The following is a 121,896-nucleotide window of genomic DNA, read 5'->3' on the forward strand; positions in this document are numbered from 1 at the left end:
GTATTAGTTGGAATTGGAATTGTCAGAGAAATACTTACTGTCAGGGTCTGCGTAAGATGCGGAAGCATAAAATGAAAATAAATTGATGGCAGCCTCCTTGCCGCAATAATTTTGTTAGATATATCGATACTTAGACATTGCATTCAAGTGTATGAGCAAACACAAGGGTCTCTACACCCTCGGACCTTGCTCCAAAAACAGATTGACTTTTTTTAAACGGCATCCATAATTATTAAACGGTATCCATAACGAACTGCAAGAATAGAAAACAGAAACCAGGTATTAGAATCCGCTAATAAGAATAATTTGATAATGTTAACCTGTGCAATGATTCGCAATATCAATTACCAAAGCATGACAACATCTGTCCTCATCCTTTAAACTTGCACAAATCATAGAAAAATGAAGCCAAAAGTTGAGCAAGTCGGTTTGAATTTATTTCTGAATTTGGAAAAACTGAGAATTTTATTTCAGATGTGAGCAGTGCGGACCTCTACAACTGAATAACGAATTTACAATTTGTGCTAGACTGCCCATTTTCACATTGAAGCAAAGCCTACCTCGCTCATCAACACTGCAGTAATTATTGGGAACATTTTCTACTTACCCTTAAACTTGATGAGTCAGCGAAAATAGAATCAGGATTTTGTCACATTAACATTTTTAACGTCTATGATGATACCCAACAATTAAAAATTCTTAGATAAAACACAAATACTTTTAGAATCACATTTTTATGGACAAAAGTTCGGCAGTTGAATTAAGTCCCGATTTTTATTTTCTTTCTGAATTTTGAATTTTGAATTTGGAGTACTGAAATTTAATTTTAGATGCGAGCACTGCGAGGCTTTGCAACTGAATGACGATTTACAATTTGTGCTACACTGTCTAGACTCAAAGTGAAGCATCGCCTACTATTTTAGGTTTTCTCAACACTAACTGTCGGCCATATTGCTATCTGAACAACACTGCACTAAAGGTTATTGGGAACAATTTCTCTTTACCCTTAATAAAACAGACAGAAAAAATACAGCACGGAAGAGTACTCTGCTTGAGTAGGATGTCGCCTAAGCCATGCAAAGAGCTGATAGTCCAACTTATATGTTGAACAAATCCTCTTCATCAAACTTTTAGAGCGTGATAACAATGTGTGTGTAAAGCGAGGCACAAGTCGTTAGTAGTTGAAAAACAGTTTTTGTTCTTATACCCTGAGCCCATTGAAAATGGGAAATGATTTTGTGAAAAACTATGTAACAGGCAGAAGGAGGCGTGGCAGACCCCATAAAGTGTATATATTCTTGATCAGGGAAACGAGCTGAACCGATATAGCCCTTTCCGTCTGTCTGTATGAACGCCGAGATTTCAGAAGATATAAGAGCTAGAGAGGTGAAATTTTGTGTGCATATACGTTTGCTTTATTTTTCGGTAGCTCAGCCGATAGCTTTTTTTTTATCGAGAATAATCGAAAATTTGATTTTGTTTTTTGAGCTTCATTGGAATACTATTAGACGTGGAGACTTCAGATTTAGTATGTAGCCCCGATCAGGAATATAAATAATTTCTGGGATCTTCCCCGCCTCCCTTTTTGCTTTCACATACATTTATCTTTGATTGACTTTCCATTTTCGAAATGAGTTAAAATATATTTAACGAGAATTTAAAAAAATTTACACATTCTTTGAGCCAACTTTACCCAAAAGAACGGCAGCTGAATTCAGCTAGTTATACTCATTCACGAAAGTGAAATGAGTATATTGGTCAGTTCTTCTGTCCTTCTGTCCGTATGAACGCAATTTATCTTATTTCTGGAATTAGAATTCGGAAAACTAAGGTTTGCTTACATAAATGAGAGCATTGTGAAGCTCTACAGATGAATAACGAATTGAACATGTCATGGCTATTGGTTATTTTGCATTTAATAAACATGGATATATGATAACATGCATAATTGTAAACACAAGTACATACATACATAAATGTAAATTTATAAATAACAAATAAAAGTGTATACCAGCGTTTCAGAATAGGCTGCAGCATTAGTCTGTAGTTTAGAATTCAGGTTCACATTGTCATATTCATCATTGTGTGTCTGCAGGAGGCAAGAGCGAAATATATGTTAATGTGATTATGCCAATGTTTACATATTAAGGAGTCTTACATAGTTGAAATTCGGTTTGAAATGTTATGTGCACTACCACAATGCGGGGGCAAACACAAGGATAGCATATCCTCGGACCTTGCACCCCAACAAAACTTTTTTTTTTCATTATTTTGTGTCATGTTTTATATACAGCAGACCCTGAAACAAACAAAGTATTAGTTGGAATTGGAATTGTCAGAGAAATACTTACTGTCAGGGTCGGCATAAGATGAAGCACAAAATGAAAATAAATTGATGGCAGCCTCCTTGCTGCAATAATCTTAATAGATAGACCAACGTGTAGACATTGCATTCAAGTGTATGAGCAAACACAAGGGTCTTTACACCCTCGGACCTTGCTCCAAAAACAAATTGACTTCTTTTTTTTAAACGGCATCCATAATTATTAAACGGTATCCATAACGAACTGCAAGAATAGAAAACACAAATCAGGTATTAGAATCCGCTAATAAGAATAATTTGCTAATGTTAACCTGTGAAATGAATCCCAATATCAATTACCAAAGCATGACAACATCTGTCCTTATCCTTTAAACTTGCAAAATATATAGAAAAATGAAGCCAAAAGTTGGGCAGTTGAATTTAGCTCAGATTTGGAATTTATTTTTGAATTTGGAAAACTGAGAATTTTATTTTAGATGCGAGCACTGCGAGGCTCTACAACTGAATAACGAATTTACAATTTGTGCTAGACTGCCCAGCCACAAAATGAAGCGTCGCCTACCTCGATGACTCGTAAAATTAGTGAGGATTTATCAACACTACTCAGCAGTCATATCTGTCACACCCTGTTGAGCAACACTGCTTCAATAATTATTCCCATGCTTGGAAAAAGTAAGAAAACAAGTCACTGAACGTTTTATACATTATGTACAGACTTTTAGTGACTGGCCTTGGATTAGAAATCCGCAAAAAAGAAAAAAGAAATTTATATTTCGATGAAATCTGTCTTACCAATTGCTGCTTTTTAATATTTTTATTTGTTGTTATTTTAGAAAAATGTAGCCAGGAGTTGGGCATCTTCGGTTTAGATTTTATTGCTGAATTTGGGATTTGGAAAAACTGAGAATTTTATTTAAGATGTGAGCACTACAAAGCTCTACAACTGAATAACGAATTTACAATTTGTGCTAGACTGCCCATTCTCACATTGAAGCAAAGCCTACCTCGCTCACTATTTCAGCTTTGCTCAACACTACTCGGTGGCCACATCGCTATCTGAGCAACACTGCAATAATTAATGGTAACATTTACTTACTTGCGAGCACTGCGAAGCTCTCCAACTGAATGACGATTTACAATTTGTGCTACACTGTCTAGACTCAAAGTGAAGCATCGCCTACTATTTTAGGTTTTCTCAGCACTACTTGGCGGCCATATTGCTACTTAAACAGCACTGGAAAAAATTTCTCCCCAGCCTTAAGAAATTAAACGAACAGCAAAAATAAACCAAGGTAGAGTACTCTAGTCGAGACGGGGTAAATGGGATGCTGATGGGTTGTGATATATTACTAAATCGGTAACGACCGACTGCAACGTTCTTGTTTTTAAATTAAAAAAAAAAAAAATGAAAATGAAATTATGCTTTCAGTTTACGCAGAGCCCATAGATGAGAGAGCACAACTAGATCTATAGTGGTCAGTGAGCATTGTTGACTCATGATGGAGCTATCAATCGTAGTTATTCTATGTCATGTGAGTTCTCTTTTCGAGACTTCCCTGAGCTCCATAGATTTATACTTACTAGTAACCTGCTACTGAGCACACCCTCATCCCCAAGGCCCCTCTTCATTTCCATGGTACTGCGATATCAGAAAGCAAATTATATAGCGCAATAATGAATTCGTATAGTGAGCTCTGCCGGGAAAGAGACGAATAATGCGATTACTCAACAGAATGCTAAATAGACGGGCAGAGCTGTTCGTCACTCGATTGTGAGCTATCGACCACAATAGGAATATTGATCCCATATGAATAATAATAGATTTTATTTAAAATAATATAGTATATAGTTGAGTAAGTTAGTTGCAGAAGCAGGTGAGCAGGTGAGCAGGAGAGCAGGAGGGCATGTGGGCCGCTGCCCAGCCTACATGTCCTCGTGCACATGTTTCCGGAGCGGCTGCTCCGCCCAATCCTCGGCAATGAGGTCCGCTGCGCGCTCTGCAATCATGAGCGTGGCCGCATTCGTGTTGGCGCTGACCACGCTGGGCATGATGCTCGCATCGGCCACGCGCAGATTGGAGATGCCGCGCAGCTGGAGGCGTGGGTTGACACAGGCGGCGGGGTCGGAGGCGGGTCCCATCTTGACGGTGCTCGTCTGATGGTAACAGGTGACGGTGAAGTACTTGGCATAGCACTTCCAGTAGGCATCGCTGCCGTACGCGCTGGACGCCTCGTCGCACTCCTCAATGGGTATGTGCACCAGCTGGGCGTGGTGCTGCCTGTACGACTGGGTCTTGACCAGTGACTCCTGGTACCGTATGCCGCGCAGCAGTGTGTCCACATCCTCGGGCTCTCCCAAGTAGTTGCTGAACAGCTGCGGCGGCTTCTTGTAGTCGGTGCTCTGCAGTCGCAATTTGCCCACGGCCTTGGGATGTGAGAGCAGCACAAAGACACTCAGTATGTGGGAGTCCATGAGCTGGCCCTGCAAATGCTGTATGTAGCGCGCCTGGAGGGAGAGTCCATTCAGGAAGACCTCCAGGGCGTCGTGACGGCCACGCTGAAAGAACAGATGATGGAACTCCAAGTCCGGGTAGCGAGCATCGCTGCTGCTGTTCGAGTTGATGAAGCCCACCAGCGAGGCGGTGCCGTGGGCGGCCAGTGGCCCGGAGTGCTGCGTCAGATACTCGTAGATGCTGTCCAGTATATCCTGCTGGGTGGCTGCCTCGGCCACGCCAGCGTCCAGCTGAATGAAGAGCGGCACGACCACATGATCCTGCAGATTGCCTCCCAGGCCAGGCAGATCCCGTACCACTGGCACTTGCAGTTGCTCCAGATGCTCACGTGGCCCGATGCCCGAGCGCATCAGCAGCGCCGGCGAGTCAATGGCGCCCGCTGACAGTATTGCCTCCTTGGCCACGCCCAGGCGATAGGTGTGCTCGTCGTGCACAAAGCTGATGGCCTCTAGGCGCTCGCCGGCCCCATCGAAGTGCAGCCGGGTCACCTGCGCCCGCTTCACCACATGCAGATTCGGGCGCTTCGCGATCTTCGCCAAATGCCCCTTGGCGGGACTCATGCGATGCCCCTGCCGCACAGTGCCCAGCACGGAACTGTAGCCCACAAAGCTGCCATCGGCAAACTTGGGCACGCTGGGCACGCCCAGCTCTTTGCCGCCGGCGCGTATCATGTCCTGAATGTCCTCGTTCTGCAGCTCAAAGGGATTCAGCGTCACATAGCCCTGGGGATGGGTCGCATTGCCCACCGGACGCACCGAGCGCTCAAAGTACGGCAGCACCTCGTCATAGCTCCAGCCCTCGTTGCCCAGCGCCGCCCATTGGTCAAAGTCGCGTCGATTGCCCCGCACGTAAAGCATTGCATTGGCCGCACCCGTTCCGCCCAGCATCCGGCCGCGTGGCCAATAGCACTGTCCATTCTGCTGCGCCTGGCATGCGGTGCCGGTGTTCTCCGTCTTGTAGTTCCACATGTACTCCGAGAACTCCAGGCCAAAGAACAGTCCAGGCAGCTGTTTAGACAGACAACAAGGGAGGGAGAGGTGAGTGGTGGAGGCAGAGAGCGTGTTGCTTAACATATATCAGATATCACTTAGATTCGCTATGCGAGTGTAGAGGATGATCATAATCGTCTGTTATTTGCAGTTCTTATAGCGGAAAATCGAGAAGAGACCAAGTCTGTTTCCAATAATCGATAGCTCAGCTCTTATACTAGAACTCCTTCATTTCTGCAGAGAATTTTCGTTTGCTTGATATTGTGAATGCTAATTTTCTTAAAAAATACTCAAATGAAATTATTATTAGAACATAAGTTCTTAACCAAAGCTTTTTCAATCTTCTATTTATACTAATTGTTGGCATTCTATAAAAAAAACGGATTTTTTTTTATTGATTCAAATGCAAAGATCATTGCTCATAAATCGTAGAGATGCATACAATTTACATTCGTAGTAAGTAGTAGTAATAGTAAGTCGTAGATCTACTGTGCAAGTCTTCTTTAGTGCCCCTCGCTTTATTTCACTTTTAATCAGCCCATCAGCTACAATTGCATATCAAAATATTTACTCTAGCCCTCTTTAGGTCTATAGACTTGTTTTTAGTTCTTTTCTTTTATATTTCTTATCTGTTTAGTTTTCAACTTATCTTAAGTGTCCTTGTTTTCAGTCATTGGAAAACTACCAATTAAATGATTTGAATATATTTCTAGATAAGTGGAATAGCCTATCATAATTGTATGTGCTAGTTAGCTAGATTTTCAAATGCGCCTATCGTTGAGCAGATAGCCAAATATTTCAATGTTAGGGCTGTCAAGGTTAAGATTACTCACATATAAGACCTATTTATTTTGGATGTTAAGATTGCTTCTTTTTTTTAATTTATGTAATGAAGGAATTAGGAGAGGAACTGCGTTATGATCTAGTATATTATCTTAATATAATATAATAAATATTATAATATATGCATAAAAGTGATATTATTTCTATATTATACTTTTATTTTATATTTTATTAGTTTTATATTATATTATATTATTTTATATTGTATTATATTATATTATATTATATTATATCATATTATATTATATTATATTATATTATATTATATTATATTATATTATATTTATTTGTCAAAAATTATTTTTTCGTTGTTTTTGTATTTTTCTACAACTTCATAGCTTGAGAGTTATATTTACTCGATATATATATCTAAAATACTCCTAAATTTGGTCTGTTTCTACATATTTTATGATAATTTCCTAGATACTACAATCTAGAAATAAAACAAAATGTATAAGAGCTCAAGTATCGTATCGTATCGAAAGTATCGAAATGAAAAACACTCTAGAATGAATACAAAAATGTAAATACGATAGATACATTCGGTGTATGCATATGAAAATATACGCCAACTCATCGAAATGTAAACTTGCATCTTTGGGTAAATATTGATGGCACGCAAATATTGACACATTGCAATGCCCTTAGAGCTTGTTCTCTACACTAGAAATATTTCCATCTTAATAGATAAGCGATTTTAAATAGACTTTAGCTGCTAGCTTCAAGAGCAAATAGTTGGCACTCACCTCGGACTCGACGGGCGGATCACCGCCCGCCTCTAGGACGAGCACACGCCAATTGGGATTCTCGCTGAGCCGGCTGGCGATCACGGAGCCCGCAGAGCCGGCGCCAATGACAACAAAGTCGTAGGGCTCCGGGAAGCCTCGATTTTCGGCCAGCACCTGGCCATAGTCCGGCGGCCAAAGGGTGGTGGGTGCGAGATTGCACTGGGCTGTGAGCAGTGTCTGGATCAGCATTTGGACCATTCCCGTCCAGAGGCCAATGCCGGGCGGTGTGCACTGCGCATCGCCAGGACTAAAGCTGATGCTCTGGTTCACAGTTGTTGCCAGCATTTTGCTTTGAGCTGAATTGAGGCGACAGCGACATTTGTAAATAGCTTTTATAGATGCGATAAGCTACAAGTTGACTGACTGACTGGCTTCGTTACGTCTGGGCAGTGATTACAATGAGCTCTGTAAACAAAAGCCAGCCGAACAGCCGAGCAACTGAGCAACTGAGTCGCGTTAACAGACTGCGTCATGCCTGACAACTTGACAGTGGCGCGAATCAGTATTCGCCCAGCTACGCTTACAGCAAACTAGCTCAATCATCTGATTGACTGACTGCTGATCAATGTCAACTGCGTACCGCTGGCTAAGTAAATGTAATCTGCTGCTAGTTGAGGTAGTAGAGGCGTATGATTAGATAGGTTATCTGTCTCCAAGCATGGAAAAGTCGCGAAGCATGATTCTCTTACAATCGATTATGGTTTTCTTTTTAATCTTATTGAACATTTACATTTATCGAAAGGTTGGATAAACGAACATTTAACATATGTTTGCTTTAATTTGTCATATGTACCTATTCTTCTTTGCATAGCTTTATGTATAGCTTAGTTATAAATTTGAGTTCGAAAAGAACATGAATACTCACACAAATGATTTTTTTTTTTTATCTTGTCTACATATATGCCATTGGAATACTTATTAGTTTTTTCACTCCCCACTCTGCACTCGTATTTATCATATTCTGAATTATATTATATATATAATATGTATCATGTATGTATATCTCTTAATTTGATAATAGTTCAGACTCATATGCAACGTATAGAATATTTCTTAGTTCATACTGACGTCGTTTATGTGACATACACATATGTATATTGAATTCATCAGGCCAGCTATTAGTCGTATTAATGACATTCGTCACCCTTCTTAACAAGCCCTTTGAGCTTTTAAATACGATCATGTAAACTTGTGCAATACGTTTATTGACTCGTTCAGTGATTCATTGCGAGAGTACTCCTATCAGAGATGTATTTCTCAGTTTATTTTGGTATTACAAATATATTTATATCGGAATATTTTTTTTGCTCAATTATCGAATATTTTTTTGCGACATTTTTGATGTATTTTGCATCGCTTGCTCTTGTAATAAATAAACCCAGCGCAAATGTACAAAAATTTAATATGATGAAAACGTATTATTCTGACTTTAATAATGGAACAGCTAAATGTAATTTGTGCCTCAAAGTAATAAAAACAAGTGCTAACACATCAAATATGGCATCGCATATGAAAAACAAGCACCTTAAAGCCGAATACTGTAGCAAAAAATATTATAAAAAATACTTACTCTTAATATTCATGTTTTTGGGAAGGAATAGGAATTTATTGTGGGAAAAAAGTTTAAAAAAAAAAGTGAATAAATATTGATATATCGACATTTTAAAGGTAACATATCAAATATTTTGTTGATATTTTTCCAAAACTTAAAATATTGATACGATATTTAAAAAAAAATAAATAAATAAAAGAAAATAAAATAAATCGACAACCTAAGCTTTAATCTAATTAAGGCTTTCATTTCTGAATAAATGAGACATGAGTGTCTGTGATGTGTTGTATTATAGAAAGCCTAACTGAAGTCTATTGGACTTGAAGAACTACCATTCATTGGATTCTCAGTCTCTTACAAGTTCTCGCTTGCGTCCCTTGGAAATAATTTCTTGAAAGTCGAAAATTCGATATTGAATCAATTTAAATGCACACTTTCAATGTCTGTCATATTTATGAGCAAGTCAGCCGGAGCTAAATGGAAACAGGCTTATGGCTTATAATGAGCTTCAACTTTGAATGAACCCGTATACGTAATTGTATTAATCGAGCACGTGCGTAGGTCTATATGTGTGTGTGTGTGTGTGTGTGAAGTGCTTCTTATGATCTATAATTAAATCGTTAATCATTGTATTGTAGAAACAAAGATTACATTTAAATAAAAGCGAGCAGGCATAGGCTAAGATTTTCAGTTACATTCATGAGAAGTAGAATCCTAGGTGGAGATAGTGATAAGTATATATAGATTATATTATCTATATACATATATGTATATATAGATTATCATCATGATGCTTGAATAACGAACTAATCGAAAGCAGAAACTAACTCTAGCACTAATTATTGACTTTAAGCGGGTATTATGCAGCCTGTATTGACTTGCTTATAGAGCGCACGCGAGTCAAACATCTGTCACGTGTGCTGTTTAATCTGTTGGATTTATATACCTCGAATCAGGTGTCACTTGAGTGTGGAATGCTTGTACTACATTATAAGGTATTATCGTCTAGCGGTAAATTGAACTAAACACGCCTAATCGCTCGGCACCAATTAGATGCCCGATGATTGCGCTGCGCTCGCCAGCAGCTGTCACCCAGACCCCCGTCAGAGCCGGCCAATGTTGATCAAGGACAGGCGCTCTCTAAACGGCCAGCATCCACGGCAATGACAAATGGCAAGTTTTTCATTAACTCGCTGGCCGATTAAAGTTTTTCTCTGATAATTGCTATAAACGGCGCCGGCCACAACCGCATTTTTGTGCAGCGCGTCAGAGTTGCAAGCTGGGCAAATGCCAGGGTATCACGTGCGTGCAGATGCCCTCTGTCGATGGGGTAGGATAACCAGGTAGTAGGAGGCATCGGAAAGTTTCGTCCACAGTCTATTCGAGTAGGTTTTATTATCAGATGATCTGCTGTTTGTGCTGTATACCCTATATTATTATTGATGTGGAAAGGCTAATGCTAGGGTATCACGTGCGTGTGGATGCCCTCTGCCGATGGGGTAGGATAGCCAGTTAGTAAGAGGAATCGGGCTCAAATATGGGCTAATCTATACGATTAGGTTTTATTATCAGATGATCTGCTGTGTACGCTGTATACCCTGTATTATTTTCGGTATGGAGAGGCTATCTGACTCCATCTAGACCCTTGTATGCAATCAGCGACTATAAAATATCTTTATATACCAAAGGGTCTAGTCTTCATTAAACTCTTATGTAGGGTATCTTCTAGTAAATTCAATTCTAGTTAATCTCAAGTATTGTCTGCTTAGATAATCTCTTTTTATGTCCTGCATGACTGGTGTATTGGCCTTCTTCCCATTTTTTGAGCTTATCTTCGCCCGTCTAACGTGTTACAAAATATTTTTGTTTTGTTTTTCTTTTGGTATACCTCGTAAGCACCCTAATGTTTATAGGCCCATAAAAGCTAATGAGCCCAATAACGTCTAGCATAAGAGATAAAGCCAACTAGAAGAGCCAGCAGGGCTCTGCTGAATTCAAAACAAGTTTTCTGCTCCCTATGCACACTTTTATTGCACCCTTCTACAGCCTATACCTAATTACAGGGTATAAAAAAAAAATAGAAATTTATAAATATATATATATATGTACATACACATGTATGTATGGATATGTGAGCAACGGGAGAAGGATATTAAATTAAATGTAAACACAAATCGAGTATTTGATGGTGAGCTGGCGCCCTCTGTCGGCGGCTCAGAGTCCACTGTTCATGGCGATGCGGATGAACTGAACGGGCGCGGGCGGCTCCACATTGGCGGCCGCAGCAATCCAATTGCTCACGGGCAGCAGATTGAGGCCAGCGCTGAGATCTGCAAGGGAATCCAAAGATATAGCTGGATATAGCTGGCTAGCTGCCTCTGCTCCTTGGGCTGTGGGCGGTGGGCGGTAGGCGTAACTCACCCGAAGGATCGCTGAGCGCGGGCGCTGTTGCTGTTGTCGCCTGCTCCGCAGCTGTGGCATCCAGCAGCAACTGTTGCTGCGGCAGAGCCGCAATGGCGGGCAGCACCAGCAGCAGGCCGCACAGCAGCAGCTGCAACTGGTGGTGCTGATGGTGTTGGTGGTGCTGGTGGTGCTGGTGGTGCTGGTGGTGCTGCTGCTGGTTCTGGAGCTGCTTGTTTCGCGTCATTTTGTTAGCAGCGGATGTCGTGAACTGACCCGTAAGAAAATCTCGGAAACCTTTTTGAAAACTTCAGCGCAGCGAGCGCTATGTGTGTGTGTGTGTGTGTGTGTGTGTGTGTCAAACTGGTATAACTTGTCGCGTTTGCCATTTGGTTCAGCGCCCGCTCATAAAATACGACAAATGCGCCAAAACAGCAACAGCTACAACACCAGCAACCGCAACAACAACAACAACAACAACAGCAGCAGCAACAATTGCTGGCGCCTGCTGTCAATGCCGTCAGAATTACCTGGGAAATGCCAACAGCAGTTGCTGTAAGTGCAACAACAACTAGACAACCAGCAGAGCTTCAAAAAATTGCAACGCCAACACACGACAGCAACAGCAACATTGGCAATAATAACGGCAACAGAAATTGCAGATGCAACAATCTAGGCAGAAAACATGCAGCGAGCATACATATTGCAGAAGCAGAAGCAACAGCAATAACAGCGGCAACAGCAGCAACAACAATTGGCAACAGCAACAATCATAGCATCAATCTTGGCAACAATCGTGGCAACAATAGCAACAACAGCAACAACAATGGGCCACAGCAAAATTCTAGTAATAGTAACAATCGTAGCAACACCAGCAACAACAACAATTGTAGCAACATCAGCAATACCAATTGGCAACAGCAACAATCGTACCAACAATCGAAGCAAAACTAAGAATCGTAGCAACAAACAAGCAACAACAATTGGCAAGAGTAACAATTGTAGCAACAACAGCAACATAATAGTAGCATCCACAACAATATTCGTGGCAACAATCTAGCAATATCATGAACAACAACTAGCCACAGTAGCAATCGTAGCAACAGAAACAACAACATTTAGCAGCAGCAACAATCGCAGCAACACCAATTGGCAACAGCAACAATAGCAGCAAGACTCTAGCAGCAAAAATTAGCAACATTAACTGTCGTAGCAACAATCTAGCAACAGCATTAACAACATCTAGCAACAGCAACAACAAAGCATCAAAGCAACATTCTAGTAACAGCAATAAACGTAACAATAATCGTGGCAGCAACAATTGACAACAGCAACAATAGTAGCAACAATAGTAGCAACATTCTAGCAACAAACATTAGCAACATTAACTATCGCAGCAACAATATAAAAACAACATTAACAACAGCTAGCAACAACAACAGCAACAATCGTAGCAGTAACCGTTGCAATAATCACAGCAACAATCGCACCAAGTACAGCAACAAAGTTGACAACAACAACAACAAAGCATCACAGCAACATTGTAGCAACAGCAATAAACGTAGCAACAATCGTGGCAACAACAATTGACAGCAGCAACAATCGCAGCAAGAGTCTAGCAATAAACTTTAGCAACATTAACCATAGCAGCAACAATCTAGCAACAACATTAACAACATCTAGCAACAGCAACAGCAACAACAAAGCATCACAGCAACATTCTAGCAACAGCAATCAACTTAAACGTAGCAACAATCGTGGCAACAACAATCGTTGCAGCTACAACAACCACAACCGCAATCAGAGCAACAATTGCGACTGCCACAGCAACTGTTGCTGTTGCTGTTGCTGGCTCACATTTCAATCTCAATTATGCACAAATAGTTTTGATCGATATTTCAGTGTGAACGCCCCCGCGCCTCGCCCTATGCGCGGCCAATTACAGTTAACCCACAAATAGCCAAAACTATGCTAAAAATCTGGTTTCCCATTCACGAAGTTTTTGAGCTACATTTTTTCCCATTTACATACATATATATGCACATATACTTGTATACTCTACAATGGGATTAGCGAAGAAGAAGCAGAATCTCTTGTAGTTGTTTCTGTTAATATTTTTGGCAACATTTGCAGCTGGCCAATTGCGATTGTCCAATGCGAATGGCGCAAGGCTGCAGCTCTCGGCCTCGGCTGACCCCTAGCCATTGACCCCTGGCCGAGTCGGTGCTTGAATACAGTTATTGTGGACAGTTAAGCTTTTAACCTTCGCTAGCAAGCCAAACAAAATTCATTTCGATTCGTCGCTATTTCTATGTGAAGGCTTTCATGATTTTTGTCACGTCAGAGGGTTAGCTTAGGGGATCCAGAAATTTCTATACGTATTTCTGATCGATTGCGAGACATATCTGGTATCAACGAAGATGTAGAAGGATCCCTCACATACCAAAGATCCCATGCCATGCATACATTGTGTGGGTCTCTTCAAGATCTTATTTCAATTGCCCAGAGAATCCGCCTTGAGGCTCATTCTAGTTCTCTATTCATCTTTATTAAACTCGTATAAGATAAGGCTTAGCTTAGTCTATGCAGAGGAGAGTCGAATAGCCGTCGCTATAGCCAACCGCCGTGGGGATAGCGGTGCCAGTCCTCCTTGATCATGTCGGCGCCCCGCTCCGCGATCATCAGCGTGGGCGCGTTCGTGTTGCCCGTGGGTATCGTGGGCATGATGCTCGCGTCGATGACCCGGAGGCCGCGCAGGCCACGGACGCGCAGACGCGGATCGACCACGCCCATGGGATCAGCGGCGGGCGCCATTTTGCAGGTGCCGACCGGATGGTAGATGGTCTGCGAGTAGTAGCGGGCCAGGCACTCCCAGAACGCATCGCTGAGGTACTCCACCTCGGGGCAGTTGCGCCACTCGTAGATGTTCAGGGTGGCGTTCAGCCGGCGCATCGCCGGCGTCTGGGTGAGCCGATGCGCCACCTTGAGCCCCTCGACCATGATGGCCATGTCCAGCGGATCGTCGTAGTAGTTGGCATGAATGAGCGGATGGACACGGGCGTCGGGCGAGCGCAGCTGGAGATAGCCGCGCGAGCGTGGACGCATCACCAGCGGGGCAATCACAAAGGAGTCCTGATAGATGATCGGCTCAAAGCTGTTCGCATAGTTGTCCAGGGTGATCGCTGCGCCTCGCCGGCCAATCATGCCGCCGTCGGCGCCGTAGCCGTAGCTGCCCATGAAGAGCTGGACGTCGGGCCAGTCCGCGTCCTGCTCCGCCTGGAAGCGGGTGCTGACAAAGCCCATCACCTCGCTGACGGGCATCGCATAGAAGAAGCCCTTGTGGCCGTGAATAAAGTCCCGCACGGAGTCCTTGTTGAGCAGCTCGGGCACTATGAAGGACATGTGGCTGTCCGGCTGAAGGCTCTCAAAGGTGTAAATGGCGCCCGAGGTGGAGATGTGATCCTGCAGATTGGCGCCGACTCCCGGCAGATGCTGCACCAGCGGTATGCCCAGGGGCTGCAGCTGCTCGGCGGGCCCCACGCCGCTGACCATCAGCAGCTGGGGACTGGCCAAGGAGCCGGCCGACAGGATGACCTCCTTGCCGGCCAGCACCTGATGCCGCACCAGCCGATGCTCGAAGCTAACGCCCAGCACGCGCTTGCTGCCCGGCTCAATGTGCAGCCGCTCCACGAAGGCTTTCAGGACAATGTCCAGGTTGGGGCGCTGCCAGCTGCGACGCATGTAGCCCTTGTTGGCGCTGCAGCGCAGTCCGTCCCGGAGGGTGCCGTGGGGCGGGGCGAAGCCCATTTGGGTGTGGCCATTGAAGTCGCCGTCGGGATGGGTGAGGCCGAGCTCGGCGGCGGCCTCCATGAACACGTCCAGCAGCGGCGAGGGCGATCTGTAGCGCTCCACGGTGATGGGTCCGCCGTGGCCATGATACGCACTCTGCTCGTAGCCGGGCACACGCATGTCCTCCGCTTTGCGGAAGTAGTGCAGGACATTGTTGTACTCCCAGCCCGGATTGCCCAGCTGGCCGGCCCAGTGGTCGTAGTCGCGTCGATTGCCCCTCACGTACATCATGGCATTGATGGAGCTGCTGCCGCCGAGCACCTTGCCGCGCGGCCAGAAGCACTGCTGGTCCTCCATGGCCAGGCAGTAGCGATCCGATTGCTCCGTCAGATACTTCCAGTCCCAGGGACTGCGCTGAAAGACCGGATACATTTGCGGCAGATCCATCAGCAGCGGCTCATCGCCGCCGGCCTCCAGCAGCAGCACGCTCCACGCCGGATTCTCCGAGAGACGCGCCGCCAGCACACAGCCAGCCGATCCGCCGCCCACAATCACGAAATCGTAGCTGGGCCGCAGCTGCTCAATGCGTATGGAACGGACGCGCTGCTGATCGTCCACAATGTCCGGCCGGTAGTCCTTGATGCCCTTGTTCAGCATTAGGATCACCAGGGCCGAGGGGCCCAGCGTCAGCAGGAACCGCCACATGGTGACAAACGTATTCACAGCCGTCATCTTTCGCTGCCACCTCGAACATTCGCTGCCCTCAGGCCAACTGAATGGCCCTCGAGCGGTCAAGTCCGAGGTCTTGGCAAGTGCACAGACTGCTGACCCAGCGCAAACCGTTCACCCATACCGAGTGCAATGACCAAATTTCGAATCGTTTCTCTCTCGCCCTTTTGTAATATTTCAACTCTGCTAGAGTCTTCTGCTTTCTCATATACTCTGCAGTTCTTTAGAATGGAATTTCGTAACACTCTAGTTCTGTTCTGTGATTGCTTCCCAATGGCTTTACCACTGCGATTCCTTTGTAGTCCATTCCTTCAATTCGTAATATTCCAACTCTGTACAGTCATATCCTATATGATATACCCATATTATTTATTTCAAGCTAAGGTTTCTTTCTCCGACTCTTTTCTGTGATAGTTTCGCATTCGTTTTTCCGTGCAGTCACTTCCTATGTGATATACCCATATTCTATATTTAAAGTTAAGGTCTTCAACTTTCATATATGTATACTCTATAGTTATATGGAGTTACAGTTCTCTCCTTCCATTCGCAATGCTCCAACTCTGTTCTGTTTTGCTTCCCATTCGCTTTACTACTTGAATTGCTTTGCAGTCATTTCCTATATTGCATACCCTGTAAAAGCAACTTTTCCCATATGTAGCTCTTCCAGTTACTTCGCAATATGTCAACTCGAATTACTTCATTGTTTCTCCATTATATTTCGCTATTCTCCAGCATAACTGGTTCGTTCATTTATATACCCTGTAAATTTTAACGCTGTGCTGTCTTATCTGAAATGTTTTCTATGTAAGATTGCACATTTCAAACACTGATTAGATTAGCACTAGCTGCTAGTGGACTGGAAATAACCCTACTGATATACAAATATTTTCATGAATAGAGTATATAATGAAATACTCGCATTATGAGTAAGATATGCGGCATTCGATTTTGAATGCCAAGAACAAACAAGTCGACCAAAACAAAAGCCTGAACTGAAAACAGCGCACAACGGCAAAAACGCAGCACGTGGAATAATGTGACAGCGTTGACCGACTATCGGTTACCCTCTGTTCAAGATATCGTTAAACTTTGCTGCATCATTGCGAAGAGCTTCTACATATTTAAATATTAATATTATTGTATATATTAGTGTCAATCCATAATCCATAGGGTATACACATACTTAACACGCTTGTATAAATTTCTTATCTATAAAGTGAATAAATTTATAGTATATATTTATATATGTATATGTTATTATGATTATATTAATATTATTATATATGTATATATTATTATATTATTTTTTCAAAAATTTAACTGCCTTAAGTGCAGGAGAGTCTTCTTCTATTTAAAGTTTAACTCTCATTGCAGGGTATACGGCAATGTTGCTTGCGTTAGGGTATTTTTAGCCTAGGTATAAATAGAGCTCAACTAGCTTCAATTGGCTGATATATGTCGCTGCTTATATGCCTTAAAACTCGTAAAAACTCTAGGTTAATTTCAGGTAGGTAACACCGTACATAATTCTTATACATACATATGTATACTCTATAAGCCATGAGTATACACATACATATGTATACTCTCACTCACTCACAACGTGTCTGCATATCAACGACGCACAGCTTGATCAGCTGTTTACAGAAAGTGCTTACAGCTTTTCGCTACGCTGTTGATTTACAGCGAAAGCTCACTTTTTTGTTATTAAATGTCTGAGCGAGCGACTGAGATAGCAAGACGCGGGGCAAAGGGGAAGAGTGTAGGGTGTATATGTGCGCTATGGGAAGCTTCCATTCGAGCAACTGTTAGCAGCGCCGCTGTTAACGTACAGTAAAAGCTCACACAATCTGTCTCCCTTTCTCTCACTCAGTCACTGGCTTTACTCTCCCACTCTCACTCTCTCTCTCTCTCTCTCTGTTTGTCGCATTGTCTTTCTGTGAAGTTCATTGGGCCATCGGCGGGGCGAACGAGCGACGCTGCATTCGTGCGGGCGGGATCAAAAGCTTCGACTCGAGCAGCATTAAGTACTTGAAATTTTAAACGCAGCGTAAACAAGTAAAAACTGTAAATAAAGTTAAACCTATTTGAATTGTCTAAAACGGATAAAGATGAAATGAAGCATTGGAGCTTTATGCATTTAACGACCAGCTCCAGATATCGCTCGGCCCCAAGTAGTTCGAAATGAGATGTTCACCAGGGACCAAGTGGACTGGATTCCTCTATCTCCTCTGTCAGCTGCTGCGCTCTCTTCCGCTGCAGGCAGCTGGCAGCCAGGCACCCAGCAATGGCATCGGCATAGGCTTGATGGACTCCTTGACGGCAGCACTGAACGCATCCAGCTGGGCGCTGACCAGCGATTGGCCACCCAATGCAGTTGGAAACCTGGCAAGTTCGGCTAGCTACGATTACATCGTGGTGGGTGCGGGCAGCGCGGGCTCCATTGTGGCCAGTCGGCTGGCGGAGCAGCCGAATGTGACGGTCCTGCTGCTGGAAGCGGGTGAGGATCCGCCGCTCGAATCGGAGATCTATGCGCTAAGCGGCTCAATGCATCACGACTCGCGCTACATGTGGCTGGACGAGGCGGAGCCGAATCCCCTGTGCTGCCAGGCCATGGAGCCGCCGCACGGCTGCTGCTGGTGGCACGGCCGCATGCTGGGCGGCACGGGCGCCATCAACGGGAATATCTATGTGCCGGGCAGTCCGGCCGACTTTCACAACTGGCGCTGGCGCCTCGGCCTCCAGGGCTGGGACTGGCCCAAGGTGCAGAGCGCCTATCGGCAGCTGGAGGCGCGACTGAAGCTCAGCTACTTCCCCCTCGAGCCGCACAACCAGCGGCTGGCCGAGCTCATCTATGCAGCCATCGAGGAGCTGGGCGTGCCCCGGCTGCAGCAGCCCCTGCGCTCGGGCAGCAGCTTCGGCTACACGCATCGGGTGCCCGTGACGACGCACGAGGGCCGGCGGGTGAGCAGCGCTCGCAGCTACCTGGCCGGAGTCAACCGACCCAATCTCAGCGTGCTGCGCGGCGCCCAGGCCCAGCGGCTGCTGCTCAGCTCCAGCGGACGACGCCTGCGCGGCGTCAGCTACCATCACGCGGCCAGCAATCGAACGCTCACCGCCTGGTCCAGCCGGGAGCTGATCCTAAGCGCCGGCGCTCTCAACTCTCCCAAGCTGCTGCTGCTGTCCGGCATTGGGCCCAGGCGGCAGCTGAGCAGGCTGGGCATACGGCCGCGGGTGCAGGTGGAGGGCGTGGGCAGGAACCTGCACGATCATGGCATGCTGCCGCTGCTGCTGCGCTTCGCAGCCTCGGGCTGCGCTCTGAACAGCAGCCAGGCTGCGAGTGGGCGTGACGCCTTCGAGCCCGCCTCGGTGGCCGAGTACCTGCTGCAGGGACATCGCGGCCCGCTGGCCGCCGGCTTCTCGATGATGGGCTTCATCAACTCGAGTGCGCCGACCAGTCGCTCCGGCCAGCCGGATGTGCATGTGGTCGCCCACTCGCTGCTGGCTCGCGGCGGCGCCGGTAGCTTTGGCTACCTGGGCTTCCGCCCGGAGCTGATTGCCGCTCAGCGTGCGGCACTGCAGCAGACGGACCTGATGCAGATCATGGGCTCGCTGCTCCTGCCCAAGTCGCGCGGCAGCGTCTCGCTGCGCAGCAGAGATCCGCAGCAGCCGGCGCTGGTGAGGAACAGCTATGCCTCGCATCCGGACGATCGTGCCACGCTGTTGCGCTACGTGCGCTACGTGCAACGGCTGCTGCGCACCAGCGCCTTCCGGCGCTGCGGCCTGAGCTTGTGGCTGCCGCCGCTGCCCGAGTGCGATGTCCTCGAGCCGGACTCGGATGCCTACTGGCGGTGCCACATACGCTACATGTTTGTGGGCGCGTGGCATGCAGTCGGCAGCTGCCGCATGGCCACGCCCAACGAGCCCCTGGGCGTCGTCGACGAGCGACTGCGCGTCCGCGGCATCCAGGGTCTACGGGTAGCCGATGCCAGCATCATGCCAGAGATTACGGCGGGCAACACAAATGCGCCGGCCATGATGATTGGCGAGCAGGCGGCGCGTATGATCCTTGAGGATCAGCTGCAGGAGCAACACCAGCTGCCCAATGAGCTGCCCGATCTGACAGCAGCTGAAGATCCGCAAACACCCGGCGAAACCAACGAGATTATTCCTTAAATAAAACCAAAGAGCTATAAGCATAAGCATACGTAGAGCTATAGCCCTTATTCAACTGATAATAAATATGTAACCGTATATGCCCATATGTGTGAAAGAGAAATGAATAGTAAGTCATATATCGTAGGACATATACTGTATAGGAAATATATATACTCCTGCTAGCAAAAATCTATTCAATAAAATATGAAAATCTTTAGCTTCGTGTTGATAGTCCCTATATCATCCTACCCATTGAGTACTCTACACACTTTACTCCACATCAGTTCTACCGAATTTCTGGTAATAGAGCTCAACTCATTAAAGCTATTAATATTATTAAACAGCAATCAATTATTATCTTCATTTTATTCCTGGCAATACTGATCTAGCTTGGGATCCCACACGCCAATCGAAATTTACAGAAAATGTACATTTTACTGGACATTGTTTCACTGTTTCAATAAGTTACAATAAATACATAAAATTTACTTAAAATTAAAAAAAAAAAATTAAAACGCAAAAAAAAAGAAAAGAGACAAATACACTCACAGATTCGCACACAGATGCATACTCCAATCCACACACGCACACACACACACACTCATATACAGAGTCATAGAAGAAAGTTATTCGCTTATCAGACTATTGTATTCTTAATCCAGAACTCCTTGATCATATCGCTGCCCTTCTCGGCGATCATGATCACGGGCGCATTCGTGTTGGCCGAGACGAGCTTGGGCATGATGCTGGCATCGATGACGCGCAGTCCGCGAATGCCGTAGACCCTTAGCTTGGCATCGACCACAGCGTCCTTGTCCCAGTAGGGACCCATTTTGCAGGTGCCCACCGGATGGTAAATGGTCGATGTGTACCGCCGCACCATGCACTCCCAGTAGCTGTCCGTGAATGGGACGAGATGCTCGCAGCCCGGCCAGTGTATGCTGGAGAGGCGGGAGCCGAAGCGCTGCATCGCCTTGGTGCGCGAAAGAGCGACGGCGACCTTGACACCCTCGATGAGGGTCTTCAGATCGAAGTCGTCCTTCAAGTAGTTGGGAAATATATAGGGGTAGTCGAAGGGATTACTGCTGCGCAGCTTAATACTACCCGTGCTGCGTGGACGCAACAGCATGGGAATTATGCTCCAGGCATCCCGATTGTTGATCGGCTCGAACACCGCACGGTAAAACGAGTCCGAGAGGCCGTGCGCCTTCCTCAGCTGGGAGCCGCCATCGGAGTTCGTTGAGCCCGAAACGAAATGAAACTCTATGTCCGGCCAGTCCAGCGAGCTGTTTGCATACTTCGTATTCACATAGGCCAAGCCCTCGACGCCGCCGAGAATGGTGAGCGGACCCTGGCCGAAGACCGCGTACTGCAGCACAGTGGACATGGTGTGGAAGCGGTTCTCCACTATCGACACCGGTTGATTCACCAGAAACGTGAGTCCACCCAGTCCGATGTGATCCTGGAGGTTCTCGCCGACGCTGAGCTCCTTGATGACCGGTATGCGATGCTTGGCCAGCTGCTTGCGTGGACCGATGCCGCTTAGCATCAGAAGCTGCGGACTGTTCACTGAACCGCCCGAAAGCACCACCTCCTTGGTGGCACGAACATGGTAGAGCTTCTGCTCTTTAACGAATTCCACTCCAAAGGCCAACTTGCTAACCGGATCGATCATGATGCGCGTCACATGCGAGTTCATTGAGATGTGCAGATTGGGACGCAGTCGGGCCGGACGGAGGAACGCCTTGGAGGTGGAGCAGCGCGAGCCACGCCTTGTGGTGCCCTGGGCAATCATGAAACCCGTCATCTTCTCGCCGTTCAAGTCGCGATTGTCGTAGCCCATTTCCACGCCCGCTTCCACAAAGCTGGCCGCCAGGGGGGTGTGGTAGGGCGCTTCGCCCACAGTCAGATAGCCCCCAGTGGCATGGTAGGGCGTGCTAGCCAGATACGGATTGGTGTTATCCTCCGACTTCTTGAAGTAGTAAAGCGCATCGCGGTACGACCAGGATGGGTTACCCAGTGCCTCCCAGTTATCGTAGTCGTGCTTCGAGCCACGCAAATAAAGCATGTAATTGAGGACGGAGCTACCGCCCAGCACCTTGCCCCTCGGCCAGTTGCAGCGTCCGCCTTGCATAGCTGAAAGGAGTCGATATAGATGGTTAGATGTTTGTAGATTAAGATTTACGTGAAGCCCTAATAGCTTTCTCATTCCCTCTAACTTTGACTTTTGTTTAACAAGAGACAGAAGTCCTTAAGAGGATAGGAAAGGAGAAATCTTCTTGAGCACTGAGCAGGGCTTACCCAAACACGAAGTTCCCGACGGTTCCGTCTTGTACTGCCAGTCGATTTTCGATAGCTGCAAATATCCGGCCATCAGTGGCACATCCGTTAGCTCCGTCTCATCGCCGCCCGCCTCCAGGAGCAGAACATTCCAGTTTTCCACCTCGGTCAAGCGATTGGCCACCACAGCGCCGGCCGAGCCGGCGCCTATCACTATAAAGTCATAGTGATCGAGAATATCATCGCTGCTGACGTCGCTGGGCTTCGACTCGGGATCCATGATCTCCTCGTACTGGAAGTAGGCAACCGCTGCCATCAGCATGGGTATGAACCAGCTGTTGCTGGTTGCCGCCGTCACCGCGCCCCCGATGGCCGAGGCAGCGCCCACAATGGCCGAGCTCATGGCTGAAGGCTCCTTCTATTGGATGTCTGTCAGTCCGTCAGGCGATAGCGATCTTTCAACGTGCCGCGACGTGTCTGCAATGGAAACGAAAAGAAATGAAATAAATCCGTAAATATGTGATGAAAAGTCACGTTTGTAATATATGTAATCGGGTTAGGTGAATCGATTGCTTGGGTTTGCGGCTTTTCACGCGCCTCAACATTTCGATCACGATCTGCCGCATTTCGGCAATTTCGTAACGCGCTCGGGCACTTCCATTTGTTATGCATACCCTGTACCCGATTGCCCAACATGCCCGATTCGCTTATCAGATCTAAGCGAATGCACTGGAACGAGCTTTCAGCTGTACCTCAATCAGAATGAAGTAGTTCTTCAGCTGACTCGTTTACCGTTACGGCAAGCCATAGCACGTGCGGGAATGCTCCGAAAGCTTTCAAAAGACAACGCGCTAATTCATTCGATAGTTATTTGGAATGTCTAGCAATGTGACCTTGTCAACGTATCAAGTCTAATCCATTTAATGTTCGTATTAGCAGAGAAATCGGAGGGATATATGCATACGATCTATCGGTAGAGTCTTTAAGCCGACAACATGCTGCATTGTTGCATGTATTGCACTGGGAGTGGGGATAAAAGGCCTCCCGCATAGAAGTGAAATCTCTCGCAACTATTATAAAATCTTCAAAGAAACAAAAACAAAAACAAAAATTTTTAATTTGAAAGGGAAGAGAAAAAACGCTGATTTTCTCCCATTATGTTCACATCAGATATTGTTATAAGTACCCAACACATACACACACATACACTCAATTGCATGCGAGTGCATTCAACCAGTTTGTTTTGTAGGCGGGGCCAGCCGCCCAAGCCACAATGCTGCCGCCAAAAACGTTTCCTGACTTTGCATAATCTTTGGCTAGCTTCAAGCTAAACTAACGGCTAACAACGCCAACACTTGCTGCTGCTGTTGTTGCTATTGTTGCTGTAGTGACAATTACAAACTTGTTGCTGCGCTTTGTTGCTGTTGTTGTTGTTGCAAACAGGTTGCCACTGCGCCGCCGAGTTGAATGTGCGCAGCGCTGCTCAAGTTCAAGGTACCAGCGGAAAAACAGCAATAGCAACAGCAGCAGCAGCAGCAGCAACAGTAGCAGCAGCAGCATCAACAACAGCAGCAACAACAGCTGCGCAGCAGCAGCGCAACTTTTGCAGCCATGCGAATAGCCGCTAAATAGTTGAGCAAATAGCGCTAAAGAGAAATGCATAACAACGTACGCAGGCAACGCGAGCGGCGAGCACAACAGTTACAGCTAAAGTTACAGTTATCACAGCGAACACTTAACGCAGCCGCGATGAATCACTTTCGTTGAGAAAGCTTCTGCTGGCGTAGGCGTCGCTGCCATCGCCACTACGCATGCGTCGACGCGTCGGCTTAGAATTTTTCGATTGTTCGTGTTCCTTTTTGTGTCGCGGCCGCTGCCGCTGCTGCTGCCGCTGCTTTTGTTGACGTTGATTTCTTTTTGCCCATTGGCACACTTTAGCAATGTGTTTTTGTTTATTTAGATGAGCACACGCACACACACACGCATACATATGTATATATGTGACCCTTTCTTACTCACTTGCGCTATGGGAAGGAGTTGATATTTCGCCGAGTGTTATTGTTGTTGTTTCAATTGGTTTTGCCTTTTGCCTCGCACACACTTGAAGCACTCACTAGCTCGTTCGATCTGAAGCTTCTCTTTTCTTATTTTCTTGTACGCTTACGTGCGCTTTCTTCAACACTTTCTTTCTGTGCGGTTACTACGGCCGCACGCTGCGACGTTCGCTGGCCAACTGAAGCATTCAGCCATTAAAACGGAGCCCAAACACCAACAAAGCTAGAAATGGCCACTCCAACTCGCTCGTTCGCTCGCTCTCTCTCACTCTTGCTCTCTCTTGCTCTCTCTATCTTGCACACACACACTCTCTCAAATCGTGTTCGCCTTTGCAGCTGCGCAGCCTTCACCATGCCCTTTGGCGTGCTGCACAATGCAGGGGCTGAGTGCAGCAGGTGAATTGATCCGTTAGCTGGCACCTCAATTGGACAAGTGCTTCCTGTTTGGCTGCACTTGACGGCACTCTTGGCTGCAGCCATGCTCATCCATCAACTCTGTGACACGATGTGACGTGTTTGCCGGCACGTAGACATAACACACACACATTCACTTACATACACTCACTCACTCACACTCACTTTAACGACTGCGAAATGCTTTCACTCTTACTATATAAGCCATTGGCCATTATGATGCTACGCCCCTAGCCAAAAAAGAAACAAAAAAGTGCGTGTGGCACAGCCAACAGCATTTGTGGGTCAGCCCGACAGCCCGACAGCTTAACGGGCACAGACTTGGCCTGCCCCAGTGACGTCAGCAGGGCAAGCTCCAACTGACAAGCTTAGGAATAAGGGCTAACTTTAACAGGGCTTGCTGAAAGTGCACATCGACTGGCTAATATACCCTGTAGATTTAAGCTTTGTCAACTACTAACAAAGCTTAAAATTTTACTACTATTTTCAACAGTATTTTTGTAGTATTTTTTTTTAAAATGATAAAAGCGTTTATAGCTTAGCCCAAAAAATTAAAAATGTAAATGCGATTCTTAGATTATATGAATAATTATACAAATATATGTATAAATAATCTCATTCCATTTTTAATGTATTTTTTGTAGCAACATTTCGAAAAAGTTTAAGCTGTTTACACTATATATCAAGGGTATATATATTTTTATATATTTATATTATTATATATTTAAATGTTACAAAGATTTTGGCATTCTTTGCGTATCCATAAAATAGCCTTAAATCCGCTAAGCTGCCAGCTCTATTGAATATTTACTTATTCCTGCTCACCCTTTCTCTCTCTCTCATTTAGGTGGCTGCTGCGGCTCGACGAAGAAGCGAACAATTGTCGGCGGCTGGGCCTGGGCCTGGTGGCTGGTGACGGACGTGCAGCGGCTCTCGCTGAACGTGATGACGCTGAATCCGATGTGCGAGAACGTGGAGACCGCTCAGGGCGTACCGCTGACGGTGACTGGCGTGGCGCAGTGCAAGATCATGAAGGTATGTGGGCGAGCGGGTGAGCCGCACTTTCCGCTCTCTCTTTCTCTCTCTCTCTCTCTGTCTCTCTCTCTCTTTCGTCTTTTCCTTTTAGCCACTTTCATCGGCTACGTTAGCAGCTCTCCCAGTGGGGAGCAAGTAATTGCAGTTTGTTTTTTTTTCAGTTTTGTTATGCAAGTTATTTAGCTTCTCTCAATTCTACAGATATACCTGCATATATACATATTTATAGATACATATAACCTTATATAATCTTTTGTATTTGGCATGCATTTTTCGTAGCTACGTAGAAACGCGTCTGAAATTTGGCTTACTTTACCCCATAGCATCATATCTACCCAAAGAAACAGTATATAATTATATATATTCATAAGATTATCGTATATTTCAATCCGATTTAGCATTTTGTTTTTGTTTATGTATGTTTGAACTCTTTCGATTCCCACTCCACTCCCTATCCTTGCCACAAAAACAATTCCCAATCAATTCAATTACAATATTTAGCCTTGCAAGCGCCTTAGAACTGATCCATCAAAAGTAAGTGTAGAACGTATTGTAAACTTGTGAAAATCGCTTTAGTTTCGTATAAACCTATATACATATATTGAGTATAGCAATTGCATCATGGCACCGTACTGCTCATTCACAGCGACCCCGAGTTCACAGTAACAGTGACTCAAAGCACTTTTCGCACAGTCGCTTACAAACAGTTAACAAACTGAAAGCACTGAAAATAACAGTAACTGTAATTAAAAAATCACTAAGAATCATCATTTGAATCATAAATGAATTGTACTCAATTACAGTTAAACAGATTTGAATACTAAATGATTTAGGCAAATACGAATCGAATCATTTATGAAATTATAATATTCGAATCATAATTCACAGTGTTTTTCTCACATATATAGATATATATATGTATGTAGCCATACTTTGTATTATAGAATCCATTCAACTGTAGTTGCACCAATCACAACAGTTCATGATCATTCGCAGGCACTATGATTCAACCAAATATTCACAGTGCTCGGCACAGATATATCAACTCATTCACAATAGTCGGAATTGAATATCCATTGTAAATATTTGTAAATAAAATATATTTGTAATACATAATGGCGTTAGTAATTGAATGGATCACAATTCACAGGACTTTTCAGTGAATCAAACATTCACAGTAGCTTATTCATATTATTATTCACATTCGATTCGTAAAGACTCACTCACTCGCTAGTTATCGAAATTTCGTTATTCCTTATATTGTTTTCTCACTCGGCATGATTTCATTCGCATAGTTTCTTTGGCTCCCCAATGATTTGAATTTATGTTCTTACCTAATTATTTTCATTTCATTATTACAGTCATCTTCGTATAAAAATAATGATTATGCTAACAACGAGGTATGTTTATTCTGCTAACATCATTTCCTCTTTAACAATTATCATTTCGGTTTTGGTTTCGTTGATCTTGAGTTAATGCGATGCAACTCACACACACACACACACACACACTCACACACGCACGATTCAGATCTTGAGTCGAGTTCCCTGTTTATTGATGCCATATCATTTGCTGCATGCCTTTGTCGTTTAGATCTTATGATTTGTATCACATGCACATACATACATACCTACATAGATAGTAAGCGTAGCACTCATTCATTTAATAGTATTCGAGAAAAAAAAGAGCTGTATGCTCTTTAGCTTTGTTCAATTGAGCCTACAGTCTACATAAACAGTCGAAATTTGTTGACATCTGTGTTTTTTACCTCTTCTCTACTTTCTTTTACCAACCACTTACCCTGCGCTCGAATCGTTCGAATCAACTGAACTCAACTCGACTCCAATCAACTCAACTCATCAAACGAATCCGACAAAAAAATATATATACAAAAACAACTGTAAATGATAACAAATCCAAAATTAACAAATCGCTTGAAAAAACAACAACAACAACAACAACTAATATATAATAATTATTATTAATAAACCAAAAACCAAAAAATACATCATCTGAATTACGCCTACTGCTAAACGTCTGCTAATGTTAATGTTACCGTTACCGTTACTGTTACTGTTACTGCTAATGTTACTGTTCATGTTACGGTTACTGTTACGTTTCATGTGTGTGCGTGTGTGTGTGCGAATCTGTGTGCGTGTGCGTGTTTGGGTATAAATGAATCGTAATTACTTTAAACAAAACTAATCAAAAACTAATCAACAAAAAATTATCGCCAACATTAATTAACATTAAATCACCACTCAATTTTTTGGCTGTGGCTTTGGATTGTCCGTCCCACTCTGTTCCCACATCTATCTGTCTATCTCTCTCTCTCTCTCTCTATTCATCTCTGTGTGTGCCGTGTCAAACAACAAATATGAATCAATTAATAACACGATCATCAATTCATTTAATCAACTATTCGCATACCCAAACACTCACACTCTCTATACACACACACACACCCACACACATACACACACACACACACACAGATGATGAATGTTTATTATTTTCATCATCAGGCCGACGAGCTGCTAGGCACGGCCAGCGAACAATTCCTGGGCAAGAGCGTCAAGGAGATCAAGCAGACCATTCTGCAAACCCTGGAAGGACATCTGCGCGCCATATTGGGTAAGAAAAGTCCATAAAGTTATATAGTAATACATTATATAGTTGTATATGCATATGGGTATATTCGATTTACTTTACTTTTGCCTTATGAGTCTCCCGATCCTACTTATTAGTGTTGCCAGACTGTCAGAATATTTGCAATTTTGTTAATCGAAAACAAAGTGAATGTCCACTACTAGCTTCATAAAGCTCGACCACTCGGGTGCTACTGAACGTGGAAGGGAATGAATGTATAATTAGAATTTCAAGTCACCAGCTAAAGTAACGGAGTAAGGCTTTACGTTCATTCCAGACAATAAAATATTTTCACTCTGAGAACGAGTAAAAATAGAATTGCAAATTCCCCTTATCTTGCATGTAATGCCTCTGAGTCTGAGTCACTCTAACTGGATCACTCATTGTGGAAGTGACAAACCAGGTTAAAGAATTAAAAGTGTGAATCTCGATTCAGTTGCTTCACATCATAAGTCAGACAATAAAGATGAAACAGTTGTAAGAGGAGCGGAGAGCTATTTATACCCGGAGCCCATTGAAAATGGAATGTAACAATATATATAATATATTTATTTAGTATGTAGAGCGTTGGAGATTTGACATAAAAAAGAAACTAAAAAAAAAAAATATTTATGATGAGGACTGAAATTTGTTCCGGCGGCAGACACTCAGCTATTGAATGATCTTTACGGGTAGTGCCAGCAGCACCGACTTGAAGAGCCGTGGCTGGGGCAAGGGAGAGGGTGTCGGGAATGTGAAACGATTCATATACAGTGAATAGGAGGACTTCTGTAACAGGAGGTTCGTTTCGAGCAATCGTCGACTGATCTCCTTCAGATTACGAGCCGACTCAGCTGGTCGGTACTCCTCTTTAGTGGATTCCGGAATGCCTTGCCGGGCGACGAATCGAAGCCAAGATTTTGATAGACTAATTTGAGGTTCTTCTTAGGTTTGGCCGGCTGTGGTTGGATAATGTCGACTTACTGCCTGTCAACTGCGAGATGGATTGGGGCTCTGTGACGATTTCCGTTATAGTCTTCGAAGACTGGCTTGTCTGGCTTGTCTGGCTTGCCTGGCTTGGAATGCCTAGATTTTATCAGTGAGGAAAAACAAGAGCTCAACTCGATCGACTTACGCGCGATTGGATTGTCTTGTTCCTTCCGGAAGCATTTCATATGCTCGTCCAGCTCATAGGGCAGATCCTGGCAAAAGCTTGCGCCATCTTCCAGGTAATCCTTGTAGCTCACCATCATTGGACACAGATCGTTCAGGCATCGCATCATACGCTTCACCAAACGCTCATGATCGGCGTGCGATTTGTCCATCCGTGGCACCACTTGATCCTCCAATAAGCGCTCCAGCCCGCTCAATGACGTGCGGACGGTGCGATAGAAGCGCTGAATTGCGTTGGTCACTTGCTCTTCAACCTGACGGTCCACCTGGTCCTTGATGTAATTATTGGCTGCCACGGTCTTGAAGAGCTTCATAATTGATGGAGACGCGTGACAATCGCCGCTCCCAATGCTGCTATTCGAGATCATCCGAGTGGGGAATTCTTGCGAACTGCTTCTCTCCATGGTTGAAAGTCGAATGATTTTAGTAAAATGAAATAAAACAAAAGTATTTATTTTTGTTTTTCAAAACAAAACGTAAGATTTTGAAAAATGCTCGCGTTGTTAGTATGTTCAGTTTGAAACTGAGGAGAAAATGGTCCAGCTCTCAGTCACAACATAGCCAAAGCCTACTCAGTAAAAACCAAATCAAACTCAAATGCAGAGCCGACTCCGACAAGGCAATGCGACATGACATAACATTTGAATGTCTAGCAGTGCCCGCCAATGTTAATAACAGTGAATCAACATAAGGGCTGCCACTCGCTGCTCCACAAATAGCAGGATCAAGCAAGTAAAAACTTTGCAGTCGGGCGTTACCGATGGCGGAATACTCATTCACAGCCCATAGCAAATTCAGGATTTCTCGATTTGCCACGCCCCTACTGAGCGTAGACACTTCATTTTTGGCTAGATCATAGAACAGGTTAACGGTAACCTAACTGCAAAGTTTAGATGCTTACGCTCCAAAAATGAAAAGATTACAGGGTATTTTTTGATATGGCACGCCCCTAAAGAGGAGTAACAATTTTTTTTAGGGGAATCGATAGAGGAGGTTACTTGTAACTTAACTATCCAAATTTGAAGCTTCTAGCTCTTCAAATTTAGAAGATATAAACTTTTGCGGTTTTTTTACATATATCCACCAAAGTTCGTTCGTCTTGGGAGGTCAGCCCGAAAATATATATCAAAATTTAGGTCCCTAGCATCAATAGTGTCCAAAATATAGCAGAATTTGAAAAATCACAATATCTTCAGATCCGATATGCCACGCCCATAAATGGCGTAGGCATATAATTTTTTCATCAATCTTTAAAGAATCATAACATTAGCTCAAATTTCAACGCTCTAGCTTAGAAGCTCTAGGAGATACAGTTTTATAACTTTTCTTGTATGTGGACTATCTATATGAAACTTCAGAACAGGACAAAGCATAAGTCTCTAGACTTTTTATGTTCATTCACGAAAGTGAAATGAGTATATCGGTTTTGTGCAATGTCCGTGTTGCTGTAGATCTGCATCGAACACCCAAGATCCCGTGCTATTGCGCATATATCTACGCCCGTTGGGGGCGTGGCAACCAATTTGAATACTATTATCCTGTTCTGAAGTTTCATATAGATAGTCCACATATAAGAAAAGTTATTCCTAAATTCAGTCCAAGAGCAGTCGCTGTATGCGTAGGTGTGTGGGCATGTGTAGAAGGGAAGAATTATTGGAATATCAGCGCTTGGTAGGATATAGGGGATTTACAAGTTGAGTAATCTCGAATAGAGCACTCTTTTAGGTATTAAACTACATACAAATAGAGTTAGAACTAGAGCTCTATAGCTACCTGGAGCTATTCAAGTGCTCGACTAGAACCCTTGACTCGTTAACTCTGTCGCTACGTCATATTCTAATCGAGTTTTTGACGCGGCCTTGCTGTCTAATTGACTGCTTTAATCAAACTGGACTTGAGAAGCTTTACGAGTGCGTTGAACTGCGCTCAGTGCGTGTGCTTGGAATGAGACCGCGGTATTATGGTCGAAAGAGTTTGAAGCGTGTAGTGTGAGGGCCTTTGGCGCTAGAATCACTATAATTGCCATACTTAAGGCATAAACCGTATATCTCACTCTCAAGGCGATTTCCAATTGTGCAACGCGCTCAAATTGAATATTTCGTTCGTCGTTTGTCGTCGGCGTTGTCTTGGAACGGACAGGCTCACTCACTCTCTCTCGTGCTGGTTGTGTCAGTTGTAAGCGCGCCGAGCGACGCTCCGGTCGCAACGTTTCCGAGCGGTTCTCAATTATACTGCCCACAGCAAGCCCGCCCCCAAACGCGTACCGAGCTCTATTTTCTATTTTTCTTTCACTTAATTAAATCGCGTGTGAATCGCTCAGCTGTTTGCTGTGTGTGCTTGTTTACGCCGGACAGATGGGCAAAGCCCTCTTCGATCTTGACCTTGAATTGGCTTGGGGGTTAGAAGAACTACAATTGTAATTAACCTTGCCTGTGGCTCAAGGGGAGCAGTCGAATATCTAGAAGCTGCTTCAGATATTCAGGAATCTCTTAAGGGTCTTAGCTCGGAAGAAAAACTTTGGAAACGTAGAGCTGGCTTTTCCTAGGACAATTACCTCCAGTTCTGCTGGGAAAAAGAAAACTTTTCTGATATATTCTCAGAACTTAAGGATGAAAAAATAAAATTGAATATATTTTGAAAAAAACAGAGTTGCCAGACTGCTGCAAAACAAAAGTTAAATAAAGAGGGAAATACTTTACATTTCCGTTAATTATTTCTAAAATTAAAATAAAGTAAACTCGTTAAATACTTCTCCAACTGATTACAAAAAACTTCGTATATTAGTGGTTCGCGCTAAATTTGAGGTGAACATAAATCAAAAAGTGCTAAAAACATTTCAAAGCTCTGCGAATTCCAATTGCTGTAAGCTTGCAGGGCTTTAAGCTCTGCGCACGAGCTTTTACCGTTCGCAGCACCGTGACGTGCGCTGATAAGCGGCAAGAGCTAGTCGATAAGACTGCGCCAATGACGTCAAGGGTAATACGAATGTCTTGATTAAAAGGAATGAACTAGTACTACCGCCTAGGCTAGGTATATACCACTAAGAACGGTGCTCGCGGCTGTCAGTGCTAACTTAGTTGGGCTTTGGCGAGCCACCAGACAACAGCGAGTCATGTCGATGGTGTGGATCGGGACCTTTAAGGTGGTCATGATAGTGGGCACTACCTGGTTGGTGGTGAAACGGTAAGAAAGCATTAGCTACGCTCAGCTTCGACTATGGAATATCTCGTGCTCTCATCTGCTCACTCTCTCATGCTCTCTCCCTCTCTCTCTCTCTCTCTCTGTCGACCAACAGGAACGCTTACAGTCGAAGAAGTCTACAAAGATCGCGACCAGTTCGCTGCGCTTGTGCGCGAGGTAGCCGCACCGGATGTCGGCCGCATGGGCATCGAGATTCTGTCCTTTACCATCAAGGATGTCTACGATGATGTGCAGTACTTGGCCTCGCTGGGCAAGGCGCAGACGGCGGTGGTGAAGCGTGACGCCGATGCGGGCGTGGCGGAGGCCAATCGTGACGCTGGCATCAGGGAGGCCGAGTGCGAGAAGAGCGCCATGGATGTGAAGTACTCGACGGACACGAAAATCGAGGACAATACGCGCATGTACAAGCTGCAGAAGGCTAACTTCGATCAGGAGATCAACACGGCCAAGGCCGAGTCGCAGCTGGCCTACGAGCTGCAGGCGGCCAAGATACGCCAGCGCATCCGAAACGAGGAGATCCAGATCGACGTGGTCGAGCGCCGCAAGCAGATCGAGATCGAGTCCCAGGAAGTGCAGCGCAAGGACCGCGAGCTCATCGGCACCGTCAAGCTGCCCGCCGAGGCCGAGGCCTATCGCGTGCAGACAATCGCCCAGGGCAAACAGTAAGTGAAGCAAAACGATGATCTATCCCACACATCAGCCATCCCTAAGACTCGATAAGAAACTTTCAAGTTCCTGCTGAAGTTGGCTGGGAACAATTATATTATAACTAATATCGAGTTCGATATTCGAGCTGAGGAATTAGTTAGTTAGCTGATTGCTTAAGACTCAGTTCAAGCTAAAAATAGATTCCTGATTGCATACTGATTTCATTTTGCCTTGTACAACGAAACGTATACGTAATATAATTTATTTTTATATAAAGCTGAGATCACTGGCCCTCACTTAGTATTCCAACTTTATCCATATGTTTATGCATATTTTTAGCTAACAAATTAAATTCTCTATTACATTTTCGTCTCGCTTGTACGAGTAATATTTATAGGCGCAAATCCTTGGGGTTAGCCTTGCCCCTGACCAACTCTATGGATAAAAATAATTCTATATTTTGTAAACGCGTTTCATAAATACAAATTATGCCCCGTACAACGTTTCGTATGAGTGATATTGAGAATAAGTTCATCTGGCTAACTCCGATTCTATTCTCCTACCGCCCCAAAAAAACAGATGTCAGACCATTGAGAGCGCCAGAGCCGAGGCGGAGCGCATACGGAAGATCGGCGCGGCGGAAGCTCACGCCATCGAGCTGGTGGGCAAGGCGGAGGCGGAGCGCATGCGAATAAAGGCGAATGTCTATAAGCAGTACGGCGATGCTGCCATCATGAACATAGTGCTCGAGTCGCTGCCCAAGGTAAGAGAGAGTCAGACAGAGTCAGAGAGAAAGAGAGACAGATTGATACATTTGCATTTGATTACAGATCGCCGCAGAGGTGGCGGCTCCATTGGCCAAGACGGATGAGATCGTCCTGATCGGAGGCAACGACAATCTGACCAACGATGTGACACGCCTGGTGGCCCAGCTGCCGCCCTCGATCAATGCGCTCACCGGGGTGGATCTCTCCAAGGTGCTGTCCAAGATACCCGGAGCCAAGGCGTGAAACCCGATCGAATGGGATGTGCAGCAAATGGCAATGACAACGTAACCCCAAAAGGAATTGCAACTGGAAATGACAAAACGAGAAGGACAAAGAGAAGAAGAAAACGAGAGAGTAAGAGAGAGAGAGAGAGAGGGAGAGAGGCAACCAAAAACGAGAACGATAGAGAGAGAAGAAGAACGCATTTGTTAGAGCGAGCTGGCGAGCGCATTGGAAGCATCAATGGAATCGAACGATAATCTTACATATACATACATATACATATACATATATATTGATTGCGATATATGTATATATATATAACAAAATGTACTCCGATATTATGTGTGTCAGTGTGTGTGTGTGTGCAACAAAAGGAAAAGCAAAGCAAAGCAAAGATACCCCCCACCCACCAAGAAGACCTCTGGGAGTAGTTTGACAAAGCAAATGACAAATCCGATCAAACTAAAGCTACTGCTAAATATATATATTTAAAAGAAAAAAAGAATTAAGCATTTCGCACGCATTCGCAAACGCATTTTGTGGCCTTTTCTCGATAAATAAGCAGAAATTACCGATAAATAAAAAAAAAAACAATTATACCAAAAAAAAAAACCAAATGAAATGAGAAAAAGAAAAACAATTTGTAAACACAAATTTCTTGTGTAGTATGCTAGTTACATACATATATAGATACAACCACACTCACATATATATACATATATATATATATTTACACATATTGACGTACACTCACAGACCCTAATTGTATATTAATTTTGTTTTGTATTTGTATTTGTCACCATCTTTAGTTCGTAAGCTCAACTGCAGACGCACAAATGCATTCGCATTAAGTTAAGTGTTGATCAGTGCCATCAAACGCATTGCTTGGACGCTATCCAACACTGCACTCAAACAGTTTAACAACACTACAACTACAAGTACTGCCTGATAGAATGACAATGACAACGTCCCACTGTGCCAACCCAGGAACCAACAGGCACTCACACACACAAACACACACACACACACACATTCAATGACGCCTCTGTCGCAGCCGCTCTTCCACATTCGCACACGAAATTTCCCTTTTATTCAAACTTAAATTTAGTTAAAACAATTTTTTATGCATGTCCACAGTCTATTTGTCCCTCTTAACGAATCTTTATACGTATAGTGAGAATGAGCTATAAAACGATATTTGTATGAAATAAATAAAGTTTTTTTTTCCATATATTCATTATTATTATTTGTTTGCTTTAACCTATTTTTGGTTTTCTAGTATAATTCAACGAGGCTGCTAAACGTTGTGCTGCACTGTGAAATCGGCGAAGCAATTCTAGAGTTTTCCACGAAAAACACAAGCAATAATTGATGCGATTGTCACTGGGCCAGCTGAGATCGATTTTGAAATCAAAAGTGATTCCAACAAGTTTCCATTCGAGCTGAACAACTCTATAAGGCTAAATATTGTCAAGGTATTAAGAATGAATCTCGAATTTCAGATGTCTACGAGTTTTCTAGGTATATGTAAAATGATCTTCAATCAGTTTCATCGATCGTCAGTCAAAAATTATTTCTAAGCAGTGACAACTTCTGATTCCTTCTCACTTATTTAGCTACTCCATAAAATTCTAGGCTTCTACTTCAATCAAATTTCTATTTAGGACTACTTTAGATTGCTCTGTAGTCGAGACAATTCAGCACAGTGAATGCAGCCCTGTTAAGAGAAAAGAAAAACGAAATTCCAATTACGAAAATTGTTAAGAAAAATGAAAAAAAAGAAGCTAACAACAACAACAAGAACAACTAGATTAACCGAAGAAGAATCTGCAGCATAAACGCATTTACACACAATCCCGAACAACAAAAGTATAAATATATATATAAATATATGAATGAATATATATATATTTTTTTTCTATTGTATATTAAGTGCAAATAACTTCAATTGATACATGTTTCACAGTGCAAGAGAATAATGTAACTAAATAAATCGAATCTAAAATTTTGTGTATTTTGTCGTAAATAAATAAATTGAAAAGAAAAACCGAAAACTCTATGTACATATATGCTCATATGGTAAGTCCTTTAGTATGGAAACACTCGGCTATTTGGTTGGTCACTCATATCTTTATTACAAAACGTTCATATACAAGTAAAATACATATGTATATATATGTATGTAGGTGGACATACGTATACCTGTAAATATATCAATATCTAAATACTAGCTTACATACTATTCATACAGATAACAAAAAAAAAAAAAAAAAACAGAAAATTTAATGGCTTAGGGCTAAGTCCGTTGGGATTCGGACTGATATTGGTGTATACTATGATAACACTATGCAGGTCCAGCGTTATGAATATACATGTATATATGCTGTTGCAGTTTAGGTACACACAAGCCTAGGCTACGAGACTTATAAGCTATGGACCAAACCAGTGACTAATTACTCGCTAAACGATACACGTTAACAGCTATCCTTTCGATCCCACTCGTTACTCGCTACTCGCATCCCATGTCACTCGCTATGCGTTAGTTGCTATCCGTTCTTGGCACTTGCAATGCTCTAGCAATTATTCACGCTACTTCCTACTCTCTATTCTCTACTCGCTACTCGTTACTCGCTACTTGCTACTCGCTACTTGCTACTCGCTACTCGTTTTTTTCCACTCGCCTCACGCTTATAGCTTTTCACTTCACGATTCTGCTTACTCGCTACTTCCTACGTGCTATTCGCTACTCGCTACTCTCCACTCGCTACTCTCCACTCGCCTCACGCTTATAGCTTTTCACTTCACGATTCTGCTTACTCGCTACTTCCTACCTCCTACGTGCTACTCGTTACTCCCTACTCGTTACTTTCCACTCGCCACTCGCTACTCGCCACTCGCCTCACGCTTATAGCTTTTCACTTCACGACTCTCATTACTCGCTACTTCCTACTCCCTACGTGCTACTCGTTACTCGCTATGCTTTACTCGCTATTTTCACTTTACGATTCTGATTACTCGCTACTTCCTACTCCCTACGTGCTACTCGTTACTTTCTACTCGCCACTCGCTACTGGTTACTCGCCACTCGCCTCACGCTTATAGCTTTTCACTTCACGACTCTCATTACTCGCTACTTCCTACTCCCTACGTGCTACTCGTTACTCGCTATGCTTTACTCGCTATTTTCGCAGCCCCCTGGGGGCCACTCGTCTAAATGCAATGCTCGCAATGCCCGCCTCTTCACTGGCGATTGCCAACATTGAAGGGTCACATATTATCGGATCCACAGAGATACCAAATGGTAATTGAAATTCTCTCAAAAAAAAAAAAACAAAAATGATTAAAGAAAAATAAAATAATAATAGTAAAACATATAAAATAGGTGCTTAACAGCTATGTATTAACTGCAGATTGCGAGATTGGCTGGCTCAGTCCGAATACTTTTGTTTGATATCCTTGCGCAGTATTTTGCCGGTCGGATTCTTGGGCACCTCATCGACAAAGATGATGCCGCCCTCGAGCTTCTTGTAGTGTGCGACACGTTCCGCCACATAGGCGGCTATCTCCTCGGCCGTTGCCGTCTCGTTCTGGCGCAGCACAACAATGGCTCGCGGCGCCTCGCCGTTCAGCTCGTGCGGTATGCCAAAGACGGCTGCCTCTAAGATCTTCGGATGGTCGCGGAGCACCGCTTCCAGCTCAGCTGGCGGCACCTGGAAGCCCTTAACCTTGATCAGCTCCTTCATGCGATCCGTTATATAGAAGAAGCCATCCTCATCGTAGAAGGCCACATCGCCCGTGCGCAGCCATTTGCCCGGAAAGAAGGTCAGCTCGTTGGCCTCCGGATTGTTCAAATAGCCGGACATCACCTGCGGCCCGCGCACGCACAGCTCCCCGGTCACGCCTGCTCCCACGCCCTTCGCGTCGGTCCCATCCAGGGGCACGATCTTGGCCTCCGTGCTGCCAGGCAGCACACCTGTCGAGGCGTACCGCGTATTGCCCTCGGGCGTCATCAGGATCACGGGCGATGCCTCCGTCATGCCGTAGCCCTGCATGAAGCGCGTATTCGGGAACCTAAGCGAGCAGAGTGGAGAGCAGGATTAGTCAAGTAGAATATAGATAGAGGTAGATAGAGTCCAGAAGAGCGTGAGAAAGCAAACGGCGAGCCTAATCGAAGATAAACCCATGCTTAGTAGAAGATTTTCCAAGAGCTATATGAAATAGTTCTGATAAGACTCAAAAAACTGTTCAAGAGATCGGAAAGCTAGCAGTCAGCTGAATATACACTGATGTAGGAAGATCCCTAATGAGAAATCGTTTCTCTAGTTAATAATCGAAAGGAGAGATTTTCCGATAATTGGAGTTAAGTTAACCCGATCAACCTCACAATATTTACAGAGAGTTCGTCAAGCAAAAGTAAGTCATCATTAGATATCAAAAGTACTTATCGAAAGATCAATAAGAACTTAACAAGCTTACGAGCTAATGCGGCAAACGTGAAGTTGAAATGGAAAGATTATACAGAGGCTTACGAAAACTTATCAGGTAATTAACTGAATCTTATCAGGAAAGTGATGAACAATGTGTAAATGGCTCTGCAACAGCTTACGAGGGGACTAATGAGCGCTATCAGCAGCTTATCAAAAGATAACTAGTGTGATTTTTAGAGCATCTTGTCAGGCAAACAAAGGGGCTTCAGTTCTATGTAAATAGGTTTATCACAGGTTGGAGATTAGCAAAAGATAGCCCATATGCGGAATAAATAAGATATACCTGCGTCGCACTTCAGAGATCTAGCAAAGGCTGCTCGACATATAGGCCAAGGTAGGGTAGACTAACAAGATGTGAGCTAGAGCATATTCGAAGGATAATAATGGGGTTATAGGAACGTAAGGGTAGTTTTAGATAACCCATTAGTGGAATAATAAGATATAAGTTGGGGTAGATTTAGAAGATGTGAGCTAGAGCTAGGATAACTATGGGATCTTATATCGGATCATAACGGCAGGTTGATAAAGCCTTATCTAGATTTCGACTGGGCACGCTACTCACTTATGCAGGAAGCGCTCGACGTCGTTTTGGCCAATGGGCGCCGCGCCGGACATGACAACGCGCAGCGCTGAAGCCACGTCCTTCGTTAGCTTTGGATGGTTGATCATGAACAAGGCTGAGGCAAAAAGGAAACAAAATTTCAATCAGTATGCGACTCGAGTTGTCTTTCCTCGTACGACAACTCACCAATGGGCGGCACAAGATTGAGGATGCTGCCCTTGTATGTGTCGAGCGCCTTGATGAAGTCGTCCGGCTTGAAGGCTGGCAACGTGGCCAGCCGGGCGCCCTGGCCCAGCTTCGACAGCATGACCACGGTCAGGCCGTAGATATGGAAGAAGGGCAGCACCGCGGGCAACGTGTCCTGGAACTGGAGTGAGTCGATGGGCAGCGCATCCTGCAGTTGCTCGCAGTTGCTGCTGATGTTGTTGTGGGACAGCACCACGCCCTTGGGCAGGCCCGTCGTGCCCGAGGAGAAGGGCAGAAAGACCATGTCGTCAGGTGTCGCATCCTTCGGCGGGCACAGCTCGTCGTAGCGCACATTCTCCGTGCTTATCAGCTCAAAGAAATCAATCGCTCCCGCCGGCAGCAGCTCCGTCTCGCTGCTGCGCACCACTGCGATGGGCATCTGCTTGCCAGCCAGCCGGCAGGCCTCCCGCAGCGTGGCATAGCCAGGCACGCTGCCCACCAGGAACTTTGCATTGCTGAACGTCAGCTGGCGTGAAATTTCATCTGCAAGGCAAACCGTAAGATTAGCCCCTGCTGAAGTCAATTACCCAACTCGTATCCCTTATCCCTTATTGATTAGTTTCGGTATGCTCTATGTGGCATTCGTAAACTTTCGCTTTTGCAATATTAGCTGGTTATACTTTTCCCATATTTCCTTATACACATTTTTCTCATATTTCCTTTCATTTGATTCCATAAGGACCCTCTCTGATTGAAGACTTCTATTGTATCATTCTTCGTCAACGTTCGCTCAACGAGACATGTCCCATGTCTAACTATTTCCATCTTAGTTTCATTTAACTATTATTACTTTTCTCATATTTCCTTTCGATCCTGTCATTATTCGCATTCTTAAGTATTTCTCCTAGACATTTGCCTACAGCCCCTACCTGAAGTCTTCTTTTTGGCTTTCTTGTTCATGTGACATTCGTAAACGTTCAGTCGAACAGCACATTCTCATGCTTAGCTGTTGCCATCTTTCCTCATTTATTATTCCTTAAACTACTTTTATTCACGTTCTTCGGGATTTTTTTCTAGACATTTGTCTAGCCCCTCTAACTGAAGTCTTCTTACTTTATAATTCTTAAACGTTCAGTCAAACAGCTATGTCCCATATTTAGCTGTTGTCATCTTTTTTCATTTTTCAGTTAAGGATTTTTTCTAGACATTATCATATTTTTCCATATATCATTTTTTCCAAGATTTATTTAGACAGTTGTATACCCCTCTAGGGGTAGTATTCTCCTTTATTTGCCGATTTGCCCCTTTACGATCTGAACTTTTGTTCTATTCTATTTTTATACCTGCCTCTTAAATAATTCTTTCATATCGCACTCAATGCGAATTATTATTATTTCAACTTGTGCCAAGCTCTCTCTCTGTACCTATCAGTCAACCCACTGAGCTTGGCATTCCCCCTTTGGTCTCTCCCGACCCCTGCACCCGACTTGCGAATGTTTTTACTTGTTTATATTGTGCCGCATCCGTTCGTGTTAGGGCAGAGCTTAGTTAGAGCAACGAATTGATAGACAGATGTGCGTCAGTCAGTCTTCGAGACGAGTTCATAACCTCGCAAATATAATTTGGGGGCCTATCTGGTACACTGATCTTTGGACTCGGACTACGCCCGCTCGCTCGTTAACTCAACAATTCCAGCTCTGATAAGGGATAATTAAACCAGATTTAAATGTATGTGAGCTTATCGCGAGTATGTCGCTCCGACGAGCACGATGCGACGCCCACGTGCTGGCTACCGGCCCTCTCACCCGGATCATACCTGGCGTATAAATTGGATTGATTGTAGTCACAGCGAGACCAGCTTCGATAGCGCCCAGCGCTGCGATCGGATACTCTGGCATATTTGGCAGACAAATGGCAAGAATGTCGGGATTGAACAGCTTGAACTTCGTCTGCAGGCGCACGGCAAAGGCGGCGCAGGCATCGCGAAGCTGGGCGTACGTATATTGCCGATCTGTAATCACGCAGACCTGAAAGAGTAAAGGCGGAAGTGATTAGCAAATAGGAATTGATTTCTCATAGGATCACTGGAGTATAGACTCAGCGAAAGGGCCAAAAATATATATATTAGACACGATTACGAGATCTCATGGAAAGAGTTTTGGCATTTTCAAGGATAAACAAAACTAAATGAAGCCATTTTATTGCTTCTCCACAAATTTTAAAAATTATTTAGTATAAAATATATTATAATAACAGTTATATACATTCCGAAATTTAACCGGTATATGCATGAATCTGTGGAAAGATCGAAAAACCCATTTTTGTAAAAAATTGCTAAAAATCTTATCTCTATAATATGCACATCATAATATGGAACAACAAATAATAATATAGATTAGTCAGCATGAAGTCACAGATTCTATCTATAAAATTTGCAAACATTTTGCTATTTCTTTTGTTTTTATTTTACCTAAAAAATCTTATCATGAAAATCATACTTTTTCTCTTTATTTCTCTTTCGATGATATTATAAATAGAATATTCTGAAAAAGCTGACAAAAGTTCAACAATCTCTAGTATGTAAACACTTGGGTGCAAAGTTTCGGGCAGAGCTCTAATGCTTAGCATGGAAAATAGGTCATGGTTATACGAATTGAGTTCGATTAACATAGGCTCGGCTGGGCCGCAGTAGAATTACACTTACAAGTAAATAGAGTAAAAGTGAGGGCACTAAATGACAATTATTGGACTATAAAGCGTGAATAAAATATAGATAAAGCGGTGCAAAGTGCTTATCAGAGAAGAAAATATATAAATTATATGGCATAGAGCTATCTCGGCCGACTAAGACACACGTATTTGATTTGTCCATGATTTAACTTGAACTTGAGTACCAAATTCCCTACAAATCCATATACATATCTAGATATCAAAACATGTATATATGTATGTATGTATGCATATATGACAGATGGTAAAGTTGTTTACGCTGATCTTAATAGCGTTCACATTGCCCTTCGTTGCCGAAGTTTTAGATCCAGTTGAGCGCTTGACCTTGTCAAGGCCATGCTTAAATGAAACCCGGTCTTTCGGCAAAGGCTCTCTTTAGGGCTGGGCAGTGGGGCGGGGCTAAGGGGGACCGGCTAGTAGTCGATGCTAAGATTATTTGCGCAGCGCGAATTATACATAAATAAAAATAGACGATAACAAGTGGACACAAGAGAAACGGCGAAAAACAAGCACATTAAAATGTCGAATTTAAAAAAATCAGCTAAATTAAGCAAAATAACAAAAACAGAAAAAGAAACAACAAAACGAAAAAAACCAAAACATAAAGACAATTTAAATAAAATTTCAAACAAAAAATAAAAACCAGAAAAATAATTTCGAGCAGTTGACGCGCTGCTGCTGCTGCTGCGTTGCGCTTGAGCTGCGCCGCGGCCACTGATCAAAGTTCAGTGGGGCAAAGTACAAAGTCTGCATAAGACACAAAGAGAGAACCAAAGAGATGATTACTGTGCTCTTGCTCTCTCTCTCTCTCTCTCTCTGTGATGGCATATATCCAAGTGTGTGTGTGTGTGTGTGTGGGTGTGTGTAACTGCGTGTGTGTTTGTATCACTTGTTGTTTCGCGCGTCGCGACGTTTGTTGACTTTTTCGCGGGCCAAACGCAATAACAACAACAAAGACGACGACGAAGACGACGACAACGAGAGCACAGTCAATCCCGTTCACCCACTGTCACTGTCACGCTCACACAAGAGGGCCAGGCCCACCGCAGGAATCACCAGCAAAGGCAAAGGCAAACACAAAAGCAAAAGCAAAAACAAAAGCAAAGGCAACGGCAACGGCAAACAGAGCAACAGATGATTTGCGGCTAATTGTTTTGAGCGAATGCAAATGCAAAGCAATCGTAATTAGCGATTGTTAGCTTAGACGCGCGTGTGTGTGTGTGTGTGTGCGTGTCTCTATTTGATTGTTTCTACACACCTATTATTGGACAATTAAAAACATATTAAAATCATGTTAGCTGACGCGCACAACGAATAGTTCAATGCTCTTGCGCGATAAGCTCAAGGGCTGTGTCAAGAGTGAGAGAAAGGGAGAGAGAGCGAAAGGGAGAGAGCAAATTAATTAGGCTTATAGCTAGCAGAAAAGTAGAACAAATTTGCTTTAGTGACTTGCACTCTGTAGTCACATTTTACTTCATTTAAAAATAATTTTAATTGATTAAATTTAAAGCCATAAAAATGACAGAAAAATTAAAATTTGCTTCATTAAAATTGTGCAAAAATATCAATAAAAATTATAAAAAAATTAAAAAAAAAAAAATAAATAAATAAATCTCTCACATCTTCAGATGGAACTACATATGTAGGTGCTAAAGCTAGCAGCGGTTTAGAAAATAATCGAGATCTAAATAAACATTTTAAACATATATTTCAATATATTTTGAAAATAATATAAGCTGAAATTAATAAAGTCTATCAATTTATCAAAATCAAAATCATCTAAATCTCTAGTCCCTAGTTAGAGAGCAAGAAATGTGTAGCAATATTTTTGGGTCAGCTGAGATGTTTTACAAAAACACAAAATAATGAATGCACCTCTTTGACTCCAAAATACTAAATGGTCGAAATATAGTGATAAAGAGTCATCTAAATTGAATCTATATAGACGTCTGAACTTTATTTAACCCGCTTATCTCGCGCTGCTAATTAAAAAAAACTTACAAAACGCATTTCTATTCGATTCTCGAATCGTAGGCGCCTGAGAAAGTTTTACGAGCATTATAAGGAATGACCAACTGTTATATATACGTATATAAGACTATATATAATATATATATATATATATATGTGTATACTCATCTGCAGTACAAACAAGTGTAAAAATATTTTGATCGAGATGGAAACAAAGTTTCAAGTCGGTTAGAAACAGCGTAAACTATTCTCTCTCTCTCACTCTATCTCTCTCTCTATATTATATCTACACCTATATGGGCTATATTATGCATTTAATGGCGAAACGAGACTGCCCGCTTTACCATATATAACACACTTGAGGCAATTTGCGTTAATTTTGTTGTTGCCTTTGCATAGCGAATCGAAATTCAATTGCAACAATTCGCACTTTGCACCCACTGTGCAGCTAACTAGATTTAATATAATATATATCATATATATATATAGATCGGTATTTGTACGACAGAAAGAGAGTGTGTTTGTGTGTGTGCATTGCATTTAATTCAGGCACACGAGGCTTCAAATGTGCACAAGCCGCCGTTTGTGCCTTGCGTGCACATTTGAGCAGGCAAAAACTGATATTGCCCACTGTACTAGGCTAATCAATTTCAATGAACAACTTTTGCACTTTGATTTCACGGCGGAGGGGCCGTGCTAGCGGTCAGGGCGGCTGCAGTGACGGTTGTTGTTGCTGCTCTTTGTCGCCTTCGCGTGGGCGGGGCGCGTGGGCGGTGTGGGGTGTGCGGTGCTTATGCAAGCCCGACAGTTGCCTCGATCATGCAGCTATTTATAGTCGCTCGTTCGCTCTACCTCTACCTCCGCCCCCTTCTCTCACTTCATCTGTCTCTCTATCTCTCCCTCTCTCTCTCTCGCGCTGTCTGTCACTTTTCTACTCGTCTCTTGCATTTTGATTTCTCCATTCCCCTATCAATCTCCTGCAAGTTGCATTTCTGTCTCATATACCCTGTTCGCCAAGTAATGTGGAGTATATTGAATTTGCATACGCTTTGAGGGTATGCCACGCCCACATATTGAATAATTCTCTAGCTGAAGTGTTAGCTTTTCTTGTTAAGAATCTATAGATTATATCAAAGCATTTTTAAATAGAGCATGATGTAGTCGTGTATACCCTATAGCAGATACTTAGTCGAGCATTGAAACTGTAATAGAACATATAGAAAATATTTTAGTCATATGCTAACTAAAATTTGTCTACCGCCATACTCTAATTTATCACAGTTTCATATTCTTAGTATATTCTATATATATTTAGTATATACTATATACTAAAATTGGTTTGATCAATTGATATTATTTATGCAAGCATATTTCAGGTATTTTTTGAAAACAGGGTATCTGCTAGTCGAGCACTGCCGTCTGAAATACTTGTCATACGTCATATCTGCACTTTATCCCTTTCGTACCCCTCGCTGTCATTGTCGCTCTTATCGGGCATGTAAAGCAATTTGATGCCTTTTCACAGTCGACTTGAACTGGTCAAGGCCCCAAGCGAAGCGCTACAAAGGGGCCTTTCTCTCTCTCTACCTCTCTCTCTCTCTCTCTCTATGTCTCTGTATCTCTCTCTCTCTATATATATAAATACGAGAATTTTATATATAAGATAATTACACAAATACTAGTTTATTATAATACACACATGTATTATGGGTATTTCTATTATTATTCTTGTATGACATTCCCTTATCTCAAGTTTTCAGTGTGAAGGCGTAGTTCGCACTATATATGTATGTATTTTATTTCACTTTCGCACTTATCTAAATAGGCATTTTTGCTTAATGTACACAAGAGACGAAACACGTATTATCTGGCCAAAACAAGAGCAACACAGAAATGACCCATATAAATACATTCGTTAAACAAGATGTCGCTCGCAGCCGATAGAGCTAAACTAATCGAAATTCCAGAGAAACTTATTACTGCACTCGTGATTCAAGTCGCGCAGTCCAATTGAAATTTACATGCGACTCATAGACTCGACAGAGACTCAGCCCATAGTGCCAGGGAAGAATATATAAACAGACACACACACACACACATACATACATGTATGCATAAGCATAGACATATGTACAGGTATACAGCCAGGTATTGGCATAGGTTCAGGTTCAATGAAATGGCAAAAACGAAATTCGGTCATTGTGAAGCGATAAGACATTGGGTAAGGGTATAGTAAATGGGTGTACGAACTAGTTGTTAGTTGTCCCGATAATCACTAATTAGACAATTGTCTAGGCTCTATAAATCACTACGATGTACCACCAATTGATAAGATGATATATCAGTGGAGATCTCAAGTGGGTGTTCTATCTAGAACTTATACATAGAGTGTGTGTATTATAGATCAACTTCAGATGGAGCACCTGGTAGTTGTGGGATACTCGAGTATCAATAATAACACTCCATACAGCCATGACGTAAATTACTTTGATATTTAATTCCAGACTAAACAGGAGGAATGCATATAAATTGTTCCAGTTTCAGAATATTATAGAGGATTTTACAAATCTACAGAAACTTTCAAATTATGATTTCTTATCAAAGGAAGAACATGTCGAATCACAGAAATAAGGTTTTTCCTTTCTTCTTAATTTTCTTCTTAAATTTGATTTCCTAAATATTGGACTGTAATGGTTCTTCTATTTTATTTTCATTATATTTTTCATAAATTTTAATTTTTTACTCTCCTTTATGAATATATACATATATAGTATTGGAATCTTTAAAAAGCACTTTTTCAAAACACTCGAAAAAAATATTATCTCTCATGTCTCATCATCAAATACTCTCAGTTTAAAGTTTATTTAATGATTTGAATTTGAATTTATTAACACTAAAATTGCATTTATTTGAATATATATATATATATAAATATGTATATATTAACTAGTTTTCACTCACAAATTGTTCGCATAGTAAATTTCTGAATTCATTCACATTTCTTCTATTTTCAACCACTATAAACACTAGTTTTGTTCGTTAGGCAACACTGCCTAACTGCACTTACCGCTGCCGTGGAGTTCTCCCACTTTTTAAAGTCGCGCCAGACGTACTCGTGCAACGGCATATTTTGGATCTTGATGGGATCGTAGGGCGAGGTCTTGTAGTAGCCATCCTCGGCGCTGTAGTGCAGCGACTTGTCCCGCTCGCTGATGCTCTGGGCGCGCTCAACGCTCGCCGTGTTGCGCTGCCTGCGATTCGTTGTGATTGTGCGGGCGCAGGCGTTGGCGGCGCTGCGCAGACGCAGCATCTGGGCAGCGACTGGATACATTTTCATTGATTTAACTTCGGCTCTCTGTCTGTCTGTCTGTCTCTTCTCACGCTCTTAGCAACGTTGGCTTGAATTGGAAGTGGCTCAAGCTGCGTCTGAGAATTTGTAATTTGTTTTGACTGCTGTTTTGGCGTTGCGCTGCTGCTGCTATTGCTGCCTGTCTGTCTGTCCACAAACACGTCTGCTGCTTTGGAGTGCTGAGGCACGACTGCCTGTTGGCGTCGCAGCGGCAGCGTTGCCGGCTCGCCGGCAAGCCAAAACACGCTCGCACACACACACACACAGAGGCAGGCACAAGCGCAGGCAAACAGATCGCGTTGGCGTGGTAAAGGGGCGTCCGTTGTTGTTGCTGTTGTTGCTGTGCTGCTGCTTCTCTTTATTTAACGCTGCGCGCTTCAGTGCTGCCGTTTTGGCTCATTTTCGGCCAGATCCAGCTTACTTTCAAGTGCGATTGCGGAAAATCTGGCTTTCTTACGAGTCGAATCATCTAATACATATTTTGTTTAATATCTGATTTTACCGATTAATAGACAAACTAATAAGCTGGCATCTATTAAAGGCTCACATCACTAGTTCTGCAATACTTTTATATCTATTATATAGTGGATAAATAGATTGCCTGTGGCGAAGTGGAAGGTTAAAAAAGAAATATTTTTAAATTGTACACCCGAATTTAGCCAAAATAACATATGATGATGATTACAGACTGTAGACTATCTAGTGGCAGATTTATCATCCATGTAAACATATAAATGAATATATAATGTTGAAATGTTTGATAAAAATATTTATACTTGTATCTAATACAATATATAAAAATAATTCTAAAATATTAGCTTATTTTTCCGCTAATTGTTTCTGGGTTTATTTAGTTTTGCTTAGTTGTTGTCCTCATTCAGCTGTTTTTTTTTTTTCTCGATGAAAAACGGCAACACTGGCGCGCTCATTTGCGCCTACGCGCTCAGTTTCAAATGCATATTCTTGTTGTTGTTTCCTTCACTTGATCACACTCTCACTCTCTTTGCATCACTCTCTCTCTCACTCTCTCTCCCTCTGTTTTGACTCTTTGACGCTGCTTACACTCTTCTTCGTTCGGCTGCCTGCATAGCTGTAACTGTAAATTAGTAGCCAGTGCAATTCCCTGCTTATACTTGACACTCTGTATGTATGTAGGTATGTGTGTGTGTGTGTATAAATGTAGTAAATATTATTGGCATCGCTGAGGTAGCGCATGTTTCTTTGCAATGTATTCGCATGCATGTGTGCGTGTGTGTGTGCGCGCATGCATTTCTCTCTTCATGCAGTTACTTAACACAAAAACAATTATACATACATATATGTACATATGAATGTGTGCTTGACTGTGTGATTCTGCTTGCATTTTTTATGAAAATAAATGACATTTTTTAATGTGTGTGTGTGTGTGGGTGTAATTGTATAGCACAATAAACGTTTGCCGATTATTATTTTCAATTCAAGCTAGTTTCAGATGTTTATATCGAGTACGAGCAGGGACGGACGATAGAATACCCTGTAATAATGTGGATAAGCGACATTAGTCTGTTAAATCTGATGTTAATAAACAAAAATTCGTGAACAAATCACACGAGCTCTATCTATACAGCTAATATTTGATTATTTGGACTCATATAACGCTATGTTTTTTTATGGCTGATTGAGTTTTATATGACCCTCTGCGGTATATAGAAAATCTGGAATGCTTCACCCCCTACTTCCAGTCTCAGTCCACTCCTTATCCGTGCCACACATCAACAACTTTATTACAAATGATTTTATGACACATACATGTATATGCATACATACATATGTATGTATGTTTGTATGAATGTATGAATGTGCAGTGTACGTATGAAGAAACGCACTGATAAGTGTTATCAGCCTCTATTGTCTTCCAGACTTTGTTTCGGCCTTGTGGGCATGACTTGCATTGTCGCTTATCGGGACGCTAACGGGTATTGTTATTATGGTAATTAAGCTTAGATGCCCGATTGCGGGTGATTAGCGTAGAAAGTATAAATCAGGTAGATTCTGGTCTAACCGGTAATAGAAACTTGGATTACGCCCGGGTCCAAAGTCCTCTGGAAGCGTGAGAGGAAACGAGAAAACCCGAAACACGCCGCTCAAAATTGGATGTGTAGAAAACCGGACCTAGGCATAGGCCTCCCGCCTGGGCATTTCTTTTATGCGGAGGGCATTCACCTTACTTCTCAGCTAAAACGCCGCCTGGCGGTCAGTTGCACAACCAAACTGGACTACGAATCGCGGCTTTACCAATAACAGCACTCAAATACTGCATAAACGCCCTGGTATTTATAGCTCAAGGCCACTTCCTTCTCTTTCGCTCACACTCAGCTTAATTTACAATTGTCACACTTGTTATTGTTATTGTGTTCGCTCTTGTTCTTAGATTCTCTTCTTCATTTTTCGCTTTTCGTTTCGAATGCACTCTTGCTGGCCGAGTGCCGCATGCTTCGTCATAGAATTGGCCGCATTTTCAGCCAGACAAAGAAAGTTTGCGAATCTAACTCGTGGTTCTTTGGGAATAACTGTGAACTTAATTCGTCAGTGCTTATCGATCAAATTGCCCGATAATGGAAATTGCTATAAATGCAGTCTGAGTCAAGGCAAATGGATAGACAGTCCAAAGTGCGTGTTAAGTGACTAATATATAAATTGACTACGTATGTGTATGTGTGTAAGTACATATGTATGTATGTATATACTCTTCTTGCAGCTATGATAGGGCAGCACACGCTCGCATTTTTGCAAATTGTCGCAATTTTGGCTGGCATTTTTTATTGAATTATGCAAAAATTGGGGTAACTTTAATCAAGAGAGAGAAAAATAAACATAGTGTATAACGGAATTCAGTGTGAAGCTGTAGTTACATATTTGGCAGAGCAAACAGAAATACAATGAGCTCAATGCTAATTACAACTAATCACAATAGCTGTTTTTTTTTTGTGCTCTCTTAAGTGCGCTCTCTGCCACACTCCCGCTTCTCTCTTTGCTGACAGCTCGCTCTTTGCTCCCTCTCTCTATTCCGCTCTCTGGCAAATGCATACGCAAGTCGTGTTGTTGCATTGGCCCCCAGACACTTGTTTACTTTCTTGTTGCGCTAAACTTGTGTTTTGTGAACTTTGGACTCGGCGCACGGCGCTCAGCGTCAACGCCGTCTAAATTGTTGGCGTCTTTCAGAGTGCTTTCAGAGTGACGGGTCGCTGATACAAATATAAATAAATAAAATAATCGTAATGCGATGCAAACCAGTTTACCGTTTGCTCTTGCTCTCGTTGTTGTTGTTGTTGTTTTTCTTCTTGATTTCGCTGCTCTTGCGAATGCTGAGTGTTGTGTTTGCTGCATATGGTTTCTTTTGCATGTATGTATGTATGTATGAATGTATGCTGGGTGTGTAAGTATGCGCATATGTCTACAGGAATGTGTCTGTCCGTCTGCATGCGTGTATGTAAATACAGTATTCACCGTGTTTTGCTTTAGGCTCGATCAATTACTGTTTGTTTTAAGATCGCTGCAGAGTGTTTGTTGAGTGATCAATTGAATTAGCAAATTTCACACTTGTTATCCATATTTACATATATATTGTATAAATATATGTACATATGTATGTATGTATATAACTTTGCATAGCTGCCACAGGTGCCACACGTAGTAATCGTTAATCGATAAGTCTTTAATCGGTTTATTGGCCAAGCTGCACGCCTGCTGCCGCCTACGCGTCTCTTGAAACTGGCCCACAGATTCGGGCCCTGGTTTGGGGCTATTTTGCCACCCCCAATGCAAAGGTAAAACCCACCCTAGGACAAGGCAAAAAACAAATTTGCAAGTGGCGCAGGCGCAAGTCTTGGCTGACAAACACCAGATGGCGCTAGCTCAAAGCTAGCCCAGAAAAAGCGCAAGCTGAGCTTTCGTTAAGTGGTTGCGAACCAGACCGAACAGCTGGCAAAAGCTACCGAAAAGCACAGCTCAAGCTTGAGCTTGAGTTGCAGCTTTGCCTACAGCTGTTCCATCCACTTTCAAAGAGAGTGGGCGCGCGACTCAAAGAGCGGTGGAGAGCGCGAGAGCGAGTTGAGGGCTCGACGCCGCTCGAGTTCGTAACGGGTTCGTAGTCTACTTTTAGGTGCGTAGCCGCGCGCAACGTATTTGAGCCAATTCTCAAGCGAATTCCTACACTGAAAGCGTTGCCCAACAAAAAAAAATATAATAAAATAAAAAGAAATAAGAAAAATTCAATTCTTGTGCACTAGGTTAAAATTTTTTGTATTTTTTTTAAACGTTTTTTTTTTTTTTTGAAAACACATAAAGAAAAACCAAATAAAACAGAATAACCAAAAAAGTGGCGCGGACTTGAAGCCTGTAAACCTGGCCAAATCCACGTTTAAGTCGGCAATTGTTGCACATAGCCGAACCCTTTTCCCGTTACACTCCCACAATATTTGCATACGTTTTTTTTTGCGGTGTAAAAATATAATAAATTGAATATATGCATGTATATAAATGTATGTATATGTATGTACATATATGTATGTACATACATATATATGTATGCATACGTATACATACATACATATATATATTTTTTTCTATCTTTTTACATTTATTATATTTATGTTTATAGTGGAAAGTAAAAACAAAGTGAAAAGCGAAATACGCGTTACAAGTAATCAAAATTAATATAAAAAGCAAAGAAAAAATAAACACAAAAATTTAGAGGAAAAACCAAAACAAGTGGAAGACAGCGAGAGCACAACAAGAAAGCAAGAACCAGGCAAGAGCAAAGCAAAGCAAAGCAAAAAGGAATACATTATTATTATCCACATAAAAGCAATCAAAAAGCAACAGCAACAAAAGGTAATCACTAAAGAGCCATTGCCGCTAACTTACAAACACACACACACACACACATGCAGGCAGACACACAAACGTACAGAGAACTCTGCCTCTCTCTCTCTTTTGGTTGAGTACTTCATGTATTGTGTAATGAAGTTGAGTTCGCCTGCTCCTGCTTCTTTTTACTTTTTCTTCATTATTTTTTTTTTTTTTTTTGAAATTCGCCGCTAAAAGCGGCGTCAACGTCGACGGCGACGCCAAGCGTAATGTGCGAAAGTTACGCATGGCGTGAATGCGCGAGCGAGAGGCATAAACACACTTGTAATTGTTGTCTTAGAGAGTTCTGCTGCTGCCGCTGCTGGCGGCGACGCTTGGCAAAAAATGTAAGCAAGATACAAAGCAAAAACTTCGACTGCTTTCGTTGTTGTAGTTAGCTGAAATGTGTGTCAGTTGTTGAGGCATAAAGGAATGACAACCACACACACAGAGGCACTTATATACATATATATATGTATATATTTATAAATATATATATGAATATATATATATGTATGCATACACGCACAGAGCACAATTATGTCAGCAAGAGGAACAGCAACAACAATTGGTCGCCTGCTGCTTTTTCAAGTGCAGCCAAAAACTATGCAACAGCAACAAAGAATCAAAGAGAGTCGCTGCCAACGCTGCCGTTGACGTCGACGTAGACAGTGGTGCAGCGGCGTTGCGGTTGCATAAGTGTCAACCGCACCACACGCGTACAGTTTGGCAGCCACTGCAGCTGAATGAAGTGCGCCAATGTTGCGTGGCTAACAAATACAAAAGGGTTAACAGTAAAAGCAAGAAGCAGAAGAACTAGAGAAAGCAGAAGAATGACAGCAGGCAAATAAAGCGGCAGCGACGCCAGCAGCGCAGTTGAGTGTGAGGCAACGTGACACAAACACACACAGACAGACTTACAAGTGTGTCTATGTGCGTGTATGTGTGCTGTATGTGTGTTTGTGTGTGTGTGTGCGGTTAGCGAAATGAGAGAATAATAAAACAGGAAACTGAAACTGAAAACTACTTAAATATTTAAAGCAATTGCAAAAAAGGGGCGCCTGCGTGTTTAAGTGTTTGTGTGTGTGTGCCTGTGTGTGTGTTAAAGTGTGACAAGCACAGTGACAAAAAAGTAAAGAAGAAAAAGCAAAAGCCAAATGACAAGCACATCTATGGGCAACAACAAAAACAAGAGAGAGAAAGAGAGCAAAAAACTGGATGATGGGTCAAGCAAGTAGGGACAGGACATGGGGAAAGGCAGGCGAGGTGTCTGTGTGCGTGCGTGCATGTGTGTGTGTGTGTGTGGGTGTTGTTTCTTTTGGTAGGCTATTTTACTGTTAACATAAAATAAATAAATAAAATAAAAAAAATCCAACTCTTGTGACAGCAACAGCATGAAAATTTGTTGTTGGCGTTTCTCGCTTCGCATGTTTTTTTTCTTGGTGTATATTTGCTCTCATATTGCCAGCAAAACCCGCTATTCTGCGTATTTGCATACCCTTCAGCATCTGACTGCGAAATTAACACTTGAAATGAGGTTAGGTAATTGCATTATTGTAGTGTTTTTGAAACGGCATATACAAGTCTCTATTTGCATTTTCAATAGGTTTTATTTTTTTATATTTTTTGGCTGGATACTGGGGATATCGAAACCTTGGATCCAAAAAGAAAAGTCAATGATTTGCCGATTAATGTTCTAGAATATTCAATTGTAATAAGGATAATGTTCCAGAATATTCAATTGAAATGGGGAAAATGTTACAAAAGTAGAGGAAATCGATATCAAGCTCGATATCAACCTCGATATCTAATTATCCACATCATATTTCATGCACAATTAGTCTATATTTAACTTATATCAGATATTTATCATAATTATTTGTGTCGTTAAATATTGATTAGTAGTGGAAATATGGAGAATGTTACAAACAAATAAAAGGTCAAGTCTATTAAAGCGAAACGATATCAAACCTGATCTCTATATATAATTTTTTTTCGATAAATATCGACTTTTTTAATCTTCCATATTATCGAAGCTAAGATTTAAAATATGTAGGACTGAGATATATGTTAGATGACCACTATTTCATTATCTGATGAACATTTCTCTCTACTGAATAAAGTCGATAACATTCTCAGTTTATGTAGATATAGAAAGAGTTTTACTTGGTTTCTTTGCCTTCCCTTATCTCATTAGCATTTCTGTCTAGTCAATAAATATCGAATATATTAATTAATATATTGCTTATACGACATTTATAGCTGTCTCTCTATCTCTCTCACCCTTTGATCCCATTGCCACTTCAGTTTACAGGGTATCGCTGCATCACATTCACTTAGTAAACGTTTTCGATTTCTTTTTGCATATTTAATATGACAATTCGTAAATGCGTTTCGTGCGTGCGTGTATGTGTGGTTCTCTGTGTGTGTGTGTGTGTGCGACAGTTGTTGTGCCTAATGAAGTGTAGCCCACGCTTATTGCTTGACTGATTCGTCTATATAGGCGACCCGAGCCGAGGCCCTAATGCCTAGACTAACTGTTACCCTTGCCCCAGCTGAATCGAACATGTATATTTATTGCATAACCAGAGCCAAGAGCACATACGGCGAGGCTCCATCAAGAGCCGAAACCCAAAAGCCAATCAATCAGTTTGGCCAATGAGATTGGATCCCACGAATTGGGACGAATTAGGAGGCTTCGACTGGCGGCAGCTGCTTGGGCGGCCAACGGCAGGAGATGGCAATGGAACCTACGGAATTCGGTTGTCCATTCATCTACGATGACTGCTAGAAATGTACGCACGCCCAAATTGAGTTGCTACATGTCGCACTGGCTTAAAGAGAGAGAGAGAGAGAGAGAGAGAGAGAAAGGGAGAGAAACAGGAAGACAAAAAGAGGAGTAAGGGAGAGTGACAAAGAAATGTTCACTTCACTTCTCACCAGACATGCTAGAGACAGCAGAAATTAACTCGTACGAATGACTTTCAAAATTTGCCTAAACTCTTTGGGATTTATAAACAAAGTTGGAGAATCGCTTGTCAAGATCAAAATTGATGGATTATACGGCAAAAACAATTTGAGCGCCACTCAGAGATATACATATGTAATTGCGGATTTTACTTGATATATATATAGTAGAGTAGTTCAGGATATAGGGAGATTTAAGGATATGTGAGATAGAAGACCCCCAATTGTCAAGCAGTTAAAGTATGCGGCAGACAATTACCTCAATTGTTATTCCACTTCTAAGAATTCTCCATATTTTGCGGGAGTCCCAAGACCTGTACTACCAATACCAAGTGCTACAATCAAACCGAATTGTAATTGAAAATGTTGTTCGCCATATGGCTGACCTCATATGCCTTTCCATTTCGTATTTCCTATTTCCTATTCTTGCAAAGCTATGAGGCCACAAATATTTGCAATTTATGGACTTGATATATATGCGAATGGGGATTGTGGGGCTATGGGACTGACGTGGGGGGTGGGGATGGTGTTTTGCTCTGGTACATGCATATTTTCGTTCATACAATTGTCACGTGTCACGTGTGCCGAGGGCGCAAAAACAAATCAGGCTGGCTGCAGGCTGTTGGCCATATCCGTTGGCCATATTGAAAGTCCATCTGCCTTCCGTTTCCTCTCAGCGCTCAACAGCTAACCGGCCGCTTCCTGCTTCCTGCATCCTGCTTAAATGCGCGACGCCTCCATCAATTTCCTATCCCACATACACTTTTTCTCTCTCTCTCTCTCTCTCTCTCTCTCTTTCTCTCTCTCTCTCTTATTCTACTGCTTGCATGCATGTCGTTGCATGCCACAGCGGTGGGTGTGAGGGGGAGAGGTGTGGGCGTGTGTCTGACCACCTGCTGACCTCCGCCGTTTTTGGCATGTCCTGTCCTTGTCCTCGTTGACCTTGTGTTAAGTGCTTGGCCCGAAGATATCGTCGAAGCTGCTGCTGCCGCTGCCACTGCTGCTGCGGCAGCCGTATCAAAACATGTTTATTAACAGTCTATACATGACCACGCCTCCTCTAGCTGACGCGCCCCCTCGTAGCCAGTGGCTGGCTTTTATGGCTCCCCAGCGGCACGAACACATGTGTATAGATCGACAGCGCCTGTCAAACCCCGGAGCGACAGTTTGAATAGCGCTGAGCCGGGCCATTTGCGGCGCGCCGCACCATGGGCCAGATCAACTAATTTAACGAGCTAAATTGAACATTTGCTTATTGAATGAAAGTGCTGTAAAAAATGGATCAATATTTTAGCTCAAGAGATTAAATAGAGAAATAAATAAGGGAATTCAGTATATAATATATTGATATAGTTTTAATTTCTAGACTATCGTTAGAGATATACAGAGTCTGAGAGTTTTTAGTTCCTCTACTATTGTCAGGTTGATCAACTCCATGTAAACAGCTTTCGATAGAGTTTTGTAGCATTATATTCTATTCCATGTTCGGGAAATGCCAAATAGAGATAAATAGTTATATTTTGTAAATTTATGGATTCAACTGGAACTCAAAACATCCGGCTATTTAAAAGTAATCCCAAAAAATTAGCTTGGCTGAGATTCAAGCAGATTTCAAATAATGAACTCAAATATTCCAATATAATGTTAACTTTTAACAGAATTTTGTTTAATACAGTCGAGTTCCGATGATTCGAAATGGCAAGGGGACAAATTCAAATTATAGAGAACGATTTTTTTGGGGATAGAACTTAGAGTTTATGGGATGGGATTTTTTTTTTTGGATTTAACGCGTTTTAGCGGAGTACAAATTATCGAGAGTTGACTGTATTTAACCTGAAATGCTTAGTTTGAAGTAACTGAAATTGAAACTTTTTCTTTATATGATCCTGTGAAGTATAGTCTGAAAGATTGAAAATTTGAAAACGCATTTTAAACATACTTTAAATGAATTGATTATATATGCTTTTATACATATGCATCATATTGCCGGATTGTTTTCTCAAAGTTACCATCCAGTTGTATTCAATAGTACCAAAAATTAATTAGTTATCACAGAATCTCTTAAATTATTTCAGTGTACCTACTATTTTCATCGTGAGAGTACGTTTGTTCCACCTTCAAGGACCTTAGTCCACAACTTTTCCATTAACAGCTGTTAAGTTTGACAGCTGCCATTGCACACACACACACACACGCACACACTCTAGTGGAGAGCGCTGTGCGCTGAGAGTGGCTCAGATTTCTGGGTGGCTCAACTTTTTCACTTGGACAATTTGGAGCAATTGAATCATCAGAGCTCCAGTTTCCGTCTAGTGCTTGGATCTATGCTCTGAGCTGTGCACAAGGTGGCAATGCAATCAACTGTGAGGCTCAATAACAAAGAGCTTGCGTTTGGCCCACTGTGCGTGGACGCCGCCGTCATGTCGCCTATTTTTGTAGCATACTTTTCAGCGTCGCTCGGTCAAGCACGTGCGCAATATGTAAATTTTTATTCGGGTCTTCGCTTTTTGCTCTTTTGCTTTATTTTTTCTTTATGTAAATACGTAATGTGCGTGTGTGTGCGTGAGTGTGTGTGTGTGTGTGTGTGTGAGAGAGAGAGCTGCTGCCTAAGCAGCTTGTACGCTCACATGCGCTCGCTTGCTCATTGCTTTTAATAGCCAACAACACGCCACGCATTAATTTATGACTTTGCCCGCTGCTGGAATGGATGAGAGGGATGGGAGGGCGGCAAGTGGGCGGTATCGGAGGTGGGGATGCTGTGTGGAGGCATGCCAAGCTTTTAACGGAGTCGGCAAGTGCTCGACGCGGCGTATAATTAAAAATTAAAGCACATGGCAGCCAGCAAGAGGCAAGAAGCAAGGAGCAAGCAACAGTGCCTGCCAAACTGTAGACGCCAGCCAGTCGTGTGCCCAAAAGTCGCAGCATACTTTTCGGCTGGCGCTGTAAAACTATTACAATCCCCTCTATCCATTGTTGCCCCGCCCCTCTCCAGCTGCTGCTGCCGTTGCCTCTACTGGCGTCCATTGTTGTTGCCTGCGATTTGTCGTGCCTCGTATTTGCCTTACTTTGGCCCATTGTTTGCCTTATTCATGTGCTTGTGTGTGTGTGAGTGTGTGTGTGTGTGCGCGCGCTTGCTTACTGTGTCAATATTTTTTGGCGTGAGCCTTTGCTTTTAGCCACATGACAAGTAAATATGGTAGCTCGACTAAAACAAAGCACAATCTTGTGCCCGAGTCGAAGTCGAACCCGAACTCGATTCGAAGTCAAAGTCGATGTCGATGTCGAAGTCCTTCCTTTCAGCATGCGACTCTCCTACTCTCCGTTCCTCCGTCTTCCATCATCAGTTCAGCCACAAGACAAAGTTCTGAAGTTTTTCCAACTTTTTCCATGAAAGCTGCGGCCGTTGCTGTCGTTTACTCTTTCAAAGGCGTTTCGACATGAAACTTACAGAGTTTGTGCACAAACATATGTATCTTAATGTAAATGCTTTAATTGGCCTTAAAGCGAGTTTTAATATCATGAAAAGTATTTAATTTTTCCTAAAATACATAAAACATATTTGCAAATTATTAAATTCGACCTTATAAAGTAGCTTAGGTACTTGACTTAATCTGAATCAAATCTACGATTATCATTTGCCAATGCCAATGCCAATGACAATGACAATGACAATGACAATGACAATGACAATGACAATGACAATGACAATGACAATGACAATGACAATGACAATGACAATGACAATGACAATGACAATGACAATGACAATGACAATGACAATGACAATGACAATGACAATGACAATGACAATGACAATGACAATGACAATGACATGACAATGACAATGACAATGACAATGACAATGACAATGACAATGACAATGACAATGACAATGACAATGACAATGACAATGACAATGACAATGACAATGACAATGACAATGACAATGACAATGACAATGACAATGACAATGACAATGACAATGACAATGACAATGACAATGACAATGACAATGACAATGACAATGACAATGACAATGACAATGACAATGACAATGACAATGACAATGACAATGACAATGACAATGGCAATGACAATGACAATGCAAACGCTAATACTAATGATTAAATTAACTAATATAGTTTCTCAAATTGTAATATTAAGAAATGTGGTGGCAATTGCAATTAAACTAATATCAATATTAATGCTAATACTAATTTTATTTTGCTAATGCAAACGCGAAAATCAATTATAATGCTAAGATGAATCCAAATAGCACTAATTAATATATCGATAATGCTAATAGCAATGACAATTAATTCCAATCATGTTGACCGAACGTGCTCGTAATTCCGCATCTACTATGAGTTAGTGCAGCTCCCATGAGAACAATTTGTCTAAATATTGTTTCGAGAGATCTGCCCCACTATCGGATGACTCTCATTTCTGCTTCTTTCACAGCAAGTTCTCATTCATTGCCTTTTTGGTTTCATTTTTGCTGGCGCGTCGCGCCGCTTCGCGCAATCGAAAAAGTTTTTATGACACAATTTTCTATTGTGTTGCCATTTGCTCTGCTTCTTCTTCGTCGTCGTCGTCGTCGTCATCTTCTTCTTCTTGTCTGTGCTTGGCACACTTTCGATTTTCGATTTGGGATTAGGTTTTCGGTCGTAGGGCTCCTATGGGGCTGGCAGCACATCGCGTCAGCGTCTAGCTGACGCTCTCGCAACTTCAAAGAGTGCGCCCCACAGTGCTAGCCAAACTCTTCACCGGCCACGCCCACAACGCCTTCGAGCAGCCGTCAACCCTTGGCTGCTGTATGACGCGCGCTATTTTTAGCTTGTCGTTCGGGCGTCAAAACTGGGGCGTCAAGTGGTGGGCGTGGCACGTGGTGGCAAACAGCACAAGGATACGGAATACGATGTTGCTGAGGCCAATGAAAAGAAGTTGCATGCAAAGAAACGCCATGTCCGTGGCAAGTTGCCCACGGGCCACGGGCAACCGGGCACGGATTGTGCAGTGGTAGGTCGAAGGGGCGGTGGGCTGCTGGCTGTTGGCTGTGGGCGGTGGGCGGTGGGTGGCGTCGTGTTAGACACTGAAACTGAAACGAAATGACGTTTTGCAATTTCGCGCTGCAGCAATGAGAAAGAAAAAGAACTCAAGAGAAAATTATGTGTTGCATACTTACGTGCGCCGCACTGACCTTGCGTGCGCTGTATTCGACGGGAGGGAGGGGGGCAAGGGAGCAAGCTAGGCAGCAAGGTGCAAAGACTTGGCCAGGTGTGCAACGACGGTTCGTGTGTCCATGTGTTTTATTGCTCTGCACGTTTTGGGCACAGTTCTAATTGGATAGGGAGACGATAGGTGCACGGCACACAAGGGGCCCTGGGCCAAAGCGAATCGATACTGTGGCCGAACGGGGCGGACCGGTACGGCACATGGGGCGTGGCTGGGCGCGTTGCGGACTGCAGCGGCAGCGGCAGTGCATCGAAGCGTGCGGACACCCAAAAGCTGATAAGCCGCCGCAACAATCAAATCGAATCAAATCAAGTTAAATCAAGTCAAATCACGTTCCGAAACGCAAGTTCAAACCCCGCATAAGCCTCGACTGGTTGACTGACCAGTCAGACCGTTCCACTTGGCTGCCGTTCACATTGCCTCCAAATGGAAAAGGACATCTTCTGCCATCCATCCATACGCTCGACACCCATAGTAAAGTTGATTGATTTATGAGTCGTTTATAGAGCAGTAGCTTAAACGAATGAGCATGTGATTGATTCCATTGTGCGTGTCCGAATGCGACATAAAATGTCTTAGCCAAATATGTTTCAAATCATTTAATAGCTCAGTCAGTGGAACGTTTCACAAATTAAATAGGACTGAAGAACGCAACTATTTCACCTCTTTAGCTCTGGCTAAAGACTTGTGCCAGTTGCCAAATTAACTTTGACGTGTGTTGCCGATGAATAGCTCGATAAATATTAATGCCGCCCAAAACGTTCATTTGTGCATACTAAATCAATGCTAAATGTGATAGTATCTAGGGGTTCGCGTTCTTTCTACAAACAGTTCGCATTGTTATGTAGAGCTATAGATTCCCAATACCCTTCATCTTAGCCTTTCTCTCTAAGTCTCTCTCTCTCTCCCTCACAGAGTCATTCCTGACCTTACCTAATGTCACTGTGCTAGGAATTTAGTCTCTCTCTCTCTCTCTTTGAATCTCCTCATACTTAGAACAATCATAATCTTAGTCCATATTGATGATAAGCCAATAAACTTGGACTTGGCAGTCTAGTAACTCTTTCCTGAATTGCTTTGCTCAATGCATAGACCTTTTATGCTTATTATTTAAATTCCCTACTTCGGAAATTTTTTTCGTCACGTTTTCCAATACAACTTCCAGGCTCAGCGCCCCCAAGTATTATATATTCTAGAGTATGACTGCCTCGGGTTGGCCTCAACTTTCGTTATTTGCGGCACTTCGTGGCTGGTTAATCAAATGCCTGGCCTACTTAGCTGAAAGCCCAAGGCAGTTGAACCGAGCAGCTCACGCACAGACACAAAGACACACACAGACAGAGGGTCGACTGAGAAACCCAATCCAGACCCTAGGCCTGAGTGCCGTCTTGCCACAATCAAGGTTAAGCATATGCCAATGCACACAGTTATGCGCATATTTATGCATACATATACATACATACATTTAATGATAAACATATATATATCTATATATCGCGCGAAGTAGAGGGTGAGAGAGAAGGCACGGAACCTTTGTTAGTTTGGGCTTTTTCTTTGGTCGTGCAAGCGACCGGAAATGTCAATCAATTAGCTAGGCGCAACCTAGCCCAGGGCAACCATTCGAATGGGATCCACAGCTCAAATGGCTAATGCTGGCTCCATAAACAACTTGAACAACAGTCGGTGCCAAAGTCGTACCAACTTTAGCAGACAGATAACTGCATAACTTACCGACTGGTCCCTCGGTGTTTCTACCGCTAGTCGACCTAAACAGCATTCAGTAAGCGAGTTCAGTTCAATCATTAATTTCCCAAATCGAAGCAATCCTCCAATAAGCCCCACACACATTCCATTCCACTGTCTGTGTCAGCTTTTGGCTTCTGTATTGTTTGGTCGAAGGCAACAGAGAAAAGCGTTCGTTATGCGACTGGACTAGTTGCATTTGGTATGCCATACCTATGTCTCTGTGCCATTAGTGAATGTAAACTGTGATATAGTCCGTTTATTGCTTGAAGTAAACCGAACCTTTGCTTTTTCCATCGACTTGCCGTTCTTTTGCAGAGTTAGCTCATCCTGTTCAGCCTTTCAGAGATATGCAATCCGCATCGATATAAATTCAAAGCACATCTACGTATACATTGTGTCTTCTGCTGCTCTGGAGTCCTCCGGCTCCAACTGTTTTCCCTAGCCAAACATTCCCGCTGTTCGTTATGCCACCTAACCTCGAGCAGGGCGTAGTCACGCCCACACACACACACACACACACACACTGGCAGAGAGAGAGATAGAGGATAAAAGCATTGTCTTTGTTAGCTCTTTGTTTTCTGAGTTGTGTTTTGTGTAATTGTTGCAACAATTGTGTATGCGGCTGCTGTTGGGCGAGCGAAGGGTCAAAGGGGCAAAGCCAAAACAAATAAGCAAACCATATTATGTAGCACGATGCTGCGAGCTATGTCAAAGCAACAACAATTACAATTGTTGCCTGGTTAGCGCAAAACTGCTGTAAAATAGATGCCGGGAAAACAGCCAGAGAGAGAGAGAGAGAGCGAGATGGAGAGATGACTGAGTGAGGCATGGTAATGTCGATGTTATTGTTGCATTCGGTTGCACATGCAACAGCATACATACCATAGAGGGGGCACACACACACACACACTTGGAAAGGCATTCAAAAACATTGACAGACAGTCGAGCCCAGTTGAGCTCGAATGTGATGAGCCTTAACCCAGTTATGACCTGGACAAAAGTTGAGGTCTAACCAAATGCAACGAACGAGTTTCGTTAGGATCGGATAATCAAGTAATTAGTCAAGTGCAGTTAAAGCTGAGACAATTTAGGGTAATGCCCCAGCTTTAAGCAACAGCGGTGGTGCAGTGTGGCAGGAGTCCAGGCAAGCGTAGCTTAAGGGCTTATGGAACTGCTTTGAGCAAAGCGAACAATATGACTTCCCATGTGTATAGACGGGCTGTGCTGGCTATATGTAATAAAAATCAGTTGCAACAGCGAAAACCATTTCGTTTAATATCAGAAACGTAACTTCCCAATTCAGAATTTTCCTACCCAACTTCGACAGTAGAAAGTGAACAGGACATCTGAGCCACTCAATAAGGAATAAGGAATTCGACTTGAATTAGGTCAAGCTAAGCGGGTTTTTCTTTCCGAAATGCTTATTAAAGTGTTGTCTGGCTCGTTCCCTTACAAAAATCAGTTCAAGGAGCTAACGGCCATTTCAGTTAATGTCTCAAACTTAACTCCCGAAGCTAGGCCCAACAGAAGTGAAAAGTGTAATAAGAAAAGGCTACTCGTTCGACAGCCTTGGCATCGTATTCCGTTTGGGTCCTGTGCACGGTCGAAAATAATAATAAAAAAAAACACTTTGCATATCCAGCATCACTTCAATAGACAACTTAAAACTGGGAGGCCGTGGCTCTTTGGGAAACGGCAGCTAGCAAAGCAACAGAGCGAAACAACCTAAAAGTTCATAAATTTTTAAATAGCTTCGAACGTCAGAAGTGGCCAAAGGTGAGACTCACAAAGATGAACATGAAGTTGAAGATGATAGGTTGCTGTGTAGGTTTAATGGAGCAGAGCTGAGCTACACGTTGGGTGGTTGGCTGCCCGATGTTTGATGCCAACCAGCCAACCATCCAAGTAGCCAAGGAACGAGGCAGCCAGGCCGCCAGCCAGCCAGCCGGCATTCTGGCTGCTTCATTTACTTGATGACAAACTCTCATAAATAATGCGAATACTCTATTAATATTTAAAGCCCGGCGGAAATTAAATGTGTGCACGCTGCGAAAGGCGAGCGAGCTCTAGCCGACGCCGACTTTCACTCCAAAGTGGGCAATGGAGCAAGCTCTTAAAGCGTGCACGACTACCAAATCGGTGGCAGTTATTATTCCTTTGATTTGATTAGCTATTTCACGAAACGGGAAAATTTAAATGCGACTGCTGTGTGGGTAAAGGCATTGATCTTACCTCTGGCGAGTTTAAGGAGGAACAAAAGAGATGGAATTTTCAGTGGGAAAACTTATTGATCCTACCTCTTGCTAGCTTAAAGAGGAGTACAAGAGATGGAATCCTTATTAGGAAAACGTATTGACCTTACCTCTTGCTAGCTTAGGGAGGAGTACAAGAGATGGAATCTTTAGATTCTATTTCAATGTGTGAAATCGTATTGATCTTACCTCCTGAAGGCTCTCGTTGCTAGGACTAAGGCATGGATCTCACTTCTCCCTTGCTGAATAAAAGATACTAGAAATTCCTGTTTGGTTACGTAAAGTTAGCAGGGTAATGTTACAGATAAGCATTCACAGCCGCCATGGAAATAAGAGATAAGACATTTATGAGCGTATGTCAATGCTTGACAATAGATCTGCGACTTTTGATTGAATGCCCAGTATCTGAATAGAGATCAACGATGATACCGTTTACTTAGTCTGTGAAGTTTTCGATATATGTGTTTGTAATTTATGCTGACAAAATATCTAATGCATTGCAAATGCACTCAGGTGCTCCCGTTTCCCTTCGTTTCATTTGACGCGGCGGAAATGAATTCAAGTCTTCACCTAAGCAGAAAACTGTGATTTCACCAGATGACTCACTCGCGCAGTGGGCTCTCCAGTTGAAGAGCTTAGAAGCTTTTTAATAAAAAGCTTGGACGTTCTAGAGATTCGAAAGCCTGAGGGTCACCCACTGACACAGCTGGAATCTCATTTCGCCCGGGCAGGGTTACAGTGGATGGGCTATTTTACCTAGCTCCTAGAAAATCTTCGACTTTTCTAGCTTCACAGCAATTTGTAGTTCCATTTGCTGCACTTGTCCGCTCGGTCAGAGGCACTCATCTTAATTTTTATGAGCTGTCTTAAGTGAGCCATAAAAAAAGAACAGTAGGTCGGCACGGGGTAGCTGGCTGAGCGCCGTAACAAATTAAAATGTATGCCAGCATGAGGTAGCTGGGAGCTGGGAGCTGGGAGCTGGGAGCTGGCCCAACCACTTAGCTGGGGTCAGGTGAGAACTGAAAGGCAAACGCTGACGCGTGCTGCCTGTCAACGTCGCAGGCGCAATCGTCGCATCGTCCGTCAGTCAATCCGACGCCCAACGACGTCAATGTTTATCCGGGCCAAAGCCAGAGCCAATGTAATTGTGGTTTTGCAAGCAATTCTTGCTCTACCCTTTGCCTCTACCATCGGCCAACAGCGCTATCTCAATCTCTATCTCTCTCTCTCTCTCTTTCTCTCTCTCTCCCTCTGTCGTGTCCTCGTGGGCGCATTTAAAGGCATGTGCCACGCCCCGTTTGATATATTGACCAATTTTTGACACAAAAATCTATCGCTATGACGTCACGGCCAATATTTTGCAGTTGCTCTTGTTGTCCTTGCTCCAGCTGCCCCAAGTCCTGTTGCTCCTTATATGAATGACAAGTCCAATCACCCGAATCGAGTATGCTCGGTTAACTGATACCCTGTAAGGCTAGCAAGACTCAATCTAAGGTTATTTTGCCCAGATTGAAACGATTTTTATTATTAGTTGATATATTTATTATTACATTCATATTTGGATATTCTGAATTTAGATAATATTATCTAGTTCACTAATCCTTCAGCAAGGGCTAATACATAAATCCGAATATGCCTTGAGCCCTATAGCCTTATATAATCTAAGGGATATTACATAGCTTTGTCCAGCATAAAGCGGAAATCTTATTTCCAAGTCAAAACTTCAAGTCGTAAGCTGTCTCAAAGTTCTACTTGGCCGCATCCTTTTGTCTGCTTTATAAGCTATCTTAAAAGCATTATAGCCTCTCTGTTCTTGGCCATTTGCAATGAGGGCAGTATAAGCCAACTCTTGACCCAAGTTTTAAACTGGGTCAGGCTCTGGCTGCCTTATCATACTAAATTTGCAATGCAGCTAGCAGCTAACAGTGCTCGCCTCCTGCTCGCCCCATGTACTCCCACGTGGGGCCCAGCTTCATTGCTTTCTTTTATCCAGCTGCCAGCTCGACTCCAGGTAGCAGCGTATCGCGTCAGCCAACGCACTAAAGCCTGAAATTCATGAATGCCTGAGAGCGCTCGACCGGCAAAGTGCGCGCTCTCTAATAAGGCACTAACTACATTCGACTACGGCAACAATGAGCCGGGCGGAGCAGCGGACCTGTCGCTGCGTCTCTTTGAATTTTAATGAAATTAAAGATTACTGAGCTCAGCAACAACAAACAAACTGCAAACAGCAAACAGCTAACAGCAGCAACCAGCAACAACAGCAACAACAACAACATCAACATAAGTAGGAATAATAAACAACAGAGGGCGCTGCAGCCAAGTCCAGCGTGTAGCGCACAAGTTTCAAATGAGCTCAAATGAGCTCAGAGCAGTCAGTTCATATATGTATATGTATGTATGTGTAAGTGTATATGTATATATGTATATGTATGTATATGTATATGTATATGTATATGTATATGTATATGTATATGTATATGTATATGTATAGGTACTAAATTCGTCATCTGATATATGTAGATGTATCTGTATCTGTCTATGTATAAATGTATCTGGTATCTGTATCATGTCTCTGTCTCTGTCCTATGTCTCGGTTTTCTCCTGTCTATGTCTCTGTATCTGTTCTATGGTCTCTGTCTCTGTCTCTGTATCTGTCTCCTGTCTCTGTCGTCTCTGTCTCTGTCTCTGTACTCTGTCTCTGTCCTCTGTCTCGGTCTGTCTCTGTCTGTGGGTGTCTCTGTCTCTCCCGCTCTCCTTCCCTGCCCTCCTCTCGCCTTCCTTGTTCGCCGCTCTCAAATGCACCTCACTCGCTCACCCTCTCTCCCCCCCTCTCTCTCTCTCTCTCTCTCTGTCCCTGTCTCTGTATCGAGTTGCATTGCGCTGCATGTGCGTTTATTAGATACCATAATTAGATAGTTTGTGTTCAACACCTTTGATTGACACAATAGCTCTTAATTATACGTAAATATCACAGTAATTAAACCAATTCGATACATCTTGGATTACTTGGAGATAATTGTTACGTTACGTCCGTTGGCTGGCCAACTAGAAACTCGTATTTCATCATGCGGTTGCCTTTCGTATTCATTTTAGAGTTTTACTACTACGGCCACAGCAGCTCAAATAAATGATATACAAAACAGGGTGCAATAAAACCAAATAGTTTTGCTTTATTACCCTGTTTATGGTTTTATTTTGATGCTGCATGAATGGCACTAAGCTCGAAATTGCAATAGCGTCTCGAATGCTGGCGCCGACGCGACGTTGACTTCTTCAAGTCTACTACAATCGAAGTAACTACACTTTGTGCCAGTTGCCGTATGGCTGGCTGCATGCTGATTTAAGATCAGAAATCCATGCTAACGACAGATTGACAGATTGACATTGCACAACTGTGATCATATGAGCGATTTGACTGATCTCTTTAAGTATCGAATATATTCAACTGCAGTAGTTTCATGCTTACTGTCGAAGGGCGAGAGCATCACTGCAAAAATCTTTTTCTATCGAAAGAACATGGATTGTGTTTATTCTGTTATAATATATAAAGACTATGTACTGTACTATACTACTGTTATACAGGCTACTTGTTCATAAAGATGAACTTCGCATAAGATGACCATTCATACAAATGTCAAAAAATTTCCGTAAAAATTTTCAATTTTTTTTATACAAGAAAAGTTTATTAAACTTTACAACACTAAAATTCTCTTACCATAAGCGCCAGCATATCATAATTTGCAACTTGTAGCTGCTTTGTTCACGGAATTAGCAACACAAAGTACGACTGCTCGCAATTAGTTTCAATTTAGTAATGCCTTTACTCTTCATTTGCACAGCTACAGTCAGAGAACACAGGAAGGTCGAGCACAGGGAGACTGACCGCTGCTGCGAATCCAATTACAAATTCTGCTCTTATTACTTATAATTACTTACTGTATAATATATTCAAATGATTTAACATTGATGCTAGCAGTCATTTAAGCAACGGGGATTACTGTGCAATAGCTATCCTATATAGTAACATAGTTAAACCAATTTATACAAGATTATCCGTATTTGACAGATCAGTGCAGTTTTATGTGTTTTGTTTTTTAAGAAGAAGAAAAGAGAAAAACAAAATTTGATGTTGACGATAGTAATTATTTAATTTGGTTTGAGTAGACTTTTTGAATATGATATACAATAGAATCTAGTTATAAAGACTCCGTTTATTGAGTTCCTACGGTTACTGCAACGAAAATTCTGGTACCCGAAAAAAATTAAATAAACAAACTTAAACGTTTAAACCTTCTTCCGGATATACCGACGGTTCCTTGAGTGTCGTTATAGCCGGATTCTACTGTATCTTAAATAACCACCTTGAGCCTGTACGGCGTTTTGGGCCCGTCTCTGTCAAAAGATATAGGCTTGCCAGATGTGCCCCTCAAATATGGTCTCACAGGTCTTTCGTTTCATTATTTATTATTTTATTAATAGGCATATTTCTTAAGCTATTCAGATTTGATATCTCAAGAGCACAATTACTGAGCTATAATGGAAAGGAAAGTACTACTTGGCTTAGGAATAATCAATCAACAGGCGTTTACTTATCACTATTCAATTTTAAATTTCATTTTATTATAGTATAAAGTTTTATATATGCAAAAAGAAAGTAACATTAAAATAAGTTTCAAGACCTTGCTCTAAGCAGCTGAACAAACTTAAATTGCTATTATAAAAAAGTTGACTTTAAGAGAAATTCATGTAAAAAGACATTTCACAACTTAAAATTAAGTTGATCACAGTTTGGGTCTTACTAAAAATCTACTCCACAGTTAAATTTCAAGCAACAATCAGCCAAATATATGCAGCTTTAATCCATCAAGGTGTTTATAAATACTTAATTGCATAAAGTAACAATTAGTTTACTTAGTAAGGGAGACAGCAAGCAGAGGAGGCAGAGCATTTCGAAGAATTCCCATTCAATGTGAGAAGTAATACTATATAGAAACCGTATTCAGTGTAGATATTTGTTGCTGGCCATTCAAGTCGTCAGGCACATTCGCAGTGCCTGGGTATATAGAGCGTAATGGAATTGGTTGGCATTCAGACGTAAACTTCGCATCAATGCTGCCCAATTGAAATGAATGTGATTCTAAGCTAACAAAGCGACGGCAGCTGTGAGAGATATCTTTTGATACAAGCACTTTGCATAGTATATGGATGCAGATGATGCACTGGTCAAAGCCGCAGCTGAGTGCTGTTGTCGCATTGGCCACATACTCGAATGGGCAGTCAGGCTCGCACTGTACTTAACAGATTGAGTATACGCCCCGGTGTAACCTGAAAGACAATTGCTTTCATAATTAATTGCGTAACTTGCGCTCGATTTGCACAATTTCTGCATAAATGCACACACAAAATCAATTCGATTAAATGAACGAAAAGGCGATGGCGATAGACGAGCGAGACAGAGAGAGGTAGACAGACAGAGATAAGGATAGCGAAACTGAAACTGAGCCACGACTCGGGCATTGCATAAGTCCCATTCACAGTGCCAAAGTAGGGGAGGGCCAGCAAATCGAACAAAAGAAAATGTTGAGCGGCGTCTTATGTGATTTGCCGCCCGCGATTTCATGTCGCTGGCTATTTTCACGAATTTCTCTTTCTTAGTCGCGAATTTCTTTACTTCCCTCCTAAGGGTAAATCGTGATTATACTTAATTTGTGTCTTATGAAATTGCAAACAGGAATTTTACGTAATCGCAACTTTATCAGATTAGTTTCAGCTATCAAAATCTTTCTCTGCGCACTATTGGAATAAGCAAGAGATGTTTTAATCCTTAACATTTATTATTCATTTTTTCTTATCTTTCACAAATATATAATGTTATCTTTAAATTTTGTATTTTGTTCTGCTCATTTTTATACCCTGAACCCATTGAAAATAAGAAATCAGGGTATATTGGTTTTCTGAAAAGTATGTAATAGCCAGAAGGAGGTGCGTTCCATGAAGCATTCATATACATTCATATGTATTCTTGATCAGATCGATATAGCCCTGCCCGTTTGTCCGTATGCTTGCACGCGTCGATCTCAGGAAGTACAAGAGCTGGAGACGAGCTAGGTACATCTAACTCTGTGTCCATTTGACTGTCTGTCTGTCCATGTGTAGAACTGTCTATCAACCTGTTTATCATTGCAGCAATCTCTTAAACCACAAAGGCAAACATGATATTTTATACTCATTCCCTTTCCTGATGATCTACTTTTAAAAATGATTGCCTAAATCGTTGGGGATCGCTTTAATCATAATCAAATAGATAACACATTGAACAAAATTTAAGTTCTTGAGTCCACCTCGTGCTGCTGTTGCATTTTCGTTTTCTTAGTAAAAATAACGCAAAGTAAAGAGAAATTGCATTATTTCAGCATCAAGAAAATTTCTCCATTTCGCCTTTGTCCCCTAAGGATTTTATTTTGTCAGCTGCTCGAAAGTATGCTACATTTTATGTGTTGCTCTTTGCAGTGCCATATGCAACCGATAAGACTGTGTGAAGTGGTCAAGGAAAAGCGACAGCAACGGCAGCAGGACAAGGAGCAGGAGCCGCAGCAGCAGCAACAACAACAACAACAGCAACCAGAAGAATCAAACACACGATATCAACTGGAGAAAGCAAAGCAAGAGCAATAAAGAAATCCCAAGCGTCGCGTTGCGCGTGTGTGTGTGTGTGTGCGTGTGAGTAAGTGTGTGCGTGCGTCGTTAGTGATCTGAACAAAATGGCGGGCGGTCAGCGCAACCAAAGTGCAGCGCTGCACAGCAACGTCGCAGTCGCCATCGCCGTCGCCGTTGACGCGTTGCAGCTCTAAGCGAATGCCCAACGATCGAGCGGGCAAAGCACACAGAAAGAGACAGCGACAGAGAGAGCGAGAGCACAAGAGCGAGTCGAGACGTGAACTAAACGCAAACAGGCAGCCACATCCATCCATCCACAGTCCAATTGCAGTTGCCGTTGTCGGAGCGGGCGCAGGCGCAGCTGTTTGACGAGGACTTCAGGTGCCAGCTAAGGGGCATCGAAGGGCGGCGACGCGGCGTAACGATTAGGCACCAAAATGCCTGGCGGACGACGTGGACTGGTTGCGCCGCAGAACACATTCCTTGAGAACATAATACGGCGCTCCAATTCGCAGCGTAAGTAGAACAAATGAAACATTTCGATAAGAGAATTACATTGTAAAAATATCGCTTTTCAAATTATCGGACACGAAGTGTTCTTAAATTCAAATATTCTATTAGAGAAGAATTTAATTGCTAGCTCGATATATCGATATTATTGTTATTGTTACTGTAAGAAAGTAAAACTTTAAGAATAGCTAGCTTTGGACTATCGGATATCGAAATCGACATCACTACGGCAATAGTGATAAGAATTCAGTGTGAGACTCTTAACAAGATAACGTGTTCAGATATCAGAGGTTCAGTCAGCAAACAAGGCATCTGTTATATATGGTATCGATAGCATCAGACTCTGCTTAGAATTGCTGTCCGTTAGAATTACAGCAACACTATCGATTTGACAGCTATCGGATATCAAAGTTAAATAGACGTTAGTTAATCATTTAACTATAATGCTAACAACAATCATGGCATGGGTTGCCCACGATATCGATCAATATTGATATCAACTTATGTTATCGTCTGCTATCTATGTTAGTTTACCACTAACAGTATGATCAAATGTTACAAATATCGGTAGACTCCTTGCGTGTAATCGATAGTATACTATCGATTGCTAATGTAATTTTTTATATGCCCAATATGCTACTGTCAATGAATTATCGATAGAACAACACTTAATGAGCATATTTGAATGAATAATAATTGTAGAATCTATTAGAGGTGGGGGTATACGACTTGATATATTACAGTAGCTGAAGGCCATGTTAATTAGCGAGCTTAAGCCGTCAATCACTCCATCTCTGTCTATACTCAATACTAATTTATTCGGTTTTAGCCAACTATAAACCTCATGTGGTCTCATTTAGTTTAGTCCAGCTGCGACAGACTAACTCACTTGGAATATTTGCCCACTTGCCCACTTGTCCACTTGTGCCGCAGCCACAGCAGAGTTCGGCCCACTTCTCGAACCTGTGGTTTGCATCGCATTTGCCATCCTGTAAATGCAGGTGAATTTTTAACACTACGTCCACTATCTGCTGCAAACAGATACTGAAATTTCATTTGTGGTCGAGAGCGCACAAAACTTCTGTGGTTGTTGATTGGGACTGGGGTAGTAGGACTGTGGAGCTGTGGGGTTGTGTGGTTGTGGGGTTGTGGGGTTAAGGGTTACGAGTGGAGGCGGCACAAATGCCAACAGCATTTAAAATGATTTTCCGTTAAGTTGTCAATGCTCGCAGCCACAGCTGCCGTCGGACACCTCGCACAGAAGGGGAGATACGCATGCTGCCCTTTAATTCTATAAATAGACGTGTCACCAAACAGCCACCCACTCACCCACACACACACACACACACACACGGGGAAGCACAGGCACTTCAATTGCGAGCTGGCATAACCCCAAGGCTGATTAAATGGGCGGCACCAACCTGTTGACCAGCTGACAGCGAAATGGGAACTGAATGCCCAGACTGGAAATGGAAAACGCGAATAAAAAGTGGATTACGAACAGGTAGAATGGATGGGTACTGCAGCAGGTAGATAGAAACAGCATTAGCCCAATGAATAGAAATTAATGAAATAAAAATCGTTAAATGCGCATTACAGAAAAACAAACAAAAAAGAATACGCAGAGCAAAGAGAAGGAGGAGAGGAGGCAAGGATTTGTGAAATGAAAGGAATTCAAGAAAAATATCTAAATATCGACATATGCACATAAATGGGAATATGTTTTCAAACTAGTTCAGATGGAAAAGGCAATGAAATTCAAAATAATTGCAGAAAAATATAAATACAGACGGGAAGAGAGAAATTGAGGAAGAGAGAGTCAAAATAATCCAAGAAAAATATAGATAGAAGAAGGGAATAGAAAAATGTAAAGAGAATGAATCAATAAAATTGTAAATAATTGTAAAGGAATATGAAAAGAAAAGGGAAGAGAGAAATCAAAGAAGAATGAATCCATGAAATTTAAAAGAATTGTAGAAGAATAGGGATAGAGATGTGAAGAATCGTAGAAGAATATAAATAGATATTAGAAGGGCGAAATCGAAGAAGAATGAATCCATGAAATTCAAAAGAATTGTACAGAGAAATTGAACAAGAATAAGATTTGAATTCTGATTAATCATAGAGGAATAGAAATAGATATGGAAATGGGAAAATCGATGAAGAATGAATCAATGAAACTCAAAATAATTTTAGAGAAAGTGAAATAGATATGAGAAGAGAGAAATCGAAGAAGAATAAATAAATAAATTTTAAATAATTGTAGAAAAAGAAAGAGAGAGATGGGAGGAGAAGAGAGATATAGATATGAAAATGGGGAAATCGATGAAGAATGAATTGCAGTGGAAGTCAAATACAGATGAGAATACTCAAAAATGGAAGAGGACTGAATAAATATATAAGCATTCAAAGAGAGTAATTGAAGAATCATGTCAAATTCAAAATAATTGTAGAAAATTTATAAATATAGATGAAGGTCTGATGCTGCAAAGCTCAAAATTATTTCAATTATAAATAAGAGCCGTAGAGAGGCGATCGCAAATGGAGAACTATCAGTGTAGCTATGAAAGGAAGAAATTACGCAAGGCAATTACGACGGAAATGCCAGCGTGGGTTGACACATGTAAATGAATTCCCCAAGTGAAAGGTAACTGTGTCTGTGTGTGTGTGTGTGTGTGTGTGTGTGTGTGTGGGAGTTACGGGATGCTGCTCTGATCGGCGTGCCATGGCGTGACATGGCGCAGCGTAGCGTGGTGCAGCCACAAGACAATAACATGAGCAGATAATTAACAAACGAATTCCTGACACAACCACCCAAAAGCCAACTCTGGCGAGCTACCGCAAAACCACAGAGCCAAACAGCTGGCATTTGTACAGTTAGCCATTGCTCCAACAGTTGTTGTTGCAATTAGTGTTGCTATTGCTGTTGTTGTTGTCATTGTCTGCGGAATGACCGCCTGTCCAAGCGATGGAACAGTTTAGGACACGTTGTAGCTCCCAACGGCTGCAAATAATTAGAGGGGGGGAAAGAATAAAATATACAATATGCTGGCGAGCGCTAAACGAGGCAATGAGATCCGTTCAAGTCAGTCAGGCTAATGTCTAGAAGAAGTAATACGAGTCACACTCAGTGAGTGACCCGAATGGACCGCCGTAGTGAGTCGGAAGGAGTTCAGCTTGAATAAGATTTAGCATTTCTCTCGGGATTAATAATTGACTACATAAATAGTTGAATTCCTTTTGGCAAAGGAAGTTCCCCATTTGAGAACTGTAGATTTGTTAGAGGTAACATACTAATATATGTATATATGATTTGGTATGTAGAGATTTTTAGTCACTTTTGAGAGCTAAGAGACCAGCCGAAACAGATATATTATCAAAGTCAATCTGTGGTAATCTAGTCCTCCCTGAAATATGAGCACCTGACTAAATTAGATTTCAAGCATAAGTATCACACTAAATGTTAAGTTGCTGCTGTACAAGTTAACATATGTTAAGCACATGTTATTGTAGCTTTGATTCGTACACACACAAATTTAAATGAGAATATCGTATTCATGTCAATTAAAAAAGGTTAATCAATTCATTTATTAATTAAATTAATTGATGGCATTGTCCATTAGCAGCTGATTATGGTAACAGCAGCTTAATATTGCATGCACATTCTAGGGACAGAGCAGCACAGCTGTTAAATATTCTCTCATGACACACGGTTCAATCAAACTTGGCTTATTAAAGTTTGACAAGCTCTATTTCATAAAGACGTCGACTTAAATACTCAGTTTGAGGCAGCAGGGCGACATTGTCTGTCAATCAGAGAGGTGCCTTAAAGGGGTGGCAGGGGTGGTCCAATAAGCATATATACATTTGGGATACATATATACTAATATACATATATTTATGTACATATTTATAGAGACAGAGAGTGTAGCTAGTTGAAAGCGGATTACCGTGCAGCCAAATCAGACATTAAGCCTTTTTCAAAAAAGGATTTGCGAGCCGAGCAAAGTGAAGAGCAGCAAGAAAAAGCAGAGAGAGGGAGAGAGAGAGAGAGAGAGAGCGATAGGGGGATAGACAGAGAGGAAAGCTTGTTAATGCTTACAACCAAGAGGGAACTGCAAAACGATGCGACTACCTCACATTATTTTCAGTTCTGTTCACTTTTTTTTCCTCCGGCTCAAAGAGCGTTAAATGGAAATGTCGTAAAGGAAATGCACACTGACGTAGGCAAATGGAGGGTAGCAGCAAAAGAGCCACTAAACACGGATGGGCAACAAGAGACCTAGAATGGGGAGGTGCCAAGCACCGTGATTGAAATAAGGAAGTGTCGCATATTAGGGCGAGTAAAATGCGTTGGCAGGGATAATTCTACAAAGGAACTGTCAAAGGTGTAATAGAACCGGGTGTAAAAAAATCGAAAAAAGTTGATCCAAGAATAGTTTGATTGAAAACGGAGAGGCAAAAAGGCACAGACACAGTCAGAATATGCATGAGGAACAAGGCTGAATCAGCAAGACGGCCCACGACTAGACTGGACGGGAAGGCCAGACAATTAGAGAATGCGGAAGCTATGAGAGCAGGAAAGAGCAGAAAATGAAAGAGATTCCCTGTGCACCTATTGAGTTGAGCCTTCGATGAGTGCGTAAGTCCAGGCTGAGCAGTCTCCCAGATGTTTCGTGTAAGATTTCTGGTATAGTGCCTCATATTTAATAAGTTCATGTGAATGTAAATGAAACTTCAAGTTTCAGTTATAAAATATTGTATTTGAATACACAGCCCCAGAGTGAGCCGCACACGCGTAATACCTGCGGCAACTGGCCAACAATGCCAGCAGTCGGAACCCTCTGACCAGGCTGTGTGTGCCACATGTGTGGCACATGCCACAGTCAGGCGTATTTTTGGTTTTCTTTTTGGGTACCGCTCGAGGCACTCGACCCACTACCCTGCTCCCGCTCCGCCAGTGTAATTCAATGAAGGATAAACAAATGTGAGCTGAAGCAGCCCAACTCCCTGCTAGCCTACACTCCAGTCTCTTTAATGCATTTAACTGTAAAAATGTGTGTGTGTGTGTGAGTGTGTGTATGGTGGGGTGAAAGGTGAAGACATTTGCATAACCAATCGCGAGTCTTTGGAGCAGCCACATTACGTATACGCAGAATGGGCCAGTGTATTGGGCCGCTCGACGGCTTCGTTCGGACAGTTATTCAATCATGCCTCCTGCTTGGCTGCTCCTTTGCCTCCTGCTATTCGACAGGCCCGCTTGCTGTTTGCTTGGGTCGATTGCTTTTTGTGTGGAGGCGTTTTTTCGAGCCACGTTAACAAATCGCTGGAGCCATAAACAAAGGCCTCGCAGGCGCCCATGATTAACAGCCGCACCGGCCCCCAAAAGGCAAGGCAAAAAAAAAAAACCCAAAAAAAAAAACACTAAGCAGCAAAGCGAACATTTTCACAATATCTTTAATACCATAATATATTATAATAACAAACTTATTAACGAGCCACTCAGCCACCGAGACAGCCAGTCGACCGAGCTCTTATCGGCCGCAGGCCACCAGCAGCCGCATTGATTGACCAGAAGCGCTTAAATCGGGCACAGCTCGTTTGGGGCCCTGCCTGGCCGAGGTGACTTTTTATAGATTTTATATAGATCTCGCTTTTTAAGTGCCATTTCACTCAATTCGAATTACGGGCAGATAACAGGCACAGTTCGTAAAGGCTGAAGAGTTTGTGCACTTGAGGGAATGCGTAAAGTGGAGGGGCATTGTGGGAGTTAGATTTAGATATATGTATATGTATATATTAATCAATATTTACAGAGAACAATATGTGGTAATCAATATCTACGTAGGGCAACGAACCTTTCGCACTTTCTAGCTTACGCATAGGCTTTTCTTCGCTTGGGTCAGATGGAACTGCTATATCATTCAACTGCATCAATAGATTGATCGATAAATATTGAGTTGGGTCAACTGCATTAATAGATTGATCGATAAATATTGAGTTGGGTGAGGTAAAGTACAGAGATTTCAGCAAGCCAAGCCCACTAGGTCCCATATCAGCTGAGTCCTGAGTCTGTTACATGATTCTCCTCCAAACTGTCTGCTATCTTAGGTATAGACTATCTGGTAAAATGTTGCAAAATTCAAATACCACATAAACCATATTCAGATATGCTCTTTATGTCGAGCTCGGACGTAAGGCGAGTGTCTAGATTTATGTATATGCTATGAGTTTTCTAATTTACAACCGTTCACAAACACAAACACAAGCAGAAGCACACACACTCACACACACATACACTCAACTGGCAGTTAAATGTTTGTTTATCTTTCAGTTTTTTAACGCAAACTCATTAAAGTTGAAATTGAGGCCAAAAGTTGTTCACATGCTGAGCCCAGGTAGAGCAAGCCTGGTACGCCCAGCCATGTCCTGACCCAAAGCGTTGCGCTGTGCTTTAATGCCTGCGACGGGCAAGCACACACACACACACGCATGGGCCACTCACACCCACACACACATATATATAGGCCACTCACGAACACAGAGATACACAGTCTGCTGCCTTTCATTGGCAATGTTTGGAATTTGTGTTGTCGCCTTTGCGGTGCGCCTCGCACGTTTATCTCGCCTCGGCCACGCGGTGTTTGATCTTCGTCAGCATCCAGTGGCAAACAACAGCAACAACAACGACAACAAGAACAACAACATGGCACAGCCACAACAAACAACAAGAATAATGCGGCTAAAAGTGTCAGCCAGCCGTTTGACTTGCTGGCTTTGAAGTTTTTCCCTATCGCATTTCCAGAGATTTTTCTTTTCTTTTCTCTATTATTTTTACTTATTTTATTTTATTTTTTTTTTTTTCATTTCACTTTTGGCTAATTTTGCGCTTTTGTGAATTTTTGCTGCCGTGCAAAAAGTAGCTCGAGGTTTTCAGTCGCCGTTGCTCGGTTGCTCGTTTGATTTTGTTGTTGCTATTGGCATTTTCTGTGCGTGTGTGTGTGTGTGTGTGAGTCTGTGTGTTTGTGTGTGTGTGTGTGACCAACGATTAGGCTTAGGCCAATTAGAAAAGGTCAATTTTATGTTTGTTTGCAGCTGACTAAGCCAAAGCGAAAGCCAAAGCGAAAAAGGTTCGCAAAGGTCATGTTTAAAGTGTGAATGTGTGAACCATTTGCAAAAATGGTTCCTCACTTGTTTATTAGACCCTCAAAAGTGAATTATAATAATAAACAAATCACTAATTTACTATCGAAAATATGCTTAGAGAGTGATTCATTTGAGCTGAGTGAGCTCAGTTGTGGGGCATCTTATATTATCCGAAGTAAATTAGATAAGTGGATAAACTGAGAGTATTTTGCATTGCAAAGTAAGATCTGTGAGTGACAGAAAGTTTGAGTAGGGTTTGTACAAGAATGATCATAAAGAGAACATTCAACAACAGTTCACTCCAAGCTATTTAATCCAGTTATGGGGCAGCTTTTATTAATAATTCCGAAGTAAATTAGAAAAGTGGATAAACTAAAAGTCAATCATTCTGCAAGATCTGTGAGGGATTGAGGAATGAAAGAAGTTTGAGAACAGTGTGAACCGTGTGTATAGGAATGATCACAAAGAGAACATTCAATACCAGTCCAGATCCAGTCGGGAATTCAAAGTACGATTGAAGAATGAAAAAATCAAATAAATGGAAAGTCAAGTAAACAGTTGAATGAATCAATGATCATTCGAGCGAATGAGTACAAAGTCTTATATGTCCATAGACTTCTATTCGATTGCTAAGTGAACTCCGTGCAGAGCCAAAAACTTTTATAACCGACTGTTAAACGTCAACTGTGAATGATGATCGTTAAGGCCCAGTTTAATTAACTAAAACTGAAAACATAACACGAAGCCACTGGACAGTGCCGTCTATGCTGCATTCCTGTTGTTCATTTGCAGTGTTCAAACACTTGCGAGAGTCATATATATATATAAATATTACAGTGCATGCACTTCTGGAAGTCCCGCAATGCCACGGTCCCGCTGCTCCTCGGCATCTCCCCTGGAAGTGTGCGCCCGTTGACGAGCCCGTATCCGGACACGGCCAAGCAATCAAGCAATCAGTAAATGCAACAAGCCCCGTGAAACTGAATGTCTCCGCAGGTGGCTGAAGGCAAAGCAGGTGGAATTGGCCAATCAAAGGGGGGGTGAGAGTCAAAAGGGGAGACGCTGGTGGGTCATTTACCAAATGTAAACGCAGCAGCAGTTAACAATTGCAATTACGACACGAAACAACATGGCAGCAGCAATCCACTGAACCGCCGACCCCCACAAGGATCGACCGTTCGACAGAGCGACCAGCCAACCGTCGGACCTACCGACCGAACGACCGACTGCCCGCTGGAACCCTTCGGCTGCCCTTTGGCAAGCGAGTTATTGATTTTTCAGTGTTTCATTGTAGTTGTTGTTGTTGCTTCTTCGCTGTCGCCGTGTAAATTAACGTTGACTACATGACTGTGGCCCAGGCCCCGGGAGGGGTCTATGGGGTCTGTGCTCTGTCGGATACGGGTTTGGGCAGCGGTTGCCTTCAAGTTTTGCCATTACATTTATCGATTTTTGGTGGTTCGCCCCTTTTGGCTGTGCCATTTGCATGTTGTTGTTGTTGTTGTTGTTGTTGCTGCTGTTGATTGTTTATTGTTGTTGCTGTGCCATTTGTAACCTTAGCGTTGCTTTGCTTTACTTTACTCTGTTTTGTGACACTTAACTTTTGACGTGGTTGCGTCTTTGACCCGTTTTCTGCGTTTACGTCTTTTCCATTTTTTCGCCTGTGTTGTTGTTTATTTTTGTTGTCGTGGTTTTTTTTTTTTTTTTTTGATATCCGGAAATGCGCGAGTACGTTACCCAGACCTAGCACCAGCCGGAGCCACTCGACTCTGCGCTAAGAAGGTCAAACGTCGCCGCAGTCAGCAGGAGCTGTAAAAGTAACGCCAGCTCGCCTTAGTGTGAAGTTAACCCAATGGAGAGTGCTTGGCTATGCGTCAAAAGAAAGCATGAAACATGGCTAATGAGTTGGTTACTGCCCCGTAAATCATACGCCATGTGGGCCGAATCACCCTCGCCGTTTAGCGCCCGCTGCCCAGTCGTTCGTCATAGAGAATTTCTTGCTTTGACCTTTGACAAACGCTCACACATTCCAGACAGCTGAGTCAGGAGCAGCCACAGTGTAGCGCTTTATGGGCATGCGGGGAGTGAGCAACAGGATTTTGGGTTTGTTTTCCGGTTTAATTGAGCAGCTGCTCAGCTTGGGTCTGGGCTATCAGACCGAACCGCACCAGCTGACTATTTGGCACTTATTTCGGCTTAACGTGCTTTCTCCTTCACCCCAAGTTCCGAAGTACTACTAACCTCACCTTACTTTCATCTTCCTACGTCAGTCATAATCCCTATTCCCATTTTACATCGGCCAAAAAGGCTCGAGCAAGTCCCAACCTAAACGTTATCGCCCGCTTAACATCTATGGCTTAGTCATTGCCCTAATCGTGATTCCCTTTCCTCCGACTTGTTCTTATTAAAAGTTAAATATTCACTTTGACCCTGGCACATGCGTGGCTCTTAGACACTTCATAAGTACTAGGCCTATTCTAGCCTAACCTTACTTTAGCTGCCACGACTAACCTTGACCCTTTCCTTTGCACAACCTCACCCGTTCACACCTGTTCGCACGTACGCTGGTGAGCTAACCCCGGGCTCTATACTCGTAGGCTTAATGTAAGCCTTAACCTTCAGCCCTTCAGCTCATATAATTCATTAGCATTTACAATCGAGTCTTAGACCTGTCATATTGCAATGGATCATAACGGGATTTCTCGATAATATCGACATGCGTTGTCGTGCTTTAATTGGACATCAGTCGCTGCAGGTGCCGCTACGTGGGTGGCGGCTTGGGGCAGGTAGGGCCTGAGACGCCCTGGTATTAAACAAAATGCCATTTAAGACCTGCCCCCAGTCTATTGGGGAGCACGATTATGAGGTTGGACAACGCACAGCCGGCGGACGCTGGCCGTGAATGGGGTTGCTTGCTGGAGGCCTACGTTCATCAAATATTAACAGCAAGAACTGCTCCTGCTGCTGCTGCTCTTGCTGCTGCTGCTGCTCCTGCTGCTGCTGCTGCTGCTCCTGCTGCCGATGATGATGATAGTGACGAGCAGGGGTCTTGAGGGTGGATTGGCACTAACCACTGCGGCTGTGACTGTAGCTCTACCTCCTCGGGCACAGCTTGTGAGGCCAATCAAATTGGATTAAGTTGTTGCTGCCGCTTTTGTTTTGTTTGGTTTATGCCCACAAATAGCGGGGTTATAACACGTCTGTGTTTGCAAGTGTGTCTCTGTGTGTGTGTGTGTGTGCGTTTGTGGGCTATCAGGTGTTGCGAATGCATAAGGTTGATGTGCTCGGCCGGTAGAGGGATTGGGCGAAAAGTCAGCAGGCGCTGTGAGGTAGTCTTCCATCAGGTTGTCAACCCAAATGAAATGCAAAGCTCGCCCTCCTGAATACACGCACAACTGTTAATTTAAGGTAAGGTAGCTGGCGACCAATTAAATGGCTAATAAATAGTCAAGGGATTCTAAGAAAAATGTATATACATATATTCAACTGAATCAGTTTACAAATCAAGTAAAAACAATTGAGCAAGAAATCAGAGTATTATTAGGCAAGGTGTCGACAGGCTGTCAGCAAAGGATGCAATTGATCTATGTGCAGGTGATAAGTGTATTCCTCAGAAAGCGCATGCAAGCTAGAGTATGTAATTGTCACGGACTGTCAATTTAAAGTTAGAATAAAGAGATAACCTCATCTATAACATAGATGTAAAGGAGTCAAAAATTGGGACTAGTTTAGAGAGGTACAATGATCTGTGTATGCCAAATTGTATATATGCGTGATCTGTGATCATTGCTGAGCTTCAATCTTTGAGTTAAATACCTTTTTTTGCTGAACTGTTTGTCGCACCAAAGCTTATAATAAATAGCTCATGCATTAGTTTTCCAGGTTCTTTACATATTAATTATTCACATTGTTGAAATATAGTCTGAAATATTGAACACCAAAAGTCAGACTTTTTGAAAGTTGTAAGAAGATAAGTTTTTAAGCCTTTCAAGTCGTATTCCTGATATCCAATCGTAGTAATATGCATCTATTAATACATATTACTCAAAATACAAAAAACTCTGTCCATGAGTCTCCTAACTAGAATCCCTAATATCTAAAGGTATTTTAGTGATTTTAGTGTTCAATATTTCAGACATAAATATTGCCTAGAGGGTTCTAGTGCTTGCCATGGATAGAATTCGAGCTAATACATAATCTATATATAAATCTGTATAAATTGAAGAGTGATTTTTACTGCGTAGAATCAGTTTCACTTCTTGAGTAGGCACTCACAAACTATTCGCATGCTTTTCACAATTTTATTCATAACTTTGTGACGTCACAGCGCGCGTCGCGTGTTGAAATGCGGCGAATTTCTTAGTCGAAGCTGCCAAAAACCACAAAAAAAAAAAGAAAAGAAAAGAAAATCTAAACGCAACCCAGAAAACGAGCACGCATAAGCAAACACACACACATACACTCACAGGGGCATGCGTGCCAGAGAGTGCATGTATGTGTGCCTATACATGTATGTGTGTGTGTGTGTGTTGCCTAATTTGGTTAAGGTATTGCAGACTTTTTGGTTCGCTTGCTGCACGCAACTCGGCAAACTTGCCAAAAATGCAAAACAAAAACAACATACACACACACATACACTCACACACACATACGCACAAGCGACTCTTGCAACGGCCAATGGAAAAGTTACTGTTTGAATTTTGCTGTTGCTGCTTTTAGCCAAAAAGTTTACGCAATCAACTATTTTTGAGCTAGGCTGCGGGTGGAGCGTGGGAGGTGGCAAAAATATGGAGCCACAATACACAGGCAGTCAAATACCAAAGCACACACACACACACACACTAACACACTAACACGCACACACCAACACATACAAATGATAATGAGACATGAGGCAAATGAAACGAGGACAAAACTTCAGCAAAAGCTGCGAAGCATGAAAACCAATGGCGCCGCATGTGTATGTATATGTGTGTGTATATAACCAATTACACATAAACTTTCACCCACACAGATACACACACACACTCACAGCGCGAGCTCCAACGAAATGGTAATAATTTGAGTTTCTTCATACCAAATGTAAATGATGACTCTCTGATGTGACCTGACGAACTCAGCCGTCCCCTTCTTGCCCAAACGCCCACTTAGCGCCGGATGATGACTGGGCGTGGCAGTTGCTGCACGAAAACACAATTGACCTTGAATTCGTAATGCCAATTGCGACAAAAACAACAAAGGCATGTCCGAATCGCCCAGAAAGTAGGCTGGCAAAAAAAAACATAAAAAAACGAGCAATAAATCTCAAAAAAATGGTAAAACTTGGCCAAGTGTGGAAGTTTGTGGCACAAACGGCTCAAAAATTAAAATTGATTTTTCGGACATGTTTTTGCTTGTACTTGATACGGATACCAACATTAAATAGCTGGAAAACAATTTCGATGACGAAAATTGGCAATCGATGAGAAGAGCTAATAATACCTTACAATATAATAATGCTTTATCAAATAATATATTATATCTTTTGTTAGCTTAGGCTTGCAGTTTGTTGCTTTTCCTTGTCCTAAAATGTTGTCATTCAATTAAAAGAGCCATTGAGGTACAGTCATGTTCGGCCATCAAAGCTGTCGCTCGATAAAGAAAATTACTTTTAGATCGAAGTGACCATTCCATATATATTATTATTATATTAGATTCAGCTGTCACTTGCATTATAGATACATTTCAGCAATTTGTCTGTCTATAATCTATCTAGGTTTATGATGTCAACTATTTTCAACTGTCGCTTGAAACAAAGAATTCAATTGTGTGAATTTTCTTGTTGTCTAACCTTGTTTGCTTCGGATAGCTTTTTAATTAAGTCAAAAGTTCTATTATGCTTATTATCTCTGCTCTGTCGACGGTCGACAACAAAAAAATCAATATATAATTTCCATAAATTCGGCCAAAATTATTTTTGTTCATTTCGCTTCACTCAACGATGCTTAAGCCTCGACCACCACCTAACGGTGGCTCCAGCTCTTATACATACATATATATGTATTTGATGGGGCTGTATCTCTTGATTGCCAATATAGCATGGTATCGGTTTATTCTATCACACACTTATGAAACATGAAAAAGACATTCAGAATATTGGACATGTAAGCAATTCTAGGTACAATAGTTCTCTAAAAATGAAATCTTTGACAGATAGAAATATGCTAATGAACCTCATCAGATGGGGTCCCATATCCGCATGTATCCTCAGCATATCATATATATATATCAGCATGTTTGTCCGTGTGTAGGACTGCTTTGAGCTAGAAATGTAAAGAGATATATAAGTGCAATAATATTTTACTTTGTGAATACAAATTGTAATAGAATATTTTATTTTTATAGAATCAATATCTATTAATATTGAAGTGTTCTCCAACATTCAACTTAGATTTTTGACATTTATCTTAAATTTGTGTAGCTAGAGTTACGAACATGTTATATGATACATCAAAATTTTATGAACAATTTGGATTTATCATATAACGTGTTCTGTAACTATATTAAAGCTCAATTAATCAATGCAGAAGTTGTTAGAGGAAACTTTTGAGTCAATTGACAGAACTACGTGACAATTGAAGGCATTTGCTGCATTTACTTATGGAGTGAATGAGCGTGCATTCGTTTTGTTATCTATAAATAGAATCGGAAATGTGATTGAAGTGAAATGTATGCTGGAACTTTAGATTACAGTCGATGCTGCTCCAAGAGACGATGTTGGTAGAGGCGTTTGTAACTCATGTTCGAAAGATAGAATAATCAAATTGATATTGAAGTATAATTATATGGATATTGAAGGATAAGGCAGCATAAGTAGAATCGTGAAATGTGATTCAAGCGTATTCGAAATGTCAGCTGGAACTTTAGATACTACTGGATAGTAGTAGTAGTAGTAGTATTAGTACTTCATAGCTGAAGTTGAATAGAAAGAGTTATGATATAGATATTGAAGGATAAATCAGTATAAATAGAATCAGAAATGTGATTCAAGCGTATTCGAAATATCAGCTAGATTGCAGTCGATGCTGCTCCAAAAGACGGTGTTGGTAGAGGCGTTCATAGCTGAAGATGAAAAGAAATAGTTATGGTTTAAATATTGAAGGATAAATCAGTATAAGTAGAATCGGAAATGTGATTTAAGCGATTGTAGTCGATGCTGCTCCAAAAGACGGCGTTGGTAGAGGCGTTTATAGCTCATGTTCGAAAGATGGAATAATAATATTGATATTGAAGGCCAATTATATGGATATTAAAGAGTAAAATCAGCACCGTTTTTGCTCCGGGTAGATACCCTAGGTTGTGTGTACAGCGTACCTCTTGGCCGTACTCAGTCGAGAAGTAGCGCTGGTTGAATTGTTTATGTTTGTGAGCTTGCATAGAAAACATCTATCAATTATGCAGCAGGAAAGTTGGCAAATTGCAGCCCCTACCCGTATTAGCCACATTTCCAGCTCCCCCAACCTGAGCGCGAACCGAAAATTTCTAATTATAAAACAAGCGAAAAAAAAAAAACAGAAAATGAAAATGAAAATGAAAAAGTTGAAGAGAAGCAGCGCAACGCATCTCTGGGCAGGTTTGCACTTAATTATGCAAATTTAATAACAATGCCAAGTGCCAACCACACACACACGCATACAGAGAGCGTGTGTGAAGTTTATTATAAATGCCATTAGGTGAGCGCGTAAAATAAAAAAAAAACACACTCACACACACAAAATAACTAAGAGCAGGAGGAGCAGACGTATGTGGGTGGGGCAGGTGGGACAAATGGCGGTCACACAGCTTACAGCAGCCAGCATAGTTTGTTCTTTCAGGTGTGTGGATTAGCGCAGGGGCGTGGCATTGCGGTGGGCAGGCTGCCTGCTGCGAGTCTGTTGCAATTTGTTTGAAGCATACCCCAAGGAATCGTCACACACATTCCCCCCTGCCCTTGGCCCCATTATGCGGCATCGTTCCTGCCGCTCCTGCCGCTGCTCCTGCCGCTGCTGCTGCTGCTGCTGGCCCACCTGTCGGGCGGCCGTAATGTAATTAAATCGCATTGCTAAAAAGGGATTAGAGAGCCCCAGTCAGTTTTTTATACTTTTCGGACAATAAAACGAATGCACTCGACTGTGCAGAGTAAAGCCAGAGCAGTGGTCCACACACACACATACATACATACATAGGTGTGCTGCGGAGGGGGGGTGTGGGTGGAGCCTCTTGCACAGAGCGCAACTAAATGACATGCCCAGCTGGCAATCTGTGGCCTAATCGCCAGCCGTGCGGAGAAAAACAAAGGCCGGGGGTAGGCGGGGCGAGCAGCCAGCCAGCCAGCCTATTGTCACTGCCCACTTATGTGTGGTAAGAGTGTGTGTGTGTTTGTGTGTGTGTGGCATAAAGGATAATTGCAAGGTACGCGCTGTCGTTGGCCAGAAAGAGAAGGCAATAGGCGGTGAGCGTTCACTAATGTCATTAAAACCAGCTTTTGTCTATATGCAAGGGTATGTGTGAGTGTGTGTGTGTGTGTATGTGTGTGGTAGTGAAAACAAAAGGCAAACGACAACAAGATGGAAAATGCAAAACCACAGAAAATAATGACACAAAATGACTTCAACAGCAGGCAGCATCAGCTGCTGGGCTCCAACTGGGGGCAGCAGAGAGCGGCACATGGCCACACATATGAGAAGGATATGAGTAGCTGAGCAGCTGGACAAGTGGAGCATATACATACACATACATATATGCCGAGTAGTAAGCAGCGTCTGGCAAATGTCCGTGCGGAAATGAAAGTTTTTGCAACACAAATGTTGCAACTATGTGAGATGTGTGTGTGTGTGTGTATGTATATTAGTGCGTGTGTGCGCGTGTGTTTGTGTTAATGGACTAGTTTTGTTGGGCGACAAGTAGAGGGCTATCACTTACAAAGCAACCAAGCAAAAAGCCAATCCAAAACCAAAGCCAAATCAATCAACACCCCTGCCCCCAGTCCCGCCGCGCTTGTAAAACAGCCTAACGGACTCGGTCACTCTAGCTCTCTCTCTCTCTCTCTCTCTCTCTCCCTCCCACACTCTCACTCACTGTCGAGCTGCTCATCAATCATACGAGGCGGCGCAGAGTTGACATTTCAACTGAGCTGTCACATGCTGCAGCTACCCCCTGCCCCTCCTACGCGGGGGGAGGGGGCGACCCCTTCCCCTGGCCCTTGCCTGCGTTCGGCTCACAAAATTAATGATAAATTTATTATAATTAAAATGCCAGCTCCACGTTTTGCTTGCTCGCGAATGTAATTCGCATTAATTACAGCGAGTGCAGCAGGCTCGACCTTTGGCCAGGGCTTGTGCCTGACATTAATACAGCCAGCAGTCGATTCATGTTCGTGTCGTGTCGAAACAAGCCTGACACGAATGTGCAACAAGCGCAAAAGTTTACATTTTACATTCGCTACTGCAGTTCAGGTAATTCAGGTTTCTATATATAAATATTTACAGATATATATATATGCATATATATATAGGGATTTATATTCAGTTTATAAACATATGAGCAAGAGGTAAAGAGTCGCTTTAAGCCTGATTGACAAAGGCTTTGTTTCTATACAAAAGTCTAAAGTAAAATTGGAAACTTGTTGAATATGCTTTCTATATGCTCAATCGATTGAACCAATTCTAAAGATATATGCATATATACTCTATAAACAGTACATACAGACACTCAACTTAGCCACACAGTGTCTTCATCTTCTTCTTCCTGTAGCTTTAAAGCCCTCTGCATTCAGTTAAAATCTCAACAGTCTCGATGAGCTCTTAACCCTCAACTTAGCGCCATGCCCATTGTCATATACATATGTATGTACGTATGCATGTGCGTTGGTTCATTTACTGGCCCACCTTTGGGGTGAGCCATTTGCGCCCTCCTTATCCAAGCTGGATCAATATGCTTGGCACCTGCCGCGCATCGTGGGGCTTAAAAAGAAATCGCGTCTGTCAAATGACCCAAACAAATTGCAAAACTTTGCCAGCCATCAGCTTTGAATGCCATTAAGTGCTCTGCTCTATAGTGTAGTGTAGTGTAGTGTACTCTAATGCAGCCACACACACACACAGACACAGACGCCCCCCCACACTGACGACTGACGGCTCCACTGTGTGATAGCAATGCGCTTGTCCACTCTGTAAGTGGCAGTTGATATAGTAAAATGTATTGACGTTGACATAATGGCAAAATCAAACACACACACACACACACGCAGGCACATACTCGCACATGCACATACACACACATACACACTGAGTGAAACACCTACAGAGTTGAGTGAGTGCCACAATAATAACAAATAAACTCGCAAGCGAAACGTTACTCCTGGCGCTGTTGGCGTGCACAGCTCGTGTCACGAATAGCACGAAGGTGATAGCTTTAAATTGTCCACTTTTATATAGAATAATCATTCAGCAAGATAAAGTCTTCCCTACACTGGTGCTTCTTTTGATCTTAAATATGAAATATGCAATATTCTTCAAGCTTCGTTAAGAGATCTTGTAATCTGAAACTGAAGATGTTGAGATCGCATCGAAACTGGATATCTAATATTATGAACTAGGATTTGTTTTAAACGATGTTAGATCGCCTTTCAAATAAGGGAATATATTGGACCTTGGCAGTGATTCCGATGCATCTCCATTAGGCTTTGAAGACTCTATTTACTTTTTTTATCTCTATTAAGCCACGTTCATAGCGCAGTTTCTTAATCTCTCCTTATTTGTTTCTTGCACTGCCCTACTTTCAGTTTATTCTTCGAACAGTGCACCACAATCTTGCTCAATCTCTCTCTTTGTCTCTTTATCTCTCTCTCCCTCTCTCTCTCTTTGTCTCTCTCTCTCTCTCTCTTTGTCGCTCTCTCTCTGTCACACACACACTCTCTTTCGTATATTTAACAACACTAGAGTGTTGCCTTTGTAGTTGTACTTGGTTCATCCTTCTCAACTTCGGCATTATTTCACTCATTTCCCATTACGTAATGCTCATTGAGAGTTTCACAGAGTAACATTTAACTAACATTAAGATGTATTCTAAGAAATACAAATATCTTCCGATCGCTTCGATCTATGTATGCGGATAGGCACGAGCTCATCTCTGGCTTCGCTATAGACAGCGTGATTCAGGACACGTTTTGGACGTAGACAAACTAAGAGCGCTGGATGGCAGGCAGAAGGTGTTGGGGGGGCTGGGCCAAGTGGGCTATGGGCGGCAACCACTGTTGACATTACAAAGTAGCAAAAGTTGTTGCTGTTGTTGTTGTTGTTGTTATTGCTGATGTAAATCAGTGAGAGAGAGAGAGTGTGTGTGTGTGTCTGTGTGAGCTGTGCATAAATATGCATTTGCCCATTTACCAACTGCCAGCGATTGCATGTGCATATTTATATACTCACACTCACACACCCACACCCACACCCACACCCATACACATACACACACACACGCATACACCCATTCATTGGCCGGCCACGTGAATTGTAAATCTGGAAATTTAAATGTATCTGGATATGGGTTAGTGTGTTGCTTCTGTGCCCGCCTTGCATGCATGTCGCCACACACAAGGCACCTACGAGGCCCATGCACACACACACAGACACACACACACCCTCGGTCAGCCCCGTCAAAATATAGAGTTGGTAAAAAATATGTACATATATTTATAGTAGATATTCAACGTCAACTTTTTTACAACTGTCGCATGTCGAAATAATGCAATTTATAGCTCTCGATATGACAGCACATTTCATTGCAAGCCAGTTCATCAGAACTAGTTCCAATCGGATTATCTGCAAAAGACTCCAATATGCTGGAAATATTAACTAGCTCGTGTTAGGGCACTTTAAATTGATTAACTTAAATTAAGGAACTAGTTCACAATTTCACTAGTTCTTTAACAGTGAAATTACTAAAAAAATTTGTCCACTTTATAAACCAATCAGGAGCATAAATAAGCTTAAATATTATATTCATGGTATATTAATATTGAGAGCTAGTTCATTTCTACTGCAATACAAACAAATTATAGGGATATTATTTAGTCCAGCATTCCGAAGAAAATTAGACCACAAAATGTAAACATAATTAAAATACATAGCAAATCAAGTTATTCAAGTGAAAGTATCAATTTGTACCTTAAATATGTTGGCCTCCTTTAAATAAACTGGTTCCGTTCGTGTAGAACAGTTCCAGGAACCGGCATTCATGCGAGTCTTTAGTAAATTGAGTCGAGTTTATATTGTCATATCTAGATCTATGTAGCTCTAGCAATTTAAATGTGTGGAACTATTTGCTAGTTCCGAACAATATCAGCTCAGCCATACACATGTGTGTGCATTCGTGTGCCATAACAATTACTGGCAATAACAGTAACAGCAACTAGAAGGTCTCCTTTCAAAAAAGGCAAACAAGAAGTCAGGCAATGGCATTTTGGAAGCCATGCGATGCCAGCGAGTGGTTTTCTCGCTTGTTCCACATGTTCCATGCAGACCGTGCCGTGTTACATGTTACCTCTTTCAGCAACAGCAACAACAACAACAACAACGACAACAACAATGGCAATAACAACAACAGCCAATGGCAACCGCCATTAGTTGAGCCGGCTCGGTGACGGGCAACACTTTTAAATGGCTTTTAATTTTGAATGACAACATTTGAAATGTTCGAATTACGCGCAAATATTTTGATAGATACGCGATGCTTGACTAACCAGACAATCTGACTGAGTGACAAAGCTGAAAGACTCGAGCCTTCAGCGGAATGTCAACAGTCATTGCTAGCGACAGCTATCGAAAATCGTAGATGGCGAGATACATGCGATACGTAGAGGGTCGTTTCAGACATGAAGTAGCTGAAATGTGCTGAAAGATAGATGCTTGGCTAAAAGCTACTTTAAAAGGTGTTTATCTGTTATTTAAAAGCATCGATAATTATCGATAACTTTCGTAACTGACTCACAGAACAGGACAGAGGTGCAAACTGAAAGTCCTTTGCGTCCACCTAATACAACAATGAACGAGAATCGAAATTAAGGCTAAGCGGATCGAGTACAAGAAAATAATATATTGTATAACTATAATAGAACTAGTCTATCGCGAAATCTAAAAGTTGTACTGTAAAGTTTGTATGTTTATTATAATATAAAAATCTTTCCATATTTTTCGGTACATATATATATATATATATGTATATACTTTAGTTATTATATGAAATGAAAATTAATTTTGACAGACTCTAGAAAATTACGATAGAGTGAGAACTAAGTGGAAATTTAAGGAAGGAAACCTAACTAAAAAGTTGATCGAATTATGTTTTAATAGTAAGTTCGAAGTCCTAAGATCTAAGCAGGCATTTAGGTTTCAAATTTTATTATTCCCTATGTGATTAAAAAGATTAATAATACTATTAATATAAATATTTACTTTGCTTCTAATTGCTCTACTCTATCTTTCTCTCTTTCTTTCATTCTATCTTTCTCACAGCGGACAGCTCGTTTCTATTGGCCAACGCACAAATCGTCGATTTTCCGATCGTCTACTGCAATGAGTCCTTCTGCAAGATTAGCGGCTACAACCGAGCCGAGGTCATGCAGAAGTCGTGCAGGTATGTGTACGTATTGCCGATTTATTCTCACTCGCTCTGTTGCGCTCTCTTTCTAGATATAACTATGAATATACATAATTGTACTTAGCTTAAGTATTGTACTCTGTGCTCTCTTCTCTCGCGCTCCGCAGTTGCCCAATTGCGCGCTCTGTCTATCTCTACATATACAATATATCTCTCTCGCATTCACAGCAAAACAGAGTTTTGTACTCTTACCTACTATATATATCAATTGTATTCCATTACGCGTTAAGCCTTCTATTCATGTTGTCTGTTCGCCTTTGGTATTTACATACATTTACATCTGTTAACTGCATGCCTAGTCTTAAGCTCTGCATTTTGTCGTTCATCCAATATATTCATATGACTTTCATACGATATCTTATGTGCATTGTAAACCTTTTGAGTAGACTTGCCTCACCTTAGTATATGTAGTTTCTAGTTGCACTTAATCTAAGATTTTTCCTACATTTACGTAACCCACTTCTTGTTCACTTCACTGCGACTCGCAGTATTACCGCAGCACCAATTTTCCGTTTTCCGTATTCGATTTTTTGTTTCCCCCAAAACATTTTCCAAAGAGTTGGAGCCAAGGAAACACATTCTTAAAATGCTTTGCAGCACTTGCAGTCATGTTACTCTAACCGTAAGCACACTTCAGACCATTTTCTAGCTGACATGTAAGCGGATTGAGAGCGATTAAGCCGTGACAATGCACTACGACAGCCAAAAGGAATTCCAGTCAGAAGTTACTGGACTAGCTAGGTTCAACGCCATTGCTCGTAGCCCCTGAGTCCATTTATCAAGGCATTAAGCAGGCATTAAAGCCAAACCGCCGCAGTTCCGGCTATGCAGCATGCGTGACACTAAGGAGAAGAACAAGAACAAGCAGAAGAAGAAGAAGAGTATGAAGACAACAGACAATGCGGTCAGGTCAGCATTAATGTGCTTTTTGCCAACTGTTGTGTAACGGTCACTAATTGTTCGTCTAGGTCGCCGCGAAAAGGCAACAGAAAGTCGCAGCGGCGAAAGTGAAATACGATTTTGTTTGTTTCCTTGTCAAAGGCGAAATTGTGGCGAAAGCGAATTCGTATAGTTCGCAGCGAACTTGAAAAGTGTCCCATAGGTTCTTTGCCTCCCATCTGCATATCAGCTGACAAATGGCCGACGAGCTCAGCTCGCATTTGTTGTTATTTACCTCTGTTGTTGGGAAACATATGTTTCCATATCAGCTGGCGAATTAGATTGAAATATGAATGAAATTGTGTGTGTGTGTGTGTATGTTTTTTTTTTCTGACTGTTGCATGGACTCAAGTGGCCGTCAAACTGTAGCAGTGGGCGCACTCTGCGATTCTCCAGCGAATTGTTTATAATTTGTGGGCAAACATTTTCACAGTGGTTGGCGAAACAAGAGCGAACGAAATAAAGGAAATGAAAAGAGAAAAAACGTATGCAGTGCCAGGTCAGCCTCAAGTCCCTAGCGAGTCCCTAGTTGACTACTTTTTTATGTCTTCCTTCCGTTTGTTTTTCCATTTTTTTTTTCGTAAGACCAAATTTTCGTAATGCCAATCTTGCATTTAGCTGACTACGCTGTCGCCCTCTCTCTACCTCTCTCTCTCTCTCTTTCACTCTCAGTCGCTGTGTATGTGTGTGTGTGTTATTTATTGTTGCGCTTTGACCTACTTTGTTACTGTATGTGTGTTTGTCTCTGTGTGTTTGTGACCGCGTGGAAAAAGAAAACACCGCAAAAGGTTGACCAAAAAAAGAAAATCTGTTTTTTCCACTCCTCGCTGCCTCTCGCCCTCTGCCGCCCTATCTCATTCGCTCACTCGCCTTTTGTTTGTTTGCGTATTGCTATTGCCGCTGTTTCTGTTTGCCTAACTGCGCGCACTTTCTTTCAATTTGCCAGCTTGTGGAGCCCTTTAACTCCAATGGCCTCCCCCAAAGGCTCCACTGTTAGTTTTCTTCCTTTTTTTCGAGTCTATTGAGCGAGGGCTGCCTCTAACCTGCCTTTGTGCCTTGCCTGACTTGTAACCCAATTTTGTGTCTAAGCACACAAACACACACACACACAGACACACACTAGCACCAGCACATTGAAGTACTTACATAGATATAGTATGCAGCAAAACAGTTCATTGCACAAAATGGCCGGCGAAACGGAAATGAGTCGTTTTGCGTTTTTACTCGTGACGTCGCTGGGCGTCTTAACAGCGCCGACGCTAACTTCGCAGTCGCCGTCGTCGTCGCCGTCGCAGTTTATTGAACCTTAGTCATGGCATAAATAAACACATGCACACACACACACACACATACACATACATGTACATGCACATAAATATCATTCGTCTAACTGCAATAGCAGCAATCGAAAAAATAATCCAAAAACAACAACATAAACGAAAGCAATAACAACAACAACAACAACAATGACAAAGACAAAGAGTGAAATAGCGAGAGCGACAGCAACAGCGATAGCCTCGCCAAACACAAATTAACAGTTTTTATTGTGTCTCCTTTTGCACATTCACATTCGGATTCGCCTTCACCCATTGCCGACTGCTGACGTCATTGCAATTTACCCCGAGTCTCTCTCACACTAAGCTGCACTTACTGGTTCGCGTGCTCGGTCGCTCTTCCATGTCGTCCGTTCGCTCGTCCCACTCGCTCGCTCGCTAAGCGCTTGCCCATTTTACATATTTTCGCGCGCGCCCTAAAAGCATGCAACACTTTTTTCGCCATTTTTGTTGTGTTTTCTCTTCTTTTTTTTCATTTCTTGTTGTTTTTACTTAGTTTAGCACGTGCGCTGCCTTGGCAACGCTTTTCTATTTTTCATATCACTTTATATTTCGTGTTCCTCTTCCACTTCGTTTTTCAAGTCATACCTCAGCATTTTTGCTTATGCATGTGATAGCATCTGCAGGAGCAGCAGCAGCAGCAGCAGCAGCAGCAGCAGCAGCAGCAGCAGCAGCAGCAGCAGCAAAGAGCTGCCAGCTAGAAGATTCGCCACACGATATGGTAATTTCCATCATCACTCGTGCTTGCCGGCCATTTGGTGTCAACGTGGCCAAAATTAATGGCCACCGCCGAGCCTAGCGGCAAGCCAATTTAGCATATTACCTGACCCGACACCGGAGAGCCAGCACTCGGTATATCTGTTCCGCGAATGAAATACCATAGGCTCTCCAGCCTTATGTAAACCCAATTATTAGATTAAACCGAAAGCTTTCTAGGAATTTCATTTATTAGCTCGTGTCGGCCCTTAACACTTCACAGCATGGCAAGATGAAAAAAAAAAGAAAACAAAGAAAACGCGAAGGATTCCTGAGAATTTATTCCTTTGCAATTCCAATCGAGTCGTGCGCCAGAGACTACCCAGAATCTAACGATTTCAAAGTAATTCAGTTTGAAGCTTTCAATTATCTATCAGTTGATAGGTATTTCGTAGCTCAATTCCAAGCTATACCAGGTATTGAATATACATTAATGTTAGGATATGATAAAAATGATTTTCTAATATTATAAATACGATATATAAAATATATTTGTTTGAAAACTAATAGAGCTATATACTGGACAAAATAGAATTTCAGGACTGTAGCTCTTATGGATGACGAGAACGATGCGATAAACACCAGCAGACAGATAAGCAAGGGCAAATTAAGCTATATTCAGATCATAAAATTAAGAGTGTTATACGTTAAACTTAAAGTAAAACATAAACAGCAATCAATATTGACATCTACTTAGCTGCACTAGCCAATATTTAAAAGATATTATTTATTGACTTAAAGTTAGAAAATATTACCAACACTGGTAATGAGTATATCGAGCGATCTATTTATATTTCTAAATATAACTTTGAAGAACCAATCGAAGTGCACGTAGAGCGAGTCCAAGTGTTAGTTAGTCCGCATTCAGGTAAGACATCTGCTGCTGGCTCTGGCATCTTTTCATTCACCTGCATGGCATGCCCTAATTATATTAATTATAATTAATTTATACTTATGTCTGTGTCTTTGTGTGTGTGCGTGTGCGCTGCCGCCGGCAGCTGAAAACTAATCAAGAATAATACCTCGTATATGTGCGATATTCTGCTCTTGTATATTCAACCAACGCCCGCTTCCTTTACATCGGATCGAAACACACAGATGCGGCTTCATGTACGGCGAGCTGACAGACAAGGAGACGGTGGGACGGCTGGAGTACACGCTGGAGAATCAGCAGCAGGATCAATTCGAGATATTGCTCTACAAAAAGAACAGTGAGTATACAGAGATACATACTAGACCAAGAGATCCTATGCACTTAGAGAAAAACATTATACAAACTATGATTTGAGCTCGAATTGAAATTCATTATATCATGTGAACTCTTAAGATAAGACTTGGTTAAGAATGTACAGCTCGAATGATATTTTTGTGTTTTCTCTGGGTGTATTTGCCGCTTACTCCCAACCTGTAGCTGCAGCCTCAACAAATACATTTATATATGTATATATAAATTAATTTATATTTTTTGTACACTAAGCAAAATGTAAGCTTGACTAAGTTTAATTAGGGTAGGGTATCATGGTGTAAACAATCCACCCTACTCAAGCAGGAGTTGGGGTTAGATTAGGATTTATGCTTCGTCCCTTTCCACATAATAAATTGTTGTGTGTTTGTTGTTGCTACCTCTCTACATGCCCTCCTCTCTTCATATATATATATATATATATATATATCATTTCACTCCACCTAATCCAGCTCAGACTCCAAATATTCCCCTCACTCGCCACTCGCTACTTTATATTCGTTACCTGGCATTCCATTTGTTCCCAGTCTCCTTTGCTAGCAGATGTTGCTTTTTAATACAAACAAATTGAAGTGGCACAACAATTTCTGAGTAGCGCCCATCAATCAAGCCCCAACTACCCCAGAAGACCCCCTACCCTGCAACTGGTGTTTATGTATCTGTAAGCTAGTTAAAACTCGCTCGATATTCCCCTACATGAACTCAACGATAATTAACGCCTTCGAGTATCAATTTACAGATATGCAATGTGGCTGCGCCCTATCGCAGTTTGGCAAGGCACAAACCCAAGGTACATGCAACAAGCAATCGTTTATCGTATATCGATGGCGTTCTCGATAGATGGCATTATGCTATGGCCTGCAGCTGGCGCATCTCTGCTGTCCGTTTGCCTTCGCACCAGAATTAGCAAAGGACATCCTCATCAAATATGCATAAATCAATTGCAATATTGTGCGCTTGTGTGCGTGCCTGCAAATGTGCGTGTGTATGTGCGAGAGTGTATGTGAGCAGGGCAATCGATTCTCATGCATTATGCATGGGCCAAATCAAATGCGTCTCAGGCCACGATTAACTAATCTGAGCTAGCTAATCAAATTGATTTCCACTGTGTCCCAAAAGATCGACTGGGTATGAACTACCAAATCCGAATAAGACAGATTTATTGAGATCCGGGCAAACTATGAAATTGCACTTCGAGATTAGGCCTACTTAACCAAAAACTCCAAATGTTTTATTTCAGATAGATTTTGAAAGCTAAATCAATCGAAATTCAATTCGGTAATTGCGTAATAATCGTTCCAATGCAATCGTTCCAAAGATATGCAGCAATACGATGGCTACGTAATAATCATAGCAATACGTTGTCTATACAGCAATACGTTATCAATACAGAAATACGCAATAATCATACCAATACGTTGTCTATACAGCAATACGTTACGTAATAATCGTAGCAAAACGTTAGCAATGCAGCAATACGTTGGCTACGTAATATTTTTACAGTACGTTAGCTATGCAGCAATACGTTGACTACGTAATAGTCATATCAATACTTTGTCTATACAGCAATACGTTAGCTACGTAATAATCGTAGAAAAGCTTTAGCTATGCAGCAATACGTTTCCTACGTAATAATCATAGCAATACTTTGTCTATACAGCAATACGTTAGCTACGTAATAATAGTAGCAAAACGTTAGCAATGCAGCAATATGTTGCCTACGTAATGATCATGACACTACGTTAGCTATGCAGCAATACGTTGCATACGTAATAATCATGACACTACGTTATCTATACAGCAATACGTTGATTACGTAATAATCATAGCAATACTTTGTTTATACAGCAATACGTTAGCTACGTAATAATCATAGCAATACGTTATCTATATAGCAATACGTTGGCTACGTAATAATCATAGCAATACGCTTTCTACATACTACTTATCGTACGTATTGCTGCCTAGCTAACGTACTGTTACGATTATTACGTAACAGACAACTTGTTACGATTGTTACGTTGTCTACGCATTATAATGATTATTTACATATTTTTTTACGGTTGCTACGTAGCAAACATTTACGACTTCAAACTGATTCAGCATTTGAAATCTAGCTCAAATTGAAATAAGCAGTTTTATGAGACTAAGCAAAAGACTTAAATTAATTGTATAAATCTGATTACAAATAAGTCAAAGCCCTATGAGACCATTCCAACTCCATTTAAAAAGTATCAATTTAACATATAAAATACTCCAACTTACATCAGTTTATTGTCGACTCTAGTTTCACATCTGAGCTGCACTCAGGAATTCATTTCCATGCCGAGAACTTCAAAGTATTTTATATATAAAACAATCAATCATTCTCTCAGTTAATATCTCACATATTTACACATCTGAACCGCATCGAAATTGAATTGGAATTTGTTCTCGATTTTGTTTGCGAGCAAAATCAAATTTAAGCTTCGGCTTCAAATATTTGCTCAGTGATGGCTGTAGGGTATTTCCTTTTCGACCAGCCTTGCAAATCCATTTCAAAATCAATTTAAATTTCTGTTCGAGCAAATGCAATTTATAATTTATGGCATTTACTATTTTTGGGCTTTGGCTAAACATGAATATTTCACAGTTTCCGCATGCCGCAAATTAAATATGAGTACATTGAAGTTGGCCAAGCGAAATGAGACGTGATAATTATTCTTTGGGAATAACGAGACTAGAGCTGCGTCACATGGCGCAGCACATTTTCATTTCTCAAATGATTTCTTTCGTTTTTGGGTTTTTTTTCTTTTCTTTTTTATTATGTTTGGGAGAAAACATACCACAAAAGAAACGCACATCACGTGGCGGCAATTCGATATGCGTACAAATTGAATTCGCTGACAGGTGTCTCGAGGGTAGACATCTGCCGACACCACAGAGAAAAAAAAAAACAAGAAAAACAAAAATGATTCACAGACATGCAAACATGATGTATGTATATAGATTTACTATATATATACATATATATGTATGTAGATAGACAGAATTGATGCTCAATTAGCGAATTTTTTGTTGTATTCCCATTTTGAGGAGAGCGGAAACGGAAGTGACAGCGGAAACGTTAACAGCAAACTGCACATCAAATTAGCCCATAATTATGCTTTTAATACGCGGACCTAACCAGAACCGATCCCAGTCCAAGTCGTAGCCCATACCCAAGCCCAGCCAGCTCCACCTACGCACGTGCCATGCCTCACGTCCTCTCTCTCCCTCTCTCTCTCTCTCACTCTGACAGCATTACAATTGCGCATACGCCGCGTGGGTCAGCGCTGCAAATGCAAATTGAATTGCAATTATTGTTGATTGGGCACACACACATACGTGCACTCACACACACACACACACACACACACAGCTGCTGTGCGTTTGCGTACGTGTGCATTTAATTTACCATCGCACACTTTTGCAACAGAGCATCGCTTTAACAGTTCTTTGAGCCTCGCTCTCGTAATATCCGTAATTGCAATGCCAAACTCAAATCGTGCGTGCCTCTTTTGTTCCTCGTTCTACCTCTATCTATCGCCCTCCCACACCCCTTCCATTCGTGTCTCTGCCAGTGCCTGACCTGAATGCGTTTGCATTCGATTATCCAGCCAGCACTTGCCCTAAATATGTGCTCAAATTGCACATTAATTTGCAGCTCTGCGATAATCCCGCTCAATAAATAACACAAAGCAAACATCGTGCGCTTTACGCCCACATTATTTCTGTTGAACAATTAACAAAAGGCGAAAAGCTAAGCTCTGTTTATTTACGAGCTGTTTGTTAGACTCACACCTGCTCAGAATTGAATGTTTGTATTAGATAGATTTCTGAACGATATACAGTTATATTTGAGTTACTTAAGATGAGTATATTAGTTTTATGCAATGTCTGTCCAGTCCGTCGTTTCGTCTTGCCGCAGTCGGACTTAAAGCCATTTCCAATTCAAGTATTGAAAAATCATAAGGATTAGCCTATGCAATACTTGATATAAAGGTAAACTGTGGATGTAGGAATTTTGAAATACTTCCTATATTCAATAGCCATATTTCTTCCATTCATTAGGTATTCGAGAGTATTCCCTAAGACTTACAGGATACTAAGGAAGCATTTGCCTAAACTATTTTGTTTAGTTTTTGAGTTAGATAGGACTTTAATGAAATATTTTACTTTACTCACGTTCTCGCTCTCTCTATCTCGCTCTTTCTCTCCACCTATTAGAAACGCCGCTATGGCTGCTGCTTCAGGTGGCGCCCATACGCAACGAGAGGGATTTGGTTGTGTTATTTCTGTTGACATTTCGGGATATAACGGCACTGAAGCAGCCCATCGACAGCGAGGATACCAAAGGTGGTAAGTAATGATCTAGCCCAACACGTCTTGTGCCCACCCACCACAAACCCGTTTCCCCCCTATCTACCTAACCACTCTATGTATGTGTATATATATATATGTATGTATATTGCACCCGAGCATACTGCCAGACACAGATTCCACTTTGCAAATTGAAATCATATTCACGAATTGGCTATACACTGCACTCGACACACACATACCCCCCACCCCCTCTTTCTTTATCGCGCATGTATTCTTTGTTACGATTTCTGCGCTCTCTCTCTCTCGCCCTCTCTCTTTTTATCTCTCTCTATATATACATCTCTCTTTCTCTTTCTCTCTATGTCTCTTTCTATCTATCGAACAATAAAACCAAACTGTACATCACTCTACTGTTTTACTCTCTTTTTCTCTTTTGTCTCTGTTTCTCCCGCATATTCCCCGATATCCAACAAACTGCACAACACGCACACACGCTTACGCATTGTATATATATATATATACTGAACCGATATAACCAATACAACACAATACAATACAATACGATACTATATATATGTATATAAATAATAATGTTTGTATATATTTTTAAACAATTGCTTCTCTTCTTTTCTTTATCGCTTTATCGACTTGTCGATTTATCGCCCGTCTTTTGGTATATTTTGCCACTTTCTTTCTTTTCGTTCTCTTTTTATATATATATATATATCTTTCTCTTTCTCATTTTCTCTACTTGTCTTGGTTGTGGCCTGTTCGTGTCTGTCCATATCGTAGCAGTTAATCTATTCCTTCCAGTTTTAGGTCTCTCCAAATTCGCCAAACTGGCGCGATCCGTGACACGCAGCCGCCAGTTCAGCGCGCATTTGCCAACCCTCAAGGATCCAACGAAGCAGTCGAATCTGGCGCACGTGAGTACCAAACGAACTCGAAATCATTTATATATAATTCTATATATGTATATATCTATCTGATCTACGGCAGATGATGTCACTGAGTGCAGACATTATGCCCCAGTACAGACAGGAAGCGCCCAAGACACCGCCACACATACTCTTGCATTATTGTGCATTTAAAGCAATTTGGGACTGGGTGATATTGTGTTTAACATTTTATACCGCCATCATGGTAAGTCCATCCATAGTACAACATCTAGTGTCCATATAATAGATGTTCCAGATCCAAATATTCCCTGTTTGCCAAACTACTTCAACCTTTGCATGTACCCTACCCCATAACCTCCCATATACCCATTCTTATATGTTACCTTTATCTTATCCTTGTAGACCCCCCTTGTAGCACCTACTTCTGAGCTTACCCAATCTTCCATATACACTACTTTAAACACCCTTCTGTTCTCGACTCTACCTCTTTTCCGGGCTCTACCCCAAATCCAATCATATGCCCTACCCTACACTCTACTCGATAGTATACCCTACATTCTCCATAACAAACTAAGAAACTTTCCATAGTAATTCAATAATTATAACATATTGTAAGTAATTCTTCCACTAAGCCCAAGTACTCCCAGAATACCCTGCAAATCGGGGCTCCTGCTCAGTTTATGAGCGCCCATTTTCATCTCAGCTAGTCGCAGCTGACTCATTTGTTTTTCGGGCACGGTGTTATAGGTCTAGCTACTTAGGCGTAACCACACCCACTCACCTCACATGCCACACGCTTCATGCTACCTACATGCCACATGCCTCAAATCCAGGCGGCTGTTGTTTCCTCGCTCTCTACTCAAATTGTGCCTATTTCCGTCAACAAGATGTTAACATTTTCGCTTAAATTGCGCTCAGCCAACTTGACTCACACACACACACAGACATATATACCCCCTCCACACACATGTAGTGACATACATGTGTGCGTACCGAGAACTCAGCAGCCTCCGGAGAGTTGGGGTCGAAAGTTGCTTTGTTGCTCTTTTAGTTTGTAATTTGTTGCTTTTGCGTTTGCAATCGCTCTTACATTGCTTCTATGCCCTACACCATGAAGAGAGAAGGGGTATATAAAAGTTATTTGCATGCATGTGACAGGTGACAAGAAGACATTTCGCACGCTCCTTCAATTACATATATTCGATAATAATAGATTTTCATTGGAGAAAGCCATTTGACAGGCTTATCTGAAAGGTTACATGAAAATATGTATATATGTAGAATATATAATGTTGTCAAGTTGATAACATACTTTAATCGATAAATATTGATTTATGAATCTTAAACGGTTTCCTTACAATCGATATGATTTTGATTTTACAATAAGTTTAGGCTTTAGGGGAGCCCGAACATTCTTCCCATATGCTAATGGAGACTATGTTTGTAGATATAACTCTGATTCAATATGATAAATTGAAGATAGTTAAACCAAAAACTTGGAATAAGTAGTCGCGCAGGAGCCCCTCTATGGGGATTTATAGGGCATCTACTGGCCAAACGCACTCAACGCACTTAGAATTCTGTTTTGTTATTATTTAATGCAATTTGGCTGCGTCAAATTTGGTCGCTGTTGCCAACTTTAGCATCAACTGCGGCCTCTCAGCTCGTCTTAGCCCCCGACAGCACAATGCCCCAAAAACAACTTTTAAGCCAAGCAAACTGAGGCAGGCAGCCGAGACGACTTTGCGATACATTCAAAATGTGGACAAAGCCAAAGTTGCCTTAGACAGCAACCGGCTGAGTGGGTTTTAGTTTCTCAGACTGAGCTTAAGATTGTTAAGACTTTAACGCCTGTCAAAGCATGCATATACGAAAATATGGTTAGAGCTGAAAATGCTACGAAGTAAATACATAATTCAGTGCATTTAAAAGCAGTTCAGTGCGCTGGCTTTAAGACTACAATAATAATGTGATTAGGGAAAGGATTGCAGAGCCTTAATCATAGTAGGATAGCAAGTCTAGAGCGCTAGTTGCCATTTCTTTGTGGCCACAAGGCTAATTGAATAAAAAACCTTCCAAGAAAAATATCCCTCAACTGGATTCCATAATAAATACCTTGCTCACAGATATCACATTCCACTCTTCACGCAGGGCTTCAAAGGGATAATGCGAATAAAATGAGAGTAAATATTTAAATGTTTGTATCATTCGTGGGGCCATCTACCGAATTGGCGTCGTTGGGGCACTGCTTTGACACTTGTTGCTGGGCACATGGCCAGCCTATTCGGGGAGCGCGGCCGTTCAATGGGAGAGGGGATATTGCATTAAGTATTCTTTACCCATTCGCCAGATAAAAGCGAGCACAAGTCAAGTAATCAGATAAAAGTCTCGTCTCTCTGACACTTACACAGCTCTGCCACAAGTGCAGAGACATTTACATGACCAAGTGCCTAGTCGGAGGTGGGCGGAGGTGGGAGCCTAAGCTCTGAGGTCCGACGGGGTTGCCTCTATGTATGTCTACGTCTATGTTTGCGTTTACGTCTATGCCTGCGTCTGTCTGCCATACGGCGTGTATATGCTTTATGTGCTTAAATTAATATTCTCCGAGGGTTGGAGATGGAGGGGAACTACCAGGGTAAGAGGCTTGTAACATGCCACTTGACATCTTGACGCCGGTTAGATGAGGGGAGGTGAGTGGCACGTAACAACGTTAAGGATTACAGATAACACAATGGCAACCAGCTGTTGGTCCAACTGTTGCACAGACAACAATAATAACTAAGACGCTTAAAATTGCCCAGTGATTGGCATAGTACCTAGTACCAGAGGCTTACACACGAAAACTCTCCCTATTTATGGCTACGAATTGTCCGTTTGTCGACGACTTTGGCTAATTGAGTTTCTCGTTTTGCAGGTGCCATATAATGTAGCGTTTAAAAATAAAACCTCAGAGGATGTTTCCCTTCTCGTCGTGGATTCGATAGTGGATGTTATCTTCTTTATAGATATTGGTAAGTTTCCCTTTGGGGCTTAACAAAGCTTCTCTCCGATCTCATGGCTTTACTCGTTCACAGTGTTAAATTTTCACACCACTTTTGTGGGCCCCGGCGGTGAGGTGGTCAGCGATCCGAAGGTCATACGCATGAACTATCTGAAGTCGTGGTTCATCATCGATCTGCTCAGTTGTCTGCCCTACGATGTCTTCAATGCCTTCGATCGCGATGAGGACGGCATCGGTTCGCTCTTCAGCGCCCTCAAGGTGGTGCGCCTGCTGCGCCTGGGCCGTGTGGTGCGCAAGCTGGATCGCTATCTGGAATATGGTGCGGCCATGCTGATACTCCTGTTGTGCTTCTACATGCTGGTCGCCCACTGGCTGGCCTGCATCTGGTATTCGATTGGACGCAGCGACGCGGACAATGGGGTAAGCCAGAGGCCATCAAGAGCCTTAGCCCGTTTCTTTGCCTATACTCTAGCTCCTTGCTCCAGATCCAATACAGCTGGCTGTGGAAGCTAGCGAACGTGACTCAGTCACCGTACTCGTATATTTGGAGCAATGATACGGGCCCCGAGCTCGTCAACGGTCCCTCCAGAAAGAGCATGTATGTGACGGCCCTATACTTTACAATGACCTGCATGACTTCGGTAAGTCTCTGTGGCAGTTGCCAGCAAAGTGGAAGCGCGTCCTGCACCATGTTTGGCCATGTTTGTGATTAATCCTCAAACTGTCTGCTCTCCTTTTCCACAGGTGGGATTCGGCAATGTCGCAGCGGAGACAGACAACGAGAAGGTGTTCACCATCTGCATGATGATCATTGCAGGTGCTGTGTCCAAACACGTTCCGTTGCCGCGTCAAAATTTCTATCAAATCAAATAACAAAACCAAAGAAAAAAAAAGCAAAAAAAAAAACACCCGCTACTCCCACGCAACGCTTTTGAATATACTGTCATTGCAAAAGCTAGAGTCAATTAGAGCGCCGCTAGAACTAATAACTGCCGGAATTGGTAGAGACCAAACAAAGCCATCTCAGCTCATTCAGACCTTTGCATTCGCCATATGAGCATCTCATCTATGGTAGTGCCTATGTCTAAGTACACCTCTGCCATAACTCTCAGCTCCCTCGACCTTCACTCAACACACCACCAACGATGCAAATTGTCGATTGTTAATACCTGATCTATTTCTTTCGTATAATCAATGATAAAACTAATATAACACGACTAGTTGCACAATTCGTCGCCATGTGTGAGTTATTGTTAATCTCTAAAGATATTTACAATTTTGTGAGTTGTTAATCGCATCAGTTACCATTCGTGCGATTCGTCCCATCTCATTCATTTCCCTATGCACAGGGACGCACGGCTGAAGCATATTGCGCATACGCACCGTACAAACATTTGAACTGGGTCTGGACCTCAACAGGCGGGCCCCCGGTGCGCCTGTGTAATGTCTATAAGTTGTGTCTCTCCATGCCTTTCTTTTCCCCCCTCTCTCTCTCCCTCTTTCTATTGCTGTCTCCCTCTATCTCTTTCAATGCCCCACTTTGTATGTCGCTCGTCCAATTCTTCGCATTTATTACCGTTCTAGCTGCGCGCTTGCGCGTTTCATCATCAGCGTTTAGAGAAACTCTCTGTAATTTCAACATCCTAGCAACTGTGCTCAACTCGTTGGCATTTTGTACTCGTACTTGTACTTGTTGCTCCACACTCACACTCACACATTCACACACACACAGACAGACTCATACTGTATGTGAATGCAACGAGTCTCGTTTCTTTTCAATGCCGAATATCTTTCTATCTCTCTTTCTCTCTCTCCCTCTCTCTCTCTCTCTATGGGTCTGCTCTCATAAAACACTGTAGCTCTGCTGTATGCGACCATCTTTGGTCATGTGACGACGATAATACAGCAAATGACATCGGCCACCGCCAAGTACCATGACATGCTCAACAACGTGCGCGAGTTCATGAAGCTGCACGAGGTGCCCAAGGCGCTCAGTGAACGCGTTATGGACTATGTCGTCTCCACGTGGGCCATGACCAAAGGCCTCGATACCGAAAAGGTAAGTGCGCCCGACAATTGACACCTGCCACCCAGCCATCCCCCCTTTATCTATTCTGTCTTGAAAAAAAAAAAAGATAATATTAATAATAAGGAACTTGTGTACTGGACTAAAGTATAGTTCAGACTGACGGTAGAGTCTACGTAGTGGTTTAGCTTATGCATTTAACGAGCTTGTAGAACTTTGCGATCCACATACGCCAAGCATTATAAGCATCCATCAAAACATCATTTTGCTGCTACATAAGCTAATCATCATTTTCTCAACTAGAAAAATACCAACTCAATATTGCTTAGAACAGTCATCAATGTACAGATCGTCAAATATATTTTGATGTCTTCCATCCTCTTGAATCGTCTAATTGCCAAAACTTTACTACTAATCGCTACTACAGTAATCGCTATAGTGTCTTCATCATTTATTTGGTATTACTTTTCTTAGTGCTACACCCAAATGCGGGCTCGACGAGTGCCCCACTAAATGCTCTGAACTTGACAACGAGTTACGAGCTTATCCGCTTAAAAGCCACTTGCTAGTCACTGTTACTAGTTCGTAATCCCTTCTTAAGACTAAATGCAACGAGTTAACGTTCTATTCTAAATAAATTTTATTTCAATATTCAGTAGATTGAAAGAATTATTCTGTAGCAGATGCATATCATATCGTTTCGATAATATTTAATGTTTTGAAAAAATATCAATATAATATTTGATATGCAACTTGAAAAATATCCATATATCATCATTGTTCGATTGTTTTAAAAAACTCAATTGCCACAAGAAATTTCCAGACCGTCCCAAACAAATGGAATAACAACTTATGAGAGGAGTGAGCAATGCAAATATATATCAAAAATATTCGATATTTGGGAAAAAATATTCCGATAAAATAAATTTTTGTTGAAAAATATATCGATATATTGATATTTTGATATATTTTCAACAACCCTAGTAACTGTACAATATAGATATGCGATGAGTAAGATTTGTTGCTGCCCACTCAATTGTAAAAGGATAAAGTCTCGATTTGGTTTCTGTGGTATATTTTATTCGAGGAGGCTCTTATTACAGTGGATATTCAGTATGTATGCATACTACACAATATACGAAGCAGTCTTTTCATTTACTTCTTAGACCATTTAGAATACTACTTAGACTATATTTTATTAAAGTTAGTCGTTGCTCGTTAGCCAAAACGTGATTGCCTGCATTTCAACATACATATATTCGAATATCTTCAACTATTGCACTTTTCATCAACATCATAGTAATAGACGTTTAATTTCCTTGCCCACTCTTAACATTGAAACAATAAGTGGCCATTAATGTCTCAGGCTTATGTACACATACACACATACATATATCTCAGTGCTTATCAACATATTTGTCTGCTCTATCGCTGCCCACATAACTCACTCGCTGCTCTCGCTAACAAGTGCATAGTGTGGCCCTGGCCCTGGCCCTGGCTCTGGCTCTGGCTCTGGCCTGGCTCACAGTTGCTGTAGTTAAGGTCCAAGGCTTGCCACCAGCATACGCACACAGCACACAGCACACAGCACACAGCACACAGACAGACAGACACACACACACACACACACACATATGCAAACACAGAAATTTGCAGCAAAGCTCTTCACATTTCTCAAGTACTTTCGAAATGAAAATGGGAAAACTGCTTAGCCATTGCCATTTGCTCGCTGCTCGCTGCTCGCTGCTGTTTGCTTTGTTTTTGCTGTTATTTTCAAATCGCTTCTCGCATCCACAGCAAACGCTCCAAGCAAAACATTAGAACTTAAATCAAACGCTTTCCCAAACAACAACAACAAATAGAAGAAAACTGAGCGACAAGACTGAAATGTGCCATTGGCACGTTTTCATTTTGTTGCCAACTTAGAAGTGGTTAAGAATTTTCACAAAAACGACGCAAAACAATGTTTAAATTTAAGTGAATCAAGAGCTGTGTGAATCAAAAAAGGTACAAAAAAAAAAAAAAAAAAGAATACAAAATAAAAGAAGATGAAGAAGAAGAAACAGAAGCACATTGCTAAAGGGTAAAGGTACAGATCCGACTAGAGGTCCAGCCACAGCCACAGCTACAGGTCCAAGTCCAAGTCGAGGTCAAGGTCAAGGTCGAGGTCGAGGTAAGCTTTCTCTCTCCTTCACTCTCTGTGTGTGTCTCTCTTTCACTCTCTGTTTCTCTCTCTCTATATATATATTTTTTTTTTCTATCTTTCACTGTGTATCTCTGGCATTTCAGTCAGACCCCTCTAACTCTTGATTAAAAAAAAAAAAAACAAAACAAAAAATCAAAAATATGTATTAAAAAATCAAAATTCTATTCTCTGTTTTTCATTATTCGATGCGCGTGAGCTAAATCCGTGCCAAAACGAAAAGCGTCCGTCAAATTCATGCCTTTAGATGAACTTAAACCAAACGCCATTAATTATTTAAATGTTTGGTTTAAATAAGAATAGAGTAAAATATTTAATTTTTACATCAACTATTCATAAATCGCCTACGCCAAGGCCGAAGCAAAGCAACTGACCTTTATACCTATTTCGTTGACTGTAGTTTGTGCCGCAATTCGAGAAAACAATTTTCATTGAAAACAAAGAACAACAACACAGACATGAAAATACGTGAAAAATCGGCCAAAGCCGAACTCTGAAATGACCTTGCAGACGTAGTATTGGGCAGGATATCGGTTCCACTTGATCTGAGTCCGATATCGACAGAGCGATATACGATAACGATATACGAATCGAATCTGAAAGCTAAGAGTTGCAGCTCTGATCGTAATCATAGAGTCTGGCTAGCTAGAGCTCTCAGTTAAATAGGGCTGCAGGGGCAATCCAATTCCGAATTAGAATATGTTCCAGCTATCGTCGCTGGGATAATACGCGTCTGTAAAGGTTTTAAGCTATTTGGAGGTCTGTTAACTTACAGAAACACCCATCCACACACACACACACACACCTACTCAACCGATTTCCACCAACACATACACATATGTATGTATATATAGATATATACATATACACCTATACATGTAGATGTATATATATACATATACGTAGATATAAACACGACACAGAATAAACAGAAGGAACACACACAGACACAGGTCTTTTGTACACTGTTCAATGTTGTATATGTGTATTAGTGTATGTGTGCGTGTGTGTGACTCTCTCTTTCTCTCTCTGTCTCTGTCTCTTTGTGTGTCTCTTGTTCTCTCTCTCTATTGTGTATTACTTAATCAATCAATCATCCAGAGCCCGCAGGCAAATGTCCGTACGTGTCCATAGCTAGCACTCACCTTGTTGGGTGGTAAAGCACAAGTAAACTGTTCCACAATCCCAATGAGAATTTCCCGCCTTTCCTGAAGCCCCCCGAACCAAGTAGGGTTTTTGCGATCCCGCCAGTACGGTGGGATTGCGGGTTAGCGTGTGAAGATACCTTGAGTAGCAGAGCACACAACGCAACTGGCAACTCATTCACAATTCGCAGGTACTAAACTATTGTCCGAAAGATATGAAGGCTGACATATGTGTTCATCTAAATCGCAAAGTATTTAACGAGCATCCAGCATTTCGTCTGGCCTCGGATGGTTGTCTGCGCGCATTAGCGATGCACTTCATGATGTCCCACTCGGCGCCGGGGGATCTCCTCTATCACACCGGCGAGAGTATCGATAGCCTCTGCTTTATTGTGACGGGCAGTCTGGAGGTAATACAGGACGATGAAGTTGTGGCAATATTGGGTATGTAAAAGCAATTACCAACAAATGTGTATGTATATCAAATCAAGAAAACAATTTGCAATAATTATCCCATCCAAGGCAAAGGCGACGTCTTCGGCGATCAATTCTGGAAGGACTCGGCCGTTGGCCAGAGTGCCGCCAATGTGCGTGCACTGACCTATTGTGATTTGCATGCCATCAAACGTGATAAATTGCTCGAAGTCCTCGATTTCTATTCGGCATTTGCGAATAGCTTTGCACGCAATCTGGTGCTCACCTACAATCTCAGACATCGACTGATTTTTCGCAAGGTGGCCGATGTGAAGCGCGAAAAAGAATTGGCCGAACGGCGTAAGAACGAGCCGCAATTGCCCCAGAATCAGGATCATCTCGTGCGCAAAATATTCTCCAAATTCCGGCGTACACCCCAGGTTCAGGCGGGCAGTAAGGAACTGGTCGGCTCCGGTCAAAGCGATGTCGAGAAGGGCGACGGCGAGGCCGAACGCACCAAGGTTAGTGTCCAAATTACCTTTTTTTTTCCCCCATGCGTTTCGTGTTCTGTTTCCGTTGTTTTTCGTGCAATGCTTTTGTATGTGTTTTGCGTTATACCGTCAATGTTACCGTTAATCATATTTAGTTACAAATTTGTGTTTTCATTTTTAATGAGAGCTCGCTCAAAACATAAGCCAGGGAATAGAGCGCATTATATCACGGCTACTCCTTGTGAGTTTCTCTCTCTCTCTCTCCCTCCCTCCCTCTGTCTTGTGGCGCTTTTTGTGTGTAGCCTCCTCTGATTGAACTTCGATGCGATGTAGGCATTTCGTGTTTAAGCTCGACATCGAATTTCGATAGTTTTTCGATTATATTCCATTTCACTTTTGTTTCATTATTATTTCCTTCATTTACTATGAATCCGTTAAATGTATTTCTCCTCTTTTTTTGTGCGCATATATATTTGTGTGTTTGTGTATAACTGCCACATTTGTTATTAACCGAGTAATTGAACTAACGTTATATTTTTTATCGAAGCATTATCGTTACTAATCCACTCACAGCTACAGCTCAGCCACAGCCACAGCTCAGGTTTGTTGGGCCATGTGGCCAAGCTGGCACCGTTAAGCGTTTACCGTTACCGTTTACCGTTAAACTGTTCAACTGTTAACCGTTAACCATTTACAAATATCGTATTACTGTTATATCAAATGCATACAATTGACTTATGCTCGTCGTATATCTTTCTTTATCTTCCATTAACATGCTTACGCTCTTACTGACAACATTAACTGCATAACTATGTCTCTCTGTCTCTCTCGTCCATCTCTCACATGCACAAATACGCTCGATCCATTCACGTACCTGATCTCACATTCACGTTTGTTTTCAATATCTCGAAACTCCCCACATCCATAAATACTGCCTCTACACTCCTTTTCTCTCTCTCTCTTTGTTTTTCTTTCTATCTCTATTTATACCGTTGTTGTCAAACTGTTGTTTTGTTATGCTGCCTCCGATTGTATGAAATTTATTGAACATTGGCTGAATTGATACAAAATATTACTAACGAAATACTGTAAATTATTTTTCCTCCCTCCCCAACCCCCACTTCTTTAACCTCCACATTAAAACGTCTTGCAACACTGAAAACTTACAAAATTTATACACCTTCAAAACTACACTCTAATTCTTGCCTTGCTGAATTCTCCTTTCCCGGTAATCTATATATCTATCCTATTCCGCTTCCTCCCTTCCACAACAACACAAACACAACACATTCTCTCCTTTTCCGTTCTTTTGCTCTCTTTCTCTCTCTCTCTCTCTTTCTCCCTGTATCTCTCTCTCTCTCTCTCTCTTCCACGCTCTCTCTCTTAAATAACTGCTGTCTTGTGCTCGCCAAAAACTTCCAATTGCTCGTTTACAAATACAAACCAAACAAAAAAATCCAAAATCTATGAACCCATCCAAGAAGCTACCCGCTAAACTAACATTAACCGAGGACTCACGCATATTAACAACCGCCGCTGTTCCCTCACCATCGCCATCACCCTCGCCCTCATCGGGTCCACCATCTGCACGTAGTACCCGTGCTAGCAAATGGGGACGCCTTCTGGGCAGTTCAAGTGTCGATTCAGCTAGCGATACGAGCGCCAAGGTAGCCGTCTCGAGAAGTTTGAGCGCCCGCGAAAGTCTGCGTGAGAGCACTGCCCAAGCGAGGCAGAGTAGTACTTCGAGTAGCAATGGTGGACAAGGCAATAAAGTAATTACCGTTAACAAATCAATACGAATGCGATACATAACAATAATCAGCAACAACAACATTAACAACAAAACAACAAACAAAGCAATAAGAATTAACAAATATTTCAAAATTTTTAATAGCAAAAACCAATACAAGAAACTCTTCAAAGCGTTACGTGAAACGATTTCTATTTGGGATATTCTTGTACCGGCTTTTGCCACACAATTTTTATTGAACATATCGTTTAGCAACGATTTTTAATGCTCACCTATTTTCGTTTTGTTCTTTCTTCTCGATGCCAACTCTTCGCCATTTTGCTTTCATTTCGTTTATTCGATTGGTTGTCGACTTTTACGTTCGGTAATCAAAATAAAAAACCATAAAACTAAAACTAAAACAATAAATAAAGCATTTACAATTAAGCAAAGTAAGTTTTATCGATCATTTGTCATTTAATTGCTAGCAGAATAAGTCAATTAGATATTTAGTTGCTTTACTCACCATGCCAAAACAAAACACACCACGTTTATCGCTATCGATAGCCAATTATCGATACATGCACTGTACACATGTACAATAAAGCAGTCAGCACAGCGACACATTTGAATAAATGCACGCACGAGTTAGGCGCCAGCTGGATGCCCTTGCTAGACGACACTACACGATTTAGAAACGAGCGTACAAATTATTCGCTTAATTTATTTTATTACTATTTTTATTTATTTAAATATTACGACCTGTATGGCTTTCGGAATTTAGCGATCCCTTGCTCTTAAGACAATTTCGACGTGTTCATTCGCAATTCATTAAATTATTTATTTTCTCTACGACATACATACATACACATAGTTTATATGTGTCCCGCAGTAGCACGCACGAAACTTTAGGCTCGTTAGCGTGTTGATGTCGTGCAGCGATGAATGCACGACTTGTGCCCAGCCCTCGTGCCGATCGCAGCCATGCGATATTCTCTGTCGATTTGCATGTGGCTATCGATATTAGGCTCGTGCCAGCAATGCGTCGCCGTACTGCCTGTACCACCTCTAGTTAATATTCATTTTATCTAGCGCGCTGCTATGCTCATGCACATGCACACACAGATCTACACACATAGTGTGTGTGTGTGTGTGTGTGTGTGTGTGGGCATACGATTGCATATGCACTGAACACGATAGCAAATTAGAGTTTCTTGCGACCTAATATCGATTGATATATGTTTCTATTTTTCGTTTATTTCTCACCGAATGTTTGCAAATAAAAAAAAACTACAAAAACTACGCCAATAAACAAAAAACATTGCTTGCCTTGCTACTACAAACAACCACAACAACAACAACAACATCGAACTGAATCCGATATTTGAATTGGACGCTGAATACAAATTTGCGCGCCATTTGCGAATCGAAAAAAAAAAACAAAATCCAATTGGAACTGCACGCTTAACACCTTGAACAACCTTTGCAATGAACAACAACAACAATAACAACCACCACAACAACAACCATCACCAATGAATGAATGCCAACAACAAATCCAAACTGATGCAACTTAACCAAACATAACTGTAAATCCACTTTTCTCATTCTCTCCTATTTCCTTGAACTATAACAAAAACTGAAACCAAACGAATGAAAACCCAACCCGCTCGCTCGCTATTAATTGTCATCGATCGAACTGTCACCACCTTCAAATCTATCCACCTGTCAACCTGACAACCTGTCAACCTGTCAATCTGTCCAACTGTCAACCTCTGCATCTTCCGCTATGCATCCATTAAATACGTCACCCTGCAGGTATTCCCCAAGGCGCCCAAGCTGCAGGCTAGCCAGGCGACGCTCGCTCGCCAGGACACCATCGACGAGGGCGGCGAGGTGGACTCGTCGCCCCCCAGCCGGGACAGCCGTGTGGTCATCGATGGCGGTGCAGCCACCACAGCCACGTCCACAGTAACAGCCACCGCAGCGGGTGCCAGTGGAGCAGGCGGCAGTGCGAGCGGCACGACAGGTGCTCCAACAGCTGCGACTGGCGTCAAGGAGCGTAATTTAGCGCTGGAGCGGGAGCGACAGATCGAGATGGCCAGCTCGAGGGCAACCACATCGGACACGTACGATACGGGACTGCGGGAGACACCGCCCACGCTGGCACAGCGCGATCTCATTGCCACCGTGCTGGACATGAAGGTGGATGTGCGGCTGGAGCTTCAGCGCATGCAGCAGCGCATCGGCCGCATCGAGGATCTGCTGGGTGAGCTGGTCAAGAGGCTGGCACCTCAAATGGATAGCAGCGGTCAAACGACACCTGGCGACGAGATCTGTGCGGGCTGCGGCGCGGGCGGCGGCCCCTCAGCAGCGGTAGCTGCACCCACAACCGCTACGGTCACCACGCCCGTGGACACTGTGATAACCATCTCATCGCCTACAGCCGCTGGCGCGGGCACATCGACATCTGCAATAGCAATAGGAACAGGAGCAGGAGCAGGAACAGGAACAGGACCAGCATCGGCGAGCGCTGGCGCTGGCAGCGGTCTACTAAATCCAAGCGTCCAAGTTGTGTCTGGCGCGGGAGGCAACGGCCTGGGGCCGCTGATGCTCAAAAAGCGACGCTCAAAGAGCAGGAAAGCACCGGCGCCTCCTAAGCAGACACACGCCGTGACGGCCACAACGCTAACGGGTGCGACTGTTGCAACTGTAACTGTTGGATCTGGTACGACGAGCGTGACAGCGTCAGCGTCTGCATCTGCATCTGCGCCTGCCGCAGCCACACCAGCAGGAGCAGCAACGAGTCCATCGGCCGCTGCCGAGCTGCTGCATTTGCGCCTGCTCGAGGAGGACTTCAGTGCGGCTCAGTTGACGGCGTCCAGTGTCGCTGGCACGCCCACAACATCGGCAGGCACACCGCCCGCTGGTGCAGCGACGCCAACGACCACAACAACAAGCGCAACAACAACGCCAACGGGCAGCGGACGCAGCGTGAAGCGCGAGTTTCTCTAGCCAAAAATACTGGAGCGCCATCTGTCGGCGGATAGCAGCAGCTTCGAGCAATAATACTCGACAAATTCAGAGTTTGCCTACGCATACGCTTAGCTAGTCCGTAGTCCGTAGATATGCATAATAGGAACTATATGATGTATACATGATGTACATGAAGCTGTAACTAATTTTAGATACACCTACACTCACTCTTTCTCTCTCTCTGTGTCTATGTCCCTCTCTCTCTCGCTCTCTCTCTCTCTGTCTAATGATATCTCAATATGCCTTTATACTCGAACTCTGGCGCTTAAAGCAACAAGTCTTTCTCTCTCTTTCCCTCCTCACACACTCTTTTTCTATATATACATATATATATATATATATCTATCTCTCTCTCTGTCTTTGCTAACACACATTTATCGCGTGCACTTATTGCTCTATCTATCTATCTCTATCGCTCTCCCCGGCAACATTTGCTAGCGGTACAAATTTTGAAAGCACTCTCTGATGTATCTGATGTAATATGATGTACGATGGAGCTCAATCATGTGATGCTCGTTTATGAATATTAATTAGGGGCATTAAGCATAAAGCATATTGCTTACGAATTTGCTACATTTACTGCAATTATTTACCTTTATATACAAACAATATTATAGATCAGATCGGAGCCGAACTAAATAGCTATACTACACTTATACACACACACACACACACACACACACACACACACACATACACATACATATGTACTTACATAGATATATATATGTGTGTGTATATGTATAGACATACATGATGTAAATTAATATTTTTGTGATAAAAGCTAAAGCAGGCAAGCAGCAAATAATGCCAGTGAATTGTACATACAAGTAGGATGTGCTTAGGAAAAGCCCATAGGAAAAATAAATAAAAAAAATTAAAAAAAAAAGAGAAGAACCAAAACAACAAAATATATAGTTACTTAGAGCCGATCCCAGCAGAATTGAGCATTAGTTTGTTATATATATATATATATATGGATTCAATTTGTAATCAGTAAACTTTGCTTTTCTATATGTTAATCATGATAACGCATCTCTATGTAGATAAATATTCAAACCTAGTTTCACTCCTAGAAAACATTCTGTTGCCTACTTATAGGAGGACAAAGAAATCAAAAAACTATAGCCAATGACTGCTTCAGATAGAAATGCATTATTAACGCAGGCAAGCTATAGATATCGACGGGAATGCGGCGTTAGCCTGCGACCCTTTCAGCTAGCCCTAGGAATCAGTTCTTCAGAAGTTTCGCAATTCTGCTGGGCGTACATTTTCGAGATGCCCATTGCAGTCAGAGCCACGGCTTGGTGCCGTGTGTCGTGTGTGTATTTCATGATACCCGTCCTATATATGTATATACGCCTTAAGCGCTCGCTCTAGGGTATACCTATTATGGGGTACGTAAGTAAACACAATTAGCAGCAAACACTAACTGTACGAAAGATCCCAGCCACAACAAAACAGAGACGACAACACACAAAAACGAAAAGACAATCGACAACAACAAAGAAACAAACCAAAAATAGAAATGATTAAAACCAAAAAGCAGAAGATATTACAAAAAAAAATACCAAAAAAAATAAGCATTTGTATATACATATTTATACAAAGAAAAAAGGCGAAAAAAACAATGTAAATAACAAATAAAAAATATATATTTCATGCTGCGATGCTTTAAATTAGTAAAAGAGAAAAAAATATTCGTTTATGTAAATATTTGAATTGAATAACTTGAAGAGAGTATAAATCAACTTAAAGCTGGCAAATATTAAGAGCTACGTTTAAATACTGCAAATATTAATTAATATTCCAATTGTTTAACACACTCACACACTCACACTCACACCTACTCACATTTACTCACATTTACTCACACACATTTACAAAATACCTACTTTGTGATAAAGCGGATAAAGAAAGAAAATACTAAAATTAATTATTAAAGACATTTATAATATTTGTTCGTCATGCAACACGACAAAAGGCTTGCCTATAGTATATAAAATATTCAAATGTTGAAATATTGCAAATTGTTAAGGCCCTCGTTAAGCCGCAGTTAAAGGGGCAAGTTTAAAGATATAATACTTTTGTTCACGTTCTCTTTTGGCATGTGTCCAAACACAAAAAGGTTTCATAACATTTAAGTCGCTTAAGTCGCGAATTATTTTCCACTTGAAGGATTCAGATTCAGATGCGCTAAGTTCTTAGTTTGCTTTTATTAGTTTCTAGATGTAGAGGCTTTACCACCACAGTACACACGATCCCCTCAAGACACATAAAGCAATACGAACTATTGTCTTCCCGGAAACGAACTCGACGCGCTCGGAACTGTAGAGAGTTGTTACTTAGTTAGTTTTACTTAGTTATATTTAGTCTGGCCTAGAGAATTCAACAACAACAACAACAACCATTTCCAATGACATAGAGCAAGTGTTCCCCAGATTCCGATTCGACCAACAGCCACAAGAACAAGACAAGATAAGATGAAGAAGAGAAGCAACCGAAAAGCAATTCAAGTGGTATTACAAATTGACTTACATTTAATTACGATAGTGTTTGTAAATACGGCATAGTTTTCAATTTTACGGAATATACGTGTATATCCATTCAAACGTTTTGATAGTTATGATACAGAAAATGTTTACCGTACACTTTGTTGTTGTATATGTTTAGAACAATTCCAGAAAACCAACCAAGGTATATATGCATATATCTATATATGTATATGTATATATGGATGTTAACTAGCGACGGGCTCATTGTACATAGTCTAGTGTAGCTGTTAAGGGTTATAGAGTTACATAGTATACATACATACATTATAGGTATTTTTTTTCTTAGTAGCTACACGAAATTCAAAACAATTATGAGTACATAGAAAATTCCACACGGTTTAGCTTAAGGCGCACTGGTCAGATGGAACGACTCAACTAGCTATAATAATGCATTCATTACAAATTAGTTTACACAATATGTTAGATACCAGGAGATACGAGGATACGAGGAGTTTTGGACAGAGTACTTAACTACATACATATAGAGCATAGATCTAATGACTAGCGGTACTAGTTAACTGTATAACAGTTTCCTTTTCCTTTTCCTTATTCATTTTCTTTTGTTTTTTGTTTTTTTAGGATTTATTAATTTACTTTTCTTTACATATAATAGACAAAGAATACTTAAAATACCGAGAGAATAAACTTAAATTAAAATAATATTAACGAAAAAAAAAAATGAAATGGATCAACCATAAATAGCGTTGGCCTCATACGCTTTCGCTTCCAGCTCATAGCTCGCAGCGACAATATTTTAAAATACCAATTTAGTATTTATTTAGTTTGACATGTGTGCGTTTTTTTAGAAGTTTTTAATGCTAACTACACAGAGCCTTATACGTTTATGATAAACAACTAACCAAGAACACCTAATTTATTACCTATAAAAAAATATTTAAAAAGAAAAAAATACAATAAAAAAAATAAATAAAAAAAAAATGAATATGCTGAACAAAAATCCCAAGCAAAATTACGGTGCAATTACAATTTATAGAACACGCTAAATACGCGCGATATTTAGTCGAAATTTATATAAAAAGGAAACAAAGAGATATTTATATATACCTATATATACACCAGACCTTCGAGGAATTGTAAAACTCTCACACACTCGAAACAACTCAAAGTCAGGCTCACCCAACTAAATACTCATAAATACTAACTACTATCACGCAAGACGAAGAAGACGTATTACAAGCCTATTGATGAATTTATGCCAGAGATCGAATGTATATAGTACATCTAAACACTATATATACATGTGAACACATAGAGATAGCTGCTTCAACTGCTTAGAAGCGCCAAACTGAAAATAATACAAACAAACAAACAAAAATATATACATATATAGATACTAAACCGCATACAAAAACCACTTTAAAGCTTACACAGATAAACCCGAAAAACAAACAAAAAATTAACAAGCTTTTATACGCCAGAATTTTTTTCTAAGCGAAGATCTTTAAGAAAAACAAAAAGAAATTACCAAGAAATAATACAAGATATTAACATGAAATACCAACTGACAAATACTAATAATTAATAATAATAAATAAAGCAAAAAGCAAACGCCACTTAATTAATTGTTAATTATGTACACAAGAAAAAATCAATTGTAATTAAATTATACAATTATATACACACTCATATATGTATGTATATATACATATATTTATTTAATACCAAAGCCTTAAACACTTGGAGAGATACTAAAATATATACCAAACTCACGCCTAATTTTTTTTTATGAAACCTAAACATTTTCTGGCAAGCAAACCGAAACCGAAAAGAATAATTATGAAAATGGTAATATACCAAAAATACGAAATAAATACTATGCGTAATGTGCTAGAAACAAGTCTCTAGTCTCTAGACGAAAAAGAACCAAAATTTTACAAAAACAACTATATTAAATCAATAAAGCAAACGTTAAACAATTTCCACCAATTTGATGAGCATAATTCAGATATATGTATGTATATATATATATATATATATTCAATTTGAATATTGCATAGACAAAAAAAAAAATGATTTGGAATACGCGCCCTTTTTATTTTGAACATGATAAAGCTGCCTATTTATATATTTACAAAATAAATAATTATAAAAAAATAAAAAATAAAAGTTACAAAAAATACATTACAAAATAGTTTACATATATACCAGATATTGAGTTTGTTTTTGGTTCATTTATGCTCGAAAAATTTAGAGACTACATATTTAGGTAGTATATCCACAAAAAAAAAGAAAAGAAAAAATAAAAAAAAAATAAATAAAAACGCTTGGACAAAACAAAGCTGAACTTATGAGCAACTGATAAAATAAATGAAGAAATAATAAAAAAAAAAACAATATATGATTAAAATAATATTAAAAAAAAACAAGCCCATTAAAGAATAGTTATAAAATTTATTTGAGAAAATCAATTAATTAATGCTGTAATTAATGTGTATAGTAAATTAATTATTATGACATTTGCATTGATATTAACACACACAGACACACACCCATGTTAATAAATCTTTGACTATGTTGAGCAAGCATAAAAATTTACAACAAAAATACCAACAAAAATACTGCTCGTATGCATTCATTATGAGAAATACTTAAAAGAAAAATAACAAGATATTAAGAAATACATCTAACACAGCAAAAAAAACAAAAACAAATACGCAAAACAAGGTCAAAAATTATGATTAAAAAAGAGGAAAGGAGAAAAAACGAAAAAAAAAAAACAAGACAAACAAAAAATACATAAATGTTTTTAAAAACAAAATGTTTTTTATTCTGGAATTATGGGTCTAGAAGTAGGGGATTAAATAAGATACCCATTGGTTTGTGAGAGGTCAAAGAATTCATTTAACGTTTGTAAATGTTCCCCTGAACAAGGATACGACCGACATCTATGCCTTAC

At 41.8% G+C, this 121,896-nt stretch overlaps 9 protein-coding genes and 3 long non-coding RNA genes across 33 annotated transcripts in view; 4 read left to right on the top strand and 8 right to left on the bottom strand.

Annotated features, from left to right (window-relative positions):
• LOC149090724 (uncharacterized) overlaps positions 1–883 on the bottom strand; it is a 10,342-nt gene extending 9,459 nt beyond the window's left edge. Inside the window, exons 1-2 of the long non-coding RNA XR_016197493.1 lie at positions 608–883; positions 39–253 (exon numbers count right to left, since the gene is read on the bottom strand). This is a non-coding gene — a long non-coding RNA (uncharacterized LOC149090724). The remainder of the gene's footprint in view (positions 1–38; positions 254–607) is intronic.
• Flo2 (flotillin-2) overlaps positions 1–35,010 on the top strand; it is a 125,143-nt gene extending 90,133 nt beyond the window's left edge. For 2 of the 6 annotated variants that reach the window (XM_089264468.1, XM_089264467.1), the window contains exons 3-8: positions 25,679–25,866; positions 27,228–27,266; positions 28,362–28,500; positions 32,963–33,530; positions 34,096–34,279; positions 34,347–35,010. In XM_089264468.1, coding sequence (XP_089120594.1) covers positions 25,679–25,866; positions 27,228–27,266; positions 28,362–28,500; positions 32,963–33,530; positions 34,096–34,279; positions 34,347–34,526 — 1,298 coding nt within the window. In that variant the 3' untranslated portion in view covers positions 34,527–35,010. Of the gene's footprint in view, positions 1–25,678; positions 25,867–27,227; positions 27,267–28,361; positions 28,501–32,436; positions 32,851–32,962; positions 33,531–34,095; positions 34,280–34,346 lie in introns of those variants that run through there. The other 4 variants (XM_089264469.1, XM_089264470.1, XM_089264471.1 and 1 more) reach the window with 4 other exon arrangements.
• LOC149090726 (uncharacterized) lies at positions 1,899–2,910 on the bottom strand. The gene is made up of 4 exons (XR_016197417.1): positions 2,635–2,910; positions 2,352–2,567; positions 2,159–2,299; positions 1,899–2,089 (listed from the first exon to the last, which is right to left on the bottom strand). It is a non-coding gene; the product is annotated as an uncharacterized LOC149090726 (long non-coding RNA).
• On the bottom strand, positions 4,125–7,839 carry fiz (fezzik). The gene is made up of 2 exons (XM_018108606.3): positions 7,414–7,839; positions 4,125–5,842 (listed from the first exon to the last, which is right to left on the bottom strand). Exons 1-2 carry the CDS (start codon positions 7,738–7,740, stop codon positions 4,247–4,249), a joined length of 1,923 nt encoding a protein of 640 aa, XP_017964095.1. The 5' UTR covers positions 7,741–7,839; the 3' UTR covers positions 4,125–4,246.
• On the bottom strand, positions 11,001–11,722 carry LOC115564699 (uncharacterized). Its single transcript, XM_030389305.2, has 2 exons — positions 11,429–11,722; positions 11,001–11,337 (listed from the first exon to the last, which is right to left on the bottom strand). Exons 1-2 carry the CDS (start codon positions 11,652–11,654, stop codon positions 11,222–11,224), a joined length of 342 nt encoding a protein of 113 aa, XP_030245165.2. The 5' UTR covers positions 11,655–11,722; the 3' UTR covers positions 11,001–11,221.
• LOC108656497 (glucose dehydrogenase [FAD, quinone]) lies at positions 13,906–16,136 on the bottom strand. Its single transcript, XM_018108608.3, has one exon. It carries the CDS (start codon positions 15,926–15,928, stop codon positions 14,018–14,020), a length of 1,911 nt encoding a protein of 636 aa, XP_017964097.1. The 5' UTR covers positions 15,929–16,136; the 3' UTR covers positions 13,906–14,017.
• Positions 17,848–20,615, top strand: Eo (Ecdysone oxidase). The gene has a single exon (XM_018108605.2). It carries the CDS (start codon positions 18,110–18,112, stop codon positions 20,099–20,101), a length of 1,992 nt encoding a protein of 663 aa, XP_017964094.1. The 5' UTR covers positions 17,848–18,109; the 3' UTR covers positions 20,102–20,615.
• LOC108656498 (glucose dehydrogenase [FAD, quinone]) lies at positions 20,495–24,675 on the bottom strand. Its single transcript, XM_018108609.3, has 3 exons — positions 24,383–24,675; positions 22,385–22,840; positions 20,495–22,219 (listed from the first exon to the last, which is right to left on the bottom strand). The coding sequence occupies exons 2-3, from the start codon at positions 22,764–22,766 to the stop codon at positions 20,721–20,723; spliced, it is 1,881 nt and encodes a 626-aa protein (XP_017964098.1). The 5' UTR covers positions 22,767–22,840; positions 24,383–24,675; the 3' UTR covers positions 20,495–20,720.
• On the bottom strand, positions 29,077–30,230 carry LOC149090727 (uncharacterized). Its single transcript, XM_089264472.1, has 2 exons — positions 29,630–30,230; positions 29,077–29,580 (listed from the first exon to the last, which is right to left on the bottom strand). Exons 1-2 carry the CDS (start codon positions 30,069–30,071, stop codon positions 29,423–29,425), a joined length of 600 nt encoding a protein of 199 aa, XP_089120598.1. The 5' UTR covers positions 30,072–30,230; the 3' UTR covers positions 29,077–29,422.
• A 1,605-nt stretch (positions 35,011–36,615) lies between the features above and the next one.
• On the bottom strand, positions 36,616–48,033 carry pdgy (acyl-CoA synthetase family member pudgy). Of its 2 annotated transcripts, XR_016197419.1 has the most exons (6): positions 47,509–48,033; positions 41,557–41,767; positions 39,741–40,283; positions 39,555–39,669; positions 37,400–38,576; positions 36,616–37,336 (listed from the first exon to the last, which is right to left on the bottom strand). XR_016197419.1 is itself a non-coding variant. In XM_018108614.3 (5 exons), exons 1-5 carry the CDS (start codon positions 47,776–47,778, stop codon positions 37,934–37,936), a joined length of 1,782 nt encoding a protein of 593 aa, XP_017964103.1. In that variant the 5' UTR covers positions 47,779–48,033; the 3' UTR covers positions 36,616–37,933. The 2 variants fall into 2 exon arrangements, 1 of the variants encoding a protein (XP_017964103.1); XM_018108614.3 differs by having other exon boundaries at positions 36,616–38,576.
• Positions 48,034–51,895: 3,862 nt separating this feature from the next.
• eag (potassium voltage-gated channel protein ether a go-go) lies at positions 51,896–121,606 on the top strand. Of its 16 annotated transcripts, none has more exons than XM_089265022.1 (19): positions 51,896–52,058; positions 52,430–52,579; positions 71,391–72,053; positions 92,720–92,846; positions 96,992–97,104; positions 97,876–97,926; positions 101,385–101,516; positions 102,273–102,406; positions 102,480–102,623; positions 105,294–105,390; positions 105,454–105,800; positions 105,866–106,021; positions 106,125–106,197; positions 107,240–107,439; positions 110,946–111,198; positions 111,277–111,689; positions 113,141–113,431; positions 113,823–113,840; positions 115,207–121,606. In XM_089265022.1, exons 3-19 carry the CDS (start codon positions 71,975–71,977, stop codon positions 116,401–116,403), a joined length of 3,825 nt encoding a protein of 1,274 aa, XP_089121148.1. In that variant the 5' UTR covers positions 51,896–52,058; positions 52,430–52,579; positions 71,391–71,974; the 3' UTR covers positions 116,404–121,606. The 16 variants fall into 16 exon arrangements, with proteins under 16 accessions (XP_089121148.1, XP_017964075.1, XP_017964076.1 ...); XM_018108586.3 differs by having other exon boundaries at positions 51,897–52,058; positions 52,430–52,662; XM_018108587.3 differs by having other exon boundaries at positions 51,897–52,058; positions 52,430–52,662; positions 113,144–113,431.
• Positions 92,853–94,253, top strand: LOC149090728 (uncharacterized). Its single transcript, XR_016197569.1, has 2 exons — positions 92,853–93,773; positions 93,833–94,253. It is a non-coding gene; the product is annotated as an uncharacterized LOC149090728 (long non-coding RNA).
• Positions 121,607–121,896: the final 290 nt, after the last annotated feature.

Source organism: Drosophila navojoa, chromosome X (genome assembly GCF_054131105.1).
Source record: "Drosophila navojoa isolate 15081-1374.11 chromosome X, UAZ_NAV_1.0, whole genome shotgun sequence".
Lineage (NCBI taxonomy): Eukaryota > Metazoa > Arthropoda > Insecta > Diptera > Drosophilidae > Drosophila > Drosophila navojoa.

Bases quoted from the DNA above. Each gene is read 5' to 3' on its own strand.
- LOC115564699 (XM_030389305.2), bottom strand. From the start codon at position 11,654: ATGACGCGAAACAAGCAGCTCCAGAACCAGCAGCAGCACCACCAGCAC. The intron at 11,338-11,428 runs GTGAGTTACGCC...ATTCCCTTGCAG, and splicing joins CGCGCTCAGCGATCCTTCGG to ATCTCAGCGCTGGCCTCAAT.
- eag (XM_089265022.1), top strand. From the start codon at position 71,975: ATGCCTGGCGGACGACGTGGACTGGTTGCGCCGCAGAACACATTCCTT. The intron at 97,105-97,875 runs GTGAGTATACAG...ATCAATTTACAG, and splicing joins ATTGCTCTACAAAAAGAACA to ATATGCAATGTGGCTGCGCC. The intron at 97,927-101,384 runs GTACATGCAACA...TCCACCTATTAG, and splicing joins TGGCAAGGCACAAACCCAAG to AAACGCCGCTATGGCTGCTG.
- LOC149090727 (XM_089264472.1), bottom strand. From the start codon at position 30,071: ATGGAGAGAAGCAGTTCGCAAGAATTCCCCACTCGGATGATCTCGAAT. The intron at 29,581-29,629 runs GTAAGTCGATCG...GATAAAATCTAG, and splicing joins ACAAGACAATCCAATCGCGC to GCATTCCAAGCCAGGCAAGC.
- pdgy (XM_018108614.3), bottom strand. From the start codon at position 47,778: ATGAAAATGTATCCAGTCGCTGCCCAGATGCTGCGTCTGCGCAGCGCC. The intron at 40,284-41,556 runs GTATGATCCGGG...TTTGCCTTGCAG, and splicing joins CAATCCAATTTATACGCCAG to ATGAAATTTCACGCCAGCTG. The intron at 38,577-39,554 runs GTGAGTAGCGTG...CTGCTCGCTTAG, and splicing joins GTCGAGCGCTTCCTGCATAA to GTTCCCGAATACGCGCTTCA.
- Eo (XM_018108605.2), top strand. From the start codon at position 18,110: ATGAGATGTTCACCAGGGACCAAGTGGACTGGATTCCTCTATCTCCTC.
- LOC108656498 (XM_018108609.3), bottom strand. From the start codon at position 22,766: ATGAGCTCGGCCATTGTGGGCGCTGCCTCGGCCATCGGGGGCGCGGTG. The intron at 22,220-22,384 runs GTAAGCCCTGCT...GACTCCTTTCAG, and splicing joins GTCGGGAACTTCGTGTTTGG to CTATGCAAGGCGGACGCTGC.
- LOC108656497 (XM_018108608.3), bottom strand. From the start codon at position 15,928: ATGACGGCTGTGAATACGTTTGTCACCATGTGGCGGTTCCTGCTGACG.
- fiz (XM_018108606.3), bottom strand. From the start codon at position 7,740: ATGCTGGCAACAACTGTGAACCAGAGCATCAGCTTTAGTCCTGGCGAT. The intron at 5,843-7,413 runs GTGAGTGCCAAC...CTGTCTAAACAG, and splicing joins ATCCGCCCGTCGAGTCCGAG to CTGCCTGGACTGTTCTTTGG.